We start from the raw sequence: 114,061 nt of genomic DNA on the forward strand, positions 1-114,061 counted from the left end.
CAAAACCATCCACCTTGGACCGTAGCTGGAATTTAACACAAAAATCCCCCGTGTCGACCCGATTGACGTGGAGGGTTGTTGTGTTAACCCCAACGAGTATACCACCAGATCTGCCGTGCGAGGGTAAACAGTACCAAGCAAAGTCTAAACCCCCAGCCAGGTGATTCAAAAAGGGAGTCGAAAAATTGCAGCCAAGTTTGCATTTGATGTACTTGGTCCTATTGATTTGTACGCTTGCTTGTGCAGGCAAGGAAAGATGTGGAGAAGATGATGCGGGATGCATTTGCAGAGAAGCTGCGTACACCTGGGAAGAAGCATGGCGACCTTCTTGAACAGATTGTCGAACAACTGCAAGGTGAGGAGGCACTGATAACTGAGAGTTTTGTCGTCGACATGGCTTCTACATTATTGTGCGCCAGCGTCTTCCCGCTGTCCGGAACCACCGCTGTGGCATTCAAATCCCTCCAACCCTCAAGTCGTGCACGCTCTACAGGTACTGACTCAGTCACTCAACCAAACATACATACTGTGCTGGAATACTTGCTAATCAAACCATAAACACTGACATTCATATATAAAACTACCTTCTTAAAACTTACACCTTACACAGAAGAAGAACGAAGACATGCTAAAAACCCGGAAAGACAAAGTCTCAAGCGGGCTGACATGGGAGGAGTACAAGTCATTGAGATTCAGTAATCAGGTCAAAAAGCATATCTTCTTATTAGCGCAGTGTTGCAGTTGGATTTTACTTTAAAGGCATTATCGGTTTGTAGACCAAAGGACAAAGGTGGACTGGGTGTCATCAACATCAGTTTTCAGAAGAAAACTCTGCTAATGAAAAATCTTCACAAATTCTACAACAGACTAGATATTCCATGGGTTCACTTCATCTATGAGAAACACTACCACTCAGGTCTTCCTCCACAAAAATTGACGGCTGCATCATTCTGGTGGATTGACATTCTGAAGCTTGTCAACATTTATAAGTAACTATCTATCACTAAAGTTAACAATGGGGCCTCCACCATCTTTTGGAAGGATAAATGACAAGATGCAACTCTGGAAATCAAATGGCCCCACCTATACTCGTTTGCCAGGAACAAGGAGGCTATTGTTCAAGACTTTTTCCTTAATGATAATACGGAGACACTCTTTTATCTCCCACTGTCGGAGCACGGGTCTCCGGCACCGGGGATGCTGGACACCCCCTTGTTGTTCGGTGGAGGGCGAGGAGATCGTTCCAGCGATCGCTGGCGTGACGAAACACACATAGTGTGGACAACTAGATTTACCCAGGTTCGGACCACCCGAAGGTGTAACACGCTACGTCCTGCTCTTGGTTGTATTCACGAAAGAGTATGCTTTACAGATTGCCCTGGGGGTTCCCGAGTTGGCTACTTGTCCCTCTAAGGAACTCTGCTATCGGTGAACATAATCTTTCCTGTTACTAGCTAGGGTTCGAACCCTTTGACCGGTGGCATTGGTCCTTCTTTTATAAACAAGGGATACCAGATGTGCCGATGCATGCAGCGCGACACGTTAACTATCCGCGTGTCGTTGCCACAAAACTTACACTACTGTTGATCCACGTTGGGCGCCATGCAGCGCCCAGGCTATTGTACACGGTAAATAAAATGGATTATAGGGCAACCGCTCTAGCCTTGCTGAGCAAGACTAGCCCTGCCGATGTGACTCATGTCGGTGCATTAAATGCACTGCGTCCGTTGTCTCGTCCTGTCTTCACTGTTCTGTGGGCCCCATCCGCATACCCGAGCGCGGGTTGCGGGGAGCCCCTTCCCGGCAAGCGCACCTAGCCAGTTGCGGGGGCAGCGTGCCTTCTACTTGCCAGGACCAGAGTTCCCAGGTACCTACTGAAGCGGGCGCTTCTCTTGTTCCGGTTCTTGGCTTTGTCTTCGCCAATGACTGTCTCTTTGGGGCGGGCTTCCCGGGTCTATCCTTCCCGGAAGGCCAACCTAGCAGGGCTTCGTTACTCGCGACCCACGCGTCCCGTATCAGTGGGACCTCATGGGCCATTGGTACGACACCCACTCTCCCTCACTGCCTATGAGCAATTCACCCATCTCATGGAGCTTTTTGACAATGTCCCACAATCTGATGGCCAAGACTTATGGTCATACATATGGCATAAAGATTTCTTCATCCCTGCACAAGCATACAGAGCCAAAATTAATCACCTGGAATCGCCCACTGACTTTGGATGGCTCTGGAAGTCCTACTGTCAACTGAAACACAAATTCTTCGGTTGGATGCTACTCATCAACCGTCTCAATACAAGAGCCATCATATGATTGTGTCTTATGTGGGGTGTCTCATTTAGAAACCAGAGATCACTTGTTCTTCCACTGTCCGTTTGCCAAAGCTTGTTGGTCTTACCTCTGCGCTAGTCCGTTTGCCAAAGCTTGTTGGTCTTACCTCTGCGCTAGACACTCCATTGCCGAATGTGCATTCAAATGTGGAACAGCTCGAGATTATCACCCTGGGGGCATGGAGCATTTGGAAAGTTCGAAATGACTTCATTTTCAACCAACGAATTCCCAGCCTCTACAGATGCTCACTGTACAAAGTTTTCATTTTTATTACGATACAGAGACCCAAAAAATGCACTATATATGATACAGAGACCCAAAAAATGCACTATACAACATCTACGTTATCATCAAACCTACATTGTCTCAGCAAAAACTATCTAGCAGTTGTGACAGATATGGTCAAATCATTAACACTGCATGACTGAGTACCAGTGGACGCCTCTTCATTGCCTACCCTTAAATTGAAATATGCTGGGTGCTTAGTCTCACGTAGGATCATAGTCTTGCTGCTTAGCATTGCAACAACGTCCAACATGGTCGGTCGATCTGCTGCATTCTCTTGTACACACAACAGTGCAATGTTAATACACCTCATTATTTCTTCAGAGTGACTCTTTGGATTCAATGACGCATCAACGATTTCGATCCATCTGCCCTCCTCCCATAGCTGCCAAGCCTGTTGAAATTCATCACATACTTAGGACACCAGATAAACAAAGCATTTTTCTTTCCATGTTATATGGATATCTATGAACTCACATATCCAAGGATATTGATGAAATCTCCACATTGATTGCTACCAGAATTCCTTTTCCCACTTAGGATCTCGAGAATTAAGACGCCAAAGCTGAATACATCGGATTTGACAGAGAAGAGGCCCTCAGACGCGTACTCGGGAGCCATGTAGCCACTAAAATGACGTTATAATATATGTTCAAATCACTGCATGGTATATGAATGCTCACAAGTGGACTAATTAAAAGGGAACTTACTATGTACCAACCACTCTTCTTGTAGTGTTTCCTTCGTCAGTAGCATTTGAGCTGAATATTTTTGCTAGTCCAAAATCTGAAATTTTAGGATTCATTTTGCTGTCCAAGAGAATGTTGCTTGGTTTAAGATCACGATGTATGACACACAGCCGAGAGTGCTTATGTAGGTAAAGAAGTCCTTCCGCTATTCCTTCTGTGATTGCAAGGCATTTGTTCCAATCCATCAAAGCTTTTTTATCTTCATCTGGACATGAACTAAATGTTAGCACAACAGAGAATAAAATTATCTAAAGAAACAATCAGAAGTTGGACATCCCAATTAATAAAGGAGTGTAATTATGCACGTAAAGGGGCTGGTGTAAACAATATGCTGAGATATTTCAGTAAAAATTTTTTTGCATCATATGATAAACAATATCTAATTTATAAATTTGGAAATGTAAATATGTACCAAAGATGAAGAAGTCCAAGCTTTTGTTCGGCAAGTATTCATAGACCAGTATTTTCTCCTCTCCTTGAGAGCAACATCCCAAGAGCCTAACCAAATTCCTGTGTTGAAGTTTGGCTATGAGCTGAACTTCATTTTTGAACTCTATGAAACCTTGTCCTGAATGTGAAGCAAGTCTCTTAACTGCAATCTCCATTCCATCAGGAAATTGGCCCTAGGGAAAAAAATTGTAAGAAGATCTTTAATGATATTATGCCACAATCAATTGCTTTCAAATGGTCAGGTTAATTTATACTCAGTAGTTCCCAAGCATGTTTGGGACGCCAGTACTTTTTGTTTCTTAAGAATATGTATGATGAAAATTTGACAGACATAATCTATTTCTGTATTGAATAGTTAACGAGGATTATATAACGGTATTATATATATGTACCTTATATACAGGGCCAAATCCACCTTCTCCAAGTATGTTTTCTTCGGAGAAGTTACATGTAGCCTCCAATATCTGCTGAAAGTCGAAAACTGAAAACTCTGCTTCCATTTCCCAAAGTAGTTCATCTCCTCCTTTCAACTTGCGAGCACGCTTTCCGTGTGACCTCACTTTCCCTAAAAAATTGAGAATTCCCGAAATCTATCTCTTTAATTACACGATTCTTCAGTGCAGTACAGTGCAGTATATTACCTGATCATGAGCATTTTAGTAACTAATTTACGCACCTTTTGTGTACCTCCTTCTGAGGCGACGATAGTAAAGGATAAAGCCGAAAGCAACTAGTGCTACAGGAGCAGCCACAGATATAGCAATGACCCAAGGTCTGACTCCATTTCCTTCAGAATTAAACATCCAGAAATTGTTTGTTCATAAGTAATAATAGTAACATCCAGAAATGATTTGAATAGAAAATGATTTGGAAACTAAAACGAATTTGGTTCACCATAGTATAACTTACTCTTGCCTGTGGGACCCGTGGCTGGCGGCGCCGGAGTTACGCCGGACGACGGACGGATCCGGCGCATCGATTCGCCGTTGTAGAACATGAAGGCCTCGAACCTGATGTTGCAGCGCAGCACGAGGATCCTCCCTCCCTGGCGCACGGCCGTGGTGTCGTTGACCATGGCGACGAGCCGCTGGAGGCACGCGAGGCAGTCCCCGGCGGGGAGGTCCGGCGTGCACTGCGCCAGCGAGAAGAGCGTGGGGATGTCGCTGCTGCCCGAGTCCATGGTCACCGTGGCGAACCGCCTGACGGCCGCCGCCGCGGCGTCACGGGCCGTGGCGTTGAGAAGCTCGCGGACATCGGCGGCGACGGCGGCGGCGTCGCCGGGGATGCTCTGGCCGTTCCAGAACTGGAACAGAGTGGATCCGTCGGCGGCGGCGATGGCGGCCGGGGTGAGGCCGAGGAAGGCGGCGTCGGGGGAGAAGCCGAGGAGGCACCCTGGGCGAGAATCGGAGTCGTTGTACTCGAAGTAGACGGCGGCAGCCCTGGCGTTAGGGCAAAGCTCCTGCGCGTAGCGGAACGAGTCGGCGATGCAGCCGCCGCACGAGGCGGTGGCGTTGCTGTCGGCGGCGGTGTCGCCGCGGCAGAGAGCGAGCGCGTGGACGGCGTCGGGGGATTGGCCGGCGGTGGCCGTGGCGAAGAGGGTTGGGGAGGAGGAGGCGTTGAGGGGGAGCGCGGCGGCGAGGAGGGAGAGGTTGGAACTGTAGGTGCTGTTGGCCGTGTAGTTGCCACCCTTGCCACAGACCTTCCCCGTTGCCGATGCCGATAGCGGCATCAGGAGGAAGCTCAGGAGGAGCACCACGCCTGCCATGCTAATCCAGTAATCCTCTTGCCGCCTAATTGGCACCGATGGATTGATATCATTTCACTTGGAAAATTTGAAAAGGAAGATTAATCCGGGACTGGCCTGTTGCTTTCAGCACTGACTCGGACGGTAATTTTGTTTGATTTGAAACCATCAATTACGGCGTCACAACGTTCTTGCATATGTAAATTGGTTATTCACTGGGTCTTTGCGCAGGACCCGGCCGCCCGGCCGGCAGGAATAGAAGACCCTCACTTGAAAACGAAATTTAATTTTCTTGTCCTGGGATGACAGAATACACTTCAGTTTTGTCTTGTACGTTTGATGAATTCTTCCAGCTATCCTGGTGTGGATACCTGAAGATACCCGAGACAAGTTGTACTTTAAGGCCGATACGCGGCAAAGACGGCGTACAACCTCTCTTTTCCTTCTCTCAAGGCGAGTAAGTTATGTTGCCGGCAGCCATCCAGAACCTATGAAACATTATTTGGAAGCTTACTACGAAAAATGCAAGTTCTTTGTTCAGCTCCTTGTCCTGCAAGGCTGCTTAGTGACTTGCCACGAGTCAGTTTCACTCCTTATACCGACGCCACCTTGATCTTAGGGGGACAACAGATGATCTGCACTTACTGACCATTGCTCGTGCTCGTCGCTTTGCCAGAAGGAGTGTGATTGGTAAAAATCCATCATCTTCTGGGCTCCTTTTGGTACCTCAAAAAATGGTAGCATAAGAGCAAGATTAATAGGTTAGCCTGTTGTTGGCTATAAGGTTGTGCCATGTTACTTAAAGCTTTCCTAATCAAACATTAGTACAATATAGACTGTCTATTAGGTTAGCTTTGTGAGTATTTAAGTATTTAAGTATTTAATGGTTCCATATACTTCTACCAGCGAAAAGAGGATCAAGCTATTAAAAAATGAAAGCAAAGATGCAACTCTCAGCCTATCGCTAGTAGCTGGTGGCAAGCGAGCTATTTTCTCCTTAGGGCTTGAGCTACAGCCAGCAACTATTCAAGTGCCAGCATCCCTCTCTCCCCCTTTTTTTCCTCCACATGGCAAGTACTATATCGTGCTGACTAGGCTCTATTATTCTTGCTCTAAATATTGCTAGGCTAGTTTTTTAGCCGAGAACAACGCTAACCATGACTAGATGTTTGTTGTAACTTCCCTCATCCAACTCTCAAGCTTCTTCCTGAACCGGTCCTCGATCCCTCTCCATTATGTGTTCAGCAATATAAGGTCATGGATGGAAATCCCAAGATATCGAAATGGGAAAGAGCCTACACAACAGCGTAGCAGTTTCATGTAACGGTCCTCTAGGTTGGCAACCTTGCCAAAATCCCAAAACAGATCAAGACTTCGCTCTTACGAAAACTTGATCCTCAGATCGAACAACTACTCAAAAACATAAAGGAGTGTATTCATAAATTTAACTTGCTCCAAGTCATGCTCCATGAACATGATAGTGTCATTGGTGTATTGAAAGATGGACACGGTACCTTCCATCCACAAGATGAGGTATGATCCCATTGGGGTAGCCCTTCTCTTTAGCCCGCTCTATTATATTAACACCGCCAAGATATCTACAAGAATGTTTTAACAGTACAAGAGACATCGGATCACCTTGACGCAAACCATTTTGTGTCTTGAAATAGTGGCAGATGTCGTCATTGGCTTTTACGCCCGTGCTCCCCCCCTACAACGAAGCTCTCTACCTAACTATGCCATCCTTAGAGTTTGTTGAAGGAGTGACAAATTGACTTTGCCATAATCATTACTGAAGTCAATTTTAAGAAGGGATTTTTATTTCTGTGCCCTCGTCTCCTTAGCCTTGCTCAGAAATAACCAAGGCTGAAACCACTCCTCGCTTCTACACTTGGGCGATCTGCGTTTTCCTCGCAAATACCCTTACGGCGCACCAGGTAACGTTCAATCGGGTTTGACCATCCGATTCTGACGTGTGGGCCGCAACGTGACCTGACAGGCGGGTCCGGGGGAGGGTTCTGCCGTGTGGGGCGACGCGGAAGCAAGCAAAGCGGGCAGGGGCTTAACGGGTCGCAGGAGTTGACATGTGGGCCAAGGCTCGGGATGACACGTCGGACGAGTGCAGACTGGCAGGAGGGGCTGCTTGACAGGCGGGCCGAAGGTAGAATGACAGGTGGGGCCAAAAATGCCCCAGCGTGCTCACGCCACCTCATCTATACCCCGACCAATTTGTCCTAAAAAATCCCAAGAAATCTCGACCAGTCCCTTTCCCCAACCACAAAGAACCCTAAATCGACGGCCGACGGCAATGTCGGGCACTAATCCTCCTCGTTACCACTCCTCGCTTTGAAGCTGCCGCACATTCGGTGCGATGTTCTATCGAGGGCAGCCTGATTTCTGTCCCGAGGTGGCCGAGCTTGTGCTCTCACGCACCTCAGGGATGGAAGAGAAGCAAGCCCGGCTGCGAGGTAAAACCCTCATGGCTACTGTCCATTGGGGCTCTGCGGGGAATCCGCCGGCCACTTCCACTAAAGACATCAGGGCAGCTATCGAGAAGAAGGGCTACATCAGAGGTGGATTTAGCATCAAGGTATGTCCTCCACCAAGCCACTATTTGATTCAATTTCAGTCAGACAACGAATGCACGGAGGTGTTGTCTCAATCGATGCACATCCGATGCCTTGCCGGCTATATCTCGTTTAGGTGCTGGAACTCTATATTCTGGGGAGCGGAATCAAAACTTCCCTTTAGCTGCATTCTTAGCTTGGATGGACTAATGGAGGATGCGCAAGACACATAATTTGTGAAGAACTTGGTTAATCAACTAGGCGGCGAGTTCATGGATTATGTGATTCCTGTTGATCCGCGCTGCGTGAAGCTCAGGGCATGGATGCGTAGTTCAAATAACATCCTGAAGCGGTTGAAGATTAGAGTGCCAATGATAGCCATGCAACCCCCTCCTCTGCACACTGCATATAATGGCGAGGACAGTGATGATTCTGATCCATTTGCATCGCTCGTAGCTCCAACAAAAATAAGGGCAGTTACATTCAACGTGATTGTGCATGTCCATGAAGTGGTTGATACGTTTCCTCTTCTCACTGATGGCATGGAACAGCACAACACTGACTACTCAGATTCTTCAGATGAGGACCCTTTTACTGACTATGGTGGTTCTGGTCTACCACCTGAAGATATCACTCGCGTCCATGAGTTCCCCTGTTTTGTTGGAACTGTGGTTAGTGAAATTCCTCCGGGAGAAGGGGCTAAACAATGTTGAAGTTGTGTGTTTTGGTAATAGTGGTTCCCTTAGTAGTCTGTTGTCTGAATGTTAGTGGCACGTTATCTATGTATTTCTGGTCTGAACACTACCAATTTGTACTTCCCTTTGTGCTGATGCAGAGCAGCCTGTTGCTCTTTATGACTTTATCTGAACCTTGACATGTACTGTTATTGGCACTTCTCATTACTTGTGATTTTCTTTCCTAATTAATTTGTGATTGCAAAAAGGGAATCTCCATGAAAATTGATGCACACAGGCCAAATTTCAGCTTCATATGAGATAGTTGACTATTGTTGAACAGGAAGAATTTTGCCAGCTTGTATTGTCTTAGCACACCCAAAAGGGCAATTTTCAAGGAAGATTCAAAATTCAAATTCCTCCGAATTTATTTCTAATTGCACGAATGGAATCCGAATGAAAATTTGTGCAAGTTTGACAAATTTTGATTTCATTTGACAAAGTTGACTATTGTTGACGAGCTACTTTGACCTCCATTAGCATACCCAAATGGCAAATGGATGGCAAAGTTGTAGAAAGATCAAAATGAAACTCTAAACCAATTGACATCTGATTGCAACAGAATTAGCAAATTTGGCAAAATGAGCAAATTTGATCCATTCAAAATCCATTGAAGGGACGCACACGCAGGATTCTAGGGGCCTATTTGTAAGGGATCCCTATACATCAAGGGCGTATGTACAAATAATGCCCCCCCTCTCTCTTCCCCAACCACAACCTGGCCTGCACAACCTGCACCCAAGAGTCACCTAGCCCTTGCAGTCGCCGCTGCCGCCTCATCCCTACTATCAAATCTTGTCTCAGCCACTAAATCGTTCGCGCAGTCTGGTAAGTACATACGAATTGCAACTCTTAGACCAAGGGATTGCCCCAATTTCTCCCCTGGACCGAACCCTAAGACCCTCTGTTCCTGTTCCGCAGAGATGGGGTGCAGTGTTACCAAACGAAATCGGTGCATCAGTGGACAAGGTGATAATTTCCAGGGATTCTATCTTGTGGGGTTCAGTGTTCAATCTCATGGTTTGTTAACTTCACGTCTATCCCTTTCGTTTTCCTTTTTCCTTTTGTAGTTCAATATGAGCTTGCAGCAGCCTCAAGATGAGAAATCTGTGTTGGTTAAAGAGATTTGTACTCTGGAATCAAAGGTCAACAAGGAGCAGATGAAGAACCAAAAGTTAGCTGCTGACAATATGGTCTTGGAAGTTGAATTGGCTTTCCAGGACCAAGTGATAGAGGTTCTGGACAAGAAGATTGAGCAACATGATAAGAAGATTCAGGAGATGAAAGATGAGCAGACAAAAAAGCAGGAAGAAGATTGACGAACTAACAATATGTTTTTGTGAGATCGAGATAGGCAATCAGAGGGAGGGGGGTGAATGATTGCGCGGAAGCAAATTAAAACTTTTCCCGAAATTTCAAATCCTAAATCATCTTTCTGTCCGTGATAGTAAAACAGCCGTAACTTTTGATTGGATGAACCAAAAAATAAGTATGAGTATGCAAAATAAAGGTATTAACATTACCTAACCAACGCAATAAGAATCAGCTCAATCAGACATACCAATCAAAAGACATGATCAAAATAGTAACAGCTGACAGAAAGTTACGAGAATTAATCTATAATCGATTTCGAGGAATAACAAGAAAGATGAAGTAATCGTAATCTTTTTTTGATCTCGTGAGAAACCTGCATCAAAGTATTATGAACTTGTGATAAATCTGCAGCAAAGTGTTAGAAAGATCTAGCACGAAAAATTCACGAAAATCCGAGAAGAACAGAGATGACACCGCCAACAAATCTCTTTATTACAACGATGTCAATCGATTACAAAAGATGCGATCATGCATCCAAGAACTCTCCAAGGATTGATCTAGATCCAAAGATCTGAGTTCCCTCACGTCCTTGCCAAACCCTAGCCTAGACGCCCTCTATTTATAAGGGAAAATTCGCGAATCTAAACCGAGTCCGAATCCAACACGAACTCCTCTGTCCCGGTCGGTATTCTACCCATGGGGCCCGCATACAATCTCGGATTGAGATGACTCCAAAAGAAAAGTTGTTTGTCTCGACGACGCGCACAAATTTCATGTGGATCACTTTTCCATCGGACGTGACACTACTGTTTAATATTTACACGGTTCTCATCCAGCCACGGCTGGACCTACATGTATTCACGTCGATGCCACTTCATGCCATCAACTCTTCTTGTGATGTCTTCAAAACACGACCATCACGTGTCGAATATCTTCAATCAGTATAAACAACGTACGACAAACCGGTGCCCTCCCGGATCATCGTAGCCTTCACTTCCATTGTTCGTTTGCACGAACGTTCTGCATGACCTTGATCCTCGACATCAGCTTCTCCCAAGCTTCGTCCCTCGATCCCGTCATCGACCACGTTCCTCTAGCTCCGGCAACACCTGAAAGCGAACACACAAATAACCAGTACGAGCACAAGTCCACGACTTGACTCAGGGTAACTCACGCCATGTTTTCACATAAGAAACTATATTATCCAAAGTATCCACATCAATGTTTCATTTAAAACACTTGTTAATGTTACACATCACCTATGATTTTACAGTTTTGCTGCTTTCTTGAGTGTTGCTCTGGCTTTCGGAGCTGTTTTCCCTATTCTAATTCGCTGAGAAGCTGTAGTCTCGGTGTTTCTTGGGACTGTAATGTTAAGGATCCCTTACTGTTTTGAATCCCGTTTTCCTTTTTCAGTTTGTGGCAGTGTGGTTAAATGTGAGTGATATAGCGTTCTATTTTCTATTTTCAATCCTTGAAGGGATCCAATCTTTGGAACTCTAGTGTGTTGTATCTTATTGAGAGCATGAATAAAGATGTGTGGCAGCTTTGTGTGTTGTTCAAAACATGTAACTAGCAATCTGTCATTTGAAATTTGGGAAATTTTGGGATGACCAACAAAGGAACAACAAATTTGCAACAACAAACAACTACATACACCAAAATGATTTCAAGTCTCACACATACATAGGCACCACATTGCTTAGATGTCTTAGTCAGAAGGGATCCCTAGACACAAAAGACATAGATAGGTAGAGTTCACATTTCATAGCTGAGAACTAAATCATCCCCTAAATCAACAGTGCCGACTACTATGCTTCATACAAGCTCAATGCTGCGCAAGGTTCTGAACGCCCCGTCTCCTCTGTTGGCAATCTCCATCATTCCTTCGCCAAACTGATCCAAGCGCAAGCCACCACCGTGCCGACAATCGCAAAAGCAATTGACCTGAGCCCAAACGCAACAGTTGTTCCCAATAACTCTACAAACTTAAAGCCGAAGAGTTCTTCGCATTCTCGTGGACTCGCACGTCGCTGTCACGGTTACTGTAGCATAATATAATTACAACCAGATTGCCACCGCCGGTTACTGTAGTTTTGCTGGGCGATCCGATTTTGGGTTGGTCGGCGGCGTGGCTTCTGGCGAGGTGCGCATGCGTACCGATGCCGGCGACGCATGTTAGGCCTGGTGCGCTGGCGTTTTTAGAGGGTTCCAGAGCCTGTGCGCTGGCGTGCTCGAGTCGGTGATCGTCGTTCTGGTGCCTTCCACGCCGTCAATATATAGGGCGCCACTGGGCGTCGTCGATATCGCCCGAAGCTCTGCGCATCTTTGTTCCTTCTTGGCTATTCCCTGTCGGCGCCCCTGCTCTTTTTCTTCCGCGCTGCTTGGCCTTTCTTCTTTGTTGGCTGGGGCTCGTGGCAGCCGGCTTCGTTTAGGGTTTCGCTCGGCTTCGGCGGTTGCTCTTGGTGCGTTTTAGCATCCGCCGGATTTGTTGATTTCTGAATCTAGGGTGTTGCTGCTCCGTCGCAGTTGCAGGTACGTTTTCTCTGGTGATTTTTCGATGTTGCTGCCCGCGAGTTGCTGTTGGTGGTTTGAGGAATTGAGGATGTGTTTCTTCTGTGTGCAGGTCGCTCGTCGTTTGAGGTTCTCGTTGCCAAACACTGCTAGAGGTGCGTTTCTTCTCTGCACAGATCGCACTTTGTTTGGCTGGAGCAACGCTACGAGAGGTGTGTTTTGTTTTTCCATGATTTCTGATTGGATCCACGATGGTTCAATCTTGGATTGAGCGGTCTAGCAGGTGCTGTCATGTGCAGGAGGAGAAGACCGGGTTGCCTAGGCTGGACACCAAGAACAAGAATAAGGCTAGAGATGGGAAGAAATGAGTGGCACTGGATCCGACCCTGTGACAATTTCTAATGGTTCTGTTCAGCTAAGATTGTCAAATGCAATTCCAAGAGAAAAAGGGAAACGTTGCCTTTTGGGGTGTGTGTGTGGGGGGGGGGGGGGGGATTTGCTTTAAGGTGAAAGTTGTTCATGTAAATTTTTAGAGTAAATTCCACTTTTTACCCTCAAGATTCATTTTCCTTTTGACAAGTTATACTAGTGGGGATTCCATTTACCTTGAAGGTGATTATGTGCCTTTCTTCCTTGTTGTTTCTTCTGCAATGATATTTTTGCCCCAAAACATAGTTAAATCTGAAAGACATGGCCCATCGTTTTTTTCTCAAATGATTTTTTTTCCAGAACATAGTTAAATCTGAAAGACATGGCCCAACAAGGTTTGCTCTGTTTTGGAACCAAACAATAAATAGCTTACGGGCCAGATGATTTAATCAGCAATCGGCATGTTTCAGTGATTTCACTGCAAGTTAGGTTTCAGCTGGTGTTCCTTTTTCCCTTCAGTTTTGTTAATTCTGCAGAGAGGTGGATTTGATGGCAATGCCATGTCACTGGAGTTAGAAATTTGGTTCTATTCGTTGGCCTTTGTTTTTTGTAACATGTATGGTCTCTGCTGTGCGTAAAAACACTTGTGCTGTTGTACATGACATTATAAAATTACTAAAGCATCATCCGTATTTTGTGTAGTGTTTACATAGGATTGTCTTGAAAGGACTCTAGCAGGTTCTCAAGTACAGTTATGTTCGATGGAAAAGGAAGTTCTGAATAGTTGGTCTCATGTTGATCCTGGTACATTCCGAGTCCGGGGATCTAGCTATATCAGGTAATTAAATATATATACTCCCGGAAAAACCATTCCATACATAAATAATGCTGGCAATTTTCATACGCAAATACCCCGTCCAAGTGTCCAACTAATGCCACATCACCATTTCTTCCTCAGTAAAAAGTCAAGAAAAAAATTCTACGATAAATTCAGCAACAAATATGTTCCGATCGATGGGACAGCAGCGCGGCAACGCGCGCGTACACACCTAGTAGTGTAGAGAGCGCGCGAGCAAGCTCCTTTTCTGATGCAAATCCGGCACGGGAGAGCTCCATCAGTGGGTCAATCGGTCCCCCAACCAAAGCTAGACAAAGGTGGCGCCCTTTGGTGCTGCCGATGAAGGCGGCTCTCTCGTCCTCTCAAAGTTCGGCGCCTGGAGAATGACCCGCAACATCACGACCAACCTGAAACTGGAAGTTAGCAGTACCGTAGGTGAGGTGGTAGCGTTGGGGCAGATTCGTGAATGCCGCAGTGCCGAGTCCGAGGGAGGCAGCCGCCGATGCCAATTTGACAAGGGCCCAGGGAGCGACGGATTTCAACCGATATTGCTCGCCGGTGAAGTTGGCGAGCAAGACCAACTCGCTGGCCGGCTTCTTTGACCGCTTCTTGGAGGCCCGCTTCTTGGGATTTCTCTTGGCGGTGGGCGGCGGCTTCGCAGCATGACCACATGAGCAGCAGCCATGGGTCGGAGCAGGGGGCGGAGCACGGGCATTTGCACGCGCAGTCCGGGCGATGGCCCCCATCGGAGAGACGAGCTAGCAGCTTGGTTAGGAAGTCTCGGAGTTGGCTACAGCTGTCGGCCATTGCTAGGGTTTGGAGTTTGGCGGCGGCGGCAGGGGAGGGTGGACCGGTGGAGTAAATGGAAGGCCAGATTTCTTGCTGCAGAAGAGAAAAGGGAAGGAGTCTTGCAGGGAAGGAAGGATTCGAAAATCCTTAGCTAGCAGCCGCCGACCATGGTTTAGTATGCCTAAGCTCATATCATCATGTCACATCGGAGAAGAAGCTTGGGTACTGGTGTAGTGGGCCCGGAGGAGGTGGAGCGATTTAAAAAAAGTTGGCCCGTCTACAGGAGGCACGGGCAATGCGCGGGGCCATGGCTCATTTTAATTGCGCGAGTGGGGATCGAACACGGCTCAGCCGAGTACAGAACAGGAGCAGTAACCAGAAAAAATATATTGATAGAATCTATCCATGAAGAGTAGAAAGTCTAATTATACAGACAAAATGATTATACGGGGACTGCCAAACGAGATGAGCTTTTATACATGCCACGTAAAGAAGTGATTGGATGGACTTGTGTTGAGTCGTGTAGTGCAAAAAAGTAGCAATGGGATCCCTATAGCAATAGTTCGGACGTAGCCCCACAATAGAAGCAAGAGAAAAGGCATTGAGTGTACATATGGGTGCAAAAGTTGTTCTACACGTGGTGAAGCATAAGCTCTAACGAATTGCAACTTGCAATACCATGAGTAATATGCTACTGGTGGTTATACTCTTGGGCTGAAGTTTGAAATCTATAACCACGATTGTATTGACAACTTCATCTCATCATATCATTAGTTGCATTAATTAATTCGAAGAATTGAGAATATATAGGTTCCATGTCACTCGGGCTTCCCCACATTAGATAAGTTGAACATGTAATAAAGCAACCAATGATATATGTGATCCTCTAGATGACAATATAGGCAAATGAACATGTATATGTGATCCTCTAAGAAGACAATATAAGCAAGGCAAAGTATTGTGTAGAGGGCATTCATGTAATAAAGCAACCAATGATATATGAGATCCTATAAGATGACAATAATGAGTAAATGAACATGTATTGCTTTCCTCTAAGATGAGAATATAGGCAAGGCATAAAGCAGCCAATTATATATGGCATATAGCAACCAATGATATATGGGATCCCTTGATATATTGTGAACTCGTATATTTAAGGGAATCCCTATATATAAAACCGATCCGATCATATGATCTCTCATGTCCTTGAGACGAGAACGGTACGGATCATTTACTCAGCACACACGAAACACATGCTCACGAAGAGGAATACATAGATAGTAGGGTATATCATATGATTACACGAAGAGGGACACACATGGTCACGAAGAGCTATTAGTGTCGAATGAAGAGTACTGTCAGTGGTGGGTGCTTGGCTGAACCGACACCGATGACATTGTACAAAATTTAGGGAATCTCTCACATCCAGCATGAAAAAGATTTACAAGAATCATCCCATAAGATTTGTATAGTGTTGTGCATACATCCTTGATGTTCTGTACAAATTTCAGATTTTTTTGGAGTTCAAAAAGTATTTTTAGTGCATTCTTTCAATTTCAAGCCTTTTCTTCCAACAATTCAAAAACCAAGGAATCTTAACACAAAACAATGTGCAACCAAAGAACAAAAGTTGTGGTTTAACCATGTGAGTCCAACAAACTTGGATTGCACAGGGTCCAAATGAATTTGAATCCTTTTTGCACATCATCTCTTGTGTTCCCCTGATCTGCCCATTGGAAAAAATTATAATAATAGGAATATTATCTGGAAAATTCTAAAAACTTGCATGGGCTCTTCATTTGTCACTATATGTCACCACAAAAAAATTCATATGAAAAACAAGTAGTCATCATATGCATGATGTTCAAAGTAGCACATCTCTCAGAGATGTTTTAGAAACTCTAAAGGAGATCGTTGAATATTTGATCCATATTTTGGAATTCAATCACAATAGTTTCTCCAAATGAACTTAAACTTTGCACACTAGCCAAAAATGCCTAGTAAAATCACTATCTCAAAGTTTGTTTAATCTGAAGTGTTTTGCTATTTTTTGAATTTCAAATTCAAAATATTTAGGGAATCTCTCACCTCAACCATGACAAAGATTCACAAGAATCATCCCATAAGATTTAGGGAGGATTTATATAGTGTTGTGCGTACATCCTTGATGTTATGTAATAATTTCACATTTTCTGGAGTTCAAAAACTATTTTTTAGTGCATTCTTTAAATTTCAAGCCTTTTCTTCCAATAATTCAAAAACCAAGGAATCTTAACAGAACTCAATGTGTAACCAAAGAACAAAAGTTGTGAACCATGTGAGTCCAACAAACTTGGATTGCAAAGGGTCCAAATGAATTTGAATCCTTTTTGCACATCATCTCTTGTGTTTCCCTAATCTGCCCAATGGGAAAAATTACAATAATAGGAAATATTATCTGGAAAATTCTAAAAACTTGCATGGGCTCTTCATTTGTCACTATATGTCACCACAAAAAAATTCATATGAAAAACAAGTAGTCATCATATGCATGATGTTCAAAGTAGCACATCTCTCAGAGATGTTTTAGAAACTCTAAAGGAGATTGTTGCATATTTGATCCATATTTTGGAATTCAATCACAATAGTTTCTCCAAATGAACTTAAACTTTGCACACTAGCCAAAAATGCCTAGTAAAATCACTATCTCAAAGTTTGTTCAATCTGAAGTGTTTTGCTATTTTTTGAATTTCAAATTCAAAATATTTAGGGAATCTCTCACCTCAACCATGACAAAGATTCATAAGAATCATCCCATAAGATTTAGGGAGGATTTATATAGTGTTGTGCATACATCCTTGATGTTAGGTACAAATTTCACATTTTCTGGAGTTCAAAAACTATTTTTTAGTGCATTCTTTCAATTTCAAGCCTTTTCTTCCAATAATTCAAAAACCAAGGAATCTTAACAGAACTCAATGTGCAACCAAAGAACAAAAGTTGTGTTTGAACCATGTGAGTCCAAAAAACTTGGATTGCAAAGGGTCCAAATGAATTTGAATCCTTTTTGCACATCATCTCTTGTGTTTCCCTAATCTGCCAATGGGAAAAATTACAATAATAGGAAATATTATCTGAAAAATTCTAAAAACTTGGATGGTCTCTCTATTTGTCACTATATGTCACCACAAAAAAAATCATATGAAAATCATGTATTGATCATATGCATGTAGTTCAAAGTTGCACATCTCTCAGAGATGTTTTAGAAACTCTAAAGGAGAGATGTTGGATATTTGATCCATATTTTGGAATTCAATCACAATACTTTCTCCAAATGAACTTAAACTCTGCACACTAGCCACAAATGCCTAGTAAAACCACTATCTCAAAGTTTGTTCATGTCTGAAATGTTTGCTATTTTTTGAATTTCAAATTCAAAATATTTAGGGAATCTCTCACCTCAACCATGACAAAGATTCCCAAGTATATCTAAGCCAAAGTATCTCTCAACTCGGCCTCGTGGAAGTATGTATAAGCATAGTTGAACTTCAAAATTGTAACTTTCATCATGACATTTCATATGACGTCCTTATATTTGGTTTTAGTAGAAAATGGATATAAAAAGGTGCTCTTTCTATTCTCTTGCGTACTAAAACTAAGGACAACCCATATTTGTACCTTGGGACTTTTACCTTTCTTGCATCACAATGATGCGAATCACTTTTCCAATCGAAATGCTTCGAAATCCTCCGAGTGATTGGAAATAGAAATAATAGGGGAGTGATCTAAAGGGATTTGAACATCAAACACAAGTTAACACAAGAGTACATGGTAGTCATGAACCATATAGTCGTGATTTCACCAAGAATAGTGATCCAAAGGGATTTGAATTTCGAGCTTCAGTTAACACAAGATTACATGGCACGCATGAACTCCATTTTCACGTACAATGATTTCGGATCCATTCATGCAGAGAAATTTCGTATCCATCTTTGTGAAACTAGTTCACACATGGTACAAAGAGAAGAAATAACAAGATGAAAAATTGGTGTGGTTGACAGGTGGGGCCTTGTGAGGTTTCCTTTATAAAACCGATCCATGGCGTTTGACCTAGCCATCCTGCCTCGCCCATCATTCCACCGAGCCCTCCGCCTCCACTTCTCTTGACCGACCCCGCCCCTCACTGAACTTTCATCGCTGAAGTGAAACCGGGCCTCGACGCCATGGCTGGAAAAGAGGTAACCTGCTAGCCCTTATTTCCCCCCTTTTAGACTAGATTTTGTTGGCGCGCGGTAGATCCCTTTCTTTTCTTTCTAAATCGATCCCTTGGTCTTAATCTATGCGCATGTGCGATGAATCGGTCGATTCTGTGGTCCATCGTTCCATCCCTTGCTTTCCCCATCACTTTCTGTCGCATGTGCGTTAGTTTAGATCATCGATGCTGGACCACATGAATCCCACCTCTTGCCCATCCTATTTTAGTTGGGATCCCCTTTTAGAAAGGAATCTTCCCCCTAATCTTTCCCACTGTAATCTTTTCACTTTTTTGCAGTCGATTCGTAAATTCGATTTATAGCACTGATTTAGAATAGGCTAACTAATTTTGCAGTCGATTCATAAAATCGATTTATAGTACTGATTTATAGCAAGGATTTCTATTCGTGCTCCCTTTTTAGTGGACCTAATTTTGCACTTAATTTACTTCGAGCTCCCTTTATAGTGGACCTAATTTTGCTGTTGATTCATAAAGTCGATTTATATTACTGATTTATAATAGGCTAACTAATTTTGCAGTCGATTCATAAAGTCGATTTATAGTACTGATTTATAGCAAGGATTTTATTCGTGCTCCCTTTATAGTGGACCTAATTTTGCACTTAATATTTGACCTGCTCACTCTGGGTATTTGGGAACCGCTGCAGAATGGCTATGTTATCTATCCCTTCTGCAATAGACTCGCCTACCCAGGTTTCATGGCTGTCTTCCAGCACAATAGGTACTACGAGCCGGCCGAGCCAGATGCCGGGAATAAGAAGGCCAAGCACGTGGGGCTCTGCTGGTACCTGAAAGCCAATGCACTGATAGAATATGCATACCATGTTGGGGCGATTTGAAGAGATGAAGTAACCTAACGTACTTTTTAGCCTGCTACTACGTAGGGATCCCTACTATGTATGGTGGGATCCCATGTATCAATGATGTTGAACTTTAATGGTTGTCCTTGTCTTAGCCTGCTACTATGTTGGGATGCTAGTATTGTATGAAGGGATGCCTGAACCCTTTAACTTGCACATCGTTTCAAGGTTTTATGTTACCCTTCATGTTAATTTATGTTAATTTGTTGGGATCCCTAATTGGCTCTGTTGTTTGAATCTAAAATGGCATATAAAAATGATACAAATATCCCTAAATTCAAGGGATCCCTTAATTCAACCCGAATCCAAACCGCACAGTTCAATCACAAAGTCTACATGCAGTTCAAGATGTCATCAAAAATGAATTCAAATTCAGAAAGAATTCACTATCTTCTCTTGCTCCTTGTGTTCAACACAGGATTCATTTTCTTGCTCCTTGTGTTCTTGTGAATGTCGCTTTGTGTCGCCTCCTTCTTGATTCTTTTTTGGCTTCGTTACTGGTTCTGGCTCTGGCTCTCGACGTGGTGACGGTGTACTTCCAGTAACAGAATGTACTGTCGCGTTGATTTCTCTGTCTTCGGCCTCTATAGCTTGAAATCCTTCCAGTGCCAGTGCTTCAAATTCATCAGCAGATGTTGTTTGAACACAAGGTTCACCTTCATTTCATGCCCCATAAACTTGGTCAATGGCTCGCCCCCCCCCCCCCTTTTTTTTTTGCCTTTCCTCTGTGTTGCTCCCTTTCCTTTTCGATTTCCTCTCTGCCTACTGATTCTTGAGCTGTTGACAACAGACCAACATATGCAATGAGCAGATGAAAAAATGAAAATGTTGTAAAAAGGGATAGGGGGGAATAGTAGGGAAAATAACCATTAACCTACCAATCTGTACTGACAACTAAACGAAGCTTAGGGGCAGCTTGTGTTTGATGTAGACCCTCTCCATCTATTTCAGCTGCTTCTTCATTGTCCTGTTCTGCTTCTTCAAGTGGCTCATGATCCTCTCCATTTTGTGCACCCCATTGCTCATCTTCTCCAAAAGATGGGTCCACTAGATTTGTACAAAGCCTAGCTATGTGCCCCAGTTGTCCACAACTTTTGCACTTACACCTTCTACGTTCACCACCCTCTGAGCTTGCTCTTATTCTGTTCTTCCTTGGCCTTCCTGCTCGTCTAGTCAAAACTGGAGCATGTAACTTGAAACCTGGATCCACGGTTGTCCATTGCTCTTTCACAACAAAGCAGGCACATTCTCAGCATATGTTGCCTTAAACTTAGTAACAGAGAAGTAATCAGAGACATACTGATCAAACTCACCATCTTCACCACCAAGGCTAGTCATGAAGAATAGTGCATGTATGCATGGCTGTCCTCTGATCTGCCATTACCTGCAACTGCATGTCTTACCAGCTAAATCCACTGGATACCTCCATTCCCTATTTTTACTGTCAGCATAGGTCACCTCAGACTCAAGTGTTGCTCGTCTAAAACATTTCATCCTCAATCGTCTTGACTTGGCATGCGAAGACTTGATCACAGATGGGATAATTACATGGCCAACATATTTGTTTTCTGCAATTATTTTACGGAAATCCATCATTTTCATGATCATCTACCTAATCTTATAAAAAATTTGCCATATCATGAGACCTTTGAATGACTTGATCTTTGCATTGAAGCACTCAGCAAGGTTGCTGGTAACCTAATCTACTTTGCAAATTTCATTAAACTTGCTTCTTAACCAAACCTTTCCATGATGTGAATTCATGTATTCTTGCACCAATGGACTCTCTGAACATAAAACTCTAAGGTGGTGCTCATGCTTCCTCATACACTTTACCCCTGAATTTCTTGGTAAAATTGGTAGCAAGGTGTCTCATACCTTTGCAAGCATCTGTGTGTATAGCCAATCCTGGTGGATGACCAACAATGTTGCGCAAGTTCTGCAAAAACCATACCAACTCTCCTCTGACTCTACCTCCAACACACCAAAAGCTACTGGGAATAGCCAATTGTGTGCATCAACAGCACATGTAGTTACAAGTTGTCATCTCCATCTTCCATTCAGAGCACTGGCATCCACAACCAAATATGGCATGTAACCATCTAGAAACCCTTGCCAGCAAGCCTTGAAACATACAAAAGCCCTCCTGAAGCATTCCTTCTCCTTTCTCCTTGATTTGTATTTGTACTGAACGGTATGCTTGTCAATCTCCACAACACTGCCTGGACTAGCCATCTCAACTTTAGCTTTGTAGGTGTACAACAACTGAAAACTATCATTCCATGGACCATTAATCCTGTCTAGAGCAATTTCCTTAGCATAGAAAATCCTCATATAAGGTATGCTCATCTTATACTTCTCAAAAAGCTTATGGTGTAGTGTTGTTGGACCAAGTGTTGGTTTATCTCTTAGCCACTCCATTATTCAATCGGCCACCCACCTGGTCTTTGCTAATTTGGTTGTGAACTTCTCCCCTCCAGGTGGACAAGTGTGGACATGTTCGTTGATTTTAACCTGAAATAAATACAAGGGATGGAAATTGAGGTCAAGTAAGAATGTATAACAAGGTGACATAAAAGGGAAGAATGATGAGACTCATCAGAACTTTCAAAACTTTTTACCTGAATCAATTTGCATTTTCGCATACGGGACGCATGCAGCCTCCACCGGCACCTCTCATAGGGGCAGTGAACTGTCAACCTACTTGGCTCAATTTTCTCAATCTGAAAATTATTTTGACTGAGAATGCAATATGTAGTAAGTGCATTCCTACAGTCCACCATCGTTTCGAATATGGTACCTGGAGTCAGCTGAGGATTTTCCCTGTCCCACTCCAGTGTAAGCATGTCCTCACCATCATATTTGTCAGGAACCAAGCTGTCAGTGTTCTCCTCTTTCTCTTCTTCGTCAGTGTCATCAAATCTAGCAGTGCGGGTAGGTTCCTCCTGGTATTCTTCTTCCATTGCCTGTAGGCTGAACCTGTCCACCAAATCAGGGTACATAGTCTCATCCTCATCATCTCTTCTAGGGACAGCCTCGTCAGGCTGTGCATCGTCATCTACATCGTTGGCAGCATTGGTCTGGCTGTCACTGCTTGTAGGTTTAGATGGTTTGGACCTAAGAGGAGTGCGGGGACGGGCACTATTAGCAGAGTTTGCTGGATCCCTTTCTCTCTCTCCCTGTTGCTTCCGCCATCGTTTGCTTGGCTGAAGCACATCGATGTGAATTCTACCAAAACAGTGGTTAGCATTCACACCAAAGAAAATTCCCAGATGCTCGTCGCAAGTTAGAGGCTCATATCTCTCCGCAGTTCTGTTGAAAAATTTGAATTCAGCAGCATCTTCCTGGCTCCAGGGATATACAGAAGAGAGCCAATGGCAAAAATCTTTGAAAGATATGGTCGTTTCTACCACCTTTGGATAGTAAAATGTAGATACCAGATGCGCTTTAGCGCCCTGCAGTATTCTAGTTTCCATACAAACTACTAGCAGAAATGCAGTCGCTAGATCAATCCTATTCGATCACAAACAGAGTGCGCTATTAGGTGGCCGCAAATTAAGCCAGCCGTTGTAACCAATAAACTGCCCAATCCTAAGATATGTACCGAGTTAGATCAGACGTAGCAATGGATAGGGATTCGATGCTTACCCCTCTGGAATCCACGGTTCCGCTGATCCCGGTACGACCCAATCTTCTCCATTCGCGACGCGCCGGGCCGAGCTAGATGAATTCATTGCTGTCCCCTCGCCCTAGGAAATAGCAGAGCATCTCACCTCTAGCTTTGTGACTATGCTGCCGCAGATCTACAACCAGGCTCACGGTATGCCGTGATCGAAGCAGCTCGTGGGTGGTGGTTAGGCTGAGCGGAGGCTTGAACGGGGAAGGTTGTTGGGGTGTGGTGGGTAGGATGTGCACCGATTCCTTTCTGTCCTCTTGCCCGCTAGGTAAACCTTGCATATTTCGGCAGTGGCGTCGCCGGCGCTGCGCTGCTGCTCAAACCTGATTTGGGTTGGGGGGATTGGGTTGAAACAGCAAGGCGGCTGTCCCCACCTGTCATTGTACCTTCGGCCCGCCTGTCAAGAAGCCCAAGCAGACCCACCTGCTAGTCTGCACTCGTCCCATGTGTCATCCCGAGCCTTGGTCCGCATGTCAGCTCCCGCGACCCGTTAAGCGCTGCCCGCTTTGCTTGCTTCCGCGTCGTCCCACACGGCAGAACCCTCCCCTGGACCCACCTTCCAGGTCACATTGCGGCCCACACGTTAGAATCAGACGGTCAAACCTGATTGACCGTTAATACCTGGTGCGCCATAAGGGCATTTGCGAGGAAAAAGCAGATCGCCCAAGTGCAGAAGCGAGGAGTGGTTTCAACCTTGGGTATTTCTTAGCAAGGCTAAGGAGACAAGGGCACAGAAATAAAAATCCCTTTTAAAAATAACACCATCTAGACTTTGTCATAAGCACTCTTGAATCATTTCATGAAGCAACACGACTCCATGAGGAAGTGACGCTTAACCATGCATGAAAGCCAATTGAATTGGACGGATGACATTTGGATGCGTCTGTATTGATCTGATTAGTATCAACCTTAGTACAAGAACTGAAGTTGGTTTGTCTGCAAACAAATTAATTTGTCGGTACAACTGAATTTGGGAAGTATCTATGTTCTTGGGGAAGAGGGTCACCATATTTGTTACTACTTCTCACCTGGTCACCATATTTTCAGAAAAACTTGTTCAATAATAACCCTTTGGATTAATTAATAATGCATGTTCACTTGATTTTTAAAGATATCAATGCATAGGCATTTATCTTTGATAATTGTTATGTTTAGATACCCAATCTTTATGATAGAATCATCATATTTCTGAAACAGCAGAGAATCAAAACCTCCTTTGGCACGATCCGTAATTGCTATTTTCTTTTCTATGTACACCGTGCAACACATATTTTTTATGTTGGATCAAAAAGGTAATATTTTCTTTACCATAAGAAAAGTTAATAAAATTAATAATACATACAATTATAGCTAGGTAAACATTTGCAAAAAGAAAGGGAAATAATCAAAGACAATTAGGTAAAATCAACTATTCTGTAATCCAACGGGGAAGCCTCTTTCCTACTCTCGAGAGTACATAGTATCACATTATAAACACCACTTAAACTAAGCATTATGAAATAGTTACAGTATCATTGGATAGTATGTTTGGGACGGCAAAAATAACATGACATGGGGAAAACACTATCTAGGGATTGTGGCGGATATGGTCATATCGTTAATACTACGTGAGTCGCTAGTAGTGGATGCCTCTTCATTTCCCACCCTTATGTTGAAATATGCTGGCTTCTTAGGCTCATCCATGATCATAGTCTCACTACTTAGCATTGCAACAACGTCAGCCATGGTTGGTCGATCGGCTGCATTCTCTTGTACACACAACAATGCTATGTTAATGCACCTCATGATCTCTCTCGAGTTACTCTTGGAAACCAGTGATGCATCAACAAGATCAATCCACCTTTCCTCTTCCCATAGTTGCCATGCCTGTTAATTTGTAATTTCATCACACAACTTAGGTTGTATAAAAAGATAAAAAAAAACAATTTTATGTGCTTAAGTTTGTGTAATGTACACTCACATATCCAAGGAGATTGATGAAATCTCCATATTGTTGGCTACCAGAATTCCTGTTTCCACTAAGGATCTCAAAAATAATAACACCAAAACTGAAGACGTCGGATTTAATAGAGAAGACGCCCTGCGAAGAATACTCAGGAGCCATGTAGCCACTAAAATGGTATAGATGTCAGATTCCTATATATGGTTACACTATAATGTAAATGTTCATAAGTGCATTTAGTTCTATGAAACTTACTATGTACCAACCACTCTTCTTGTAGTATTTCCTTCGGTGTTATTTGAGTCAAATATTTTTGCGAGACCAAAATCCGAAATTTTTGGATTCATTTCGCTATCCAAGAGAATGTTGCTTGGTTTAAGGTCTCGATGTATGACACGCAAACGGGAATGCTTATGTAGGTAAAGAAGTCCGTGTGCTATTCCTTCAATTATTGCTACAAGTTTGGGCCAATCCAGTAGAGCTCTTTTATTTTCATCTGCACACAAATTAGATATTAGTTTTTTTTCCATTAGTTGAAGATTTACTGAAATTCGATGGATCAATTAGATATTAACACGTCAGGAGAAAAACACGTGGAGAAATGATCAACATCTATACAGTTCAGTTATCTAGAGAAAAATCCACTGATGGGGCTAACAAAACTAAAATACGTATCGAGTAGTGTTTAGTCGCTCTGATGGATGGACAAAAGAATATCTAAGCTCAATTAAGAAATGCAGATGCATACCAAAGATGAAGAAATCCAAACTCTTGTTTGGCAAGTATTCATAGATCAAAATTTTCTCGTCTTCTTGAGAGCAACATCCTAAGAGCCTAACCAAATTCCTGTGCTGGAGTTTGGCTATGAGCTGGACTTCATTTTTGAACTCTACAAAACCTTGTCCTGAATGTGAAGCAAGTCTCTTAACTGCTATCTCCAATCCCTCGGGAAACTGGCCCTGGAAAATATATATTCAGAAGTTAGGCTCTTTCTAGTCCAAGTTACATTCTGGTCCTCCTCGATTACTAGTTACAAATTACTCCAGTATCAGCTCGTCAGTTCTTTTTTTCGAAACGGAAGCTCGTCAGTTCTTTCAATAAATCTAATCCATACAACTATGTCAGGCTGCTAAATACTCTTAGACATACTAAATTTACCTTGTAGACAGAGCCAAAGCCACCTTCTCCAAGTTTGTTTTCTTCAGCAAAATTATTTGTGGCCTCCAGTACCTGTTCAAATTCAAAGACCGAGAAGTCTGAATTGTTCCCTTCCCAAACTAGTTGTTCCTCTCCTTCGGAATCCTGAGCACGCCTTGATCCTTGTAATCTCGTCAGTTTACCTGAAACATATGCATGATTCATAGCTAGTGTGAAGTCTCTCTTTAAATGATGTTCAATAGTATCTGATTAACATTACCATTAATTAATTGGAACTAATTTAAACAAGAGACTACGATGGAGAACATGGTTTCAGTAACGAATTATGGTATTCCCTCCGACCGGTATTAGTTGTCTCAAATTTGCCCAAATACGGATACATCTGTGTATAAAAAACATCTAGATAGATATAATATTTTAACAAGTAATTCCGACCGGAGGGAGTACCTTTTCTTTGCCTTGTGAGCCGTCGATAGTAACAGAGGAGGCAGAGGAATGCAGCTGCCGCTAGAGGAACCGCAACTACGGGAATTATCCACAGCTTGCTCATATTATCTGCAGATACATATGAACATGATCACAGCATGCCAATTAACAAGTGTATGAACTATAACAAGAAGTACAAGCAACCATGTGGATGGCTTGGGCCGGACTTATACCCTTGTGTTTTGGAGCCGGAGCCGGAGGCGGCGCCGATGCCGCGTCGATCTTCAGCATGGGTTCCCCAGTGTAGAACGGGTAAGTCTCGTACCTGAAGTAACATCGTACGACATGGAGCTGCCCGCCCATGCGCAGCGCCATGGTGGCGTTGACGGTGCCCAGCAGCCTGCGCAGGCACGCCCCGCAGTCTTGAGCAGATATGTCCGGCGTGCACTGCGCCAGGGAGCGCACCAGCGGGAACGTAGTGCGGCTGTCCATCACGCCCGTGGCAAACCTCCCGTTTGACGCCGCGGCGCTCTCCACGGTGTCCACAAGCAGCCGGCGGACGAGCCCCGCGATGCCGTCGCCCGTGACGTTCTTGATGTTCCACTTCTCGAACGGCTCGTCGTCATCGACCGTGGCGTTGAATGGCGCGAGGATGCTGAGATTGAACGAGTAGATCACGGTGCAGGGGTCGCCGTAGTAGTAGGACGCCTTGTAGCACTGGTCCTGCGGGGACGGGGTCTGGTTCACGAGCCGGTTTATGGTGCCGTTCACGCAGTCGCCACAGGCGGTGTCGTTGCCGAGGATGTCGCCGCGGCAGAGCGCCATGGCGTAGACGGTGTCCGGGGACTGGCCCAAGGTGGCCGTGGCGAAGTGGGATGGGGAGGAGGCGGTGTTGTTTGGGAGCTTTGCGGCGACGAGCTTGAGGTTGTCGCAGAACACGTCGGCGGACGCCGTGAACGGTTGTGTGATGAATAGCAGGAGCTGCAGGATGACGACGCCGATGCTGCTCGCCATGGCCGACCGGCTAGCTAGAACGTACTAGAACTGCTTCTTGTTTTTTCTTCTCCGGTCCCAGTTGAATAACTCAACTCAGTGCCCGGCCGGCCGGCCGGATTTTATCTATAGCGAGTCGCCGTCGGGTCAATTGGGAAAAATTAATAAATATACAGCATTTTCGTCAGTTGATTTCCTCAACAATCAGGTCAGGTGGTTTTTTTTTTGACACGATCAGGTCAGGTATTTTGGTAGTGGGTGACTACTAACACCATACTCTGAAACCATCGACGCAACCAACACGCTTAGATTCTTAAACCACTTACCTAGTCTTCAGCAGATCCATGCGGACGATCGTTAAAAACCCGATAAAGGTAGAAGACTTCCGCGCCATAGCCTCTGCATAGAGATTTATAGTCATCTCAAAGTCTTAAAGTGTGTTTGGGACAGCCTCCAGCTCCATGTAGTCAGTGGAGCAGGTCATTCATAACTTCACTTCTCTTAGAGTTTGAACTGTGATTAATTAAAAAATGAAGTAAGATTTTCAGTATTCACAGCTCCAACTCCACGAAAAAAAATGAATCTTTGAATGACCAACTCCACAAAATCAGTGGAGTTGGAGCTGTCCCAAACACACTCTTAGTAAACCGATTTTGGTCACTGCTCCGCGTTCGACCTAAAGTGCTTTTCTTTCAGAGAGAATGACCACAAACAACGCTCTTATCACTTTTGAGTGTTTTTGTACTATACAAAAAAGTAAGGATATGAATGGTGGTTTTTGCGCCTATAAACTGGAATTGACCAAAGGATACAATACTGGAATTTTTTGGAAGAAGTCTTAGTAAAGCTTGGCTTTGCAGCCAAGTGGGTGCACTCGGTTATTACCCGCGTTAAATCGGTCTTCTTTGCAGTAAGATTCAATGGGAAACTACTATATCTAACACAAGGAAAATCCTTGTCGCACTACATGTTCCTGTTGGTGACGGAGGGTTTGTCCACACTTATGCAAAATCATATAGACACTGCATTATTTGGGAACTACATTTGCCTCAGGGGATAGGGAATATCACACCTACTCTTCGCCTCCAACTCAAATCCTACTGGCATTGTGAATCAACTCCACATACATCACATTAGAGATTCTTTTTGCCGGATGTGATTGATCTCTGGACTGAAAAAAGAAGAATAGAAAGGCCAGCTCAGTTGATTTTTCTTCATTTTTCCAAGACAAAAATGCACTTTAAATCACGTCCAGCTGTACTCTGCTATCTGCCTATCTGGTGTGCATACTGAATGAATCACTGCATCAGCCAGGACTAGTTCTGCAGCATTTTTTTATCATTAATTCGTATGTACTCACTGCAACTCTACTAGTCGCAGCGTCGAGAACTCAATTCTCTTCTCTCCCAGACCGAACACTTTCTTTCCGATCCAATTCACTGCAACTCTACGAGTATTCCCTGGGTTCATTTGCACTAAAACCACGACAAATTATTTAGAAACGGAAAAAATAATTACTTTTCATTGCATCACGTCCACGAGAGACAACCCACAAAGTCCCGACCGAGGCCCAACGTCACTAAGTCTCTAGATTGCTTACCTATAGTCTCCAAATATTCCCGTCATAATTTCATTCTTAGGAATCGATAAATGTCATTGTCCGATGTCATTTTCAGTGATCCGCAAATGTTTCAGGTGCAGCAATTTCCACACACGACGTCTTGACTCAGGCACTCATGAATTGTAAAGAAATCCTCCGAAGGTGGCCAACAAATTATACTATGTGCTTTGCCTCTAGCTAGGCCTCTAGCTAGGCACCAGTGCCGGCCGGCCAGCTGGGACAAGTTAACCGGTCACGTTCCACAAAAGAAAAAAAAAGTTAACCGGTCACGATCAACCACTACTGGCTTACAAATATTGGTTTAACTAGGTCTTCGATGGTCGTATTGTCCTTTCCCTCAAAAAAAAATGGTCGTATTGTCCAATCAAGGCAATCATATCTGCCAAGTTCAGTGCTGCTACCAAACTTTGACGCTTCTTCTTTGCGTGGCCTGCCAACATGTTTATCTGCTCTTCGATGCTCCCCAGATGATAAAAAAGGACAAGATCCAAGCTAATTATTAGCTAGACAAGAAAAAGAAGATAAGTGTACAAAAAATGTAACACGGCGTCAACTACCGATATCCATACAATCTTGGGCCGGACAAATGGGCTGTTGGGTATTTTATTTCTCAATATTTTGGGCCAGCCCAACATGGATCTGCAGTTTCTTTTGTCCTTTTGTCACTTTTCGTTTTTGTGTTTCTTTTCCTTTTCTTTATAATTTTCACATTTGAAGATTCAGCAGCTAAACAATGATTCCATTTGTTTGTGTATATTAAGTAAAATGCAAGTCGTAATGAATGTTCTTCTAAATCACAAAATGTCTTTTTGTCGCATGTGAAACATATTTTATACTAACATAGTGTACATGTAAAATGCTCTTATAAATACATTTTTCAGAAGCAACGTCTTCAGGAACAAGATACAAATACACGTAATGATGTTGCCGGATCCACAACCTATGAAAGTCAAGGATGCCTAGTTCTAAGCAATCAAGGCAAGACCATCGATTTGAAGATAACGCCTTTCAAAAATAGTTCATGTATTCAAAAATATTGTAATTTTCCCAAAATATTCATGTACGGAGTAGTTCAAATAAATATGTATGTGTATTAATAATTCATGTATTTCTAACAAAGCATACAACAAAAAGCAAATAAAAACAATTAAATATCGAAAGTCAATTTTTAAAATATCGAACAAGATAAAAATTGAAATGGCTAGCCAAGCCCAACTAGTCCACACTCCCACTCCGGCAAAACAGCCTCACCTAGACAACCAAGCTAATGGCCCAAGGCCCAACAGATCTCAGGAAAATGAAATGGCTAACCAAGCCCAACTAGTCCACACTCCCACTCCGGCAATAGGTACCAGAGAGTTTAGGGTTCCGGCCGCCGGAGCAACCAAAGAGCAGAAAGAGAGATAGTCTGCGAGAGAGAGGGAGCGAGGAGATGAGCGGGAGCGCCTTCAACGCGTTCAAGTCCCGGGTGCCGGTGGAGTGGAGCCCTCGGCTGTACATCACGCTGGTGCGCGGCCTCCCCGGGACGCGGAAGCTCCACCGCCGCACCCTCGAGGCCATGCGCCTCCGCCGCTGCCACCGCACCGTCGAGCACCGCACCACGCCCTCCCTCCTCGGCATGCTCACGCAGGTCAAGCGCCTCGTCGTCGTCGAGACCGAGGAGATGTACAACGCGCGGAGGCAGGCCGACGAGCTGCGGCGCGCGCCCAGGCCGCCGCTCGTCGTCTCCCACAACCCGCCGCCCAAGGTGGCGGCTTCCCCGGAGGCTGCCTCTTAGGCGAGGTAGTAGTAGCCTCTGGTTAGTTTCTCGAGTCCCTGTTGTTCTCGTATTTGCTTGCCTGCCTGCCTGCCTGCTTGCGGGGTGTTTGATGTAGTGCCTCGGAAGGGTCGGCACTATCTTTCTTATCTGAGTTGGGTATTTTCCTCCGAAAAATACATTGAAGATGTTGGGTTAGTGGTTATGACATTGACTTGATAGAAATAAGTGAGGAGTTTACTGTGATCATACAGTTTTACTACTGATTAATTTACAGTTTATTATAGAAGACCTATGTCAAATCATTTGATGTTGCATATAGCTATGTGTGCTGAATATAGATATGGCTGCAATACGCAATAGAAGATCTCCTGAAATGTAATTGCATGAATAATGAGGTGACAAGGTGTTGTAACTATTACAGCCATCTTGATTGCGGGTTCCAGTTTGCTACAGCCTACAAGTATAAAAATATTTCAGTTAGGTAACTGTGAATATTGTGATATGGCGATACACACTTCGCCATGGTTGGTATCCACTATTGCCTGAGGAAAGAAGGAATGCGTAGGGGAAAGAAGAACAAGGGCAATCTTATCCAAATGGAAAGTACTACTCCCTCTGTCAGGAAATAGAATTATATCTTATACGAAATGGCATAGAATTGGTAGATTATATCTTATACGAAATGGCATAGAATTGATTACATTCAACCTGAGTCATGCTAGAGGTTACATTTCTGAAAGTACTGGAATTATTTTATATCCATACTGAAGTTCATTTTGACTGTTCACGGTTCTAATATCTTCCTGAATGGTAGGCTAACACAGAAATTGAACGCTTTCTAAATTATGTGTTGATGTTCTTGACTTGATGTGCCAAGGTTCGCCCATCCATTTGAACTACAGGAAAGTAAATAAGCTTGTATGCTATGCTTCTATACCGAAGCAGGAAATATACAGAGATAACAAGTAAAAATATTTACTGGCTGTTTTATTTTTCATCTACTTTAAATCTCTGGTAACACGATTCTGGAATCTCATTGAAAGGGCGACCTCATGTAACCTTTTGCTTGATCAAATGGTTTCACAAAGTATTGAACTGTTAACGTCAGTGAAATGGGAACTTGTGTGCTTAGAAACGATTATGCATCATGTAGATATGAACTTTCCAATTTATCTTTAACATCTTCGATCTTAGTTATTCTCTCCGGTCCATGACAAGAATTTAGGAACGGAGGTCCATGACAAGAATTTAGGAACGGAGGGAGTAATACATTTCCCATGTACTTAGGATCCATATATAATAGTAGTAATATACTTAAACTTTTGAAGGCAACGTTGAGGCTGATCCATCATAATCTTTCTTTGTTAAAGAAACTTAACAATTGATTTTTCCAGTCCGTCTTTTGCCTCCTGATTAACCTTGTTTATCTTCTTGCTGCAAAGAGTGCCATGACTGGTCTCAGTTCTTGTGATTTGACTCTAGTTCAATGAGTGGAGTGGTTTTCCTCTCTGGTAAGGCTTCCAGTCTGAGTTCTGAAATCGGGCCATAAGAATGTAACCCTCCAATTCATTATACTAACGGGACATTTAAATGTGTACGTCGTTCCTTCTCCTCCATGCTAAAGGGACAAGTATTAGATTGAATTCTTGCCTTGTTGCCAAGTCACGGTAAGCCAATAATAACTGCTTGAAAATGAAACTTGAAACCCCATGGTAAGCAATGGTAGAATAGAAGGGCTCCAGGCAGGCGTGCACGAACACAGCAAAGACTCCAAGCAACAACCTTTGGTCACCCAGCCGACCACAAGTGTATTTTTTTTAGAGGACCAGGCTGACTAGCTGTCTTCATTTCTCTTGATGGCGAAGGGCCTCGGGTTCGCATGCCTGGAGCGATGGAGCGCCCGCCCAAAACGGGGTCACCACCCCTGTGTAAGTATCTCGTGCTCCCATCTTGTATTGTCGATCGACAGCTATGCAGGGTCTCCAGTCCGCCATATGTCGTAATCTTAAAAAATCATGGACAGGCAACAGCGCGTTCCATCCTCATCCTTTTTGCTGTTGTTGTGATGCTCCGTCCTTGTTTTTTATTACTCCGTCCGATTCATATTAGTTGTCTCAAATTTGTCTAAATGTGGATTTATCTATATCTAAAAAACGTCTAGATACATGTAATATTTCGACAATTAATATGGATCGGAGGAGTATATCAAGAAGAGTTGCTTAACAAAGTCCAGTATGACTGTTTATTTACTAACTGAAAGATACAAGAGTAGCTTTGTTGTGCAATGTTTAACTAACTCCTCAGCGATCTGTAGCAATTGTGTAGTAGTTCCTGAATTGAAAACTCACTCTCAAATCTCAGTATCCCTGTCTCAGGTTAACAGTAGCATATACCTACCGAAGTAGCAACTGTTTGACCAAGTCTCTGAACAATTTTCTTCCACGTTTCGTGTTATACTAGTCGAGTGACGGAGGTTACAAGCAAGTCAACTGGTCAAGTGTGGAAGTCTACCCTGGGAGCATATATACAAGAAGGAATGTGGCCAAGATACACTGCATTAGAGCGTATGGACATGGCTGCTCTCTGCTCTCTTTCTCCACTCGTCCTCCTCCTCTTGACCAATCTTCTTGTCTTCTTTTCCTCCAACACCATCGCCCAATCCAAAAGCAACAAATATGAGATCGAACGGCAAGCCCTCCTCTCCTTCAAGTCCGGCGTCTCCAACGACCCGCACGAGGTCCTGAGCTCATGGGGCGGATCACTACACTTCTGTAGATGGAATGGTGTTGTCTGCGGTATGACGCGTCCATTTCATGTGGTCTCGGTGGACTTAAGCTCCTCAAGTCTCAGTGGTGAGTTATCTCCCTGGATAGCTAATCTTACATCATTAGAACGGGTAGACCTGTCAGAGAATCGATTCGCTGGAGTCATCCCTGAGGAGTTAGGTACACTTCAACATCTGAAATATCTGATGCTTCCGACGAACAATCTTGTAGGTATGGTTCCTAGATCATTAGGCACCAGTAGATCGCTTACAGAGGTCAATCTTGCGCAAAACTTTCTTACCGGTACTATCCCAGATTTTCATAAGATGTCCGTGCTACAAATTCTCGACCTTTCATCTAATGAACTTTCTGGAAGCGTACCTTTATCACTGGGAAATGTTTCTTCTCTCACAGCCATATGGCTTGAGTCAAACAACTTATCAGGGCCAATTCCAGAAACTTTGAGTCTTATTCAGAACATTAGTGTGCTGAGTTTAGGTAGCAACTCCCTGTCCGGGCATGTTTCAGCCAAACTCTGTAACATCTCATCACTCATTTACCTTGGCTTGTCCGAAAATTACCTTACTGGAAGCATACCATCTTGCATTGGAAACATGTTACCAAAACTTGAAAATTTGTCCATGTCGCGTAACAAATTCGATGGATTAATTCCACCATCACTAGCAAATGCATCGAAGCTCCAACGGATTGATCTTGGATACAACTCCCTAGTTGGACCGGTGCCATCCCTAGGATCTTTATCTGACTTACGGCTACTAATTCTGGAAAGAAACTCCCTACAAGCTGAAGGTTGGGAATTCCTTATCTCTCTCACAAATTGTTTGCAACTACAATTATTGGATATGAGTCGGAATGCCCTGAATGGAAGTATCCCTAGGTCAGTTGGAAATCTTTCCACAGCTTTACTACGTATAAACCTTGGAAACAATCAAATTGTTGGCACAGTACCAATTGAGATTTTTAACCTTCGAAATCTCCAAATGCTTGCTATGGGTCAAAACTTGCTTTCAGGGGTTATTCCTCCGGTTATTGGGAATCTTAACTAGCTAAATGTCCTAATTCTATCAGGGAACAAATTTTCTGGTCAGATCCCCTATACGATAGGTAATCTTTCTGTGTTGACCACGCTTTATCTAGACAACAATGACTTGAGTGGGAACATACCGACAAGTTTAGGGAAATGCAAGCAACTACTTATGATAAACTTAGCTATTAACAACCTCCAAGGGCCAATACCAAGTGAACTCATCAATAGCACTGCCCTCGTGGGTTTGGATTTGTCAACGAACTACCTTACAGGATCAATACCGCAAGAAATTGGTACCTTGCTACAACTTGTTCGTCTTGATATTTCCTACAACAAATTGTCTGGAGAAGTTCCATTTTCACTTGGCCAGTGTGTCCAACTATCATCTCTCAGATTGAGAAGTAACATGCTTAATGGAAGCATACCTCAGTCTTTCAGTAACCTGAAATCCATCGATCAGGTTGATCTTTCCCAAAACTACCTTGTTGGACAAATTCCAGAGTTCTTTGCAAGCATGATTTTCTTACAGCAACTTGATCTGTCCACCAACTACTTTGAAGGGCCGATTCTGACAGGTGGCATCTTTCGGAATAATAGTGCAGCAATCTTGCATGGTAACACACATCTGTGTGAACGTGCAACCACCACCTTATTTCAATTCCCAATCTGCAGCACTCCATCAGCTGATGAGAGCAAGATAAATGCACTCCTATTGGTAAAAATTATTGCTCCAATTGCTATCGCGTTGCTCTCCTTCATATGCTTTGTGGCCACTCTTCTGAAGAGAAGGCAAGCACACATTGCTCCGTGCTACAAGGAGACAATGAAGAAGGTGTCTTATGGTGACATCATTAAAGCTACCAATTGGCTCTCTCCAGTTAACAAGATCAGCTCAAGTCGTACCAGTTCGATTTTCATTGGGAGATTTGAGTTTGACACTGACCTGGTTGCTATCAAGTTATTCCATCTCGAGGAGAATGGTGCGCGCAACAGTTTCCTTACTGAGTGTGAAGTGCTACGGAACACCCGGCATCGCAACATTGTTAAAGCTGTTACCGTATGCTCGACAGTGGACTTGGAGAACAATGAATTCAAAGCTATAGTTTTTGACTTCATGGCCAACGGAAGCTTGGACATGTGGGTGCACCCAAAGCTTCACCAAAATAGCCCCAAAAGACTACTGACTTTGGGCCAGAGGTTGAGAATAGCAGCGGATGTGGCCTTGGCTTTGGATTATATGCACAACCAGTTGACGCCTCCTCTAATCCACTGCGATTTGAAGCCAGGAAATGTTCTTCTGGACTATGACATGACTGCAAGAGTTGGTGATGTTGGGTCAGCGAGATTTCTCTCTTCAAGTCCTGGTAGTCCAGAAGACTTGGTTGGTGTGGAAGGAACAATTGGATACATCGCACCTGGTGAGTTCAACTTTTCTCGCTCGAGTATTTCTTATTGGTTTCTCTCTTCTATTAACATGCTGCAAATGCTTTTACAGAGTATGGTATGGGATACAAAGTGTCAACAGGATGCGATGTCTATGGTTTCGGAGTCTTGCTTCTAGAAATGCTCACCGGAAGGCGACCGACAGATGCGATGTTCACCGACGGCATGAGCCTTCACAAGCTTGTGAGTTCAGCATTTCCAGGTAGACTTCGAGAGGTTTTAGATCCCCATATGGCCCACGAGAAGCAGAACGTGTGTGAGAAAGTATTTATGCGGAGCTATATGGTACCTATGGTTGAAGTTGGCCTCCAGTGTTCTATGGAATCACCTAAAGATCGACCAGGAATGGGAGAAGTTTGTGCCAAAATTTTACCTCTTAAACAGGCATTCTTTGAGTCCTGTTGAATAACCTACGGATCTACACGCTCCTCAATAAACAATCTGTCACATGGATATCCTTGATGTAAATCTTGGTTCAACAGGCCACATGATATCTCGATGGCTCCGGTTACTGAAAATGATGCCTGGAAAGAGCAGATGTTCCCTCTCTCAGAATAAAGGAGTAGATGTTGAGTACTGGAGCTTCCTATCAAGGTAGAATAGTATCCCGTCTAGTGTTACATTGTATCTTCTTACTCAAAGATTTGTGCATTACGTGGTATGATATGTGCAGCCGCAAATTTGGAACAAAAATGCATGTTCCTTTGTGTCCTCTCTATATAAACGTGTACATCAACCCGCCTCCCTACTTTTTCGAAGACCAAATTCTAACTTCTACGGGTGCGTAAAAACCTACCCCGGCAGCCAGGGACGAGTGTTGGAGATATGCCCTAGAGGCAATCATGTGATGATGTTATTTCCTATGTATTCATGAGTTATTTGTCCTTGAACATCATCACTGATATGTATCAATAAATACGTGATTTGTTTGTGAAACTATGTATTCTATGATGTTGTTCTAATGGTCCCTGGTCATTGAGGTTATGCGGACACATAACCTAGACTAGCAATGTGAATCAGTGTGATGACTATGTTTCACAAGTCATAGGGCAAGGTGTTGCCGACTGATAGCATGGACTCGACAATGAGATTGTTGAGTCGGACAGACCCGCACTGAGACACAACGAGATGATTGTCATTTGTTAGTCTCAAGTACGATGTATATGCCAGTCCTAGACCTGAGGTCATCGTATGAGCTTGGGATGTGAATCGGCCTACTTAGGGGTTGCCAAACGCTACTCCGTAACTGGGTGGTTATAAAGGTAGCTTTCGGGTTTGCTGAGAAGCATGCTGCGAGTCATGGTTGATCAAGATGGGATTTGCCCCTCCTGTTCGGAGAGATATCTCTGGGCCCTCTCGAGTGATCAGATTCGGAAAGCATGGCCATGCGACTTGGGTTAAGTGTTAACCCGTTCGGAAATCTGTATCACAGGAACGAGAAGAGATTCGAGCTATCCACAAGGATGACACGCACTCGCCTTGAGCTCGACACACATATCGCGAGGCAAAAGGAATGTTGCATATGACACATTGTATGGTTCGTCAATATACCTTGTGGTTACTCGGGAGTTGGCACGTGCTGCTAGGCGCCGCTACCAACTATCGACTTGAGTCGGTGCCAGTGGACGAGCAAGGTGTTACTCGGGCCCGCAGTCCGAGCTCGTAGTCGTGGCCGACTGACCGCGAACCTGAAGGGTCACACGCTTAAGGGGTGGGAACCGAGTTGGATCGGATCCAACTCGTATCGGGCTTGGACTCCTAATGGGCCTCAAGTGTTGAGCCCACTAGGGACGTCTATATAAGTGGAGGAGACCAACCCGTCTAGGGTTAACCCCAGTTCAGACGCGAGTTAGACTCGGCCGTCGCACCTCCACGCCCAAAGCCTTGCGATCGGATCTAGCAGTCCGCCGCACGGAGTTCCTCCCTGTACGTGTGGATACCTCGGAGGCGCTGCACCTGCGGCGCTTGGACGAACTGTTCGTGGGATCGGCGAGGAGGAGCAGGCTGTTCGACTACTCGGCATCGACGCGCTACATCGACTCTACTTCCGCTACGGGTCTGCGCGTCTAGTGGTAATCTCGTGATCCATTATCTACAGCATTGTTCCGGGCGGAAGCGGTAGAAAATTTTATTTTGTGCTAGCGTAGCATACCGTGTTCCCAACAACGAGATGGTTACCGCTGGTTCTTCTTGTCTCTGGCAGCCTATTCGGCACTGAGATGTGTTGGGAACCATCGGTCAACGTTTTTGAATTGCAATTTCAGTTTCTTCTGTGACAGTTTTCGGTGTCTTTGGTAGCAACGTCTCGAATGTAGAGATGATCGTCACCTGGAATAGAAATTATCCTTGTCTTGTGTGGCCAACACGGCTGACATGGAGAGCTTGTGATGTACTGGTCCTGCTCGGATCCTGATCCGGCAGATCATCATTCTACGCTTCTAAATGGCATGGAGTTGTGCTGGCAATAATGTTTTGCTGTTACTTGGCTTGGCAGTTATCGCGGTGATGATGGTGTATGTTTGTTTGGGACAGTATTTCTCGTGTTCTGTTCTCCTGATTTTGTTTTGTTTGTTCTCCTGATTTTGTTTTGGACACTATGATGATGAAGCATCAGTTGAATAGTCGGCCTTCGTAGTGTTGTCCCCCAGCCTTCAATGGTTTTAAATTCTCACCTATCGTGACGAAGACTCATCTGTCTTTTCAAAACCTTTGAGACTAGTCAAGTTTGTGCAAGCTTGGCATCCGTAGTTTTTTTTACCAGAGTCATGGTGAATGCCGAGATGCAAAAGATGAAGCCAGAGACGGTGGCTCCAGAGAATCTTGATGTAATCTTCAGTTTTATCATGGATGATGGATGATCGATTTTATGTTGCCTCGGTATGTTTCAGTTTGTTCAATTTGATATACTTTGTGTTATTATTAATCAATAAATAAAGTTAGATGTTTCTGGAATTCTAACTCTCACATCCTAGTTTCAAAATGTGAAAACCACCTGATTTAGTAATTGCTCCATATTTCTTTTTTTAGGAAAACTTGAAGAAAAAAATCCCTACGCTAGGAATAACATTCACGATGAACTGACTTTTCTATTTTTGATGTTAAATTTAAACTGTAAACAAGTCAACTTAAACTAGTAAACACCATTAAAATTTGATTCTTCTTTTTCCAAGATCTATGTGATTGGGTGAAGCTAGTCCAAGGAGAACACCAAATACTCCTAGAGCTTTACATAAGCACTCTACTCTTGATCCTAAGAGCCTCTCTTCAGCTGTTGGCCTGAAGGTGGAGGTCCCCTACCTAAGGGACCTAGAAGGATAGGAGAGACGCGGAAACCCACTTTGGCTCCCAAGATCCAGTGCTCCCTAAGGGACGCAGCGAATCAAAATGGGCACCATTGATGGGGACGTCCGGCGAAGCTAGATTCAAATGAGGAACTTGCTGCTTGAGACCAATTTAATTTGAGAAGCTGGCCTGAAGCTGGTGTTGACTCAAGCTGATCTCTCTAGTCTTTTAGACTTGTTTCATCTGTCGTATGATTTTGCGTCTGTAATTGTTTTTCGTTTTTGAGCTCAGACTGAGTTCAATACTCCATTGCAGACATGTCGCATGTGGTTTCCTTTATATATAAATGGAGCTGGCCTGTTAATCGAAAGAAAACTCCTAAAACTATACTTACACTATATAAATCGAAATTTAAATTCAAACTGAATGTAATGTTATTTAGACGTTCTTAACAAATTCAAATAAAGTTCCATATTCTTCTTTTTCCTCCAGAAAATCACAACTACTGTACTGCTTATCGGGTCTTACGCTTACGGCTTACCTGTAGGCTTGAGGAGCCGCTGGATCTTCACGCTCAGACCCACCACCGCCTCTGCTGCCTCCAACGCCTCCGGCAGCTCCCTCTCCATCCTGGACAGTCCCAGTCCCCTCACCGCAGCTCCTTGCGCCGTTCTCTCTCGCGCCTACCCGCCGCCGTCGCCGGCCGACTCCGCGCATCGCCTAGGGTTTCTCTTTCCGTGTTTGCGGTCCCTAACGGCCTCCTCTTTCTGACTCTTAGAATCTCAAACCCCCACCAGCAACTTAACCCGGCCTCGCTGCGGCGGTTCCCTATGTCGAGCTCCGCCGCCCGCCGGCGCGTGGAAGACCAATGAGGAAGCAGTAATTGTGTGCGGTAAGTCTGTAGCTTCCCAATTTGGCACGCTGAAATACCGAAATTGCAATTCTCCATGTTGTGTCACCACATTCAGTTATCAGGCATGCTACTCCAACACAAATTTGCAATGCAAAGCCAAATATTATTCTTAAGCAACGCACCATCACTTTGAGCAGTGTGGGTCTGTCTGTGTGGTTTGGGTCGATCGATGCCAGCTCTGACACCACTTCAGAGTTCGTCCGTTTGAAGGTATGTCATGGCATCGCCTCTCCGTTTTGTTCGTCTAGTTTGCTGCGTGCTCCGCAGGTTACATGTAGCACTCAGGACTCTGGTGGAGTACTAAGACATTACTTGTCAGTTGTCACTGTTAAATTTCCTCATTTGGCTTTCTGAATGTGTCTATCACAGTCGACAACTAAATTTTTTACACAGACTGCACACGTTTTCTTTCCAAGTCTGTTTCACTCTTCTAAATTTTCTTACCTTTGCCTCACGTTCAAGTTAGAAAAACTGGTCATCCTGCATTTAATCGAGTCAACGTAGTCAAGCATACCTGCAGGCCCATTCCTTCAGGTAGACAAAATCCTTTAAAAAAGACACCCCACACAACATAACCTCTCCAAGCTTGCAGTTCTTGGTTCTTTCACATCCTGTAAACTCTGGACATCATGCTCTCAGTGTTGTCTCGAGTCTGTATTTCACTCATCCTTTTCATCTTCGTCGGTGCTCCAATACTCCCAGCAGCAGCAAAAGCAAACATGTCCGAGATAGACCGTCAGGCCCTCCTTTGCTTCAAGTCTGGCATCAGCTCTGATCCTCTTGGCATCCTGAACTCATGGAGCGGCGCCTCACTTAACTTTTGTGCCTGGAAAGGGGTCACTTGTGGCACAAAGTTTCCACCCCGGGCAATCTCTCTAGACTTGACCTCTGCACATCTCAGCGGGCAAATATCTACATGTGTAGGCAACTTGACTTTTCTGTCCGGGATAAACCTTGCCGATAATCATCTTTCAGGAACCATTCCTGATGAGTTGGGTAAGCTTGTAGACCTCCATATGCTGATGCTTGCAGGCAGCAATCTTGAAGGTACTATCCCTGATTCATTAGGCGCTAGCATGTCTCTTAGCTATGTAAATCTTGCGAACAATACTCTTACCGGAGGTATCCCTCTCTCATTTGCCAATAGCTCCTCACTCCGCACACTTATACTGTCACGCAATAACCTCTCTGGAGAGATTCCTGCTACTTTGTTTCATAGCTCATCTCTACTTACTATGGTTGATCTGCAGTTAAATTTTTTTACTGGTCATATCCCCCCTTTCTATAAGATCGCAGCTCTCAAATTTCTTTGTCTGGCAGAGAACTTCCTCTCTGGAAGCATACCTCCCTCAATAGGAAATGTTTCTTCTCTCACTTCTATACTGCTCGACCAAAATAAGTTATCCGGATTAATTCCAGAAACTGTGAGTCACATTACAAACCTTCTTAAGCTTGATTTAAGCTTCAACACTTTGTCAGGGACTTTTCCGTTGTCGCTTTACAACATGTCATCACTCCAATACTTCAGCGTAGCCAGAAATGGCCTTGTTGGGCAGATACCATCTCACATTGGTTACTCACTACCAAACCTCCAGTTTCTGATCATGGAAAGCAACAGGCTCAATGGCCTGATCCCTACTTCACTAGCCAACTTGTCAAATTTGCAAACGCTTGATCTTTCTAACAACTCGCTCCATGGTTCTGTTCCATCTCTTGGATCCTTAGCAAACTTGCATCGGGTGGTTTTAGGGAGGAACTTGCTACAAGCACATGACTGGCTATTCCTTTCATCTCTAGCAAATTGCACCCAGTTGACAAAGTTGTCCTTGGAAGGGAATGCCCTGAATGGCAGCCTACCTACGACAGTTGTTGAACTTTCCAGAAAACTAGAGGATTTATCGCTTGGCTCAAACCAAATTTCCGGCTCCATACCTCTTGGGATAAGCAATCTTGTTAACCTCACTTCTCTTAGGATGGAAAGCAATTTGCTTTCTGGTAGCATACCTTCCACAATTGGGAAACTGCAAAAACTATTTATCCTTAACTTATCAAAAAACAAATTATCTGGTCAGATCCCCTCCTCAGTTGGTGACATTACTCAACTAGGCAAGCTTTATCTTAATGACAACAACTTGTCTGGTAATATACCAGGTAGTTTAGGTCAGTGCATGGGACTTCTTGAACTAAACTTGTCTCGAAACAACCTTGATGGATTAATTCCAGACGAACTCTTTCATAACCCTCCACTCTCCTTGGGTCTGGACTTCTCACACAACAATCTCACAGGGAAACTGCCATTGGGACTGTGTAAGCATGGTGTTAATGGTCCAGTATCCCTTCACATGGAAGGAAACAAGTTCCGTGGACAAATTCCAGAATGTTGGAATTTATTAGTGTTGACCCAACAGATTAATCTTTCTCACAATGCCTTAACGGGTTTCGTGCCTATATTCTTTGCGAATCTCAACATGCTAGAGCAACTTGATCTGTCTTACAACAACCTGGAAGGTTCTGTTCCTACACGTGGGATATTTGAGAATTTTACCCAGGCACATTTGGATGGCAATGAGAGGCTCTGTTCAAGCTCCGCTACACTAGCAGCACTACCAACCTGTGCTGTCATCTCGGCTCCAGCGACTAAAACAAAGCACCATCTGTCCTTGCATGTGACCTTGCTGCTAATTGTACTACCACCACTTGCTATTGGTTTTCTGTTGTTGCCATGGTTTCTATTTACACTTTGGGAGAGAGGGGTGACATTTCGACGATGGGATGTTGTGTCCAAGATGTTTTCATTTCCACGTTGGGATAATTTGTCCAAGATGTTTTGGTTCTTTGCCCATCTCAAGAGAAGAAAAGTACATACAGTTGCGTGCCATGACGAGAAGAAGCTGAAGCGGGTGTCATATCAGGACATCCTTGAAGCTACTAATTGGTTTTCTTCGTACAACAAAGTAAGCTCAACCCGCACTGGATCAGTCTATGTTGGTAGGTTCAAGTTTGACAATGACCTAGTGGCTATCAAAGTATTTAACCAGAATGAACCTGGTGCAAACGAAAGTTTCTTTACTGAGTGTCAAGTGCTACGGAGCACGCGCCATCGAAACATTCTCAAATGTGTGACGACATGCTCAACGTTGGACACAGAAAGCAATGAGTTCAGAGCACTAGTCTACCAGTTTATGGCTAGTGGCAACCTTGAAAGATGGCTTCACCCTAAGCAACACAATGACATACCAAAGAGAACCCTAAGCTTAGGCCTGAGGATATGCATAGCCGTAGATGTGGCCTCTGCTCTTGATTATCTTCACAACCAACCGATGCCGCCTTTGATGCATTGTGATTTGAAGCCAAGCAATATTCTTTTGGATTATGATATGACTGCAATTATTGGTGACTTTGGTTCAGCAAAGTTTCTGTTGCCAGTTTCGGGTAGTCCGGAAGACTTAATCGTTATCGGAGGAACAATTGGATACATGGCACCTGGTAAGTGTGTTTTTCTTCATATAGTTGTGCATGTTTATCCAGGATGTAAGTGTGTTACTTCGCTTTTTCAGAGTACAGATTGGGCTGCCACATCTCAGTAGGAGCTGATGTCTATAGTTTTGGAGTGATTCTACTGGAGATGATTACCGGAAAACGGCCGACCGATGATATGTTTGTCGACGGACTTAGCATTCACAAGTTCTGTGAATCCATGTTCCCAGACAGACTTGCAGAGATTCTAGATCCTCATATGGCGCATGACGAGCACCAAGGGTGTACAGAAGTATGGATGCAGAGATATGTTATCCCGTTGGTTGCACTTGGCCTGTCATGCTCCGTGGAATCTCCAAAGTATAGGCCTATAATGCATGATGTTTGTGCAAAACTATTCGCTATTAAAGAAGCTTTCCTGGAACCTTTTGATGATTGACGGGTATTTCAACTCTGTGAGAGGTTGCTGATTCATTATTGTTAAGAATGTAATTATCTAGCCTGTCTATTTGACAAACTTAAAGAAACGGCGAGGACACATGTGATTTGCAGTGAATAATAGCTGGCTGCTAGTAGTATAAATCACCATTTGTTGCCGGCTTATTCAATGACTTTTCTTTTAATATTGATGCGAATGTACGGAAAATTATCGTGCTTGTAATTAAGGGCTACCTTATGTAAAGGTGGGTTTTGATGTAATAATATGTGCAGTCCAATAAACTTCGCCATTTCTTGACTATTGAACAATTTACTACCCGAGGTTTAATATAATAATTAGGCTTAATTTTATGTCTCATATTTAAGGAGTGATGTTTATCTAACATTAGTACATCAATGGAACGAAATCATATATTGAGCTCTAACTTTTTTTTTCTTGAACCCTTGTCTGACGTCATTTTCATTAGAAGAAATGCTGAGATGACAAAAGTTAGAACAAGCCAAATAGCAAAGTAAAAGAAAAACCAAAACCGAATCAGAAAATAAAAAAGGAAAAAGGCCCCAAAGACAGAAAGGAGAAAAAAGATGTACAGTAGCTTAATACTCTCTTCGTCTCTGCATATAAGATGTTCGACTTTTGTCCTAAGACAGACTTTTTAAATCTGTCGGTTTGACCAAGTTTTATTAGATTGGTCAGTTGTGGCACCTAAGCCTTCATAGGGATGTGTCCCCCTATGAAGGCCAAGTATTGAGGTGCAGGCTTATGTGGCTGCTCAAAATCTTTGAGATTAGTTCAATTCTTAGGGGCTTAATCATTAGTAGTGTCTTTACCAAAATAATGGTGAGATATCACTAATCAAAAGATGAATCTAGATGTGGTACCTATGGAGAAACTTGATGTAATTTTAAATTTTATGATGGATGATCGATTTTGTTGTTCGTGTGTGTTGTTCTTCTAGAAAGCAACAAGAGTAAGGGGTGCCAAAACTCGATGGCACAAATGCATTAAAGTAGGGCGTGTACGCCGGCCTTATAACGAAGGTCGCCGTACACTTGGACAAGTTGATACCTCGATATTTTTTAATATGTTCAGTCGACCCTGCGGGTGCGACTTAGTTCTATGTTAGGAGAGGCTTCGAGGAAATTGTTAGCCAAAGTGTTTTGGGTCGATCGTGGCTCCCCGAATCACTTAGCGAGAGATCGCAAGGGCCGCTTCGTATTTGGACCGAACGAGGCTTCCCAAATAGCGAGGTCGAGATACCCTTAGTACTCTTACCCGACTTCCTTTCCTTCGGGCTCGGGCCGAACGAGCCTTTCCGAGATCCCGAAATTAGAGCTCCTCAAAGAAGCTCTCTAGCCCTCTCCCCTTAGTTTATTCAAGTTGAGAGTGAATGGTACATGCCCCATGGGAGGATATTTATAGCCTAGGAGTCCATGACAAAAGACCATGACTATCCTTGAGGGAGAGAGAAAGTTGGGGACAAAGTGGTAAAAGTAGCTCCTTAATCCAGAGATTTTGTGTGCACCAAGTGAGAAAAGTAGGGGTTGGTCCATGGTCCACCATGTACCAAAAGCGTCATCTCTACACCTTTCTTGGCCCCTATTCAAGCTCATTTCTCTCATTGACCATGGCATGAGATGTTTGACTTGTTGACTTGTCTTGATTGTTGCCATGTAGGATTGACCGCGTCACGTAGACATCTTGACCCTTGTAGAAAAATATTGACATAGTCATCGCCACGTAGGATTTACGACCCGGCCCATATAAGGATTTTATTTTACTACAACAGTGTGTATTTCAGTTTGTTCAATTTAATGTACTTTGTTGTATTAATAATCAATAAATAGGTAGATGTTTCTGCAAATTCTTACTTTCACACCCTAGTTTCAAATTGTCAAGCAAATAAACCCCAGTTTGGCGGTTATTTCTGTTTTTTAGGAAAACGTTGACACCCTGTTTGTAGCCCCCATTTCATTTCATTTGGCAGAAATCAAATCAAATTTTTGATAGGATTGAATTTAAATTTCAGAAGATCATTTTAGTGTGCTCCGGAGAAATGGTGCCTTTTAGGAAGGAACTGGGGTATAAGTGCTACTTCATGAAATTCCAAATTGAATTTTATGCCCAACTATACAATTCCAAATTTAAATTCATAATTTAGATGTTTTTGATAAATCAGGGGCCCTGCGGGCCTCCCCAAAATTTCCGAGGGCTTATCTGTATTTTTTCCTGAATTCCTGGGCCTTTTCGCAATTTTTCCGAACCCCGGCGGCCACGTGGGCCAGCTGGGCCGGACTCGGGCATGCGCGGGCGCGATCTGGGCCGCCTTCGGGCAAGCCATTTCCCTTTTTTTTAAAACACAGGCCGGTTTCTGGGCCATGTCCGCGCTGAGGCCCAGTTGGGCTCAATACCGGTTCGTTTTAAGTGACTGGGATCCGACGGCCGCAGGTGCTTCCCAGCCCTAGATCGGACGGCCGGGAGGTCATCTTCAAGCTCGGTACGGGCTAGGGAAAGGTGGCGGTCAAGCTAACCACCTTTTCCACTCTATGCCTCGTCGTCGTCACCTATGGTGACGAGGGGAGCTCAGCCCCGGTCGGGGCCGTGTGGGGGGCTCTCCTCCTCCCCCCTTCCTCCTTTTTGGAAAAGATGGCTTGTCTTCCTTCCATTTTTGTTAGGCTAGGACAGTGGAGAGGACGGCAAGGTGTCGCCGCGGCATTGGCTCGGGCCCGGACGCCTAGGAGCTTGCCGGCCTATAAAATGGAACCCTTGGCCACTGGGGAGCTTCACACCGGTCTGACACCGAAGCCTCATTCGGCGGCGTCCGAAATTTCTTCGGGACTTGCTGTTGTAGGGTGCCTTGGAGGGGCATTAGGCGCTTCCTTGTCACGACGGAGGTTCGCGGAAGCTCATCGTCGTTGAGTCTTCGGGGAGGGGGGGGGGGGGGGCACGGGGCACGCGCGAGGCCGCTCGGGTTGCGGTGCCGATTGTGTCTTCAAGTCTTCCCGGGGGACCCTCGTCGCCGGCCGAGTCTTCCCTGCTCGTGTGAAGGTGAGGGGGACACAGCCGCGTTGATCTTGGCATCCTTGGGCGCCGGGAGGCCCTTCGGGCATTCCGACGAGTGCCTTCGGCGCGTGTAGGGGGCCGACATGGAGCGATGGAGTCCGAGGGCGCCCGGCGCGGCGTGTGTAGCCAGGACGTGCGCAAGGCGCACGGTCCGGCCACATGCGTGACGTTCGGGGGCGCAAGCGTGGAGTAGACCGGCAAGGCGCGGGCACGGCCGTTAGCCGTCAGGGCACATACGCGGGGCGGCACGCACACCCATAGAGTGACGCCGGCGCGCACGTCGTAGGGCACGTGCGGCGCTCGGGGGCGCACGCGGCGCGTCAAGGGCACGCAGGGAGCATCGCGGGTGGGCACGGCATGGCGTGGGCGCGTGCAGGGCGCGGCGGGTGCGCAGCGGGCGGCGTGGGCATGCACGGCGTGGCCTGTGCGGGTGCGAGAGTGGCATTGCGCTGAACACGGGGCGGGCACGGGCAACAGTCCGCCCGCCCCCTTCCTTCTTTTTTTACGGCTGCGCGGGCAGGCCGAGTGCTTCAGCCCGGGAGGCTTGGCCTCCTTTTTGTTTACCTGCGCGGGCCGAGTGGCCCAACGAGCTTGGCTCCTCTTTTTTTGTTTGCGTCTTCTTGCGCGTACGGGCATTCAATGCGTCCCTTTGGATCCTTTTTCTTGATCTTGCCAATCTCTTTGAGATTTTTCCACATCCCTACTAAATGTTGGCGATTCTTTTTTTGTGTAGGTGAGATGGCGAGACCCGACACCGAGCGAGGGACTGAGAGGCGCCTTCCAAGGGCTCCGCAGCAAAGGGGGCGGCGAGCCGACCGTCAAGGAAGAAGAAGGTTGCCTTTCCTCCGCGCGGGGGTCCTCTGGTGGTTCCAATGGCCCCGATGGAGGGTGGTTGGGCTCATTACTACTTTCTCCCGTCTTCGACGAGTCCCGAGGATCTTGTTCAGCTGGAGGAGGCGGGATACTTCCCCAAGGGGGATGGTACCTTGCCTGATGGCGAGGAGTTCAGGCTCGACCACAAGTGGCACCCAGGGTGCATCGTGGTGTTTTCGGCTTGGTTCCACATCGGCTTGTGTGTGCCCGTCCACCCCTTCTTCCTGGAATTTTGGAGACGTATGGCATTGAGTTAGCTCAGCTTCATCCTTCGGCGATCGTGAGGTTGAACGTGTTCCGCTAGCTATGCGAGACGGCACTTCACGAGGAGCCTTCGATCATGTTGTTGTTGTTCTACTTCACCGTGGAGGTGAGCGAGTCACTAACTCCTAACGGATTTACTCTGAGCGCCTTTGGTTCGGTGAACCTGAGGCTTCGCTCCAGCTTCGGGGACGACTTTCTGCTCCTGCCGGGTAGGAGCACGGTGAAGTTGTTCGACAAATGGGAGTCCCAGTGGATTTTCCTTCGGGCCTAGAGGACACATCTTCAACACTTGGGGGCTGGAGGCCTGAAGGAGGTGTCTCACCCTGGCGAGCCTCGGTCGGCCGACCTTTGGAAGGTGACGACCAAGATCAAGGAGGTATCCGCCGAGAGGAGTTTTCACGACCTCATGGAGGAGATGGTGATGGCAGGGCGCTTCATGATGAGGAGCCGCTCGAGGTCCGAGATCGGGATTCCTCGATCTTTTTGTCCCCCGCAGTCCGTCACCGCATGTGAGTACCACTCCTTTTTCCCTTTGTTCCTTGATTGTTCTTTCTCTTGCTATTGTACTTAACAATTTCGGTGTGTCTCTTTTCAGCGACTTTTTTCGAGGAGATGGCGGTGTTGTGGGTCGCGCAGCTGATAGGTCCGTATGGCGGGCCAGAGCACCGTGATTACGAGACTAGGATCAGTGGCGGGGGATGCCACAACATCATCGCGAAGTGCTTCGGGAAGATGGTGCCGATGCGACAGGATCCGAAGCTTGGCCGCCTCCTCCGAGTGGGTGATCGCTATTCCTACTTGGCGACACCGTCGATGTTGGCGGTGGGGTCCAAGTTGCAGGATTCTTGCGGGAAGGTGAAGGCGGGAACAACATTGTTAGGCCTGGCGGTGCCTGTCATGCCGGCCCCAAGGTACCTCGTCCATCGAGTGGATGCAAGAGGAAGCTCCACCGACTCCTTCTCCTTCTTACGACTACGCCCCTGTGGATTCCGCGGATCCGGCCGTGGTTGAGTCAAGGTCTCCCCTGAGAGAGACTTTGGACCTACACATGAAGGGGAAGATTGGACTTGAGCAAGTGCTTCATCCTTCGAGCCACGAGGTTGAGGCATTCGCTCGGGAGACGGGGCTTCGGCTTCGGAGTGACTCGGTGGTGGAGTTGTCTACCGGAGCCAGCGGTGTTGGCGTCTAGGTGTTCTCCATTGGTTGCGAGCAGCCCGAGGAGGATGCTCCTACCTCGGGTGAGTGCCCTTTTCTTTGGTTATGTCGTTCTTCTCCGGCGAAGATCCTGACATGGTTTCCTTTGCTTGTTTTTAGGTGCAAGGCTTGCAGCTCTCGGGGTACCCGAGGGCGAGCCCCCGACTCGAGCGGAGGACGGAGTGCTCCTGAGGACCAAGGATGGAGTGAGAGACCCACTTGCGACACTAGAGCTGGTGAGCATCCGTGACATGTCTCCCTTGATCCTTCGGGCTTGCTTTGCGCTAACATTCGTCTTCTTCCTAGGTGAGGGGTTTGGTCGAGGCCGTGGGCGCCCTTCCTGCCCTCAAGACTCAGGTGCGGGTGCTTTCCGCTGCTTTGGATGTGGAGATGTCCAAGTCTACCCTTGCCTTGAGTGAGTTGGCTTTGGAGAGGTCACGGCGCGTGGCCGTGGAGGCTGAGCTTTCCCGTGTTTCGGCGGAGCTTGCGGCCGTGGGGACCAAGGCTCGTCTTACCAAGGAGCGACAGGGGCACGAGATCGCCAGGACTCGTCGTCTTGAGGAGGATTTCGAGGTGGCCAACCTCGATGTGGAGCATGCCCGAGCGGAGGTGGCTTCCCTCAAGGCGGAGTTGGCGGTATCGGGGGACGGCCCGATGCTTGTTCCTTGTGCTCGCCCTCCTCTGGATCGTCGCCCCGAGGTGGTCTCGCGTTTACTTGCTCAGCCCACAGAGATCCGAGAGACGATGATTTGTTTGAGGAGTGTTTCTCAGCCAGATATCCCTCCATGTCGCACGGTGGATGAGGCGAGCAGGGTGCTTACTTCCCAGGTGGAGCTCATTGAGCCACCGTGACGAAGTGCCTCCTGAGTATGGGTGCTCAACTAGTTTCGTCGGCAGTCGCGGCTGTCGTGGACGGAGGCGCCGGGACGAGTGGACTTGAGGGTGAGATGTCTCACGGGGCGAAGAAGTTTCTGGCGGACCCAGAGAGCTCCTCTTCGCGCTCAGGCTCGACGCATTGTGCGTAGCCTTGAGCCTGCTCTTCAGGAGGGTGATGGCGAGGCGTGAGCCCCGTCGCCCTTGGAGGAGGTGATGTTGCTCAGCTGCTTACTTATGCGATGTTGCATATCTCCACTTGACTTAGCCTCATGGCTAGCATGTTTAGGCTTTTAGTCGTAGAGGTTGTAAGGCAGCTTGTTTGTTGTGTTTCGTGCTTCACTATGTAGTCAACATTATCGGAAATGTTAACTTAGCCCCGCATGTATTTCCTATGTTTCACCATGTAGTCGACATTATCGGAATTGTTAACTTGGCTCAACATGTGTTTCTCGGAGTACTATATTTCCTTCTTGTGAAGTACTATATTTCCTCAGTTTATACAGCCCGTGATCGTTTGCTATGATTACACTTTTGTGTTATCAATTGCTGTCGCCGTTGGGATACGACTTGGCTTCGGTGCCTTAGGTCGTGGTTACGAGCCATGAATTCTAGTAGCCTTGCGAGGGTCGCTATCGGTATGCCGGTAGTGATCCGAACATTCCAACCTGCCGTTCGGGAAATTTCATGCGGAATTTTCCCTCTTCGGACTTCAGAAAGCTATGCTTTCCCGCGATTATTATGGAGCCTTAACCTGGTTACTATCATGCAGGCCCGTGCGTGACGTCTCGCATACGGGTAGCATGGTTCTCCGAGGTACGTAAGCTCATGCATAAATCGCTTATTTAAGGTTCTCCTTAAATGCGTTTTAAGCTTCCGGCCCTCGAGGGACTTGGCTCTACTTGGAGGATGGCCTCGAGGCATGCTAGGATCCACCAAGGAACGGGTCTCTAGGGGCGACTTATGTCTGGGGACATTTTGCAGTTGGCTTGGGCCAACGTAGGCCTTTCCGCCTTCCTCAGTGAGCGGCACAGGGGCAGCGACTCTTTTTGGGGGATTGTCCCTTTGCGACAATGCCGCTTGACGGGGCTTTCCCTCATGACGGTGGGTCGTGTGAGTGTTTCGTGTCACTCTCAATTTTCCCTCAAGGACTTGCTTTATTGATCCCTGGCTTCCTTGTCTTAAGGTATGGCCCGATGGGCACTTACAAGCCTTATGTTGACGTGGCCTACGATCCCTCAAAGTTTCGTAGGGAAATGGCCGGTTGGGCGCTGATAGTCTTATTTTGGGAGCAACAAGGATTGCCCTTGAAGTTCCTCCTTAGGCGTAGAAACGCCGGAGTTTGTCGCCGTTCCAGGCATGGATAAGGACTTTGCCTTCCGTGTTCTCGAGGTGGTATGCACCATTTCCCAATACTGCAGCGATGCGGTATGGTCCTTCCCATTTAGGGTTGAGCTTGCACTGGAGCTTTGGGTCAATGTTCCTTTTTACCACAAGGTCTCCTTGGGAGAAGGCTCGTTCCCGCACCCTTGTGTTGTAGAAGCGTGCGGCGCTCTGCTCGTAAACAGCGTCCAAGAAGCTCAACCTTTCGCATCCTGCTGTGGAATCGACTAGTTGGTTGATCCGAGGGAGCGGGTAGTCGTCCTTGGGGCACGCCTTTTTCAAGTCGGTGAAGTCGACGCACATTCGCCACTTGCCATTGGCTTTCTTTACCAAGACCGGATTGGCTAACCATTCAGGGTGCCAAACTTCTCGGATGAGTCCGGCTTTGGAGAGTTTAACGATTTCTTGCTTGATGACTTCGATTCGTTCTGTGGAGAGCTTCTGAAGTTTTTGCTTCACGGGAGCTTTGTCCGGCCTTACGGCAAGGCTATGCTCCATGACGTCGCGTGGGACTCCTCCCATCTCGGAAGGTGACCAAGCGAAGAGGTCGGAGTTCTTCCGAAGTAGGTCAATGAGTTCTTCCTCGAGTTCACTTGGGAGGTAGGTCGGCTCCAATCTTCACAGTGCGCGTGACGTGATCATCGGAGATGCGTACTTCCTTGAGCTCTCCCTCGGGGAGTGGCTTAGGGATGTAGCATTCTGGGCGATCGGTATGGGACACCCCCGTTCTTGAAAGCACGTGGACACTCTTGTACGGTTATCCCTTCTCGGTGCACTTAGTCTCGTGGCGGTAAAGTGTTTTCCGGTCGGAAGATTGTTCGCCACGGACCGTTATCACGCCTTTTGGGCCCGGGATCTTCATGCATAGAAAGTTGTGGTGACGGCGGCGCAGAGATAATTCAACGTCGTTCTTCCGAGGATGGTGTTGAAGGAGGCCTCCATGTCCACCACGTCGAAGCGCACGAGCTCCGTTCGGTAATTCGTGGCATCTCCAAAGGTTGTGAGGAGTTCAATTTGTCCGAGCGGCTGAATGGACTTCCTGGGCACGAAGCCGGTGAGAGGATAGAGGGATGGTTGCAAAGATCCGTTCTCGTATCCCCCTTGTGGTTCCATCAGTTTCTTCAGTGTGCTCAGATATAGGATGTCGGCAGAGCTTCCGCCATCCACTAGAATCTTCTTGAGCTCATAATTGGAGACAATCACCGTCATGTAGAGGGCGTCGTCGTGAGGGAAGTGTATCCCCTTGGCGTCTTCTTCGGTGAAAGAGATCGGCACGCTCTCCCACTTGGGTGGTGGAGTAGGGGTGAAGGTTCCCACGATGTTGACCTCGCAAGCGTACTCTTTGCGTTGTCGCTTTGATCCTCGGCCTGTGGCGGAGCCTCCGAGTATTACTCCGACATGATGTGCGGGTTCTTGGAGAGGGAGGTTCTCCTCCTTGGGCGCAGGGTCTGCAACAAGGATGTTGGCTGGGCATGGAGCCTTGGTCGTCTTCTCATCCTTACGTCGGGCTTGCATTCGTGGCTGGAACTCCTCACGAGCTGCGATAAGAGTATTGCAATCTCGGTGGTATGGCTTGCCGAGTTGTGGATGAGACATCTTTCGATCCCTCCTTCGAGGGGCTAGGTGGCTTCTTCGGTTGCCAAGTCTTCTAGGACGAGGCTTGTCACTCAACGGCAAAGATCTTCCGAGCCTGATCGCCGGGGGACTTTTCCCCCCCACCATCTTTTCTTTTTGGAAGATGAAGCGGGTGCCTGGGGTTTATCCGATGATGGAGTCCCTTCGGGAGCGGCGCGCGGTCGTTTTTGCAGGATTGCGACTTAGAGCACGATTTACCTCTCCTTGGAGAAGGCCTTGCATGCACGCGTCGATCACGGTTGTGGACGGCGGGTTGGTGATTTGGTTTCGGACCTTCACAAAGTGATGGAAGAAGCTTCGTAGGGATTCCCCCGGCTTTTGTTTCATGGCGTAAAGCTCGTGAGCCTATCTGGGTTCCTTGAAATTTCTCTGGAAGTTGGCCTCTTGGAGGCGCTCCCACTAGTGCACGGAGTTTTTCCGCAGGTTGTAAAACCAAGTTTGCGCCATCCCGGTAAGCGCGAGCAGGAAGAGGTTGCACATCTCGGTGGGGCCTCCCCCGGCGGCTCGTATGGCGGTGGAGTAAACGTCCAGGAATTGAAGAGGCTTTGACTCCCCGTCATATGGCCGTGTCATGGGTGGCTTGAACCTTGGCGGGAATGATGCGTCATGGATTTCTCGTGTGAGCGGGTTGCAAGTTGGTCGTCCCTTTCGATTCTTCCGACGGCGAAACCCTCCTTCGTCGGAGTCGCTTTCGTCGCTAGAGGGGTCGCTCGGAGAGTGATCCCGATGCCTTCTTGGTGGGTCGGAGCGTCGGCAAGAGTTCCTTTTGCCACCGGCAGGGGCTTTGGATCCCGCCATTTGCTCGTTTCCGTGCATGCTGGGATCTCGTTCTTCGTAGGGCGCATCTCGAGGCGGTGCTTGATTGCCGTCTTGTCCGGCCCTGGCGGGGGGAGCAATGGGCGCTTGTTGGGCGCTTGCAGAGCGAGGCTGGTGAGGAGCATGCACGACTTGGAGAGCGCCATGTGGCGGAAGTCCCCAATAAGGGTGGTACCAGGGAGCTCCGTGGGCGATTGCGGCGAGCGCCAGTGGAGGTAGTCCCAGGTTGGAGGGGTCAAAGGCAGGAACTCCTTGGTTTTCTGGTGCAGATCCTCCTGACGCCACATTGTTTCCTCTTGTAGGTTCCGAAGGTAAGGTCACAACCGGTTGCAAGGGAGGTGGCGCAAAGCCCATCGAGCGAGGCATGCCAAGTTCTGTATCCCCTGCGGGGCCGGCAACCGTAGGTAGCTTGCCGATTCTTGCCATCACGTCGGTGAGTGTCAAGGGATCGCCTACGACGGTTTCTTCGGGAATGGTTGGGAGCGAAGGTGCGACCACGGCCTTCGTTGTAGCGACCATGCTTGTGGCAACTTCTGGATTGGTGAGAATTTCTTCTTCCCCGGGAGCCCTCGAGGCGTTTGCTTTCTTTGTTTGTAACCGTGTAGACTTTGCGGCAAGTTGGGCACTCAATGAAGTAGGTTTCGTTGGTGCCATTAAATCTTCAATTGCGGCGAGAGTTCCCACGGTCGGCGCCACTGTTGTTGTTCTAGAAAACAACAAGAGTAAGGAGTGCCAAAGCTCGATGGCACAAGTGCATGAAAGTAGGGCGTGTACGCTGGCCTTATAACGAAGGTCGCCGTACACTTAGACAGGTTGACACGTCGATATTTTTTGAATAGGTTCAGTTGACCCTGCGGATGCGACCTAGTCCTATGTTAGGAGAGGCTTCGAGGAAATTGTTAGCCAAAAGTTTTCGGGTCGTTCGCGGCTCCCCGAATCACTTAGCGAGAGATCGAAAGGGGCCGCCTCGTACTTGGTCCGAACGAGGCTTCTCAAGTAGCGAGGTCGAGATACCCTTAGAACTCTAACCCGACTTCTTTTCCTTCGGGCTCGGGCCGAACGAGGCTTCCCGAGATCCCGAAACTAGAGCTCCTCAAAGAAGCTCTCTAGCCCTCTCCCCTTAGTTTATTCAAGTTAAGAGCGAATGGTACTTTCCTCCATGAGGGGTATTTATAGCCTAGGGATACATGACAAAAGAACATGGCTACCCTTGAGTGAGAGAGAAAGGTGGTGGGCAAAGTGGTAAAGTAGCTTCTTGGTTCATAACTTTTGTGTGCACTGAGTGGGAAAATTAGGGGTTGGTCCATGATCCACCATGGACCAAAAGCCTCATTCCTACACCTTTCTTGACACGTACTCAAGCTCATTTCTCCCATTGATAATGACATGAGAGACTTGACTTGTTGACTTGTCTTAATTGTTCCCATGTAGGATTGACCGCGTCACGTAGGCACCTTGATCCTTGTAGGAAAATATTGACTTAGTCGTCGCCACGTAAGATTTACGGCCCGGCTCATAGAAGGGTTTTATTTTACTACAACAGTGTGTATTTGAGTTTGTTCAATTTCACATACTTTGTTGTATTAATAATCAATAAATAGGTAGATGTTTCTGCAAATTCTTACTTTCACACTCTAGTTTCAAATTGTCAAGCAAATAAACCCCAGTTTGGCAGTTATTTTTGTTTTTTTAGGAGAGCTGTGACACCCTGTTTGTAGCCCCATTTCATTTCATTTGGCAAAAATGAAATCAAATTTTTGATAGGATTGAATTTAAATTCCAGAAGATCATTTTTGTGTGCTCCGGAGAAATGGTGCCTTTTAGGAAGGAATTGGGGTATAAGTGTTACTTCATGAAATTACAAATTGAATTTTATGCCCAACTATACAAGTCTAAATTTAAATTCGTAATTTAGATGTTTTTGATAAATTCAGTTGAAGTTAAATAAAATTACTACTCCGTACTACTGCTCCATTACTCCAACAGCTCCCTCTCGATCCTGTATTGTTCTGCCCGCCAATGCCCAAATCCCCGAGGCTCGTTGCGCCGCGCAAGCACCTCGGGCCCCTACAAGCACCTACCCGCCGTCGTCCCATCCCGGCCGGCCGACTCCGCGCCTCGCTCTTGCCCACGGCCTTTCCGGGTTTAAAGCCGCAGTTCGTTGGCAGGCTCGCTCTTGCGCACGGCCTCCTCGTTCTCAGCCTCAAGCCCCCGCCAGCAACTTAACCCTAGGGGCGGCGGCTCAATATGGCGAGCTCCGCCACCAGCCAGCGCGTGGAAGACCAGTGAGTAAGCAGTAACGGTATGCGGTAAGTCTTGTAGTACCTTCCTAATTTGGCACGCTGAAACGGGTGAAATACCAAAATTGCAATGCTCCATGTCGTGTTGCCACATTCAGTTATCAGGCATGCTACTCCAACACAAAACCGCAATGCATAGCCACATACGGAGTATTATTCAAGCAATGCATAATCACTTTGAGCAGTTTGGGTTTGTTTGTGTGGTTTGGGTCGACACCAGCTCTGACAACACACCACTTAAGAATTCGTCCACCGGCAAGGTATGTCATGGCATCGCCTCTTCGTTTTGTTCGTCTAGTTTGCTGCGTGCTTCGCAGGTTACATGTAGCACTCAGGACAGGAGTAGTCCTACGGCATTGCTAGTCACAGTCGACAAGCAAAAAAAATCCCAGCCTATACACGTTTTCTTTCCAAGTCTTTGTCAGATCACTTCTCATTCTATACGACCCCCGTTGGTCGGGCGAAAACACAAGAACGGTTGGGATTGACGCGTACCCCTTCGCCCGCCGTGGCAATTTTGTAAATATCGCCGCGTAGAACCCAACGTATGGCCCTAGAAAGCCCATACGGGCCTCAAGGGGTTGTACGCGACTGTATTCGTTCGCGTCGACGTGTATACGTACTCGGCGTACTCGGTGACGGCGTACGCCTGTTATGGAATAATACCCACGTCGTCGGCACAGACTTGCCCCACTGTTCCCTCTAATCCAGGAAAAGAAATAACGTCCCGGACGCACCCGTTATGGAATAAAACCCGCGTCGTTCACATCGACTTGCCCCATGACTCCCTCTAATCTAGCGGAGAAGAAAAAAACGCTCCGAACGCACAACCACCTCCGGCGATGAAGCGAACGCACGGAGCAGACGACGCCGTGGCTGTTGTCAAGGAAGCTGCCGTCGTGACAGATCCAGTGGAGGAGGAGGAGGAGGCCGTGATCGTGGCAGGTGTAGCGGAGGAGAAGGAAGGCGTGACCGCGTTGGTTAAGGAAGCTGCCATCGTGACAGATCCAGTGGAGGAGGAGGAGGAGGCCGTGATCGTGGCAGATGCAGCAGAGGAGAAGGAAGGCGTGACCGCGCTGGGTAAAGCACCGGCAGGTTCGGTGACGTCTTCACCGTCCGAGATCGCCGCGAGGTCCAATACCCGCCAACAGGAGGAGGACGTCGTCGGCGTCGTCGACCCCATTAATCTGTCGCACGACTGGGACTTCTCCGACGACTCGGCAGACTACACGGAGTTTGATGAAGTCCTCAGCGACTTGGAACCAGAGGTAAGATCAAACTAGTTAGTCCATGAGTTCGATGCAATGTTATTCTAGGGTTTGTCGATGCAATCTAGTTTGTCATCGGTATGCTAAGTCTATGCGAGTTAGGGTTAGTCGGATACACTATTATTGATGTTAAGTTTCATGTTAAGTTGAGTTTAGTATGCATGATCGACGCCAATTTGTAGGTGATGAAATTTATGGCTGAATTTATGTCGGAATCATTATCTTCGTCGTACAAACGGTGATTTGGATATTCTTGATGATCCGTCGTGAATTACATATTCTTGTGTAACGCCGATCTTCGGTAGTAACATATGCTTGTTGATGTTATGCAGGAAAAGGATTCGGATGTCGGCAGTGAGGAGGAATCGATTGATGCGAAAAGCCGTCACGTCCTCAATGCACTGGAGTATGGTGCGTACGAATACCGTTACGGTGACAAATGGGTGTGCCTGTTCTGTCACAAGTGGAGCCTCGCAGAATACTTCAAAAGCATGGTGAAGCATGGTGAAGACACTGGGCATGTGTCTAAGAAGGCTCCTCACATTGTGGCAAAACACAAGGCGTTCGGCGTGTTCTTAAGGAAGCTTGAAGCCCAGGAGGTGGATGCGGACGCCGAGCCTTCCAAGAAGAAGGCGAGGAGGGGGAGGAAGAAGGGGAGGAAGTGAGAATCGAACCATAAAGTTTTCGTCGTATTTTATTTGCTATTACTGAATTATGGTGGTTTGAAACAGTTTAGTAGTTTGATTGAAGAACATAAGTATTGTTAAGTTGGTTGCATGAACTATTTATGATGTACACGTTTCGATGAATGTGGTGTTCATTGAACCGACGTTATCCGAATCATATCATAAGTGTTGTTCTATTTGCTGTGTAATTGCTATGTTGTTGGAAACCCTGTTACCGAAATAAATATCAAACAAATGTTTAGCAATACTCATGGTTTAGCCGTTTGGTAGTAAATATGAAACAAAGTTTTATTACTAGTCAGACTAACCACTGATACATACTACTGGAGCAACTCGTTAAAAAATAGGTTTGTTCGTGCCAACACACAATACTCATTTGTAACAGAAAACATTCCCACATATCCTCTGCACCTCAACAAACATATTACCCAGTGCATGAAAAAAGGTCAAAAACACAAAAAATCCACACTTGTTTTTGTCTTGGGAACACAAACTCATGGTAGAAGGTGTATATTATAGGAATCTGACAAAAGAGGACACCGGCAGTCTTCAGAGATTGACAATGTAAACTTGAACAAACAATTTTGCTGCATTGCCCACCTCAAACATAAGGACGCTGCCGCTCCTGATCCCGTGGCAAATGCATAAATCCTCCCACCCCTGGTGGATCACAGTGTCGCATGCGTTGGTCGTTGAGTACGCCAGTGCCATGAATTTGTTGCTTAGCCTTTCAGAACTGAAATTGCCATACCAAGAAGTGGGAATCCTCGGCACATTCTTGCTCTTGCATGGGATAACCTGCGAGATACACTTATGAAAACTTGGAAAAAGTCCTAGCTAGTCGTAATGGCAAAAAGGGAAATGACAATAAACTTACAAGTACTCGGGAAGCCAAATCAAGATCAGTCATCTTCTGAACGATGATCTCGCGTTCGAAAAACTCGGGTGCATCCAATCCATCTAATATTTTCAGAACCCTTCGTACTTCACGATCGGTTAGGTCGGCCATGTTCTTGAATACAGTGGAGTGGAAGAGATTGCGCACATCAGCACTGACCTCACGTAGTCCTATGAAAAAATAAGCAAGAAGTTATAGAAAAAAGTAAGGAAAATAAAACAACTAATAAATAAAGAAAGAAAACAAGCTACTAACCAAAAAGGGTAGCATGCAGCACAACATCATTTGGTTGCCCCACTAACACAGCACTGAAAGCATCCCCATCCTCCACGGCAGAGAAGTGCACACTAGCACCAGGTTTCAATTTGTGGGTCTTTGCAAACAGTTTCCAATAAGCACCACATAGCAAGGTGGCGTCAGTCCCAATTTGGATGTGGAAGTCGTACTCGAACCCATGGCAGTCCACAACAACAAAGAAGTTCTCCGCAAAATCGTTCAGGCGATCCTTGAAGAACTGGGGAACAACCTGCTTAAACAGAAAGCATTGGTAAAAAAAATTAAAAAGCGTCGAAAATAAAAATGTGAACACTTAACTATTCCCATTACCGCAAAATTGCCACACCCTTCAACCATGGTGATTGTGAAGACTGAATGGCAAGCCTCAGGGCATTTGCACAGTACATTGAACTTGTTGCACTCATTGCAAGGGCGCGCCATGAACTCCACTAGGAAAACACATAGGTTAAGTGCAGAACACTCACAGGAAAAAACAATAAAAACGTCGCATATACTTCAATGATACTTTCTGGAAAAACAGAAAGCAACCCGTTGTCGTCGCACGGTGCTCCGACACCGGGGGTGTGCGGTCACGGCCCCCTTTTAGGTTCGGTAGGGGCGTCGGGTTCGCCCCGGCGATCGCCGGCACGGCCGATGGGGCCCTGCGGGGCTGGCGAAATGAAGTACTGAGAGTGCGCGTTAATCTAAGAACAAACACACGCACGTTTTTTACCCAGGTTCGGGCCACCCGGAGGTGTAAAACCCTACGTGCTACTTGTCTGAGCTGGTATTGGTTTAAAATCAAGTGCTTACAGGTTGCCGGGTGAGTTCCCGAATACCCTCTTCCTTTGGCTAGATGCTCCTTACTATTCTTTGCTAGTGCTGGTGGCTAACTATGAGCTGGTCGAACTCAGCCAAACCCTACCGTCTACTGGAGTCAACAACGAGTCCAACTGAGCCGAACGAACCAAAACCCGAACTTCTTCCGAACCCCTTGACCGTGGGCGAGGGTCCTCCTTTTATACTCAAGGGGATGCCACAGGTGCCACGGTGCATGGGCTACAAGTGTCGAGCGGGGAGGCATACAACTCCCCCCGGTGAGCTGGTGGTGCGCATGGATGCCACCTCCGCCGCTAGGGGTCTAAAACCCTGGAGTAGGATTGGACACCACTGTTCCCTTGATCGGACGGGTAACGCCCTGCCGGTTGGCTCATTTAATGAGCCGTGCGCCTTACTCCTTACCCCGGTCGGGCCGCGCATCCCACGCCCGCCACGCGCCCGCGTGGCGCTGTTGATCTGGCTACTGGGCCCCACGCTTGAGGCGGGGGTATGCGCCCGGGAACCCCCTGTCCCGGCAAGTCGATCCCCGGCAAGCGCCCGGGCCTAACGCACCCGGGAACCTCCCCCGGGAGGTGCCCCGGCGGGAATATTCCCCGAAGCCCCGCTAGCCCCTTCCGGGGTGGTAGCTTGCCGGGCTGCTCATAGACGCTGCCCGGGAGGAAACCTTCCCGGGAACTCGGGAACGGGGCCCATGCGTCGCGCAGCGGTGGTATCCCGGGTGCCACTGGTGCGACACCCGTGGTCCGGCGATCTAAAAACGGCGTGTATATGTATGTAGGGTGGCAACCCGCGATCTAACGACCCTAGACACACGTTCCTGCACAGACAGAGCGGTGCTGGGGCGGAAGAAACTTTACCACCATCGTGGAGAAGATCAAGGCGCTGCGGCTAGCGGGGCTCAGCGATGTGGACGTGGCACGCACGTTCGTCCATCGGCGCATAGCCCCGCTGCAGCTACGCTCCCGGCCCGCGTAGATGTATACGGGTCCCGGGGACAGGACACGCCTCCAGCAGGACGGCGTGGACTTGGAGACCCTCAGGACATGGGTGAGGGGGATCTTCGGCGAGATCTTCCAATCAACGGAGTTCCCGCCGGGGGTTTCCTCTCTTCACGCCGGCGTCAAGGCACTCAGCGACATCGTCGGCGCCTTCCCGCCCTGCAACGAGTGGGGGTTGATTGACGACACCCCCACCCGGGTCTCGCACGCTCCCCCACAAGCACCCTGTGAGAAACAGGTGCTCGAGGAGAGCGGGGGTGGATCCGAGCCCAGTTGGCCCTCCATCTAGTCGCTGGACGACGAGGCGGGCCAGGCGGCTGCGTCCTCGGAGGTCGTCGTCGTGGACGACGACGACGAAAGCAGCGACAACGCGCCCCTGATCGTGAGGAGACGAGGGCATTTGCGGCAATAGGGGCCGCGGGTGTCTCGGCGGCGGCCTCCGCCTCAGTGGCAGCGGCCAGCATCGTGGCGGCAGCCGGTCTCGGGGCGCCCGCCGGTACTCCGGCCGCGCCTGCGCCTGCTAGGGTCGCCGGAGCCCCGGCAACGGCCTTCGCCACGGTAGTGGGGGCCTCCGCAAGTTTGGCTCCCGGCACCTTGACGACATCACCGTCGACACCCGGGGTTCTCCGGGTCACGACGATCCCGCGGGCGCCTACTGCACCACCTGCTCGGGGTGTCTTTCGGGGCTTCACGCTCGAGTGTAATCCCCCAATGTCCAACTCGCCGGCGGGTGCCAGCAAGAGGGCGAGGAGCGATTCCCCGCTCGGCACACCAAGCAAGAGGACGCGCGTCGATGCCAGTGGCGCCGCCGACCCCACCACCGCAGGGGTCGGCAGCGACGCAGGCGCGCCCCTTGACGACCCAGCCCCCACGGAGGCAGGGCCGGCAGCCGGTACGTCTTCGTTACTCCTCTGCAACTGCAATTTTTGTTAGCCAAACTCATGAACGTACCTTTTTTGCAATGAGCGGCAGCTCGCCCGCGGCAAGCCTCTTGGACGCTCCCGCCAGTGCAGGCGAGGAAGGGGAGGCTCCCCCTGCAAGCCAAACGGCCGCGCAAGGTAACCATCCTGGTCACCCTTGTCCGTCTTTGATGGCTCCATCACTCGCCGATCCTCATGCTTCTCATTGTTGCAGGCACAAGTGCGCCCACACCCGGAACGGGCGCGACGGTGGTCGAGCTTGACCCGGTCGTCGAGGTCGTGGGGGCGGAGGTGGAGCCGGAACCGGCTCTCACGTCTAGCCTCGCTGCGGCGGAGACAAGGGCAGTGGTGGACACCGCCGCCGCCGTGACAGTGCCCGGCGACGTGCCCGTAGCTGCGGATGCGGCTGGCGCGGGCTCACCTACCGCCCAGCAGGGGGCAGCCCCCGCCGGGAGCAGGGAAGCTTCTCCAACCCCGGGGTCCCTGGGCGCAGGCGCAGGGGAAGTTGTCGGGGAAGGACAGCAGGACCCCCGGGAGCAGGCTGGCGACCCCGCGCACAGCCCCACATCGGCAGCAGGGGCGTCATCTTCCTCGGCGACTCTCCCCAGTACCGACCTCGGAACCCTCGCCGGGGTCGCTTGGAACCCCCTACCTAGGATCCGAGCATCTTCGAGCGGAGGCACCGGTTCCTGGATGCCGTTAGGGACCAGCAACAGGCCTTCGTCACCTCCTTCAACGAGGTGAGGGAGCACCACACCGCCGCCCAGAATCAACTCGGCGAGGTGCGGGAGGCCGTGGAGAGAGAGCGGCGAGAGCTGTCCCGGCTGCGCGAGGAGACGTGCCTCGCCGAAGAGGAGGCGCGGCTGGCCCGGCAAGCCCTGAGGACGCTCGGGAGCCGGTGGTCCCGGAGGCCGAGCTCCACCGGCAGCTGGAGGCCTAGCGCATGGAGCTTCAAGGGAAGCTCGACTCAATGGCGGCCACCCTTGAGGCGACCAGGAAGGAACATGCTGAGGTGGTCGCAGCGGCCTAGGCCCGGCTGGACGAGAAAAGCGTCTTGATCGCCAACTATTGCGGCGAAATCCAAGGCCTTCGCGTTATGCTGGAGGTGCAAGTCAAGGCCACCGATGATGCGGTGGGAGCGGCGGCCCGGCACGAGACCGAGTTCAACTCCGCCAAGGACAGAGCGGCCAGGCTTGAGACCGAGCTGGCCGCCGTCCGGGAGGAGCTTGCCAAGGCCGGCAACAAGATCGCAGCGAAGACCGTGGAGCTCGCGGCGATGGAACGCAACGACCGCAAGGCTAAGAAGGCCGTGCACGACGCTCGACTCCATCACGGCACGCTGATCGGGCAGTGGCAGATCGAGACGGAGAAGCTACTGAAGATCGCCCAGTCGCTGCGCGACCTGCTGCCCAAGTTCGAGCTGCAGGTGGCGGAAGTGGACGGGATAGATGTCACGACGCTGATCCCCTTCTTCTCCGACCTGGTGGGAAAGCTCGGGGCGCTCGATGTCTGGATCGCACAGTACGGCGCCAACAAAGTCGCCAACTGCGCCCGGGAGGTTGCAGGGACAATCCTCCCGCGGATTCATCTTCGGGACCCGGAGTTTCCCTTCGAGTCCCTGCTGGACGCTTGGTCCGACAGCGAGGACGAGTCCACGCACACCCAAGCAGTGCGCGAGTTCGTCGACGAGGTCATCGAGCGGATGCAGATGAAGCCGGAGCCCGATCTCCCCGCCGACCCCCCGGCCGAAGACGGCGGCAACTAGTTGCCGCAGCCCCCAGCCATGCTTGTTGCTCCCCAATGTATCTTCTTTTGGTTGCTTTCCCAGCAAGTATGGCGCTTAGTGCCGTTTGAACAATCATATTTCGGATTAGCCCATGTAATCGTTCGACTCTTAGTCAATTAAGTTTTTCGACATGTTCATTGTTCCCGGTGTTGTCTAGCGGGGTGGCCCTTTTAGCCTTTGCGTGTTTTGCCTTGTGTTGCGGGGGACTCGCGCGCCTCACCCTTGACCAGACCAGGGACCCGGGACGGACCCGCGGTGCCGACCTGGGGCCAAGCGATAGCGGGGAGCCACTCCACTTGCGGGGTAACTACTCCAAGCCGTGCCCCTCCAGGACGGACCCGCGAAGCCACACGGGGAGCGCACTCCCCCCGCAAGTGTCCTTTTAACACTCCTGCTACGCGCAGGATCTGGGGCCACACCCAACGGGACAGTGCTCAATTTTGTTCAGTTCTTAGTGAATTCAGCGTTCATGTTTAGACACTTAGCTTTTCCGTTCAGTCTAATGCCTCGTGACGCTTGGCGGTAAAGTGCAGCTGGAGCACTGCCTTGGTAGGGACCCACCTCGGGTACCTATTCAAGGAAAACTGTTTTTGAGGGACGCGGCAGGAACGCGGGGGCAGGATCGCCGCCCGCGGCAACCGCTGCCGCCGATGCTCCCGCCACGCTCATGCAGCAACCCTCGCCTTCAGGGAGGGACCCTGGCCAAGGAGGACTCTGCCCCGAGAGCAGCCGCAAGATGGCTATAACGTCCTCGCCGCCAACTGCGCTCCACCCCGAGCGGCGGGGACGGGTGGCGAGGAGGTTATAGCCTCCCGGCGACAGCCCCCGCAACTGGGAGACCTGGTTTTTTTTGGGGAGCTCATCCCAAGGGGTGTAACAGCCCTCGCTGCCCAGGAGCAAAACTGCTCGAGGGCCATGGCAGGGACGCGGTGATGGGCCGAAACGGGCGGCGGGCGCCGACACCGGCGCCATCACAGCGTCCTCGCAACGACCCGCGCCCGAAAAAGGCTCTCTCAAGGGGAATGCGGCCGGGTCTCTATGATAGTGCACCCGTCGGCACAAGGCACGGATGGCATGCACTACCATAGAGTCTCCGCGGTAGCCCCTGCTCCTTGTGGAGGTGTCTTATGGAGGGGCGCGGCAAGGGCACCGCGGCAATGCACCCTGTCAGCGCCGGACGCTGATGGGATGCACCACCACAGTGCCTCCGCGGCGACCCTCGCCCAGGAGCCACCCGCTTGAGAAGGCACGGCAGGAGCACGGCGGCAGTGCACCCGTCAACGCAGAACGCTGATGGCATGCACTTCCACCGTGCCTCTGCGATGCCCCTCGGGGCGGGCTCGATGTTGTGATGCGGCAAGGGCGCGATGGCAGCGCATCCCGTCAGCGCCAAGCGCCGATGGGATACACCATCATCGCGCCTCCGGGGCACCACCCACCTTAATGGCCCCTCGCCCGGCTCCGCTCTGAGCCGTTCCGTGGCTGGGGCGCGCCTTTTATAGGCGCGGGAGGGGGGTTTGCCACCGCGTGCGACGGACCCGCGCAGCATCCGTGGCACCCCTCCCTCGAAACGTGGTACAATCTCCGCCACCACGCATGCCAAGCGACTGCGGTACACGTGGCGGTGCCCTCCCGAGTCAGAAGCCTCGGAGTGCGGTGAGCCTCTTGTGTTGCGGTCATCCCGCACCACAAGGCACCGGTGCATGGTGCGACCCGTGGGCAGCCCACGGGCATCACAGTGCACAAGATTCCACACTTTCCTACAGGTTAGATTCTTACCAGGCCCGAGGTGCTGCAATTTTTTTTCGAAATTCATGAAAATACACAAAGCAACACAGACAAACTCCTCCTGCCTCCCAGCCCCCGGGCACAAAGGGGTCGATGCCAAACTTGGATGTGAGCATTTCATTTCCCTGGCGCAGCGACTGCGCGGTGCACGTCCAGTGATGCGCGTTGCGGGGAGCCCGGCAACCGCATGTCCAGTGATGCCTGTTGCGGGAGGCCCAGCAACTGCATGTCCAGTGATGGACATTGCGGGAGGCCCGACAACTGCATGTCCAGTGATGCATGTTGCGGGAGGCCCGGCAACTGCATGCCCCGTGTCGGAACGATCCGGCAACGGGTTTATGTTTTCGAGGCTCCAACAGCCCCCTGCTCACAACCAAGTATGAAAAGACACCTTTCTGCACTTAAAGCAGGAGACAGAAGAGGGAGGAACATGCGAATAAACAAGGCAAACTCAAAGCTCAGGGGCGAAACACTTATCTTTATTCACAATAACTAGTGGTTTACACGCGGGGGCTGCCCGGCTACACTAGTTCGAGAGGTATGCATCGGCGGCATCACCTCAGGGTCGGGCTCCGCCGCTTCATGGGTAGTACTTGCGCTTGCTCAATATTCCAACTATTGGGCACCGGCAAGCCGTCTTCGGTTTCCAGCCGGACAGCCCCCGGCCTGGTCACCTGCACTACCCGGAAGGGCCCCTCCCATTTCGGAGTCAACTTGTTCCCGGCCTTCGTTCCTTGTATCCGGCGCAGGACAAGGTCTCCGTTCTCGAGCCCCCGGGGACGGACTTGCCTATCGTGATAACAACGGAGTCCCTGCTGGTAGCGCGCGGCTCGCACAGCAGCCCGACATCGAAGCTCTTCGATGAAGTTTAGATCGTCAACCCTTTGCGCGTGTTGGCTGGTGTCGCCGTACGCGCGTACCCGGGGAGATCCGTGCTTGAGCTCGAGGGGCAGCACCGCTTCTGCCCCGTAGACAAGGGCGAAAGGAGTTTCGCCCGTTGCCCGACTAGGTGTGGTCCGGATGGACCACAGCACGGGCTGGAGTTCTTCGACCCAGTGTTTCCCGTGGCCTTTGAGCTTGTCAAAGGTTCTCGTCTTGAGCCCCCGCAACACCTCTGGCGTTGGCTCGCTCTGCCAGTCCGTTACTCCTCGGGTGAGCAACGGACGCGAAGTGCAGCTTAGTGTCCATGTCCTCGCAATAGGCTTGAAACGCCGCGCTCGTGAACTGTGTGCCGTTCTCGGTGATGATGCTGTTAGGCACACCAAACCGGCACACAATGCCTCTGAAGAACTTGATGGCCGCCTGGGCGGTCACCTTCCGCACTGGTTCCACCTCCACCCACTTAGAGAACTTGTCGATGGCCACGAACAAATATTCGTAACCGCCAACCGCCCTCGGTAGCTTGCCGACGATGTCGAGCCCCCAGACCGCGAACGGCCATGAGGATGGGATGACATGCAGGGCCTGTGCCGGCTGGTTGCTCTTTTTCGAATGGAACTGGCATGCTTCGCACGTCCTTACCAGCCGCTCCGCGTCAGCCAGGGCCGTGGGCCAGTAGAAGCCATGCCGAAATGCCTTGCCGGCTAAAGCCCGGGAGGCCACATGGTGCAAACATGCGCCTCGGTGTATTTCCTCCAACAGTGCACGCCCTTCTTCCTGCGGCACGCATATAAGCTTGACACCGTTCGCACGCCTGCGGTAGAGGTTCCCATCCACCACAGTGTACATCTTGGCTTGCCGCGCTACTTGCTCTACGGCGACGTCATCTTCCGGGAGAGCCTCCCCCTTCAAGTAGCGGATGATCTCTTCCGCCCAGGAGGGAATCTCCCTGCCGAAGCATGCCGCTATGTCAGCGGCATGGACCCCTGCTGCTGCAGGGGTTCCTTCGGCTGCCGGAGGGGCATCCCCGGCAGCCGGCTGGTGGGTGACTGAAGGAGCCGCTTGCTTGTGGCAGAACACCCCCGCCGGAGGCTTCCGGCGCTTTGCTGCCATCTTGGCCAGCTCATCAGCAACGAAGTTATCCTTCCGCTTGACGTGCTCGAAGCGCAAACCTTTGAACTTTCATTCTAACTTGCGGACCTCCTCCACGTACGGCGCCATTTGAGTGCAGCCGTAGTCCTTGTTCACCTGGTTGATCACGAGCTGGGAATCGCCGCGAACAACTAGGCGCTTAATGTCAAGGGCGACCGCTGCCCGCAACCTGGCAAGCGGGCCCTCGTACTCCGCCGTGTTGCTGGTGGAGTTCGCAAAGTCGAGTTGGACAGCGAACCTCAACTGGTCCCCTGTCGGTGACTCGATGACGACTCCAGCGCCTGCTCCTTGAAGACTGAACGCACCATTGAAGTAGAGGACCCAGTGGTCCTCGTCCAGCTTGCCGGGCAGGCTGGTCTCCAGCTCGCTTTCTTCTACGCCTGTGGACGTCCATTCCGCGATGAAGTCCGCCAAGGCCGTGCTCTTAATGCTTTTAGAGTTGGCGAAATGGAGGTCAAACTCCGACGACTCCATCCTCCATTCGGCCACTCTCCTGGTGGCTTCATGGTTGGTGAGGGCCCGCTCAAGGCAGAACCCGGACACCACCGTGACGCGGTGCGCCTGAAAGTAGTGGCGCAGCTTGCGGGACGCAAGGAGAATCCCCAGAAGGAGCTTCTGCACTTGCGGTTACCTCGCCCGCGCGTCGCGCAACACTGTACTAACGAAGTACACAAGGTGCTGCACCAACCACTTCCGCGGTGCCGAGGTTGCCGACTCGGGGGTTGTCCCTGGGTCCGAGGCGGTTGCTAGGGGCCGCTCAGCCCCAGTCCCCGGGACATCTTCCTCCCTCTCGGCAACCAGCACCGAGCTGACCACCTGGTCAGTCGCCGCTAGGTAAAGTAGCAGCGGCTCGCCCGGCTTGGGGGCGACGAGGACGGGCGGCGACCTCAGGTACTGCTTGAGTTCCCGGAACGCCGCCTCGGCCTTGGGAGTCCAGCCGACTAGACCCTTCTTCTTCATCACCCTGAAGAAAGGCAGGGCACGCTCGCCCAGCCTGGAGATGAAACATCCCAGCGCGGCAACACAGCCGTTGAGGCGCTGGACATCCTTCACCTTGCGGGGGGCCTCCATCTTCTCGATGGCTTCTATCTTGGTCGGGTTGGCCTGTATCCCCCTGTGTGAAACCAAGAAGCCCAGAAGCTGCCCGGAGTTGACACCGAAGGTGCACTTATCGGGGTTCAGCTTGAGCTTGATCCTGCGGAGGTTGTCAAATGTCTCCCACAGGTCATCAATCAGCGAGTCCCCACGCTTCGATTTGATGACAATGTCGTCCATGTAGGCCTCCACGTTGCGGCCTAGCTAGGGCCCCAAACATTCGCGCAGGGCGCGCTGAAATATGGAGCCCGCGTTCTTCAACCCGAAAGGCATGCATGTATAACAATAACAGCCAACCGGGGTGATAAACGCTGTCTTTTCCTCATCCTCGACCGCCATCTTGATTTGATGGTTGCCGGAGAAAGCATCCAGAAAACTCAGCAAGTCACAACCAGCGGTAGAATCAACTATTTGGTCGATACGGGGTACAGGGAAGGGATCCTTGGGGCATGCACGATTAAGATCAGTAAAATCCACACACATGCGAAGCTTATTCCCTGCTTTAGGCACTACTACAGGGTTAGCCAGCCAAGTAGGATACAGAACATCCCTGATTGCCCCGGCAGCCTTGAGCTTGTCCACCTCTTGCTTGATGAAATCTTTACGCTCTTGTGCTTGCCGCCGAATCTTCTGCTTGACGGGGTGCGCATGCAGCCGCACCGCGAGCCGATGCTCAATTACCTCCCTAGGGACTCCCGGAAGATTCGACGATTCCAAAGCTTACACGTCGGCATTATCCCGGAGGAAGGTGATGAGGGCGCTTTCCTATTCGGCAGTAAGATTCGCACCGACGGTAACGGTGCGCTCCTTGTTGCCGGCTTGGAGGGGCAGCTTCTTCACCTTGGCGGCCTCCTCCAGGAGCCCCTGCCCCTTGCCGGGGAGTGTGCTCGAGCCTGCGCCTCCCCCGGCAAGCTCTTGCGGGGTAGCGCGGGCCTTCTTCGTGGCCGGGGCATCGCCCGGCAAGCTGTCGTCCTCGGCAGCTGCAGCAACGGCCCGGACGACTTCGCCAACGCACCAGGCCGCGTCCTTGAGGTCGCACCTGATGGAGAGGACTCCATAGACGGACGGCATCTTCATCACGCCATAGGCGCAATGCGTGGCCGCCATGAACTCGATCAGCGCTGGCCGACCAAAGATCCTGTTGTAGGGCAACAGGGTATGCACCACGTCGAACACTATGTGGTCGATCCTAAATGCTTCCCGGGACCCGAAGGTGACCGGCAGCATGATGCGTCCCAGCGGACGCACGATCCCGGGGTTCATCCCCCGGAACGGGTCGGTGGGCTTCAGCTGCTCCATCGGCAGCTAGAGCTTTTCCACCAGCCTGGCGGACAAGAGGTTAAGCCCCGCTTCGTTGTCCACCAGCACCTTGGTCACCGTCATATTGCTAATGATCGGCGAGACAACGAAGGGTATTACCCCTGAACCCAACTATCGTGCTAGGTGATCGTCGGTGCTGAAGCTGATCGGCACGTGCGACCACCTCAGTGGCTATTGCGGCTCCGCATCCGGCAACAACGCGCACACGTCGCGGGTGAGGCGCTTCACCGCGGCGTGGGATGAGAGAGTGTAAGCTCCCCCATGGATGCAGGCGACGCCGCGAGGCTCCTGGAAGCCCGGCTCGTCGCCGCCAGAACAGTCGGACTCGCGCTGCTGCTCAACGCGTGCCCTGTCGCGTCCCCGGGGTGGGCGGTCCCGCCCAGCGTGGGGCTGACCGCGCCCCCCTTGGGGTTCATCCCTGCCGGCTCCGCCGCCGGCAGGCCTTGGCCCCTCCCTGGGGTTGTTCGGGGAGTCTCGAGAGAGAGGCCCGATGTCGCCACAGTTGAAGCAGGCGCGGCGGCGCGGCGCTCTTCATGGCGCTGCTCCCGCCGCTGCTTGATCCCCTGCAGAACGCGGCAGTTCTGCGCGTCGTGGGCGGAGTTGCTGTGGATGGGGCAGCGGGGCGCGTCGCCCGGCTTCCCGCTAGACCCGCCACCCGGCGAGGCCTTCTTTGCGGGCCTCGCGACAGGAGCCCCCGAGTCCGCAGCGAGAAAACTTGCTTCCTGCTGCGCTTGCGGGAACCCTTCTTCTGCGAGCCCTCGCCAGGGCTCGCGGCAGCCTTAGCTGCTAGCTCGGGCGCTAGGCGCCCTTCCTCGGCCATGGCGCATTTGTGCACTAGGGCATACAGGTCCTGCGTCGTCCGGATCCAGTGCGTGCTCAGCTTCTCGTGCATCTTGGGATCACGAACGTTGATGGCGAAGTTGTTGATGATGGCGGTCGCCTCCGCCTCTGGGATGGAATAGGAGAGGTTGGAGAAGCGGTTGACGAAGGCCCGCAATGTCTCTCCCGGTTTCTGCACGATAGTGTGCAGCTCCGCCATGGTTCCCGGGCGCTTATAGCCACCCTGGAACACGCTCACGAACTGCTCGCGCAAGTCCGCCCAAGTGGCGATGGACCCGGCGGGCAGGTGGAGCAACCAGGTTCGCGCTGATCCTTTCAGGACCATCGGGAACCAGTTTGCCCTGACCTTATCGTCGGTGCCGATGGCATGCATGCCCAGCGTGTAGGTCAGGAGAAAATCCTTGGGGTTGGCGGTCCCGTCGTACGTACCGAGCGCGGGCGCTCGGAACTTATGGGGCCACGTCACCCGCCGCAGCTCACATGTGAACGCGGTGCAACCGTCCTCGGGGCCCATGGGAGCATCTTCCTGCTCCTGTGGGCGCTGGCGCTCTACCTCGCGCCTGCGCCGGTGCTCCAAGCGCGGGCGCAAATCCTCTTACTGGCGGGCATTCAAGATGCCGCGCGCATCGCGCAGCCGGAGCCTACCGGGGCGCCCTCGCCTTGCGGCTGCTGGGCGGCCAGGGCGAGAAGCGCTTCCAACTCCTCGCCCCACGTCTCGTGCACCGGCGTGCCCTGCTGCGGCTCGTACCACACAATGACGCGCGCGGCGATGATGGCTTCCGCCGAGGTTCGTGCGGGGGGCATCCGGTTTCCCGAGCGGCTGCTTCCCGCTCTGGCCCCGGACGCCTCTGGGTGCGCAGGGTGCGAACCTCCAGGGGTTGCCCGCGACGCGGTGTGCTCCTGGTGCCGCTGTCGCGGAGCATCCTTGGCCCGCGACACAACCCGCTACCTAGCGCGGGCGGCACCGTGCGTGCTCGAGCGACTGGCCCCGGCACTAGGAGCAGCCGGTCCCCTCGGCCGATTGTCGGCAGACGGCCGAGGAGGCAGGGGAACCAGCTGCGTTTGCTGCACCCTCGAGGGCTCGGGGTTCTCCTTAGCCCCCGACTCGGGCCGCATGTCATGCGACCGCGTGTGCGCCGCTAGGGCTTCACGCGGGTCTGTACGAGGATCACCAGCCCGCTTGGGGGGCATGTTGACTAGTTCCGTCGGTGAAGAAAGCGAGGCCGACGTCGATGCGAAAGATGTTGCCGGCGACCACCGGCAGGCTCTTTCTCCCACGCCCCCTACCTAGCGCGCCAGATGTCGTCGCACGGTGCTCCGACACTGGGGGCGTGCGGTCACGGCCCCCTTTTAGGTTTGGTAGGGGTGTCGGGGTTCGCCCCTGCGATCGCCGGCACGGCCGATGGGGCCCTGCGGGGCCGGCGAAATGAAGTACTGAGAGTGCGCGTTAATCCAAGAACAAACACACGCACGGTTTTTACCCAGGTTCGGGCCACCCGAAGGTGTAAAACCCTACGTCCTGCTTGTCTGAGTTGGTATTTGTTTAAAATAAAGTGCTTACAGGTTGCTGGGTGAGTTCCCGAGTACCCTCTTGCTTTGGCTAGATGCTCCTTACTATTCTTTGCTAGTGCTGGTGGCTAACTGTGAGCTGGTCGAACTCAGCCGAACCCTACCGTCTACTTGAGTCAACAGCGAGTCCAACTGAGCCGAACGAACCAAAACCCGAACTTCTTCCGAACCCCTTGACCGTGGGCGAGGGTCCTCCTTTTATACTCAATGGGATGCCACAGGTGCCATGGTGCATGGGCTACAAGTGTCGAGCGCGGAGGCATACAACTCCCCTCGGTGAGCTGGTGGCGCGCATGGATGCCACCTCCGCCGCTAGGGGTCTAAAACCCTAGAGTAGGATTGGACAGCCACTGTTCTTTTGATCGGACGGGTAACGCCCCACCGGTCGGCTCATTTAATGAGCCATGCGCCTTACTCCTTGCCCTAGTGGGGCCGCGCATCCCACGCCCGCCACGCGCCCGAGTGGCGCTGTTGATCTGGTTACTGGGCCCCATGCTTGAGGCGGGGGTATGCGCCCAGGAACCCCCTGTCCCGGTAAGTCGATCCCCGGGAAGCGCCCGGGCCTAACGCACCCGGGAACCTCCCCCGGGAAGCAGCTTCCCGGGAGGTGCCCAGGCGGGAATATTCCCTGAAGCCCCGCTAGCCCCTTCCGCGCTGGTAGCTTGCCGGGCTGCTCATAGACGCTGCTCGGGATGAAACCTTCCCGGGAACTCGGGAACGGGGCCCACGCGTCGCGCAGCGGTGGTACCCCGGGTGCCACTGGTGCGACACCCGTGATACGGCGATCTAAAAACGGCGTGTATATCTTATGTAGGGTGGCATCTGCAACAGTATATAGTAATCAAACAAAGCAACCCGCGATCTAACGACCCCTCGATCGAATCAAAGATGCAAAAAAAAGGACCAAACCCTAGACACACGTTCCTGCACAGACAGAGCGGTGCTGGGGCGGAAGAAACTTTACCACGATGAGGAGCTGGCGGAGCAATCTGGCAAGACAGGCGCAAGGAACTCCGGCGACGACTCTCTCTCTTCCCGCACCCCGTCCCCAAACTGGAAAGCGAGATAAAAAAAAGGAAACAACACGTCCTCCCTGTCAATCAACACCCCCGCCCGCCCGCCCGCCCTCCTCCGAGGCCCGACGAAAAGCCCAGAACAAACGTGGCTTCGAAGCCCAAACAGAACACAGGCCGCATACTAGCCCGGCCAGAGGAAAAAAAACAAGCCCACGAATCTCCGTGCACAAATCTAAAGTACAAATTAGGGGAGGGGGTGGTTTAGTCCCACCTCGGCCGTTTAGAGGCGCCGTCACCGGCATTAAAGGCTTCGGCCACCCTAACAAATCAATAGCAGCGGCTCTTAGTCTGTTGCATAGCCTTCAGCTAGTACCTTCTGAGACCTTCAGCTCTGATGCTTAAGCACCTCAGTGGATACTAGGTGCGCCTATAGGGAGGCCGAACTTTTTTTTTTGGCAATTATTTTCAAGTATCCGTCGTGAATTAATTTTTGTGTAACGCCGATCTTCAATAGTAACATATGCTTGTTGATGTTATGCAAAAAAAGGATTCGGGTGTCGGCAGTGAGGAGGAATGGATTCATGCGAAAAGCCGTCACGTCCTCAATGCACTGGAATATGGTGCGTACGAATACCGTTACAAGAGGATGTTCGCAAATGACTTCAAAAGCATGGTGCAGCATGCCGAAGACACTGGGTGTGTGTCTAAGAATGCGCCTCACATTGTGGAAAAACATAAGGCGTTCGGCGTGTTCTTAAGGAAGCTCGAAGCCCAGGAGGTGGATGCGGACGCCGAGCCTTCCAAAGAAGAAGGCGAGGAAGAGGAGGAAGTGAGAATCGAACCATAAAGTTTTTGTCGTATTTTATTTGCTATTACTGAATTGTGGTGGTTTGAAACAGTTTAGTAGTTTGATTGAAGAACATAAGTATCGTTAAGTTGGTTGCATGAATGTGGTGTTCATTGAACCGATGTTATCCGAATCATGTCATAAGTGTTGTTCTATTTGTTGTGTAATTGCTATGTTATGGGAAACCCCGTTGCCGAAATAAATGCAGTTGAATGCATAAAACTAATGTTTTACCCTGTCATGCGTGGAGCCTACTGCTAACCAAAAAAAGAGTGGCCTCCCCCATAGGCGCACCACCCTCACCTAGTACCCACTGAGGTGCTTAAGCATTAGCGCTCAAGGTATCAGAAGGTACTAGCTGAAGGAGATGCAACAGAGGAAGAGCCAGTACTATTGATTTGTGACGGTGGCTGAACCCTTTTATGCCGGTGACGGCGCCTCTAAACGGGCGAGGTGGGACTAAAACACCCTTTCCCCTGGCGCAAGCGATAGTGCGCGGACGCTTTTGGGCCGTGACGCTCGCATTTTACCTCGTCTCAGCCCAGAGAGGGGGTGTTTTAGTCCCACCTCGCCCGTTTAGAGGCGCCGTCACCGGCATAAAAGGGTTCGGCCAAACTCAAAAAATCAATATCAGGGCCTCTTCCTTTTTGGGGGTTAGCCGTCGGCTCGCTGGCATTTTACCTCGTCTGATTGCGTGAATCGTGGTTAAGGCAATACGACGTAACCCCAACGGGGTAAGATTAAAAGCGGAAATAATATCCCGGCACAGTTACGGCCACTTGGGGTGCAGTTTAACGCACGTATTTTCAAGTAAACACTTGCAAGTATTTGAACCGACCTAATACACAAATAATTGTAATTATTTAAATCGAAGTAACTATAACTAATACACAAAGACTTGCAATTATTTAAAAGCAGGATTAATATCCCGGCAGTTACGGCCACGTACGGTGAGCAGAGCAGATTACACAGGATTTATTTTAAACTTTGTAAAATAATAATACTTAACTAATTGGACGCGTCGGCGCCGTCGCTGTCCACGACGGCTCCGTCTTCCGGGCTAGAGGCTCGTCGCTGCGTCGAGCGGGCACTATCCGCCGCCTCCCGCGCCGGCGTGCTCTCCGCGTCGCTTCACGCGGAGCATTCTCCGACGCTCTCCACGCGCCCCTGAAGTCCGCGGCTGCCTTGGTTACGCTCGGGCGAGAAGACTCTGCGCCTCGGAATTGGACGAGTCTGGCGTCCCCCGCGGGGGACTGGATCCGGCAAGCGATTCATTTCTTCCAGTATTCTTCGGCGGGTGAATTTGGCGGCGGGCGGAGGCGGAGGCGGCGACGTGGTATCCATGGGTTCTCGCCGGGGAAGAAAGGAGGGAGAGGAAGAGGGGATGTGAGGCAGTTTATTTCCGGTAGAGACGTTGATTTACGCTCGCGGCCGGCTTTTAACAGGGAGGGAGGCGTTCCGGGGTTGGTTGGGGCCTTAATGCAGGGGTAACAACCAAGCGTCGGGAGACGCGACTGCCAACGGCGCGGAAACCGCGGCCCGTCAAGACGCGTGATTCCGCTGGCATTGCAAACCGCCGCGAAGACCGCGTGACTCGGCGGTTAGCATACTTGACAGGCTCATTTAATAAAGAAGGACCAAAAAAATAAGTAATATATGTTTTCAAATTTGGCTGTAAATTGATATGGTCAATTTGAACCAAATTTCCTCATATTCTATAGGTAAGATTTTTTGTACGGTCTTAGGAATACTGTATATAACCCAATTTGCTTTATTTCGTACAACATTTGAATTATTTCAATTTCAAATTTGGCTTATATTTTTTGAATTTCAAATTCCTTTAAATTTGATGTAAAAAATTAAATAATGTTAGAAAATTGTGAATTCTTTGCCAGAGTGTCAATATATAATGATTTATTAATCACATATTTATATTTCTTAATGCACAATTTCACAATGCACTTCATGTAGAAAACACCAGAAGCCTCCGAGTTGTTTCTAAAACACGACTTAGAGATGTTTGAGATATGAAGTCATTTTGAGATTTTGACTTCATGACTTTATCCAAATCTTGTGAAATTTGGTGCACTTACCATATTCAGTGTGTAGTGAATGCAAAACCATTTTCAATTTGAAGATGTTTTCAAACTTTTTGAATTTCAAATTCATTTAAATTTGATGTGTCAAATTAAATAATGTTACAAAATTGTGAATTCTTTGCAAGAGTGTCAATATATAGTTATTTATTAATCACATATTTATATTTCTAAATGCACAATTTCACAATACACTTCATGTAGAAATCACAACAAGCCTCTGAGTTGTTTCTGAAACACCTCTTAGAGATGATAGAGATATGGATGCATTTTGAGATTTTGACTTCATGACTTTACCCAAATCTTCTAAAATTTGGTGCACTTACCATATTTAGTGTGTATTGCGTTAATGCAAAAGCATTTTCAATTTCAAGATGTTTTCATATTTTTTGAATTTTAAATTCATTTAAATTCGGAGAAAATCCGGAAACCGTGTTCAAGTGTCATCTTTGGTGTCCTAGATTCCGCGTAAAAAAACGATGACATTCGGAGAGGGTCGAAAAAACAGAGTTGCTTCCGAGAGGTCGTTTGGGAAGGGTGGTCCGATTTTTCGACATTCTCGGAATCGGAACAAATTTGATTTCCATGCTAGCGTACGAAAAAATTCGGATACGAAAACAGCCAAAGCCGCCGAATTCTGACCAAACTCGTAAAAACCGTGGAAAATTATAAAATTTGCAAATGAAAAGACAAAAGGAAGACAAAAGGGTACGTACGTTTTTGCATGCATGCAATCACATACCCTATAACCGCGCGGTCGGTGGGCGAGTTAAATCGGTCGTGGTCTGCGCCGGTTTCCCACGCAGCTGCCCTGCCAGTCGCCTCGAGGGTTCCAGACGCCCAGCGAGCCATCCCGTCACATGTTTCCCATGCCGGCGTTATTGCGCCCCCCCGCCGGCGTTATTGCGCCCACCAGCCCTCTCGTCTCCCCAACCAGTCGCCTCCCTCGCCGTTATAAACCCCCCGCCTCTCTCGCTGATCCCCACACCGCCATCTCGCTTCTATCTCTCCCTCGCGCCTCTCTCTTCCTCTCGCCTGTCTCTCCCTCGCGACCATGTTCGGCAGCGGCGACGCAGCGGCGAACGGGTTTTTCCCGCACACGCGGCTGTCCGAGCAGGCAGTGGTGCTGTACCAGGCCGGCTACCTGACGCCGCCGGACACGCGCCTCCCTGCGGGATGGCATCTCAGCGTCGGCGGGGTGGGGGTCCCACCGGCGCCGCCCGTCGGGAGCCCTCGGTGGTGCGCCGACGTCGCCCATCCCCCCGGTAAGCCGCCGACAACACGGCGTACTGGGAGGCGCTGTTCCAGGGCGAGCGGGCGGCCGAGCTCGCCCAGTTCGACACCGCCAACCCCTCGTCTGGACGGCACAACATCGTCGGGCGCAGGGCTTGGTGGGGCGTGCCCGGCCGCACGCTCGCCGCCGTCCTCGACCACCTCGACATCGGCGCGCCCCTACCCGATGCTCTCCCCGACCCCCCCTTCGCCGCAGCCGAGGTCCGGAGGCCTCTCCCCGCGCCGCAAGAAGATGGCTGTGAAGAAGCGGCCTGCGGCGCGCCCGGCCCACGGCATCATCATCCGCGACGGGCCGCCGCCGCCGCCGTCGCCCGGCGCTCCCACCCAGGAGGAGCCGGCTCCGTGGTGGGCGCAGGAGTGTGGCGTGCAGACGTCGTTGGCGGCTCCCGGGGATCCCGAGGAGTTCCAGGGCTACCAGACAGCCATGGTGCTCTCGGCGGTGGAGCCGCCTCGGATGACCGAGGAAGAGGCGCTCGCCTGGTCGGCGCGCGACTGGGAGCAGATACTGTCGGCGGGACACGGCGGCAGCAGAGGCGCCAGTAGCAGTGCCGGGTTCGTCCCGGTGAAGGACGAGCCGGTCTGCGACGGCAGCGATGACAATGACTTTAGTTGGAGTTTCCTAGATTAGTAATTTCGTTCGAACATGTAATAAATCTAAAATGTTTCAATGAAATTCGTATTTCCATTTCCATTACCGTTTAAATTCCTATTTCCATTGCCGTTTAAATGTCGCTCAGAGATTTAAACATATATGAAATAAAAAAAAATGGCCGCGTCGGCGAATAAATAGTTTAATTTTGATTTAATTTATTTTTCTTTACGTAAACTGCATAGCCGATTTAAACTGCAATCGACGGCACTGATCGTAACGCGTTCGTGATGACGAACCCTTTTATGCCGGTCATGCCGCCCCTAAACTGGCGAGGTTGGACTAAACGACGGCATCTCCCTGCACGTGCGCTTGTGGGCCGCGCTTGCGAGGGAAAGGACGCACGCGCTGCGCGCCAGCGGGCCGCGCGTGTTTGGGCCGCGATGAGGGAGATGGCGTCGTTTAGTCCACTCGCCAGTTTAGGGGAGGCCTGACCGGCATAAAATGGCGCCCCAATTAACTAAGTATGCTACATTATGCTAAATTCTTATCCGCTCATGACAGTCTAAATTACCACTCGAAATATAAGAGTACAATAAAGTTCATAAAATATACATCGTTGAATTATTTATTTTTAAAGATGAACGCCGGCACTGCCCTTTTAGTTCCCATCCGCCTTGCTGCACAAAAAGATACGGCAAAAATTCAGCAACAAAATAATTCAGTACAAAATGTATTGACGATTAGTGATGTCTGAAGGCCCTTACGACGGATGTAGTTTGCAAACTTTGCTGCTTATGTTATGGCCTGGAAGATTGCAGGCGCTGCACACCTGCAGTTTTGTTCGCTCGTCGTATGCTAGTGGCTGGCCATTTTTCGTTACGGGCGAGTTCTGACCGGGCCGAAATTTAGTCTTCTGCTTGGGCGCTCCTTTTGTACAAACTTTGACGGGATCGCCAATCAATGGGTGTGTGATTTCTGTTTTCTTACCATCTTCTTCGTCGAAGAATCTGTTGACCCCAGCTTGTTTCTTCGATATCATGTTCTTCAAGAATCCTTTCATCTCACCGAACAGGACCCGATCATTGCACGCGACGTGGAAAGCCTCTGAGCCTAATACGCTAAGCTCACTGTATCATTTCCGCTCCCCTGCTCCGGACCATCCCCATGCAAACAGATCGCTGTTTCGCCTCACGGGCACTCCATGCCTAGCCCTTTTCGAGAAGCGTGGAAGAACACAACACTGAGGAATTTCTTCCAATTACAATACCTTTAGTATGTAGAGGATATGCTTGCAAGGGAGACCCTTACGAGCCATCCTACGACAGCTGCACTTGATAGTTTCTTCAGATCTTCCAGGTGTGTAGTCCACGGCGAACCTGTACCTGTTGTTGTTTTTCCATCCAACGATGAAACGGCGAGGATCTCCGTCGTGTACATCAAACACTTGTAGGCCGCCAATATTCTTGAGATCTTTCTGCACCATATAAAATTTTGCCGGAGTGAACACACGTGAAGCAGCTACCTCGATCGCCTTACAGTTTGTAACTGCCACAGCTAGTGTCTGAGAACAGCTGCAGTCATCACTTGCCTCTACCTCGCGGATACGAACAATTGCGTTCTCATAGTGCACTATCAAATCGACGAGAGTCATTCCGAAGTCAAGGTGAAGGTGGAGGCATGAGTTCAGACTTTCACTTCTCTGATTGCTTTTCATACCTAGAAAACATCCTCCCGAGAGATAGGCCGCAGCCCACAGTCTTTTCTTTCTGTACATCCTCCTCAGCCATGGTTCTGTTCTATCTATCCGCCATTTCTGAACAAACGCGTTCCACCTGTCTTTGAATGTGTCTTCTGAAGTGGTGTAGTATAAGAGAGACCGGAACTGTTTTGTTGATTTGAAACTAAGGTGCTTCTTCATGTTTTTCTCTATAAGCCAAGAACATAGACGGTGCCATACGCCTGTGAGGACAGCCCCAATAGCCCTGATCATAGAAGCGTCACCATCAGTGATCACAACCTTTAGTTTCTTCTGACACAAGGCTCTCAAGAATGTTTGGAGCAGCCATGCGTACGTTTCTTCAGTCTCGTCTGAAACGATGGCGCACCCAAAAACTATGGTCTTACGGTGATTGTTCAGACCAACAAAGGGAATGAATGGCATGCCATACCGATTCATCTTGTAGGTACTGTCAAACACGACGACGTCGCCGAAATCCTGATAGTCCTGACATGACTGCGAATCACACCAGAACATGCTTCGCAGACATCCCATCTCATCTTCCTGGTACTCGAAAAAAAAATCAGGATCATTGTCCCTCCTGCTGAGCATAATGCCGAGTGAGGTGGATGCGTCGCCATTCGCAATCAGCTTTCTCTTCTCTCTGGCACACATGTTATACGCGTCCCGTCTCACGAATCCCACTTGGCTATATCTCCTGTATTTGCTTATGAAGCTACTCATGATCATGTGCTTTCTGACCCCAGTAGCTCCCAATGCTAAAATTTCTACTTTATGAAAATCTTTGATTTTCCTATGTGACCGAAGAAATGGGACTTCATCCGCTTTGGCCAATATATGGTTGTGGAGGTCGTCAAACCTTGCAACAACCCAAACTCCATGCTGACCGTCAAGCTTCACAACGAGATGTGCTTTGCAGTTGCATCGAGATTCAGCCCCTTAGCCTTTGCGAGCGGCCTCCCAGGTTGGCAAAGTACCTCTTATGACGTTTTCCTTCCCTCGAACAGACAAAACAACTTAAGCGTACTTGTCCGGGAGCATTCTTGGTTCGTTTCACCTTGTCTCTTGTTAAGCTGAATCCATTTTCTTTAGCATACTTGTTGTAGAAACTGTAAGCAACATCTTCCGAATAGAAAAACATCTCCATTATCTGACGGTATCTACCACGCCGATCTTCGTCAAGTTCAATATTCATGTTAAAACTGCAGTCTTCCGCTTCTTCTTCCTGAAGATGGTCTTGCAACTACACAATGTGAATACGTACGCGACTACGGGGTTATACAGGGCTTGGATATGGGCTTATGACGGGCCATACCTATAGGGGCTTGACTTAAATCGCGGGGCCCTGGAAACCCGATGACTTACGCCAGGGGGGTCGTATCGAATTACACCTCTTGTCAGATTGTCTCATTCTTCTGATTTTTCTTACCTTTGCCTCACGTTCACGTTAGAATTACCGGCCATCCTGCATTAAATAAAGTCAACCTAGTCAAGCATACTCTACAGGTCCATTCCTTCAGGTATAAAAATCCTTGAAAAATACTCCACACAACATAACCTCCCCAAGCTTGCAGTTCTTAATCCTGTAAACTCTGGACATATGGCGACCCAGACCCGTAAGGATCCGGAATCTCTGTGTATTTTGTACTAGTCCCTGGATCAATAGCTAGTACACACAGTCCAAGATGAAATACCAAAACACATGTACTTTTATTAACGATAAACAATAATCCAGACTACAGATCAATACATAGCGGAAAATCAAATTGAACACCAATGAGTCCATCAACGCCACAGGCCTGTTAAGTATAGACCTGCGACCCTGCGTAACCTTTCTTCATACGTCAACATCTGCACACGATAGGTGCAGGTCAGTACATTGAATGTAGTTGCAAGTAGATACATGTGAGGTTAGGAGAAATGCAAGTACATGCTTAAGGATAAGTCCTAAATAGGCTTGTACGGTTTCTTTTGCAAAAAGCCAGTTTTGGATTTTGAAATACTCATAATACTTTTTCTTTGGAAAACTCTAACTCTAGAATTTTTTAGAAAATAGTTTTTGAAAACTAATATGTCAAGTGGAATCTGCACCACGAGACTTAACTCTGTGATCTGTCATCAGTGCTTCGATGACTCACAAAGCTTTCCTTTACTATGCATTCTGGGTCAAACTGCGCTCACATAGTAACCCTGACTCATTCTGTGGATACTTCCATCGAGTAGAAACTCATTCTGTGGATACCATCAAGTCAAAACAGGTAAAGATTGTGACGAAGTCTTTCACTAGAAGCCCCCTATACTTAATCCTGGCACCGCCCGCCCCACACATGAGCGCATTGGCCCCTTCTCCGAATGACGATACCCAAGTAAGGGTTTCCCGCTAGTTACTCAACTAAGCCAGAGCCATAAGAGCAAGTGGTTGTACAGGTAAGCTTTTGGGTTCCATTGGAAAAGACTTGAACTTTTTGATACTGGACGGCGGTCCCCACCGAAAATCTTGAGCATCTGCAGAGCCAAACTGGATGCTGCCCTTGTCGACAACCAAAAATGGTCTCAGACATACCACTCCGCCCAGTGGAAAACATTTTTGGGTTTTATTTCGAAAATATTTTTGCAAAACATATACCGGCTCAAACTGAGCATTTAATACTTTGAAAATAGTTTTGGGTCCCTCCCGATACAATATTATAGCAATCACTTTGTAAAATCATACAAGTAATAGCTTAGGGTAATTGGTGGCATCACAAACAACCCGTAGGCATACTACATAGGTCATAACTAATAATTTGCAAACGCATTTTGAAAATACTTTATAGAGAATAAGACCTACACATGCATTCTTACAATTGGTAGAACAAACTAGCATATGCAAAAATATAGGATTCTAGATGATCAAAGGTATCACTTTGCCTGGGCCTGTGTTGATACAAACTTCTTCTTCACGACGCTCAATACAATCGCACTCCGAATCATCTATCGTGAAGAACAAATAACAACAATAACCACATTGTTCGATAACTCCAAATAAATCCAAATGAAGAACCAAAAGTGATAATCAATGATTATCTTTATTACTAAAGCATAGTATCGGGTTTTTCGGAAAGGATGAAATAGTTTGATAGGTTTTATAACTAAGGAGTAAATACCAAGCCCTTAATATCCCACATGTTTTATTTATTAAAACATGAACAATGCACATCTCACGATCCAACTAAATTATGGCAAGATATGCAACAATATGACAAAGCTATCATGCAAACTATGCATCCTAGGTGAACATGATAGATAATAAAAAGCAAAGTTAATTGTTGTTCTAGCATGCTATGCTACTGTTATTTAGTTAAAGTAATTAATTTCTATGCATTAAGTTCATCCATGCAATGCGAACACAACTATTCATTTAATTTATCAATGCAAATTGATTAAGCTATATGAGAGTTAATTTTATTGGTTGTTGGTTATTAACATGCAAAGGCTAGTTATGACATAAACCTCATGATGCAATTTATGGTTCAAAATATATTTATACAAATACTTTAGTGATACCCAAACCTAGAAAAGATAGATAAAGAACCTAGGGTTTATGATAATAAGATTAGAAAAGAATCTCTAAGTTGTTGGGACAAAATAGAGAAAAGAAAACTAATCTAAATGAGTTGTAGACATGGGACATGTTTGATCAGATCATAACATGCGATAGACGCAAAGGAAATTCGGATTAGAAATAAGAAACTTGGATTAGAAATCGATACAAAGGCTAGGATTGAATTGGAGTTGAAACGATGATGTTCTGGCTGTTAACAGATACAAACTTCCATGGATCATGGGATACTGTATATGGACATGAAAATGTGTACAAAGGTGTCCATAAAGTAGGTTTTGATGGATTATTGTCAAAATAGAAAGAATCATCTAATTTGGAGCAATGGATCAAAAGATAGGGCTTCGGAATACAGCTAATCAATGAGACCTTGTTAACAGATAGCATGTGATAGTGTTAACAGATAGCAACTTCGGTTGAGGATGCACTAGGGTAGATGATACAGAACTTGTGCAAGAAGTGCACTGATGTGTATAACATGATGTAGTAGATAATCTGCAGAAGGTTTGAGACCAAACGGATTTAGGGAATATTCTACAAGAATTTCGAAACACGGCTAGTCCAGAAGCAGGATGCTGTGAATAGCAACTTCAGATAAAGATTAACTACTGAAGATAATCCAGACGGGGCGTGAAAACAGACCTAATCTGAAGATCAAGACGTGATCTAAGCATAGCAGAAAGAATCGGCTAAATAGGATATACGGTTGATAATCTACAAGCTACAGAATTAGTCTAATCAATACAGACTGCAGCTCAAAAAACAGAACAAGAAAGCTCACCGGAGAAGATGAAATTCGCTGGAGTTGATGGTATTCAGCGAAACAGAGGTTACCTAAGGCTTGGATGTGGTGGATTGTGTTACAGGGTTCTAGAGGGATCTAGCGGAGTTGGTGGCTCGGGTTAATTTGGGACGAGGTGGTAGCTCGCCGGAGTTCGCGTGGAATTAGCGACGAAAACTTGAAATTGAATGCGGGATTGAATCGTGCTTTGCTGGTTCCTTATTGGCATGTTTGGTTGTAGCTATTTGGAAAAGAAGGGTGCAACTCACATTTCCAAGTTGCAATAAGATTCTCAATGTGTTATGTTTTGTTGCCAACCGGAAGAGAAGAGAAGTGCATGCATTTCCTAGCCACAAGGAGACGCTGAAGAAGATATCGTATGGTGACATTCTGAAGGCCACTAACTGGTTTTGTTCGGTTCATACAATCAGCTCAACCAGTACCGGATCAGTTTATGTCGGTAGGTTCAAGTCAGACAGGAGCCTAGTCGCCATCAAAGTATTCAACTTGAATGAGCCTGGTGGATATGATAGTTACTTTATTGAGTGTGAGGTGATACGGAGCACCCGACATCGCAATATAATGCGACCAGTGACCCTATGCTCCACATTGGATTCACAAAACCAAGAGTTCAAAGCACTAATCTTCAAGTTCATGGTTAATGGCAGCCTTGAGAGGTGGTCGCACCCTGAGCAACACAACGGGATCCCAAGACTTTGGCCTGAGGATATGTATAGCAACAGATGTGGCTTCTGCTCTTGATTATGTCCACAACCAATTGACGCCCCAGTTGATCCATTGCGATTTGAAGCCAAACAATATCCTTTTGGACGATGACATGACTGCACGGCTCGGAGACTTTGGCTCAGCAAAATTTCTGTTGCCTGGTCTACTTACCCGCAAAAGCCTGGTTGATATCGGAGGAACGATTGGACACATTGCACCTGGTGAGTTCACCTTTCCCATCTCCACTTAAATACATTTCATCTTGTGCGTATAGTATTGTTTCACATGTACAAAATGTTTTTCTTCGTATACTTTTACATGGTTTATCGTATTTAAGTTCATTTCTTCGCTTCTCCAGAGTACGGGATAGGCTGTAAGCTCTCCGTCGGAGGTGACGTGTATAGTTTTGGAGTGCTCCTACTGGAGTTGCTTACGGGGAAACGACCAACTGATGATATGTTCGTTGATGGACTTAGCCTTCACATGTTCTCTGAATCCATGTTCCCAGACAGAGTTGCAGAGATTCTAGACCCTCATATGGCGCATGAGGAGCACCAATGGTGTACAGAAGTATGGATGCAGAGATATATTATACCGTTGGTTGCTCTTGGGCTGTCATGTAGCATGGACTCTCCAAAGGACAGGCCTGGAATGCAGTATGTTTGTGCAAAACTGTCTGCTATCAGAGATGCTTTTCTAGAACCTCTTGATGATTGACGGATATTTCGTCAGTGTTATTGATTCACTATTGGGAAGAAGGTAATTATGTAACTGCTCAAGTGCATCTCGTAGCCTGTCTATTTGACAAACTGAAAGAAATAGACTGAGGACAGAGATGCGGATTACATTGAATATTAATTGGCTGCTTGAAGTATCAGCCAGGATTTTGTTGCAAATATTGGTTGTCTGAATGCACTATGGAAAAAAAAATCCAAGAGATTTGATTCGATAGAAAATTATCTATGAAATGCAGTGCAAAAGAGTGTTTAGAAAGAAACAAAACATATGGTTACAAACTTAATCCAACAAGCTGACAAGATAAAAATTCTTAGATTTTTCAATTTACCATGTTGCGTATGAGATCGTTGGTAACAAAAGAGGCTGGGAGTTTTTTTTTCTCAGCCTCCCACGCTGGCTACGGCAGCCATCACCGCCGCATTCCTCGTGCTTCCCTCTTTCTCTTCTCATCACTACTACAGAAAAATTTATCAGTAACGGTTAAAAAACAGCATCAATAACAGGCGGGACCGACGTTACTAACTTCCTGCCGGTAATGATGGGTATCATCAGTAACGGTCGCAGCGACCGTTACTGATGTACCAATCATCAGGGGCGGGCGGCCCGACCGTCACTGATGATACCCACTGATGATACCCATCATCAGTGACGGTCACGTTTCCGCGCCCGCCACTGATGATAGGTACATCAGTAACGGTCGCTTTGCCCCATCAGTGTCGGGCGAGCGACCGACACTGATACATTTTCAGTAATTAAAAAATAATTAAAACCACAGAAAATACACAGCATTTGTACACAGAAAATACACAGCACATATATTTGAAATACACAGCACAGCGCATATATTTCGAATTAAAACCATGACCACATCATTTCAAGAATACAAATGTATATAAAGCCGCATCATTTAAAGCATATAAAGCATACAAATGTATCTCACTTCACGACATTGATTACAAAGTGTCAAAATTTCATAGCAAAATCAAGTTTGAAGCTATTGTTGTGGGTGAACCCTAGTAACCACTTGTTTCACGCTTTCGTAGAAGTCCACACTAGGCTTGATGACCTCATTGTTGATGACATGGCCGAACTCCCTTTGAATGTTATACAAGATCCATTTAGGTCATTGTGTCATTGTCATTCGGGGCCCCTAGTACTCTTCCACAGCCGCGATTGACCCCTTTCACTCAAGCTTGAACATGCTGGCATTCTCCATAAGGATGTGACAGCAGTAGTAGTCACAGTACATAGTGTCGGGCGGCTGTTGCTGGCAAGTGAACCTGTGGTTGTGGTGAGGCTCGTCTTTATAACCTTTACCAGCTAGTTTTCCCTTGCTCGCCACTTTCCAGGCAGTGTTAATGAGTGATTTGATGGGTTTCCAGTAGTGACCTCGAACACCCTTCTTCGGAAGTAGTGAATCGAAATAGTACACCGCGGACCAAGGCAAACAAATGAGTAGTGTCACCCAATGGTCTCTGTTTTCAAAAGAAACAAACTTTAGTAACTAAGGGTGTATAAGAAAGACTGAATTAGAAAAAACAAACGGTTTCATATATAAAATTCAACTTACTCCAAATTAAGGAAGAAGAGGATAAAGTCGTGGTTAGCGTATTTCTCCAGACATGCCACCAAGTATTTCGATGCCAGGGTTCTTGAGTGATCCTTTTCTGGCTCTAGACCGATGTCACCGTAGTTGAACACCGCAGGGTCTAGAATGGCTACTTTTGTTACCTCCATTCGTCGCATTTCCCTTATTTGGTAGGTAGACCACAGCCTTAAGAGGTTGATATCAAGCTTTTGGCGGTTGAAGAGGTGGAACAGTTCGTTGAACTCCACACCAAAGGTTATAGGACGTTCCTGAATGCCCCCAGTTTCTTGGTCAAAGAAGTCATAGTCTCGTGGGATTCGAACATTGATTTGTTGGGCATGCTGTTGAGAACCAGTTAATGCTTGCATGTAGAACTGATGAAGCTCTTGATTCTCTGGACACAGCACACAGGGAAGCTTCGGTGAGCATCGGTCTTCCAGGATAGTAAATAAGCACCCGGTCAAACTCCCTAGCCACGAAATAGGATCCGTCTTTGAATCTCTGGCCTTGACGGGGGTTCTTCATGAGAATGTCAGGCCTATTGTCTTCCCACACTCCAGTTATGTCAGACATAGAGTGCATCTCATCTTGGTTGACATTCTAGTAGTCCTTGCTGGTCTTGCCGCCGCGCCCCCTCTTTTTATGCCTCCATTTATTCTCCCAATCCTTTTGCTCCTCTGCCTTGTACTTGTCATCGATCTTGCGGCCATCCATGGACTCAGCGGCACCCAAGAGAGAGAAGGTAGGAGGGACGCTTCCAGCCTGTGCCGACCCTATGGTTTGGCTATCTTTAAGCTGTGGAGGCATCGACATTGCCCGCTCTTCATCTCCACCGGCATCGAGAGGAGGCAGTATCCTAGGGGAAAGGCCGAGCGGCAATTGAGAAGTACCTTTGTGGGCGGAGGGAGATGGAGTCAAAGAGGGTCGGCGCTGGTTGTAGAGAGATACCAAGCTCCTAGGCCAACATTATGCAGTAGTTTGGACAACCGCGTAGGATATCCACGCCTTCCTCCGGAGGTAGCGAGATAGCATAATCACGATGCTCCTCGACGACGGAGTCCACCATCACACTCACTTGTGTGTCGTTCATAAGAATGCCGTGCACTAGTGGCGGTGATTGTCTGGGCATCAGGTGGCCAATGGCGCCTACAAGCTTCCCAGGCTTGTCTACGTGAATATGACACTTCACCAGTGCCTGCGCGTAACAAAAAGAAGGCATATGTGTGTAAGATCTTTATTCATGAAGGTAAGGAGTGAAAAAGAGTTTGAAAAGTATGCTTACAAGGATGTTGTCGCTCGGACCCGGATCGTTATCCCGGATGCCCTCGCTTGGATCCGGTTGACTAGCGGGGGGGTTGTCCATGCTAGGAGCCGAGCTGTAACCTGAGGTGTAGGTGTCTTCGTCATCCATACATGTGTCGGAGGCGGCGCTGCTCTTCAGCGGGGTGCTCTTTCGTGGGGGAAGAGGAGGAAGGAGGTTCCTCAAACCTTCCACTCCTCCCCCGAGTATGGCGTCAAGGGCGGGGTGGTCTTGTGCCAATGCCGACACCAAATGATGGACGGCTTGCACTGCATATTCTCTTGACACCTCTTGACACACCATAGATGCCTGCTCTTGCGCCTCCGCCTAAACTTGTACTATTATTTCAGCAGAAGCGGGGAGCTTTTTTTGGACCCTGCTTCGCTTCGGAGCAGGCGGGGAATAATCATCCCAGCAAGCCCCTTCGCCTTCCCCTAGTACACGGCCCGTGTGCTCAGCCTTTTGCAAGCCGGCGGTCACAGCCGACTCCCACCTCTTGCTCTGCACGGAGTCGGCAGATGTTTCTGACCTCTTGGTCTCCTCCCATTTGTGGGCATTTTCCTGTTATCATATAAGACAGGACCAACGTGAGTATATATGGATCATGAGTGTCATAACTAACGCCGAAAACAAATTAATGCATGTGAACCCTTACTGTAAAATTTTTAACAGGCGGCTGCATTGGCTCAATGCCCGCCCACTCCTCTGGTGTCATATGCTGACGTGCATATTCTCTAGCATGTTTATCCGCCAAAATGTTATGCACCGGAGGCACCCTACCTGCCGCCTTGAGAATTCGGTCCTGCTTGCGCCAGACCTTTCTCTTCCCCTCTTTCCCTGCACTCCCTAGCCTGTGGTTCAACGGCTTCCTCGCGCGCAACGCCCTCATACATTCACTCTTCGCAATGAAGGCAGGGTCAGACGATTCCTTCTTGAATTTTTCTCATTCGGCCTCATCAGTTATCGACGGCCATTTATTCTTGATGATCTCATAGGGTTTGTCCATCCACTTTCTAGCGGTGGTTTTCCAAGTAGCAAGACCATTCCGCACTGCTACGTTGATGGACGCTCGGAATCGCTCGCGCCACTCGTCACTGACTTGGAACCGCCTTTCAACGTACGCCATGCACGTGTTTCTAACGACTTCGGAGATGTCATTCCACTCGTCCGTGATCTTGCAATATTTACGTGCAACGGCTCCACAGGTGGTTGCGAAGGCCTTCTGTGCCCTCTCAGGCGACTCCGGGCGGCCTCTGTCAGAGTGTCGGGTGACCACGTAGCAAAACTCCTTCAAGTTGTGGCTCCCCCTCGGCGTCTTCTTCCTTGGCTTCTTAGCGGTAGAAGCAGTTGGCTGCGGGTTACTCTCTTCCACCCGTCGCTCATTGTCTTGCTCTTCTGAACGAGAGATATGATCGCCAGAGCTAGGATCGCCGCCAGAGCTGGCAATTTGCTCTCCCGGTGAAGACTCTTCATCGACACGATACACCTTCTCAGGAGCTACGTCCTCAAGAACTGATTTATGGCTACTCTTGCCCATTTCGTACCTATGCCATCAAAACCATCAAATATATATCGGCCAAAAATTTCGGCATGACCTATGCTATAAAACCAGCAAATTTTGTCTACTAGGAGCTCGAAACCTGCATAAAAAACCCACCCGCATATGTACCCCCTCGGCACGATGGCCGGCCCCTTGTCCAATGACCCGACACGATGGTCGGGCCCACAATTCATTACTCAATTCTCCAAAATAGCATATAAAACCGCATGTATAGCATTTAAAACACCTAAAATAGCATATAAAACAGCATGTATATAGCATATAAAACATCATGTATATAGCATATAAAAAACCTAAAATCATATATAGCATGTATATCATATAAACAGCATGTATATATCATATGAACAGCATTATTCTCCTATGAGCACATATATGACAGCATGTATGATAGCATTATTCTCCTATGAGCATATATATGATAGCATTATTCTCCTATGAGCATATATATGACAGCATATATGACATCATTATTCGATCTCCTATCATACAAACAACATTATTCTCCTATCATATATATGACAGCAACTAATTTGACACACTTAATATGAGCATTATTCTCCTATGAGCATATATATGACAACATATATGATAGCATTATTCTCCTGTCATATATATGACAGCAACTAATTTGACACACTCAAATCCTAACCCTAATTTGATGGGGAATCAAATCCTAACCCTAACCCTGACCTGTGTCGGAGGAGGAGGGCGCGGGCTCGGGTGTCGGGGAGGAGGGAGATGGCGGCGCGGGGTCGCAGGACGTCGGCGGCAGGCTCGGGGAGGAGGGAGATGGCGGCGTCAGGCTCGGGGAGGAGGGAGACGGCGGCGTCGGGCTTGGGGACGAGGTCGACGCGGGGTCGCAGGACGTCGGCGGCGGGCTCGGGGAGGAGGGAGACGGCGGCATCGGGCTTGGGGATGAGGTCGACACGGGGTCGCAGGACGTCGGCGGCGGGCTCGGGGAGGAGGGAGACGGCGGCGTCGGGCTTGTGGACGAGGACGCGGGGTGGCGGCAGGCTCCAGGCGTAGTGGCGAGGACGACGAGGCGGCGGGCTCCGGGCACATTGGCGAGGACGAGGACGATGAGGTCGGCGGCGGGGTGGACGGCGGCGACGGCACTAAAATCCGGCAGGGCTTCGCCTCTCCTAGGGTTAATCGCCCACTGCTGGTCGCTCTGTGTGTTGAGGACGCGCGGGCGGAATAACCCTAAATTTTGCTAAGTGTTCTCTTATATACCCTATACTCATCAGTAACGGGCGGGTAAGGGACCCGACCGTTACTGATGTGCCTTCAATCATCAGTAACGGGCACGCTAGAATGCGACCGCCACTGATGTGCTCCTATGAGCAATGCCCAACCACTCATCAGTAACGGTCGCACAACAGTGGGACCGTTACTGATGAGTATAGGCACTCATCAGTAATGGGTGGATAACAGGCCGACCGTTACTGATGATTATACTTACTAGTATTTCAAGTTTGATGAATAAATTCATGCATTTGTCTAGTATTTGTACACCACATCATGTCTTGTCTAGTATTTGTACACCACATCATGTCTTGTCTAGTATTTGTACACCACATCATGGAATTCATGTATTTCAAGTTTGATGAATAAGTTCATGCATTTGTCCAGTATTTGTGCTAAATTATATTCAAAAAATTCATCACATGCATACACAAAAGTACATCGATCACACATAATTTCACTTAGTACAAAGTTTGCATTCAAATTCAGTGCAAGTACATTACAATGTGACTACTAGGCCTTCTCCTTCCTTGGGTAAATCATAACTTGACTCCTCGCAGTAGTGCTTCTGAGGTAGGGTTTTTGTGGTACTTTCTCGCTCTCGCTCCCATCACTTCTTCTTTTCCCTCTCCTTTTCCTCATTAATATCGTGCGTTCCGCTTCTACGTCATCTGCGGCGATCGTCGGATCATGGAAACCTTCATAGTCTTCTTGTGAAGTAACTCCGTCCACTCCAACAATGCTCATGTTCCCTCTTCTTACTACGACGCGGCCTTTATTTGCCAGGGTCGTCTATGTAGAATACCTGCTTGCATTGTTTAGCAAAGACCCATGGTTCCTCTCTATCCGGGATTTTTCTCAAGTGAACTTGTTCACGAGGGATCTCAAGAGGTAGCACCATCATCGTGAACCTGTGACTTTCTTCTTTGTCACCTTTGGTCCATCTTACACAGAACATTGGGATCATTGTGATCGAGTACTCCAATTCCCAGATCTTCTCGATAACGCCGAAGAACGCTTTGGTTTTGCTGTTGTCGTCGGTCGCGGTCTCAGAAGTCATGACTACACCACTATTTTGATACGTGCTTTTACGGTCCTGAGGCACAATGTAGAAGTTATAGCCGTTGATCGCATATGATTGCCAAGTAGAGACGTGGTAAGCAGGTTCCCGTGACAAACATGCAACTGTCTCTTCGAATTCATTGGTCGTCTCCCTGCCGTACTAATAATTCTTTAGCCACACTGCGAATGTTTTATTGTGCTCCCAGTGGATCCAGACATCTCCTCCTTTAGGGTTTTCATTTCGTAGTTGTTCCATGTGCATTTCCTGATAAGACCGGCAGCAATCGACAGTTTGCAACACAACCAAATGTGCTCTTTCAAAGTCAGCTTCCCTTCCTCTTCCATAGACATTAAGGAATTTATGTCCAGGGCCACCTTCGCCTTCGATCTTGCCCTTGTGCCGTGATTCGGGAACACCTATTGATTTCAGATCGGCCAACCAATCCGTGCAGAACTCGATGCACTCTTCTGCCCTAAAGCCTTCCATGATGCTACCTTCCAGACGTGATCTGTTACGAACGTAGTGCTTCAGAACCCCGTTGTATCGTTTAGGGCCATACATGTTATGCAGGAACGAGGGCCCTAGGGACAAGATCTCATCGCATATGTGGATCATTAGATGGACCATGATATCGAAGAATAATGGAGGGAAGAACATCTCGAGTTCGCACAGAATCTGTATCATACTATCCTGCAGTATCTTGCATCGTCTAACGGTGATTGACTTCTGCGAGATGCTATCAAAGAAGTCAGAAAGCTTCATGATTGTCTCCCTTACGTGCGGCTCCATGATACCTCTGATTGCGACTGGAAGTAACTAAGTGAGTATGACATGGTTGTCGTGAGACTTCATGCCAGATAGCTTGTGACTCTTCATGTCAACTAGATGCTTGATGCTCGACGACTAATTCGATGGAACTTTAATGCCCTGCTGGCACTGGCACATCCTATGCAACTCGTCTTTGTACAGGTTGTAACATGCAAGACGACACCGCGTGGTCACCGTCACGAAACCATTCTTGTCGGCTGCCGACACTTGATCTTTGCCCCACAACTCTTTTCTGATAGACATGAGTTCCAGGTCCTTCCATGCATTGGGTCCATCTTTCGTCTTCTCTGAAATGTTCATCAGCAACCCCAGCACGTTGTCGCATACATTTTTCTCCACGTGCATGACCTCTATGCTGTGGCGGCATTCTAAATGTGCCCAGTACTCCAAGTCCCAGAATACGGACCTCCTTTTCCACACGACGCCTTCAGGTTCCTTATATTTCTTCGCAGCAATCTTTTAGAGGACAACTTCAAGATCGTTCACAATTTCGAGGATTTGCATACCAGACTTCTCCTTCGGTGCTGTCCCATGCTCCGTCTTCCCATTGAACCTTTCCATGTCCTCCCTCCAAGGGTTTTTAGCATCCAACCACTTTCGGTGGCCCATGTAAACAATTTTGGTTGAAGCGGGCAACTTCTATGATGTCGTGTTTTTCCCGCACTTTGTACAGGCCTTGTAGCCATGTGTCACATGGCATGAAGTATTTCCATTTGCGGGTTAGTCATGCACGCAGGTCAGAAGCGCTACTCTCATCGTGAAATACTCCCTCCTATTTGCGTCCCAAACCACTCTGCCAGGGTTCCAAAAGCTGCTTCAGCTCATCCTTCACTAGCTGTAGATACACATTTAGGTCAGCTCCCGGCTGCTTTGGACCCTGTATGAGCATGCATATGTGGATGTACTTTCTCTTCATGATTAACCATGGAGGAGGTTGTAGACAAACAAGATCACTGGCCATGTGCTGTGCTTGTTGTTCATGTTTCCGAAAGGATCTATCCCGTCAGTGCTGAGACTGAGCCTCAGGTTTCTGGGCTCTACCCCGAAATCTGAAAATGCCGTGTTGAAGTTCTTCCACTGAGTCCCATTGGCAGGGTGTCTTAGGACCCCGGGTTCCTCCACACGGTAGTGCCCGTCAGGATCGAATGCTGCCTGCGCCGGATCGTGATGGACGAGATACCTCGCGTCCTTAATGTTCTGCATCCAACGCTCAACTCGGCCACCTGCCATAAGATACCAGACAGTCTTTGCCGGCCTACCCTTCATCACTTCTTCCCCATCATCTTCGCCAGCTCTGGCGTTTTTCTTCTTGTATCTCGATACACCGCATATGTGGCAGCTCTCATGATTCTCGTACTCTCCAATGTATACCATGCAGTCATTTGGACATGAATGATGTTTCACGCAATCTAATCTAAGCGGGCATATAATCTTTTTCGCCTCGTATGTGTTCTTGGGCAACTTGTTTGGCTATGGAAAAACCGAAGCAAGGTAACTCAACAAGTCCGTGAAGCCCTTGTCTGATCAGCATGATGCTGCCTTCAGCCTCAAAAGTTCGAGCGTTACTTCGAGCACGTTGTTTTCTTCGCCAGCTCCATCATACAAGGGTGTGTTTGCGTCCTCCAACAATTTTTTGAACTAAGCACACTCTGCCTCATCTTCGGGGTCCTCCAGCTAGTCCCGTAGGTACGGGTCATCTAGCATTTCGGCAATCCTTCCACGTGGATCTCCTAATCCTTCCACGTGGATCTCATCACCTTCCACATTAGCCTCCTCATCGACCCTTGTTTCTTCCTCGGAATCATTCACCAGATCATACCGCAGGACATGATCATCTTCGCTACCGCTACCGCCAACAACCGCATACTCCCCGTGACAAGTCCGGCGTGAATAACCTTCCACAAAACCCGATGCCAGTATGCGCATCTGAACATCTTCCGGCTTGATCATGCATGTGTTTCCACATTTGTGACATGGACAACACATCATCACAACTCCTTTCCGTTCCATATCACCTTTCGCGACTCCAAAAAAGACCGTTTATTCGGTTATCCATCGAGCATTGATTCTTTCTGTGGCGTACATCCAAGAACGGTCCTTCGATCTACCACACAATACACAAGAAAACACAAAGCAAAATAGTTAGCATAATAATTAACAAGGGGATTAAGGTGTTAATTAACCGGGGTTAAGGGGCTAACTAAAAATTTGAAATTGGGGACATTCGGAGAGAAATTGGAGGCCAGCGAGAAAGATCGGGAGGAAGAGAGAGCTCGCAAGGGAGAGTGAAAGATCGAGTACGTCACAGAGGCCGGGTGAAAGTGACCAGTTTTAATTCTTTCTTCAAAATATGAAGACTGAAGACTGAAGACAGTCACAGTACTTCGACAACAGGGATTACACTAAGCAATTTTAGAGTAGCAGCGGAAAGAAGAAAGATGAACAAGATTATAGCAGTAGTAATGCAGTCAGAACACAGTTGAATCAGTTATACTTCAATAGAGAGTATTAAATTGAGGAACGAAATCACCGGGACTGAAGACACAGGGATTTGTTTTCCGAAGTTCAGATTGTTGGCACAATCTTACGTCTCTGTTGAGGGGGCTGAGTCACACAAGACTCGCGGACACACAAGTCCACCCAATCCTCCTGAGCTAAGACCTAAGTCTCGTCCAATTACTCGTGGTAGATCTTGAGGTGATCTCCAGACCTTCACAGACTGGTTGATGGCAAATCACAATCTTCGATTGCTCTTCAACGCTGACTCCTAGCCGTCTAGGTGATGCCAATCACCAAGAGTAACAAGCTTCAAGTGCTCAGCTAGAGAGGGGATCCCATTCTTCACGCTCAGTTCAGCTCTAATGGTTTTATCAGGTGTTCTTCAAAACAACTCACTGGGGATCATCACCGAACTCCTTCGGGGTGGGTCGTCTTATATAGCCTTGGCCACGGCTGATCTAGCCGTTGTGACCCGTTGGATAAAGTGATCCCAGAGACTCCAGCTCACACTTTATCTCTTTGTCTCACAACGGTTAGATTAGGTGGTCAAGCACGAAAGTGACAGATTTTCAAACACATTTGAAATCAGAGTCAAGACTTCACGCGGAAGTTTCTGTAAAGCCTGAAATGCTTCATTCTTCACTCCGACGAAAAACACACACAGAAAATGGTTTTCGCCTAAACTGAACATGAAGAATAGGTTTCACCTGAACCAGCTCCACACTTCAAACCCCCCTTAATAGTACGGCGTTCCTCTATTCAAGTGAAGAAAAAGCTACAGAAAGACCTATGAAGAATGCTACGGTTCATCTTTTTCACCGTTCTTCACTAAGTTCTTCATATTTCAAGCCAGTACCTGTACTTCAATTTTTAGGGGTTGTCGATGCTGGTTAAACCAACTCTTCTGAGGAACTAAAACCTGAAACACTCCGTGTAATTCATTAGTTCCTCAACCATGTTTTCATCATTCATCAAAACCCATACAGGGGCAAGGTTTCCCTTTCAGAGAGGGAAGCTCAGGGCGATGACGAGGAGGCCGCATTTTGGCCAACGGCCGGAGCTCAAAAATTTGAAATTGGGGAACTTCGGAGAGAAATTGGAGGCCGGCGAGAAAGATCGGAAGGGAGAGAGAGCTCGCAAGTGAGAGGGAAGCTTCGGGCTCGAAAAATGGAGCTCACCGGCCGCCGGCCGCCGGAGCTCCAAAAATGGGGGGCGCCGGCCGGTGGAGAGAGGAGGAAGGGGGAGGGAGGAAGGGGCTACCTAGGCTCGCCGGCGGCCATGGCGGATTTGGGCAGCGCTCCACAGTCACCAGAGGAGAAGGGGCCGCAGCCGGTCCGGTACGACGCGCAACGCGACTAACTGCGGCTCTGCCCAGCGTACTTAAACCGCGACCTTCATCAGTGTTGGTCGTGACTTGGGCGACCGTTACTGATAATAGGGGATACATCAGTGACGGTCGCTGTATATCGGCCCGTGAGTTATACCACACATCAGTAACGGTCGGGCCGCAAGCGACCGTTATTGATATGCTCCGTGCATCAGTGGCGGGCACATTAGGGAGACCGTTACTGATGTATCACTCATCAGTAATGGTCGTCTCTTAAGCGACCGCCACTGATGTCTCTCGCGAGGAATGATGGTACATCAGTGGCGGTCGCCTCGCGCTACCGTCACTGATGTATGGCTGGGCGGGGACGGGCAGACCCCGCTCTGTTCATCAGTAACGGTTGCGGCCACGACCGACATTGATGTTATTCATCAGTAACGATCGCGCCGGACACGTTACTGATGTGCCGTGAGATATAAACCGTTTTGTAATAGTGCATCCTACACCGTGCTCTGTTCGTCCGCCTTCCTCGGGGAGGTCGTTCACATCGGCAACATCCTTGGTGGGGCTCTGCTCATTGCTGGACTGTACAGCGTGCTCTGGGGCAAGAGCAAGGAGGAGGAGTAGCTGCTGCTAGCATTGCCGGCGCCGCCCGCCGCCTTCTTCGGACGTCGGTCTTCCTGTTGCACGGCCAGCCAGTAATAACTAGGAAGATGAAGAGAAGAAACAACACCAGGAGAGCAAGACGAAGGGTTCATCCATGCAGTAGGTGTAGCTGCTTGATGAAACCACCCCTTTCACCGGCGACGGTCCGCGGCAGATAGATAGGACGTCCACCGCATAGATCTTCCCACGCCACCACAACGACCCGTTCCGCCGTTGTTGGAAGACCACCGGCAGCTCCAAGCCCACCACGCGGCCACCTTGCACGGGAGGTGTTCGGCGATTTGCCAAGGTCATGGATTCAGATGATGAAGAAATGCTCGCTGTGCTATTTGACGAGGAAGTCACCGCTTCCGATGATCCGGCCTCCAGCGGTGAAGAGGAGCATCAAGGAGATCCTCTCTGCCCTCCTTGGCCTGATCGCCCAACTTGGATCCTAGCACATAACGCAGAAGATGATTCCCAGGTATTTTTGGCAACATCCATTGTATGCATTAGTCGTGAAAGAACTGTCTGTTTGCACAACAGGGCATGTACAAAGGTCACAAAGGATCATGTAGTGTGGGAGGCAGCGGCCGATCAGGATCTGTGGGTTTGGCATGCTTTGTTCAGTATGGCAGGATCGCACAATGACATCAATGCGCTGCAGTGCTCGAATGTGTTCGCCAAGCTTGTTGAAGGCACTAAACCGGCAAGCTTTAAAAATATGATGCAGTGCCTTCAACAAGCTTGGCGAACATTTAAAAATGTGCTGCAGTGCCCGGTAAGCTATGAGCCCTAAACCCTAAACCCTAAACGCTACATTTAAAAGTGTCTGAGGTTGAATCATATTATTTGGATTTCAATTTTTTATTTCGATGCAAGAGGATGAAAGAAATATTTTCTTTCCAGAAAGAAAAACCTGTTTTTGAGGTTCTATATCTCTAATTGAATAAATTGACTTCGTATGGGCATTTTACTGGCAACTATGGAGAGATAGCTACTCTAGCTACAGTTTCGGATACTCCACCCATTTCATAAAGTATAAAATGGCCACGTGTACACCAAGGGATACTACCTGGCAATGGCATCTATCCAAGATGGTCAACTTTTGTGAAGACAATCTCAAATACATCGAGCAAGATCTTGGTTTGCGACACAACGGGAAGCTTGTAGGAAGGATGTCGAGCGGGCATTTGGTCTGTTGCGGGGTCGATTTCGCCATTGTTCGGTACCCTGCTCTTACCTGGTCCAAAGATCAGATGTGGGAGGTCATGACTGCCTATGTGATCATGCTGAGAATGAGCGGGAATGTCCAGTGTATGACACTGAGCCGTATGAACGGATGGGTCCTCTAGCTGTTGATCACCATGTGCCGGCCACCTTTGCTGCTTTCCTCGCCATGCGTCAGAAAATTTGAGACGCTGATACTCATGAGCAACTTCAAGATGATCTGATAGAGCATTGTGGAGGCTCGGAGAAGACGTCTAGTTTTTCTTATTCGTCTGATTGAGTTTGCTTGAATTTGTGATTCAAAACTTATTAAATAATGTGCTTGTTTCAATTTTCTTTATTTGCAAAATTTGGTATATGTGAGCCGTTTGGGGGGGGACCGGCTCAACCCCAAACAAAAAATCAAGGCGGCGCCCCCCATACGGCCGAAAAAACTGCTTGCAAGTTTAAAAGCTCTTTGATTCTCGAGAGACATGAAAACAGATTGTAAATCTTGTCTTGAATGAAATGCCCGGTGTGCATGACGTAAACATATCGATCTTTCTCAAGGGAATGGACTTCCCAGTTCTTGAAGATGAAATCCTAAGGATCACCTCATCCCCTGTCTATTCCCTTGCTTTCCATGCTCAGAAACCTGGTGACAAAGTCCAAGCTCTTCCCTGTCTATTCTCTTGCTTCCCTTGCTGTGTGTGATCTGAATTCGAAACCCTACCTGAAATCTCTCCTTCTTCTTGTAAAACTGTGCTTAGATCTGTGGTTGTTGTGCTAAATTCTGTGTTAATCGTTGCACTAGTTCATGTAATCGTTGTTGAATTTAGTAAAAGTGCAGTAGTTCGTTTCAGTTCAGTTCGTAGTTGCTGTTAAGTTCAGATCTTATTGTTTTCCCTCTGATCTATGATCTTCCCTGTCTAAAACAACCTTCTTCTTCCCTGTCTTAGTAATTTGCTTGCTGTAGTTCTTTACTTTACTTTACATTGTGTTAATTCTGCAGTTTAATAAACCAAAAACAATTAAAAACAATGGATCCAATAGTTTTTAGTGTTTATTTCTGTTCTGAAATCTGCAACACCTTTAAATTGTGAGTCTAGCTTTGAGAATTAGTTGGAATTCAGAACTCACTCCCTGCGGAGAACACGACATAAACCTCAATATTTGCATCGATCAAATTGGCGCCGTTGCCGAGGAGTGATTTTGAGTGCCAACTTTAGTACTAGAGACTAGTCCTTTAACTTGTTTAATTCCTGTTGTTTAGGCTTATTTGGATACTACCTTTAATTAGTTCATTAGTTTTGCTTGTGGGCAGAGGAATTGTCTTTTAAATGCAGGAAATTGTTGAATGCTAACAATAAGTCAGAGGAGAAAGTTGATAGAAAGTTCAGATTGTAGAAAAACTCTTACACTGCGTTTGGATGTATATATTCAGCCTTAGAATTGGGAATTGGTATTGGGCTGTCTCCAATTCCAGTGTTTGGTTGGCATGGAATTCACGTATGGAAACCGAGACGAATACCAAACGGCATTGAGGACAACTGCGAACTCCCTCAACCGATTCGGAGGTCTCAACCTTCCTATTGAGCGGAATTCGGCCGAGCGCCCTCCCCCCGCTCATCACTTACCCCTTCGCGAACACCGGAAAAGAAAAAAGAGACAGAGAAGAAGCGGAGGGGATGAGACGGCGACGCAGAGCTTGGGATCGACGGCGACGCAGAGGCGAGCGACTCCCGGGCACCGTTCTCCTTATCTCCTCCTTCTCCGGTCCATCCCCCTTATAGTCGCCGCCTGATCAACCTTGACTGGATCCCGCGGCGCCTAAGCAACCTCGACTGGATCCCGCCGTTGCCTGAGAAATCTTAGGTCGGACCCTGCTGCGGCATGAGCAAGCTAGGTCGGATCTCCGTCGTCCCTTGCAAACTGGGCTGGATTCCACCGCCACCTGCAATCTCCCCCTGCAGACTTGGCCGGATCCTGTAGCCCCTGCAAAGTAGCCTGGATCCCGCCCCTATAGTTCATCAAAAAGGAAAAGTCTTGCATGTTCTTGAGTTCTTTGGGGCCATGGGATTCAGATACTCCATGTTCTTTGAGTCCTTGTTGTATTTGTATACCGATCAGCACTAATATTGGCCGTAAAATGGAACAACAATTTGGCCGTGTTCAATCTGAACCAGAACCATACCATTCTTAGAGAGTGTACTGCTTGTTGTATTTTGTTACAAGAGACCTGAAAACTACAGTAATATGTTATGTCTGCTGCTGTGTAGATTTAATTTTGGAACATATAAATGTTGTGAAGATTTCATGTTGACACGCCATGTATAGAAAGTTAAAGCTTCATACTCATATAAATGTGCAATTCCTCGTTTTGTCATTCCAAACAGGATTTGGAATTGGTGTCTTGGTTCAATTCCATGTGTCAATTCAGTGAACATCCAAACAATAAAATTAGAATTTCACCCCAATTCAGTTTCCTTGGTGAATTGGTATTCCAGCCCAATTCAATTCCTTGCCCTCCAATACCAACATCCAAACAAAGCCTTAGGCAAATCAGAGAGGAACCGAGGCAATCAGCTAGCAGTAGTGCAGTAGAGACTGAAATTTCAGATAGTGCTTCTTTTGACAGTGATTCTGAACCAAATATACCAGATATGGTAGACACAACTCTAGTTAGAGATCTTTGGATACCAAATCATCAGAATGCAGCTGCAACTGTCACACAGCCAGTAATTGAAGCTAACAATTTTGAGTTAAAGCCTGCATTGATCAGTAAGGTACAACATTCTCAGTTCAGTGGTGCACCAGTTAATGATCCTCATGAGCATATTAATCAGTTCCTTGAGTACTACAATACAGTAAAGATGAATGGAGTTCCAGCTGATGTTATTAAGCTTCAATTGTTCCCATTTTCATTCAAAGATGGTGCAAAAATGTGGCTGAATGCTCTGCCTGCTAGTCAAAAGAACAGTTGCACAAATTTGCAGCAAGCTTTCTTTGAGAAGTACTACCCACCTATGAAAGTAGCAGAATACAGAGATAAGATCAATAATTTTGTGCAGCTTCATGATGAAAGTTTGTATGATACTTGGAACATATACCAAACTCTGCTGAGAATGTGTCCTCACCATGGTTTAGAGAGGTGGCTTGTTCTACAAACCTTCTATTAGGGTTTAACTCCAAGTACCAGAGCATTTGTTGATTCATCTGCCGGAGGAGGAGGAATCATGAACAAAACCCCGAATGAAGCATTTACTCTGATTGAAAGCATGGCTACACATGATGTTCAATGGTCAAATGAAAGAACAGTGGTTCCCCAGAAGCCTGGCATGTATCAGTGAAAGATCAAGTACATCACAGAGGGGGGGTGAATGTGACCAGTTTTAATTCTTTCTTCAAAATATGAAGACTAAAGACTGAAGACAGTCATAGTACTTCAACAATAGGAATTACACTTAGCAATTTTAGAGTAGCAGTGGAAAGAAGAAAGATGAACAAGTTTATAGCAGCAGCAATGAAGACAGAACACAATGAATCAGTTATGCTTCAACAGAGAGTAAAAGTTGAGGAACAAAATCACCAGAACTGAAGACACAGGGATTTGTTTTCCGAAGTTCGGATTGTTGGCACAATCCTACGTCTCCGTTGAGGGGGCTGAGTCACACAAGACTCGCGGACACACAAGTCCACCCAATTCTCCTGAGCTAAGATCTAAGTCTCGCTCAGTTACTCGTGATAGATCTTGAGGTGATCTCCGGACCTTCACAGACAGGTTTTCGCCTAAGCTGAACATGAAGAATAGGTTTCACCTGAACCAGCTCCACACTTCAAACCCCACTTAATAGTACGGCGTTCCTATACTCAAGTGAAGAAAAAACTATGGAAAGACCTATGAAGAATGCTACGCTTCACGTTCTTCACCGTTCTTCACTGAGTTCTTCATACTTCAAGCCAGTACATGTACTTCAATTTTTAGGGGTCAGCGATGCTGGTTAAACCAACTCTTCTCAGGAACTAAAACCTGAAACACTCCGTGTAACTCATTAGTTCCTCAACCATGTTGTCATCATTCATCAAAACCCATGCAGGGGCAAGGTTTCCCTTTCAATCAGTTATCATCAGTAGATGCACTGGCAGCTCAGCTTGAGATCATGAACAAGGACATGTCACAGATGCAGGCCAGTATTATTTCATCCATCAAGTCAATAGGTTCAGTGGCTTCTTCAGTTGTATCTCAGTCAGCTCAGGTTTGCAGTATATGTGGTGTCCCTGGACATGATGGTGAATGTGCAGAATATGCCAATTCTGAAACTTCAGCTCAGTCTGTCTCTGAAGTAAGTTATGCTCAAGGCCAAGGACCATATTCTCACCTATAATCCTCATTGGAAGCAGCACCCCAATTTGTCTTATAGGAACAACAATCCAGCTTCATCATCTTATTCATCCAGTGTTTCTGACCCAGGAAACAAGCCACAATATCAAAGGCTAGATCCGTTAACAGCTAAGATTTCCAGTCTAGAGGGATATATGCAGCAAATTCTTGAAGGGTTAAATCAGAACAAACAGCAAGCTGCATCTGAAGCTAGATTACCAGCTCAACCTGAAGCTAATCCTAAAGCTCATTGTGGAGCTATTGAGTCAAGTGAAGCTATAAGTACTAGGAGTGGAAGAGTGCTTGGTCCTATAGTGCCAACACCACCAAAACCATCCTATGTACCTCCTCATATGAGAGCTCCTACACAACAAGTTGTTGACACTGAACCTAAAAGAAAGGAGACACATGTTGAACATGAACAAGAGGAAGATTTAGAAAATGGTTCAAAAGATCAGGATACTGTTTTTGCAAAACCTCAGTCTCAAGTTAACTTGCCATTTCCAGAGAGAAATGAGAAATCAAAAGAAGATAAGTTATATGCAAAATTATTGGAAAACATGAAAGATGTTCAGATTACAATTCCAATTCTTGAAGCTGCACTTCATGTGCCAATGTATGCTAAATTCTTCAAGGAATTGTTGACAAAGAAAAGAAGCATTGATGAGCCAAAAATTGTTACTTTAACCAAGGAGTGTAGTGCAATTATTCAGAATAACATGCCACCTAAACTAAAAGATCCTGGCAGCTTTGTGATCCCTTGCACAGTGGGCAGCAGAAACTTTATTGCATTATGTGATCTAGGATCTTCAGTTAGTGTGATTCCTTTGGCAGTTTGCAAGGAATTGAAGCTAGGTGAACTGCAGCCTACTTCACTTACACTTCAGTTAGCTGATAGAACACTTAGAAGGCCTGCTGGGATCCTTTTGGATATTCCTATTCTTGTGAACAAATTTGCTTACCTTGTGGATTTTGTTGTTTTGGAGAAGGAGGACGGAAGTGAAGCTGTAATTCTTGGTAGGCCAATTTTAGCAACAGCAGGTGCTTTGATTGATGTCAAGGGTGCAAAATTAACTCTGAAATTTGGAGAAGATGAAATTGTGTTTGCTATGAAATACCCATCTCATTTGCCACATAGTTCAGAACAATGTTTTACAGTTGATGCTATTGACAGGTCTGTGGGTGAAGTATATGAAAAACCTGAAGAATATTCATTGCACAAACCAGAACCTGATTATGATATTGAGATAATAGAAGAATTAATGGAGATATCAATTGCTGGAACTGCAGAAGTGGAAGTTGAACAAGTTGAGAGTAGATTAGTTCCTATCAAGCCTGTAGAAATGAAGCCATTACCTGAACATCTTAAGTACAGATTTCTAGATAAAGAAGAGCAGAATCCGGTGATAGTTAGTGCTGAATTAAATGAAGAACAAGTTGAAAGCTTACTGAAGTTATTGAGGAAGTTTAAACTAGTGATTGGGTATTCTATTGATGATATGAAAGGAATAAACCCTCTGGTTTGTATGCACAGAATCTTCCTTGAAGAAGGAATAAGCCTATTAGGCAGCCTCAGAGAAGGTTGAATCCTCATTTGCAAGAAGTGTTTAAAAAGGAAGTATTGAAATTACTTTCAGTAGATATTATTTACCCAATCTCAGATAGTGAATGGGTGAGTCCAATTCATATTGTGCCCAAGAAAGGTGGTATGACAGTAATTGAAAATGACAAAGGGCAATTAATCCCATCAAGAACAGTTACTGGATATAGAATGTGCACTGATTAGAAAAATCTCAATGATGCTACTAGGAAGGACCACTTTCCTTTTCCATTCATTGATCAGATGCTTGAAAGGCTGGCTGGTAAAGCTTATTATAGCTATTTAGATGGCTATTCTGGATTTTTACAAATTCCTATACATCCTTCTGATCAAGATAAAACAACATTTACTTGTCCATATGGCACATTTGCTTATAGAAGGCGACCATTTGGGTTGTGTAATACTTCTGGAACATTTCAGAGATGTGTGCTGTCAATATTTTCTGAGTTTGTGGAGAATATTATGGAAGTGTTCATGGATGATTTCACAGTTAATGGAAGTAGCTTTGATGATTGCTTGAACAATTTGGAGAAAGTTTTACAGAGATGTTTAGAAAAGAATTTGGTCCTGAATTGGGAGAAGTGGCATTTTCTTGTTAAAGAGGGAGTGGTGCTGGGTCATCTAGTTTCAGCTAGAGGCATAGAAGTTGACAAGGCAAAAGTAGAAGTAATATCAAAATTACCTCCACCAATCAATGTCACGGGGATTAGAAGTTTCTTGGGGCATGCTGGGTTATATAGAAGATTCATCAAGGATTTCTCAAAAATTGCTAAACCTCTCACAAATCTGTTGAATAATGATGTGCCATTCAACTTTGATGCAAGCTGCTTAGAAGCATTCATAAAAAGCTCTTATTTCTGCTCCTATTGTGCAACCACCAAATTGGAATCTGCCATTTGAGCTAATGTGTGATGCTAGTGATTTTGCTGTGGGAGCTGTACTAGGGCAGAGAAAGGACAAGAACCTGCATGTTGTATACTATGCTAGCAAGACCCTTGATGATGCTCGGTACAATTATACAACCACAGAGAAGGAGCTTCTAGCGGTGGTGTATGCATTTGACAAGTTCAGACCTTACTTGGTAGGATCAAAAACAGTTGTGTACACTGACCATGCTGCTATCAAGTACTTGTTGAACAAAAAGGAAGCAAAGCCTAGGCTAATTTGTTGGATATTGCTGCTGCAAGAGTTTGACATTTTGATCAAAGATAAGAAAGGGATAGAAAATTCAGTAGCAGATCACCTCTCAAGAATTGTCAGTGACAAAAAGGATGAAGTCAAGATTGATGATAGTATGCCAAGTGATCAGCTTATGAAAGTAACTCATTATGTACCTTGGTATGCAGACATTATCAATTATCTAATTTGCAATCATTTGCCTAAAAATTTGACATTCCATCTGTAACAGCCCGAGAGCAACCGTTTTTCTTTTAAGCCCTTTTGGACTGTTTTGTAATTTAATTGTTATCATCATGTTGTCATGTTCATGTCGTCATCTTCATTTTGCAATGTCGTTAGCATCATGTCACATGAAACTACATTCATTTGCACAAGAGCTGTCGTTTCATGTGCTTGCCTTTTCGTGTGTTCACGAAAGCCTAAAACTATTTTTGTACAAATCCTAATTTGAGTTTGACAAATTATTTTCGGGTTTAGTTAGACCTAGCCGCTCGTCTCTTAACTTATTTCAAAAATATAAATTGCAAACCTGTATTTTTGTTTGAGACTTTTGTTGACCCAAAAGCCCACTAAGCCAAACCCTAGTTTTTCCTAGCCTATAAAGCTACCCCTAATCCCTTCTCTCTTTTATTCCTCTCCCTTTTTCTTCAAGCCGCTGCCAGCACCCTTCTTCCTCCTCCCGTTTCCTTCTCACACCAGGCACCTCCTCCTCCCCTGGCTCGCGCCGCTCCCCCTGGCTCTCTCTCTCGAGCTCCCACTGCTTCCTCCCTCTCTGTTCCTTGCCCTTCCACCCGAAGCCGCCTCCTTATGCTCTCACTCCGGCGAGCTCGCCAAGCTAGCGCCGTCGCCTCCCTCGCTCGAGATCCACTTCCAGGAACCCCCTCAACGCCATCCCGCAGCCCGAACCGCCCTGCCCGCGGTGGTCTTCCACGACTCCGGCCGTGCGCCGCCCATCGCCGATCCGCGCGACCCCGCCCTCCCGCGCCCCGCCGCCGTGTCCGTTAGCACCGCGCCGACCTCATGAAGCCCCTGCTGCCCTCGCCCCGAAGCCCCGCGTCTCGGAGCGCTTCCGCGTCGACCTCGTCTCCGACCACCGCCGCCTCGCCGTCGCTGGGTGTCTCCAGCGCGGGATTCAACCCGCCGACGCCGCCAATCGACTCCCCGTGCTGGCGCGCACGTGGATAGCCTCTCGGAGCGCCACCTCGACCACCGGAGATCCCCCGCGCCCGTCGTCTTCCCCAACTCCGTTGACTCGCCGTCGCCATCGCCGTTGCTCTCTCCCGCCGGACTGCGTCTCCTCCCGCTCCGCCTCCCCTTCCCCCGAGCGCCGCCTCGCCTGCTCCCTTCTGGCCCGTCTCCAAGCCCAGCCGAGCCCTCTCTGGCCCGTCTCCAAGCCCAGCAAGCAAGCCCGTGGTTTTTTTTCCTCCTTTTTCTTTTCTGTAAATACTATCTGTTGTGTGGGCCCTGCTTGTCAGCCTGTGTCGCTGCTGTTGCCATCGACGCGTGCTGATGTTCCCCTTGTTGCCATTGTGTTGCTGCTACTGCCGTTGCTCCGCGTGTGTTTTGCCGTGCCCCTTCGCTAGCCTGAGTCTTTGCCTTGCACACGTGAAGACCGAAGAACCTCGGAGCCGGAGCCATGAACCGCTACGACCACGACAAATGAACGACTACATCGTCTACTCCACTACGACTACCTCGTCTACGTCGACTACTTACGTCGACTACTTCCTCTACATCGCGACGCCGCACATGTCCTAAGGTATAACGAGTGACCGTCCCGTGAGCCAACCGTCCTTTGACGTAGACCCATAGGTTGCGACCGATGATACTCATGTGTTCTATGAGATGCCGTGTTTGTACCGATAGTATTAGATGCAGGTACGTTGTTGCCACCGGCGAGTGCAATCCCGACCGAGTTGTTTGCTTTGCGTGTTGTTCTTGTTAGCATGTTGTGCACTTGTCCATGTCATGATCGTACATGCTAAAACAACTATAACCTTGTTATTTGTAGATAATTAATTAAATGCTCTCTTTGCATATGGAGTTGTGTGAAAGCTATAGATAGATGTTTCGGACTCCATTATACTGGTAAATTATATATCGGATTTACTTTCGGAATCCTTAATATGTCATGCATCATCACTATATGCCACGCATCATTCTTTGATTGCGCATATCAATTAACTTGTGTATCTTGTATGCTTATTGTCCTAATACCATGTCACATGTTTGCTTGTTGCCCTAGTTCTTGATCATTAGATGTCATGCTTAGGTTGCGAGTCTAGTGTCCTTACTTTGGGGTTACATAATTGCTACATCCACATGCTACTTTATGTTTTATTTGCAATTCTTAAAACTATGATATGATATTAACTGTAACAAGGCAACGATGGAAGGCCGTGCTCTAACGCACTGGTGATTTGTTCCATTTGCGCCGACCTAAGGACTGAGTTCTCGTTTTCGCCGATCCAAGAAACATCGCGCTAACCGCTCATGGGTGAAGATATGGCTTCCCCCTCGACTTAGTACTTGATCCTCAGCTCTTCCAGGGGCCACATAGTTCGGGCGTTCCATTTGGCATTTGCATTGCATGCACACAGAGATTTGTGGAGACTTGTTGGTGACTTTGCATTCATATAGGATTGCGGCACTAGTCTGGAGTGATCATCCTGCGGGCTCTGAACCACTGCCAGCTGTCCTCGCAACTCTTGAGTCCGTACGACGCTTCGGCCGGGCTCTCGTTTTGGATAGACTCAGTTGAGTGGTCCCCCTGGATTAATTGTGGAACTTGGAAACGTCGTGTCGCTCAATCTAGCCAACGCACATTTGGGTGTGAGCACGCTTGGTATTCGTGGGTTGGTCGAACGTGTACGGGTAAATTGGTGCACCTTGCAGGGATAAATCTTTCGGAAAGCCGTGTCCGCGGTTATGGACGACTTGGTTGTTCATTACTTGATCATAAAGAACTTAATCCAACTTAATTTCATAAACTTGAGTAGTAATTAGCCTTAATCATGGATATGCTCAAAACTGCTTCAGTGTGAGTGTCCTTTGGATTGCTTCCTCACAGGGTGTTGAGGGGGTGATATGAGGATTGTGTTGTTTGGTGTTTAGTAAATAGGTTAATCACCTTACACCTTGGTAGACGCTTCTCTTCCTCTCATTAGACGTTGTTATTAGAGTGTCTCTCCAGATATTGTTGCTGCTGCATAACCCCACCATATCCCTTCTTTGAGACTTGTTGCATATTTAGTTTAGTTTTCCCGTAAGTCTTGCGAGTACTTTGTACTCAGTTGCTTTGTGACGTTGTTTTCTTCAGAGGTTCCAGCAGAGCATGTGAGCCGCTAGCTTCTTCATGGGGCACGACGTTGGATTCGATGTTTAGCCAGGAGATCTAGATCAGAGTTCTGAGACTCGTGGCGGGTTTCCTTCCAGCTTCCAGCCTCTTCAGGCCATGCTGTATTCTTGTCCGTACTCGGGCATAGTTCGACTTCCGCTGATGTAATGATGTAATGTTGGGACATGTGTCCTCTCTTTGTAATATTTGTTATTCTGCTCCTTGTATGAGCTTTGTAATTTGAAGTGTTTATCGTAGGTTAAGAACCTGAGGCTTGAATTATGCAAAGGTTAGCAATTTGGGGCTAAATTGCATAATTCCGGTCTTGAGGTCTTATACCATCAAAGAAAGAAATTCTTGCATGATGTCAAGAATTATTATTGGGATGAACCATATCTATACAAACACAGTTCTGATGGGATTATAAGAAGTTGCATTCCACAAGAAGAAATTCAGAGTGTTATTTATCACTGCCATTCAGCTCCTACTGGTGGACATGCAGCAGTTACAAAAACTTCAGCAAAGATTCTGCAGTCAGGATTCTATTGGCCATCTATCTTCAGAGATGTGCACTCATTTATTCAGAAATGTGATGCTTGTCAGAGAACAGGGAAGATGTCAAGGAGAAATGAGATGCCTCAGCAAGGAATTCTTGAAGTAGAGTTATTTGATGTATGGGGAATTGATTACATTGGTCCATTACTATCCTCTCATGGGTTCAAGCATATCCTAGTTGTTGTGGATTATGTGTCAAAATGGGTAGAAGCAATACCAACAGTACATGTTGATTCTTGACCAGTTTGCAAGCTTTTCAGAACTGTAATCTTTCCAAGATTTGGAGTTCCAAGAGTTGTGATCAGTGATGGTGGAACTCACTTTAATAATCAGCAATTTGAGAAGCTGTTAGCTAAATATGGTGTTGTTAGCCACAGAGTGACCACACCATATCATCCTCAAGCTAATGGTCAAGTTGAGCTCTCCAACAGAGAAATAAAGCAAATCTTGGATAAAGTGGTGTCTAAATCCAGAGGACATTGGTCCACAAAGCTACCAGATGCATTATGGGCATATAGAACTGCTTTCAAGACTCCAATTGGAATGTCACCATTCAGGCTTGTATATGGGAAAGCTTGCCATCTTCCAGTGGAGCTTGAGCACAAAGCCTTTTGGGAAGTGAAAAGGTTGAACTTAGATATGGAAGCAGCAGGAGAGAAAAGGAAGTTGAAGTTATGTGAACTTGATGAGCTGAGGCTGGATTCCTATGAGAGTGCTAGAATCTACAAAGAGAAGACTAAGAAGTGGCATGACAGACACATCTTGAGAAAAGAATTCAGTCCAGAGCAGTCAGTGTTGATCTATAACTCAAGATATCATCTCTTTCCTGATAAATTCAAATCTAGGTAGTTTGGTCCATGTGTGGTGAAGAAAGTATTAGGGAAATGGTGCTCTAGAGGTGCAAAGTCCATCGGGGGGATTTTCACAGTTAATGGGCAGAGGGTCAAACACTACCATGCTGGTGATCCTATCTCTGATCATGATACATTTTCTGAAGATGTTGAGTTGAGGCAAGCAAGCCTTGACAGTGGACAGACCACATGAACGACTACAGGAACAGGGGTCAAGCTAGTGAACATAAAGAAGCGCTACTAGGAGGCAGCCTAGATTAATTTTTGCATTAAATAAACTTTCTCTCCTTTAGAAGTGTTGTGTTTTATGTTTGTTTTCCTTTCTTTTACTTTGTAGGAATAAATTGTGCAGTGCACTCAACCAAGAAGTTCGAAGCAGATAAGACAGGAAATTCAGAGGTAAAATTCAGAAGCTTGGACTAAAATTATTAATGCCAATGCCTTGGTGAGCTGTTTCTGAACTAATTTTTGCTAAAATGTAATATCTACGCTTGATTAACTGAATCAAATTGTGGTATTGTATGAATTCTTAATCTGTGTTTGCCATTTCTATGAAAAACTTGGCTTGAACCTGACAGTTGTCTCTCTATGATACACTGATTTGAGTATTGAGTGATCATTTTGCTTGGATCTAGTTGCAACTCACTGATTGGATAGGTTGCAAGTTTATTGTACCCTAAATTTCCTTCATGGTTTGTCTATCACCCTGGATCCATTCTGAATACTTAAAGCTGAGTTTCTTACTGTGAAAATTTAGTACCTCCTAGAACTAATTAACCAATGATGCTGCAAAGTTGAACTGGTTATAGGACCTGGTTGTATTAAAAACAAGTTTTTCCATCAGCATTGCATAATAAGTGGCTTTGACCACATCTCATGGCATTTGCATAATAAGTGGCTGGTCCACAATGCATTGCATATCTGCATAATAAGTGGTTAATCCACATTACATGGCATATCTGCATAATAAGTGGCTTGACCACAGCTTCATGTTTCATATAAGAGTTCTGTTTCTGAATAAGTGGCAGTGCCACATTTGCAATCTCAAAAAGAAGAAAAATTTCCAAGAGAAAGTTGGTTCTGAATAAGTGGTGATTACTCCCACAGTGCATTGCATTAGCATCTTTGCATTCATTTTTTTTATCAAAACAATATTTCCATATCCTAAGTTACATTTGGTACTAGTTTCATAGTTCAAATTTTAGCTTTTCTTCAGTCTGAATCCAATGGTGATAGCTTAGCATGAATGAAAGATTTGGTACAATCTGGTTGCAAGTTAACTGCTCAGAGAGATGTTTCTAGCCAAGTTCAAAATTGTTGCTCAATCCATTGTATTATCTTAAGACATTTTTGTTTGGTAATCTTTGTCTTGATGCTGATTTAAAATTATGAAGTTTTCACTTGAGGACAAGCAAAAATTCAAGTGTGGGGGGGATGATCAGCATGATTATTGCACTATTAATAGCTAAATTTCAGAGACTAAACTGCGTGCTTAATTGAGCTTTTAATTAAATGTTTAATGCATGATTAATTCTTAAATGACCATATTTACATGCTTAGTGTAATTATTGCAGATCTGTGCGTCTAGGCACAAATTCTTCATCTTGGAGGAAGAAAAAAGGAAAAAGACCAACTAAATCATCAACTACAAGTCCCTAAAGGATCTACTTGAGCAGATAAGAGATAACTTGAAAGACTTATCTGCAAAACTTCTAACCACTCCATCCTTTAGCTAAAAGGCAGCTGCTTGCCTATGAAAGGGAGGGGGGTGCTCGAGAGGAAAGGAACCAGAGAAGAAGAGGAGGAGAGAAGAGGCCATGGAGGGAAGTTCCCTGTTCTTGAAGATGAAATCCTGAAGATCACCTCATCCCCTGTCTTTTCCCTTGCTTTCCATGCTCAGAAACCTGGTGACAAGTCCAAGCTCTTCCCTGTCTATTCTCTTGCTTTCCTTGCTGTGTGTGATCTGAATTCGAAACCCTAGCTGAAATCTCTCCTTCTTCTTGTAAA

General features: G+C 47.7%; 10 protein-coding genes, 2 long non-coding RNA genes, 1 other non-coding gene and 1 pseudogene across 18 annotated transcripts; 9 read left to right on the forward strand and 5 right to left on the reverse strand.

Moving 5' to 3' along the window:
* Positions 1-2,520: 2,520 nt before the first annotated feature.
* On the reverse strand, positions 2,521-5,627 carry LOC100841305 (cysteine-rich receptor-like protein kinase 10). 2 transcript variants are annotated; one of them, XM_010241422.3, is made up of 7 exons: positions 4,724-5,627; positions 4,491-4,601; positions 4,207-4,379; positions 3,777-3,987; positions 3,326-3,569; positions 3,093-3,180; positions 2,521-3,009 (listed from the first exon to the last, which is right to left on the reverse strand). In XM_010241422.3, the coding sequence occupies exons 1-7, from the start codon at positions 5,577-5,579 to the stop codon at positions 2,707-2,709; spliced, it is 1,986 nt and encodes a 661-aa protein (XP_010239724.1). In that variant the 5' UTR covers positions 5,580-5,627; the 3' UTR covers positions 2,521-2,706. The 2 variants fall into 2 exon arrangements, with proteins under 2 accessions (XP_010239724.1, XP_003581418.1); XM_003581370.4 differs by having other exon boundaries at positions 2,533-3,009; positions 3,093-3,243; positions 4,724-5,620.
* A 6,761-nt stretch (positions 5,628-12,388) lies between these two features.
* LOC112269459 lies at positions 12,389-13,147 on the forward strand. The gene is made up of 3 exons (XR_002961308.1): positions 12,389-12,708; positions 12,800-12,899; positions 12,971-13,147. It is a non-coding gene; the product is annotated as an uncharacterized LOC112269459 (long non-coding RNA).
* Positions 13,148-24,844: 11,697 nt separating this feature from the next.
* LOC100844044 (putative receptor-like protein kinase At4g00960) lies at positions 24,845-28,093 on the reverse strand. Its single transcript, XM_014895986.2, has 7 exons — positions 27,233-28,093; positions 27,021-27,128; positions 26,574-26,755; positions 26,164-26,374; positions 25,671-25,911; positions 25,434-25,584; positions 24,845-25,339 (listed from the first exon to the last, which is right to left on the reverse strand). The coding sequence occupies exons 1-7, from the start codon at positions 28,011-28,013 to the stop codon at positions 25,037-25,039; spliced, it is 1,977 nt and encodes a 658-aa protein (XP_014751472.1). The 5' UTR covers positions 28,014-28,093; the 3' UTR covers positions 24,845-25,036.
* Positions 28,094-30,936: 2,843 nt separating this feature from the next.
* LOC100845563 (50S ribosomal protein L30) lies at positions 30,937-31,734 on the forward strand. Its single transcript, XM_003581378.4, has one exon. It carries the CDS (start codon positions 31,046-31,048, stop codon positions 31,388-31,390), a length of 345 nt encoding a protein of 114 aa, XP_003581426.1. The 5' UTR covers positions 30,937-31,045; the 3' UTR covers positions 31,391-31,734.
* Positions 31,735-33,132: 1,398 nt separating this feature from the next.
* LOC100826627 (probable LRR receptor-like serine/threonine-protein kinase At3g47570) lies at positions 33,133-37,564 on the forward strand. Its single transcript, XM_014895987.2, has 2 exons — positions 33,133-36,603; positions 36,681-37,564. The coding sequence occupies exon 1, from the start codon at positions 33,909-33,911 to the stop codon at positions 35,202-35,204; it is 1,296 nt and encodes a 431-aa protein (XP_014751473.1). The 5' UTR covers positions 33,133-33,908; the 3' UTR covers positions 35,205-36,603; positions 36,681-37,564.
* LOC106865502 (probable LRR receptor-like serine/threonine-protein kinase At3g47570) lies at positions 35,592-37,226 on the forward strand. Its single transcript, XM_014895642.1, has 3 exons — positions 35,592-36,603; positions 36,681-36,830; positions 37,111-37,226. The coding sequence occupies exons 1-3, from the start codon at positions 35,592-35,594 to the stop codon at positions 37,224-37,226; spliced, it is 1,278 nt and encodes a 425-aa protein (XP_014751128.1).
* Positions 37,565-40,427: 2,863 nt separating the features above from the next.
* On the forward strand, positions 40,428-45,039 carry LOC100826942 (probable LRR receptor-like serine/threonine-protein kinase At3g47570). 4 transcript variants are annotated; one of them, XM_010241423.3, is made up of 3 exons: positions 40,429-40,802; positions 40,886-44,309; positions 44,381-45,020. In XM_010241423.3, exons 2-3 carry the CDS (start codon positions 41,453-41,455, stop codon positions 44,737-44,739), a joined length of 3,216 nt encoding a protein of 1,071 aa, XP_010239725.1. In that variant the 5' UTR covers positions 40,429-40,802; positions 40,886-41,452; the 3' UTR covers positions 44,740-45,020. The 4 variants fall into 4 exon arrangements, with proteins under 4 accessions (XP_014750929.1, XP_010239725.1, XP_014750928.1 ...); XM_014895442.2 differs by having other exon boundaries at positions 40,961-44,309; XM_014895443.2 differs by having other exon boundaries at positions 40,428-44,309; positions 44,388-44,560.
* An 11,857-nt stretch (positions 45,040-56,896) lies between these two features.
* On the forward strand, positions 56,897-59,239 carry LOC112269435. Of its 2 annotated transcripts, none has more exons than XR_002961281.1 (2): positions 56,897-57,149; positions 58,741-58,871. XR_002961281.1 is itself a non-coding variant. In XM_024456190.1 (2 exons), exons 1-2 carry the CDS (start codon positions 57,983-57,985, stop codon positions 59,071-59,073), a joined length of 759 nt encoding a protein of 252 aa, XP_024311958.1. In that variant the 5' UTR covers positions 56,897-57,982; the 3' UTR covers positions 59,074-59,239. The 2 variants fall into 2 exon arrangements, 1 of the variants encoding a protein (XP_024311958.1); XM_024456190.1 differs by having other exon boundaries at positions 56,897-58,408; positions 58,741-59,239.
* A 404-nt stretch (positions 59,240-59,643) lies between these two features.
* Positions 59,644-60,721, reverse strand: LOC112269361. The gene is made up of 4 exons (XM_024456033.1): positions 60,599-60,721; positions 60,248-60,518; positions 59,972-60,162; positions 59,644-59,892 (listed from the first exon to the last, which is right to left on the reverse strand). Exons 1-4 carry the CDS (start codon positions 60,707-60,709, stop codon positions 59,644-59,646), a joined length of 822 nt encoding a protein of 273 aa, XP_024311801.1. The 5' UTR covers positions 60,710-60,721.
* Positions 60,722-78,468: 17,747 nt separating this feature from the next.
* LOC104585522 (formin-like protein 14) lies at positions 78,469-79,335 on the forward strand. Its single transcript, XM_010242444.1, has one exon. It carries the CDS (start codon positions 78,469-78,471, stop codon positions 79,333-79,335), a length of 867 nt encoding a protein of 288 aa, XP_010240746.1.
* Positions 79,336-82,560: 3,225 nt separating this feature from the next.
* On the reverse strand, positions 82,561-85,752 carry LOC112269436. Its single transcript, XR_002961282.1, has 2 exons — positions 85,420-85,752; positions 82,561-82,888 (listed from the first exon to the last, which is right to left on the reverse strand). It is a non-coding gene; the product is annotated as an uncharacterized LOC112269436 (long non-coding RNA).
* A 291-nt stretch (positions 85,753-86,043) lies between these two features.
* On the forward strand, positions 86,044-87,019 carry LOC100827855 (probable LRR receptor-like serine/threonine-protein kinase At3g47570). The gene is made up of 2 exons (XM_003581033.4): positions 86,044-86,366; positions 86,504-87,019. Exons 1-2 carry the CDS (start codon positions 86,081-86,083, stop codon positions 86,860-86,862), a joined length of 645 nt encoding a protein of 214 aa, XP_003581081.2. The 5' UTR covers positions 86,044-86,080; the 3' UTR covers positions 86,863-87,019.
* A 16,170-nt stretch (positions 87,020-103,189) lies between these two features.
* On the reverse strand, positions 103,190-103,296 carry LOC112269631. The gene has a single exon (XR_002961522.1). It is a non-coding gene; the product is annotated as a small nucleolar RNA R71 (small nucleolar RNA).
* Positions 103,297-104,242: 946 nt separating this feature from the next.
* On the forward strand, positions 104,243-112,385 carry LOC112269362 (annotated as a pseudogene).
* Positions 112,386-114,061: the final 1,676 nt, after the last annotated feature.

Source organism: Brachypodium distachyon, chromosome 5, assembly GCF_000005505.3.
Source record: "Brachypodium distachyon strain Bd21 chromosome 5, Brachypodium_distachyon_v3.0, whole genome shotgun sequence".
In the NCBI taxonomy this organism is placed as follows: Eukaryota; Viridiplantae; Streptophyta; class Magnoliopsida; order Poales; family Poaceae; genus Brachypodium; species Brachypodium distachyon.

Bases quoted from the DNA above. Each gene is read 5' to 3' on its own strand.
- LOC100841305 (XM_003581370.4), bottom strand. From the start codon at position 5,579: ATGGCAGGCGTGGTGCTCCTCCTGAGCTTCCTCCTGATGCCGCTATCG. The intron at 4,380-4,490 runs GTGCGTAAATTA...TCAATTTTTTAG, and splicing joins CAGAAGGAGGTACACAAAAG to GGAAAGTGAGGTCACACGGA. The intron at 3,244-3,325 runs GTAAGTTCCCTT...ACGTCATTTTAG, and splicing joins AGAAGAGTGGTTGGTACATA to TGGCTACATGGCTCCCGAGT.
- LOC106865502 (XM_014895642.1), top strand. From the start codon at position 35,592: ATGCTTAATGGAAGCATACCTCAGTCTTTCAGTAACCTGAAATCCATC. The intron at 36,604-36,680 runs GTGAGTTCAACT...ATGCTTTTACAG, and splicing joins AATTGGATACATCGCACCTG to AGTATGGTATGGGATACAAA. The intron at 36,831-37,110 runs GTAGACTTCGAG...TTGGTTCAACAG, and splicing joins TGTGAGTTCAGCATTTCCAG to GCCACATGATATCTCGATGG.
- LOC112269361 (XM_024456033.1), bottom strand. From the start codon at position 60,709: ATGGCGCGCCCTTGCAATGAGTGCAACAAGTTCAATGTACTGTGCAAA. The intron at 60,163-60,247 runs GTTAGTAGCTTG...ATTTTTTCATAG, and splicing joins GCTGCATGCTACCCTTTTTG to GACTACGTGAGGTCAGTGCT. The intron at 59,893-59,971 runs GTAAGTTTATTG...TGTATCTCGCAG, and splicing joins ATTTGGCTTCCCGAGTACTT to GTTATCCCATGCAAGAGCAA.
- LOC100844044 (XM_014895986.2), bottom strand. From the start codon at position 28,013: ATGGCGAGCAGCATCGGCGTCGTCATCCTGCAGCTCCTGCTATTCATC. The intron at 27,129-27,232 runs GTATAAGTCCGG...ATGTATCTGCAG, and splicing joins TCCGGCTCCAAAACACAAGG to ATAATATGAGCAAGCTGTGG. The intron at 25,340-25,433 runs GTGAGTGTACAT...ACAAATTAACAG, and splicing joins TCATCAATCTCCTTGGATAT to GCATGGCAACTATGGGAAGA.
- LOC100827855 (XM_003581033.4), top strand. From the start codon at position 86,081: ATGGCAGCCTTGAGAGGTGGTCGCACCCTGAGCAACACAACGGGATCC. The intron at 86,367-86,503 runs GTGAGTTCACCT...TCGCTTCTCCAG, and splicing joins GATTGGACACATTGCACCTG to AGTACGGGATAGGCTGTAAG.
- LOC100826627 (XM_014895987.2), top strand. From the start codon at position 33,909: ATGTGGCCAAGATACACTGCATTAGAGCGTATGGACATGGCTGCTCTC.
- LOC104585522 (XM_010242444.1), top strand. From the start codon at position 78,469: ATGTTCGGCAGCGGCGACGCAGCGGCGAACGGGTTTTTCCCGCACACG.
- LOC112269435 (XM_024456190.1), top strand. From the start codon at position 57,983: ATGAAGCGAACGCACGGAGCAGACGACGCCGTGGCTGTTGTCAAGGAA. The intron at 58,409-58,740 runs GTAAGATCAAAC...GATGTTATGCAG, and splicing joins TCAGCGACTTGGAACCAGAG to GAAAAGGATTCGGATGTCGG.
- LOC100826942 (XM_024456189.1), top strand. From the start codon at position 41,453: ATGCTCTCAGTGTTGTCTCGAGTCTGTATTTCACTCATCCTTTTCATC. The intron at 44,310-44,380 runs GTAAGTGTGTTT...TCGCTTTTTCAG, and splicing joins AATTGGATACATGGCACCTG to AGTACAGATTGGGCTGCCAC.
- LOC100845563 (XM_003581378.4), top strand. From the start codon at position 31,046: ATGAGCGGGAGCGCCTTCAACGCGTTCAAGTCCCGGGTGCCGGTGGAG.